This window comes from Desarmillaria tabescens (genome assembly GCF_030435595.1).
Source record: "Desarmillaria tabescens strain CCBAS 213 chromosome Unknown EV420scaffold_1, whole genome shotgun sequence".
Classification (NCBI taxonomy): Eukaryota; Fungi; Basidiomycota; class Agaricomycetes; order Agaricales; family Physalacriaceae; genus Desarmillaria; species Desarmillaria tabescens.
This window is the reverse complement of record NW_026848300.1, coordinates 4,043,184-4,176,894: the sequence shown is the minus strand read 5'-3', so window position 1 is coordinate 4,176,894 and position 133,711 is coordinate 4,043,184. Positions and strand designations below refer to the sequence as shown.

General features: G+C 47.1%; 34 protein-coding genes and 2 non-coding genes across 36 annotated transcripts in view; 16 read left to right on the top strand and 20 right to left on the bottom strand.

Annotated features, from left to right (window-relative positions):
* Positions 1-157, bottom strand: part of EV420DRAFT_1664209 (uncharacterized protein) — a 1,003-nt gene extending 846 nt beyond the window's left edge. The window contains exon 1 of the mRNA XM_060478954.1: positions 1-157. This exon is cut by the window's left edge and continues 485 nt beyond it. Coding sequence (XP_060340225.1) covers positions 1-149 — 149 coding nt within the window. The 5' untranslated portion in view covers positions 150-157.
* Positions 158-329: 172 nt separating this feature from the next.
* Positions 330-1,366, bottom strand: EV420DRAFT_1757948 (uncharacterized protein; the record flags this gene model as incomplete). Its single annotated transcript, XM_060480530.1, has 4 exons — positions 1,353-1,366; positions 1,211-1,301; positions 1,088-1,154; positions 330-1,036 (listed from the first exon to the last, which is right to left on the bottom strand). Coding segments are annotated over exons 3-4 (708 nt in total), but the record flags the coding sequence as incomplete, so codon positions are not given.
* Positions 1,367-2,456: 1,090 nt separating this feature from the next.
* On the bottom strand, positions 2,457-2,864 carry EV420DRAFT_1634851 (uncharacterized protein; the record flags this gene model as incomplete). Its single annotated transcript, XM_060476379.1, has 3 exons — positions 2,457-2,653; positions 2,711-2,758; positions 2,813-2,864. The coding sequence occupies 3 exons, from the start codon at positions 2,862-2,864 to the stop codon at positions 2,457-2,459; spliced, it is 297 nt and encodes a 98-aa protein (XP_060340223.1).
* Positions 2,865-3,438: 574 nt separating this feature from the next.
* Positions 3,439-4,430, bottom strand: EV420DRAFT_1634850 (uncharacterized protein; the record flags this gene model as incomplete). The annotated part of the gene is made up of 4 exons (XM_060476378.1): positions 3,439-3,469; positions 3,520-3,553; positions 3,612-4,133; positions 4,187-4,430. The coding sequence occupies 4 exons, from the start codon at positions 4,428-4,430 to the stop codon at positions 3,439-3,441; spliced, it is 831 nt and encodes a 276-aa protein (XP_060340222.1).
* A 2,144-nt stretch (positions 4,431-6,574) lies between these two features.
* On the bottom strand, positions 6,575-8,514 carry EV420DRAFT_1500642 (uncharacterized protein). The gene is given in 13 exon segments (XM_060471026.1): positions 6,575-6,950; positions 7,005-7,060; positions 7,114-7,167; positions 7,263-7,269; positions 7,285-7,459; positions 7,522-7,601; positions 7,661-7,755; positions 7,806-7,926; positions 7,972-8,034; positions 8,085-8,168; positions 8,226-8,244; positions 8,299-8,351; positions 8,401-8,514. The coding sequence occupies 13 exon segments, from the start codon at positions 8,483-8,485 to the stop codon at positions 6,769-6,771; spliced, it is 1,074 nt and encodes a 357-aa protein (XP_060340221.1). The 5' UTR covers positions 8,486-8,514; the 3' UTR covers positions 6,575-6,768.
* A 1,070-nt stretch (positions 8,515-9,584) lies between these two features.
* EV420DRAFT_1500637 (uncharacterized protein) lies at positions 9,585-10,307 on the top strand. The gene has a single exon (XM_060471025.1). It carries the CDS (start codon positions 9,867-9,869, stop codon positions 10,263-10,265), a length of 399 nt encoding a protein of 132 aa, XP_060340220.1. The 5' UTR covers positions 9,585-9,866; the 3' UTR covers positions 10,266-10,307.
* A 4,838-nt stretch (positions 10,308-15,145) lies between these two features.
* EV420DRAFT_1257236 (uncharacterized protein) lies at positions 15,146-15,663 on the bottom strand (the record flags this gene model as incomplete). The annotated part of the gene is made up of 3 exons (XM_060466818.1): positions 15,146-15,394; positions 15,451-15,549; positions 15,607-15,663. Coding segments are annotated over 3 exons (405 nt in total), but the record flags the coding sequence as incomplete, so codon positions are not given.
* Positions 15,664-16,556: 893 nt separating this feature from the next.
* On the bottom strand, positions 16,557-17,754 carry EV420DRAFT_114382 (uncharacterized protein). The gene is made up of 4 exons (XM_060466045.1): positions 17,492-17,754; positions 17,055-17,445; positions 16,711-17,008; positions 16,557-16,650 (listed from the first exon to the last, which is right to left on the bottom strand). Exons 1-3 carry the CDS (start codon positions 17,519-17,521, stop codon positions 16,737-16,739), a joined length of 693 nt encoding a protein of 230 aa, XP_060340218.1. The 5' UTR covers positions 17,522-17,754; the 3' UTR covers positions 16,557-16,650; positions 16,711-16,736.
* Positions 17,755-19,532: 1,778 nt separating this feature from the next.
* Positions 19,533-20,462, top strand: EV420DRAFT_1616568 (Cupredoxin; the record flags this gene model as incomplete). The annotated part of the gene is made up of 5 exons (XM_060475131.1): positions 19,533-19,642; positions 19,693-19,773; positions 19,824-19,930; positions 19,989-20,322; positions 20,381-20,462. 5 exons carry the CDS (start codon positions 19,533-19,535, stop codon positions 20,460-20,462), a joined length of 714 nt encoding a protein of 237 aa, XP_060340217.1.
* A 1,829-nt stretch (positions 20,463-22,291) lies between these two features.
* On the bottom strand, positions 22,292-26,090 carry EV420DRAFT_1634846 (NRPS-like enzyme; the record flags this gene model as incomplete). The annotated part of the gene is made up of 19 exons (XM_060476377.1): positions 22,292-23,031; positions 23,082-23,398; positions 23,449-23,520; positions 23,568-23,698; positions 23,750-23,807; positions 23,864-24,014; positions 24,065-24,083; positions 24,140-24,145; positions 24,205-24,230; positions 24,279-24,405; positions 24,584-24,618; positions 24,678-24,709; positions 24,760-24,842; positions 24,890-24,943; positions 25,002-25,133; positions 25,187-25,218; positions 25,275-25,334; positions 25,382-25,774; positions 25,823-26,090. 19 exons carry the CDS (start codon positions 26,088-26,090, stop codon positions 22,292-22,294), a joined length of 2,736 nt encoding a protein of 911 aa, XP_060340216.1.
* Positions 26,091-26,824: 734 nt separating this feature from the next.
* On the bottom strand, positions 26,825-29,766 carry EV420DRAFT_1500596 (putative halogenase). The gene is made up of 10 exons (XM_060471024.1): positions 29,299-29,766; positions 29,177-29,249; positions 28,981-29,120; positions 28,888-28,930; positions 28,764-28,810; positions 28,369-28,711; positions 28,021-28,317; positions 27,815-27,968; positions 27,648-27,760; positions 26,825-27,595 (listed from the first exon to the last, which is right to left on the bottom strand). The coding sequence occupies exons 1-10, from the start codon at positions 29,311-29,313 to the stop codon at positions 27,258-27,260; spliced, it is 1,563 nt and encodes a 520-aa protein (XP_060340215.1). The 5' UTR covers positions 29,314-29,766; the 3' UTR covers positions 26,825-27,257.
* A 1,742-nt stretch (positions 29,767-31,508) lies between these two features.
* Positions 31,509-33,345, top strand: EV420DRAFT_1664174 (uncharacterized protein; the record flags this gene model as incomplete). Its single annotated transcript, XM_060478953.1, has 9 exons — positions 31,509-31,706; positions 31,768-31,914; positions 31,970-32,209; positions 32,264-32,479; positions 32,533-32,607; positions 32,670-32,747; positions 32,815-32,938; positions 32,987-33,007; positions 33,077-33,345. The coding sequence occupies 9 exons, from the start codon at positions 31,509-31,511 to the stop codon at positions 33,343-33,345; spliced, it is 1,368 nt and encodes a 455-aa protein (XP_060340214.1).
* Positions 33,346-33,689: 344 nt separating this feature from the next.
* On the bottom strand, positions 33,690-38,830 carry EV420DRAFT_1616565 (uncharacterized protein; the record flags this gene model as incomplete). The annotated part of the gene is made up of 13 exons (XM_060475130.1): positions 33,690-34,096; positions 34,151-34,286; positions 34,338-34,553; positions 34,611-34,904; positions 35,040-35,189; positions 35,243-35,356; positions 35,409-35,503; positions 35,557-35,742; positions 35,797-35,928; positions 36,579-36,583; positions 37,506-37,799; positions 37,857-38,316; positions 38,692-38,830. 13 exons carry the CDS (start codon positions 38,828-38,830, stop codon positions 33,690-33,692), a joined length of 2,628 nt encoding a protein of 875 aa, XP_060340213.1.
* An 806-nt stretch (positions 38,831-39,636) lies between these two features.
* On the bottom strand, positions 39,637-40,280 carry EV420DRAFT_1634841 (uncharacterized protein; the record flags this gene model as incomplete). The annotated part of the gene is made up of 4 exons (XM_060476376.1): positions 39,637-39,795; positions 39,847-39,861; positions 39,922-40,149; positions 40,206-40,280. The coding sequence occupies 4 exons, from the start codon at positions 40,278-40,280 to the stop codon at positions 39,637-39,639; spliced, it is 477 nt and encodes a 158-aa protein (XP_060340212.1).
* Positions 40,281-53,471: 13,191 nt separating this feature from the next.
* Positions 53,472-56,015, bottom strand: EV420DRAFT_1616564 (laccase 1; the record flags this gene model as incomplete). Its single annotated transcript, XM_060475129.1, has 14 exons — positions 53,472-53,547; positions 53,699-53,802; positions 53,837-53,860; positions 53,920-53,940; positions 53,982-54,173; positions 54,221-54,244; positions 54,322-54,342; positions 54,398-54,543; positions 54,754-54,821; positions 54,993-55,049; positions 55,108-55,143; positions 55,192-55,252; positions 55,302-55,361; positions 55,931-56,015. The coding sequence occupies 14 exons, from the start codon at positions 56,013-56,015 to the stop codon at positions 53,472-53,474; spliced, it is 975 nt and encodes a 324-aa protein (XP_060340211.1).
* A 1,354-nt stretch (positions 56,016-57,369) lies between these two features.
* EV420DRAFT_1742768 (uncharacterized protein) lies at positions 57,370-58,968 on the bottom strand (the record flags this gene model as incomplete). Its single annotated transcript, XM_060480058.1, has 2 exons — positions 57,819-58,968; positions 57,370-57,764 (listed from the first exon to the last, which is right to left on the bottom strand). The coding sequence occupies exons 1-2, from the start codon at positions 58,891-58,893 to the stop codon at positions 57,370-57,372; spliced, it is 1,470 nt and encodes a 489-aa protein (XP_060340210.1). The 5' UTR covers positions 58,894-58,968.
* Positions 58,969-63,914: 4,946 nt separating this feature from the next.
* Positions 63,915-64,007, top strand: EV420DRAFT_t22. The gene has a single exon. It is a non-coding gene; the product is annotated as a tRNA-Thr (tRNA).
* Positions 64,008-64,761: 754 nt separating this feature from the next.
* EV420DRAFT_1757938 (uncharacterized protein) lies at positions 64,762-66,609 on the bottom strand. The gene is made up of 7 exons (XM_060480529.1): positions 66,357-66,609; positions 66,208-66,309; positions 66,128-66,145; positions 65,742-66,071; positions 65,413-65,690; positions 65,291-65,357; positions 64,762-65,233 (listed from the first exon to the last, which is right to left on the bottom strand). Exons 1-7 carry the CDS (start codon positions 66,465-66,467, stop codon positions 65,060-65,062), a joined length of 1,080 nt encoding a protein of 359 aa, XP_060340209.1. The 5' UTR covers positions 66,468-66,609; the 3' UTR covers positions 64,762-65,059.
* A 1,358-nt stretch (positions 66,610-67,967) lies between these two features.
* On the bottom strand, positions 67,968-68,439 carry EV420DRAFT_1634836 (uncharacterized protein; the record flags this gene model as incomplete). Its single annotated transcript, XM_060476375.1, has 5 exons — positions 67,968-67,989; positions 68,042-68,135; positions 68,199-68,269; positions 68,323-68,333; positions 68,383-68,439. The coding sequence occupies 5 exons, from the start codon at positions 68,437-68,439 to the stop codon at positions 67,968-67,970; spliced, it is 255 nt and encodes an 84-aa protein (XP_060340208.1).
* Positions 68,440-69,421: 982 nt separating this feature from the next.
* Positions 69,422-71,292, bottom strand: EV420DRAFT_113853 (uncharacterized protein). The gene is made up of 4 exons (XM_060466014.1): positions 71,247-71,292; positions 70,893-71,198; positions 70,515-70,840; positions 69,422-70,462 (listed from the first exon to the last, which is right to left on the bottom strand). The coding sequence occupies exons 2-4, from the start codon at positions 71,034-71,036 to the stop codon at positions 69,550-69,552; spliced, it is 1,383 nt and encodes a 460-aa protein (XP_060340207.1). The 5' UTR covers positions 71,037-71,198; positions 71,247-71,292; the 3' UTR covers positions 69,422-69,549.
* A 1,793-nt stretch (positions 71,293-73,085) lies between these two features.
* Positions 73,086-74,571, top strand: EV420DRAFT_1256763 (uncharacterized protein; the record flags this gene model as incomplete). The annotated part of the gene is made up of 7 exons (XM_060466787.1): positions 73,086-73,237; positions 73,289-73,369; positions 73,421-73,527; positions 73,589-73,807; positions 73,860-74,079; positions 74,131-74,188; positions 74,242-74,571. The coding sequence occupies 7 exons, from the start codon at positions 73,086-73,088 to the stop codon at positions 74,569-74,571; spliced, it is 1,167 nt and encodes a 388-aa protein (XP_060340206.1).
* Positions 74,572-75,716: 1,145 nt separating this feature from the next.
* Positions 75,717-77,544, bottom strand: EV420DRAFT_1664164 (uncharacterized protein; the record flags this gene model as incomplete). The annotated part of the gene is made up of 3 exons (XM_060478952.1): positions 75,717-75,815; positions 75,893-75,967; positions 76,015-77,544. The coding sequence occupies 3 exons, from the start codon at positions 77,542-77,544 to the stop codon at positions 75,717-75,719; spliced, it is 1,704 nt and encodes a 567-aa protein (XP_060340205.1).
* A 1,764-nt stretch (positions 77,545-79,308) lies between these two features.
* EV420DRAFT_113790 (putative efflux transporter) lies at positions 79,309-81,919 on the top strand. The gene is made up of 11 exons (XM_060466011.1): positions 79,309-79,862; positions 79,920-80,027; positions 80,080-80,194; positions 80,248-80,315; positions 80,366-80,496; positions 80,547-80,580; positions 80,631-80,808; positions 80,857-81,077; positions 81,129-81,473; positions 81,525-81,666; positions 81,720-81,919. Exons 1-11 carry the CDS (start codon positions 79,719-79,721, stop codon positions 81,833-81,835), a joined length of 1,602 nt encoding a protein of 533 aa, XP_060340204.1. The 5' UTR covers positions 79,309-79,718; the 3' UTR covers positions 81,836-81,919.
* Positions 81,920-83,705: 1,786 nt separating this feature from the next.
* Positions 83,706-85,434, top strand: EV420DRAFT_113771 (uncharacterized protein). The gene is made up of 6 exons (XM_060466010.1): positions 83,706-84,086; positions 84,140-84,181; positions 84,236-84,462; positions 84,513-84,591; positions 84,641-84,942; positions 84,989-85,434. The coding sequence occupies exons 1-6, from the start codon at positions 84,014-84,016 to the stop codon at positions 85,175-85,177; spliced, it is 912 nt and encodes a 303-aa protein (XP_060340203.1). The 5' UTR covers positions 83,706-84,013; the 3' UTR covers positions 85,178-85,434.
* Positions 85,435-85,900: 466 nt separating this feature from the next.
* EV420DRAFT_1473466 (uncharacterized protein) lies at positions 85,901-86,543 on the top strand (the record flags this gene model as incomplete). Its single annotated transcript, XM_060469140.1, has 3 exons — positions 85,901-86,116; positions 86,167-86,227; positions 86,278-86,543. The coding sequence occupies 3 exons, from the start codon at positions 85,901-85,903 to the stop codon at positions 86,541-86,543; spliced, it is 543 nt and encodes a 180-aa protein (XP_060340202.1).
* An 862-nt stretch (positions 86,544-87,405) lies between these two features.
* On the top strand, positions 87,406-89,288 carry EV420DRAFT_1500511 (uncharacterized protein). The gene is made up of 4 exons (XM_060471023.1): positions 87,406-88,053; positions 88,105-88,165; positions 88,213-88,468; positions 88,522-89,288. Exons 1-4 carry the CDS (start codon positions 87,835-87,837, stop codon positions 89,042-89,044), a joined length of 1,059 nt encoding a protein of 352 aa, XP_060340201.1. The 5' UTR covers positions 87,406-87,834; the 3' UTR covers positions 89,045-89,288.
* A 1,661-nt stretch (positions 89,289-90,949) lies between these two features.
* EV420DRAFT_t23 lies at positions 90,950-91,029 on the top strand. The gene has a single exon. It is a non-coding gene; the product is annotated as a tRNA-Asp (tRNA).
* A 3,882-nt stretch (positions 91,030-94,911) lies between these two features.
* Positions 94,912-95,447, top strand: EV420DRAFT_1473463 (uncharacterized protein; the record flags this gene model as incomplete). Its single annotated transcript, XM_060469139.1, has 3 exons — positions 94,912-95,077; positions 95,129-95,210; positions 95,267-95,447. 3 exons carry the CDS (start codon positions 94,912-94,914, stop codon positions 95,445-95,447), a joined length of 429 nt encoding a protein of 142 aa, XP_060340200.1.
* A 447-nt stretch (positions 95,448-95,894) lies between these two features.
* Positions 95,895-97,836, bottom strand: EV420DRAFT_112852 (inositol oxygenase). Its single transcript, XM_060465968.1, has 9 exons — positions 97,486-97,836; positions 97,295-97,429; positions 97,173-97,241; positions 97,063-97,118; positions 96,875-97,005; positions 96,794-96,815; positions 96,567-96,728; positions 96,429-96,508; positions 95,895-96,374 (listed from the first exon to the last, which is right to left on the bottom strand). Exons 1-9 carry the CDS (start codon positions 97,535-97,537, stop codon positions 96,188-96,190), a joined length of 894 nt encoding a protein of 297 aa, XP_060340199.1. The 5' UTR covers positions 97,538-97,836; the 3' UTR covers positions 95,895-96,187.
* Positions 97,837-103,570: 5,734 nt separating this feature from the next.
* On the top strand, positions 103,571-105,567 carry EV420DRAFT_1634825 (uncharacterized protein; the record flags this gene model as incomplete). Its single annotated transcript, XM_060476374.1, has 15 exons — positions 103,571-103,635; positions 103,700-103,778; positions 103,840-103,853; positions 103,906-104,010; positions 104,069-104,078; positions 104,134-104,151; positions 104,210-104,235; positions 104,294-104,319; positions 104,370-104,407; positions 104,466-104,564; positions 104,622-104,735; positions 105,170-105,227; positions 105,280-105,304; positions 105,353-105,464; positions 105,523-105,567. 15 exons carry the CDS (start codon positions 103,571-103,573, stop codon positions 105,565-105,567), a joined length of 834 nt encoding a protein of 277 aa, XP_060340198.1.
* Positions 105,568-109,233: 3,666 nt separating this feature from the next.
* EV420DRAFT_1742751 (uncharacterized protein) lies at positions 109,234-110,849 on the top strand (the record flags this gene model as incomplete). Its single annotated transcript, XM_060480057.1, has 8 exons — positions 109,234-109,358; positions 109,412-109,694; positions 109,752-109,848; positions 109,907-110,024; positions 110,297-110,447; positions 110,476-110,639; positions 110,687-110,752; positions 110,811-110,849. The coding sequence occupies exons 2-8, from the start codon at positions 109,631-109,633 to the stop codon at positions 110,847-110,849; spliced, it is 699 nt and encodes a 232-aa protein (XP_060340197.1). The 5' UTR covers positions 109,234-109,358; positions 109,412-109,630.
* A 6,863-nt stretch (positions 110,850-117,712) lies between these two features.
* EV420DRAFT_1500420 (uncharacterized protein) lies at positions 117,713-118,406 on the top strand (the record flags this gene model as incomplete). Its single annotated transcript, XM_060471021.1, has 1 exon — positions 117,713-118,406. A coding segment is annotated over exon 1 (314 nt), but the record flags the coding sequence as incomplete, so codon positions are not given.
* Positions 118,407-118,437: 31 nt separating this feature from the next.
* EV420DRAFT_1742750 (uncharacterized protein) lies at positions 118,438-120,514 on the top strand. The gene is made up of 7 exons (XM_060480056.1): positions 118,438-119,156; positions 119,367-119,404; positions 119,439-119,621; positions 119,872-119,880; positions 120,023-120,042; positions 120,099-120,236; positions 120,294-120,514. Exons 1-7 carry the CDS (start codon positions 118,898-118,900, stop codon positions 120,397-120,399), a joined length of 753 nt encoding a protein of 250 aa, XP_060340195.1. The 5' UTR covers positions 118,438-118,897; the 3' UTR covers positions 120,400-120,514.
* Positions 120,515-123,704: 3,190 nt separating this feature from the next.
* Positions 123,705-124,207, bottom strand: EV420DRAFT_1500409 (uncharacterized protein). The gene is made up of 2 exons (XM_060471020.1): positions 123,892-124,207; positions 123,705-123,813 (listed from the first exon to the last, which is right to left on the bottom strand). Exon 1 carries the CDS (start codon positions 124,183-124,185, stop codon positions 123,895-123,897), a length of 291 nt encoding a protein of 96 aa, XP_060340194.1. The 5' UTR covers positions 124,186-124,207; the 3' UTR covers positions 123,705-123,813; positions 123,892-123,894.
* Positions 124,208-125,522: 1,315 nt separating this feature from the next.
* EV420DRAFT_1251765 (peptidase C14, caspase domain-containing protein) lies at positions 125,523-125,957 on the top strand (the record flags this gene model as incomplete). The annotated part of the gene is made up of 1 exon (XM_060466731.1): positions 125,523-125,957. A coding segment is annotated over one exon (435 nt), but the record flags the coding sequence as incomplete, so codon positions are not given.
* Positions 125,958-127,107: 1,150 nt separating this feature from the next.
* Positions 127,108-129,118, bottom strand: EV420DRAFT_1742748 (Fungalysin metallopeptidase-domain-containing protein; the record flags this gene model as incomplete). Its single annotated transcript, XM_060480055.1, has 8 exons — positions 127,108-127,571; positions 127,627-127,765; positions 127,823-127,844; positions 127,898-128,052; positions 128,504-128,543; positions 128,595-128,735; positions 128,884-129,007; positions 129,068-129,118. The coding sequence occupies 8 exons, from the start codon at positions 129,116-129,118 to the stop codon at positions 127,395-127,397; spliced, it is 849 nt and encodes a 282-aa protein (XP_060340192.1). The 3' UTR covers positions 127,108-127,394.
* Positions 129,119-133,711: the final 4,593 nt, after the last annotated feature.

The window sequence follows — 133,711 nt, the reverse complement described above, 5'->3', positions numbered from 1 at the left end:
GTGTCCAGTCGGAACAAGTGTATAGTAGACATGCTGATGGACGTGAGAGTGGTGCGGGAGCGGCCAATTGCTGGGATGATACAAGGCATGCTGAAGGCGATGTGAAAGTCAAATTTAAGTTCCTCGAGATGAGGAAGGTCGGAGGCCATTAGGATGATAGTGTCATCGGTGTCCAAGTGGCGCAGGGTAGTATGCGTGACAACGGGATGAACAAATGTGTCCAGGAAGAGATTCGTACGCGAGAAATGCGTTCCTCCGGATCGTCAGCTTCTCCAGCCACTGGGATGTTGTGAGTACATATTGCAAAAATCCGAATACCTGCAGCCCACATGTGATATCGTATTGTAATGAGTACTCCGTGAGGTGTTCAAATACTGGAAAGAAGACTGGTCCGCCCCACTGAGTGAAATGCTGCAGTCGCAGTGCGCTACAGAGCATAACGGATAGATTCGTGCCGTCGATTTCATAGTACAAGGGGTCGGATTGAATGTCGCGTGCGTAGTTATCGGAAAGGATGATGCGCATCTCCTCAAGGGTATCGAGATGGTATGACAGTGGGATGAAGAAATTCAAAAAGCTGGAATGAAATTCATATGTGACGGAACGCCAACGGGGAGAGGTGTGTAGGAATGTTTGGAACACGGTAAGGAACCGCGAAGAAGGATCGGACACATCTTGGATTTCGCCCTGGGATTTCCAGTATACATTGAGTGGGTGCCCGCTGGTGCGGCTGATCGCCAACTCGAGAAGTCGAGGGTCGAAGGAATTATCGGGGGAAACATCAACGATGAAGTTAGACCAAAGACTAGAGCAGGATTGGGCAACGGCTCTCCATTTCTTGTTCACAAACGTCAAGACCCAGGGTGGCGAGTCAAGTTTGTTAACGACGTATGGGGAGGATGACGCCTCTTTAAAGATATTTAAGAGGAGCTCGGGGGCAAGGGATTCAATTGGAGAGGACGTAGGGGAATGATTACTATCGGTTGCGAGGATGACAGTTTGCGAAGCACCAGCTGGACTTTCTGTTATAGCCGTCCTGGAGAGTACTGAATTATTTGGGTATTTGAATGATACCACAACAACGTACATGATTTTAGCGTAGCACAGCTAGATGCCGGGATACACAAGACAGAAATACACGGGTAACAGTGGGCCTGGGTACAACCATGCAAGTGAGTTTGTGTTATATCCAATCGATATTGACACAAACCTTTTGTGTGAATTTCGTAGTATACAGCACCGACTAGGTGGATTTATACAGTGAAGGAGGGAGGGGAAGAATGAGAGACTCTGCTTGCGAGCTGAGGGTATTTAAGCATTTGAGAAGGATCGCGGATATTACCAAGACTGACCTTTGTTAACGTCGAATCAAGTCAGGTGAGACGGGGATCAAGTAAGCGTAATGAAGAACTTCGATATTGTTTACTCGCCGTCGAATTGCTAGGCGACGAAAAAAGGTTTAAAACTTTTTGAGGGTATAAAATGTGCCAGAAAAACACGCTGACACACTTTTTTTGAGACGCCGATACGGCAAATCTATTGTGAGGTTAGCTCCATGGCCGCATTGATAGACTAAGTAGCAGGCTGTTAGCTTACATATCCGTAAGAATTCTACAAACCCGTTTTCAGCGATTTAAAGACCGCCTGGAGACGCCGCGTTTTCTGTTGTTAGTAACAGATGTTACTAGCTTCTTGAGAGATACAATGGACACTCCCGACAGGACTCACTCGATCCATATGAACGCCCCCCCCTGGTCTTCCAGAACCACAAGAAATTTACCAGGACGCGAGCCCATTGCTAGTATATTATTCCCTGCTAACACACGATGAGAAGAACTATTTAGAAACAAAAATTTGCACAAGCGAATACCATCTCGTAGATACGATATGCCCTCGATGCACAGTTACTCGTAAGTCGTTATGAGACGAGACTTTGGTGGATCAGACCCAAAAAGGATATCTGAAATCATTAAATTGTTTGTAAAAACCAATTAAGGCTCACAGTAATAATATATCGTAGGAGAGATCCAGTAAACGTTCGCCGTCCTAGTCTTTTAGGTTGTTCCTAAATGGCACGGGCAACAGCAGTCGTGCCTGAGTGCCGCGTCCCCTTAACGTGTTCTATGGTGAATGACGGGTCCTTCAAGTGCGAAATAATTGATAAATTTCCCCAAGGGTAATCTGAACAGAAAAAAACGCGTCCAACGCGTCGTTTAAAGCCATAGTAGATGATGGAAAGAAAGAAGCCTTCGGCTATCGGAGTTCGAAACTCCAGTAAATCTGCACTGCCACCAAAAAAACTGGTGCGTATCCAAGCCAGTTGCATCTTCTAGAGTGCTTCGAACAGTCACTATGCATTCAAATATTGTCTTGTCATATGTTATGTATCCGGTAGAATTTGAGATTTACAGTAAATCTTATATTGTGGTTGACTTTCTGCATACTGATCTGAGATCTCAAGTAGACCTGTCCGCCCCTTGTTTCGCATCTCGGATCTGGCCCTTCAGGTTCGAATCATTCATGGACTGGTCGACAAGACCAGTTTTTCTGTCGCTTTTCTTCGCGTCGGTCTTGCCGGTGTCAACGCCGCTTCTTTGGGCTTTATTTCCCCACACGTCTTCCGGAGGACCTCCCCATCCTCCTGAAGATGTCGCTATATGAAGGCTAATGAGAAATGGGCCCATGATAAAATGAGCGGGAACATGCATACTGTCTCCTTCAGGAGGGTAGTTCGTAGTCGCGAAGTCAAAGGTGGCAGCTAGTTGTAGATCTAATCAGCTCCTTCATTCCGAAGACAAGGTAAGTGGCTCACAATCATCAACGAGAGAATCTTTGAAATGTGCTCGTCCGAATTCGTCGCTCATGATCGTCGTAGTTGAAAGTAAAATGAAAGGGGGGGAACTCGAGGAACTAGATGACGTTCAACATGCGAAATGACGTTTCGATGATGTCATTTCCTTAATGCGAGGGCACGAGGGTAAAATACTATCCTAGAAATTATCGAGTGTCCGTACCGGTATATTTCGGCTATCATCGTCGTTGCAAAAGGGCAAGATAATGGAGGTATTCCCTTTGAAAACAAAATGGCATTGAGTGGATAGTTTTAGGCTTACATGTGTAGAAGCTTCCCTACGCGCCCACAGAGTGTCTCGTCTTTGGGAACTTTGAGGGGGAATGGTTTAAGACGTATCATGGACATCGGTACCACTAAGGGCAGTCAAAATGTAGTGAATACCGGATTCATCACGAATGCTGGCAAGGAAACACGAAATTTCGCCGCTCCCAAGTAATCTGTGAACACTGATATTATATAAATTGAGAAATTTCAAGATGCAAGAATAAGTACAAGCCGGTACATTTGAACGCAATGTAACAAAAAAAGCGTCGTTACAAGCTGGTAACAAGGATATTTTCGTATCTGAAAAGACGGGTCCCAGCTTAAGCAGGAACGCAAACCGGTTTATGCTTCCTGGTAGCTGGTCAGAAAGGGTGACGAGACTAGAGAACAACGGAACTCACTTCCAATGGGCCCTCTGGCATTCGGGTCCACAATCTAAAAAAAAAAACAGTGAATATTAGACGAGCGAGAAATATGATGAGATATGCCTTACAAGCCACGTTCTTGCAGCGGCCGCACTTCTGCAGCTTCATATCCCGCTTCTCACACGCTGCACAGGCATCCGACGCGATCACCACGTTCCTCTCAAATGTAACCCTCCCATCCGCCTCATACCGAACGTATCCTATATCCAATACCTCCTTCCTCGTATCCCCGCCCTCGATACCGAACATCTTCAGTAGCTGCGCATTCTCGTGATCGTTCTTAAACAAGATAGCGAGGTTGTCTCGCGCAGCCTCCACATCATTGCAGATGAACCGATCCCAAGGCTCACGTGCATGAGCGATGTTAGAGTACGGTGGATGGGTGGCAGCAAGATCTAGAGCTTCGCGGTAACGTTTCATGGCGGTGGGTCTGTCCTTCGCATCCCAGGCGAGCAGCCCGAGCGTCAGCCCAGCAGTGATCTGCGTGCCCTTCAGGTAGAGCTTGGCTTTATCAGTACGAAAACGGGGGTGCTCGCTATTGGAATTCGGACGGTAGCTATAAAGAAGTTTGTACGCGTCCGGCGAATTTTCTGACCGGCACTATTAACAAAGAACTCGTAGAAAAACATATTCAACGACGTACCTTTGGTCTTTCCAACTGCTGGATCCTTGAAGAATCCAATGAAGTTCCTCCATGCTCCACCTAACGTCTCCGTTGGAAAGGTGTTATCAGGCATCGAGCCGCTAGGTATTGGCATCTGCGCCGTGACGTTTTCATCCTTAACGATCTTTTTGATAGCTTTCTGGTAATATTCAAAAGTCTTATCGACATCGCCTTGGGCGTAAAACCTCTCAGCCTGAACGAAGAAATTCCATCCGCCGGACATAGTGTTATAGGCAACGTCGTGATGGTTGGTTGTTAAGATGTGAAAATAGTAAGGAACTTCGGTCCGTAAATGCCGAGTACTTGGTGGCTGTGCCCTCGCGGCCGTTTTATCCACAGTTGCCTCCAATTCGCCCTCTGTTACCGTGACGTGACCCCCCAAAAAGGTAGTCACCTAATGAACTGGTTCGCGAGTGCTAAGTCGCGTGAAGTCCTGGCAGCGGGGTGGCATCCAAGAGAAGTCTCTTCAGAGCTTACAGTATTTTTTTTTTTCAGTTGGTAACAATAGTTTTATATTTATGCAAAAACCATAGCTAAGAAGATGTTACACTGACACTACAAGCTTACAACTACCAGAACTAAGAATAAAGCAAATAAATATACATACTTATATTCTCTCATGAGCTAAACGTCGGTCCCAGAGCAGCACCACGGTCCGCCAACTATGATATGTCAATCATGACGGTCGGCTCCGTCTAGGCGATAGCTGTGCCCCCGCTGATAGCCCTGATTCTGGGCTTCTTGAGTTGCGATGTGCGAGGGTGATTGACTTGTGGGGCAGAGTGGCGGCGGGAGTGGGAAGTAGCTGATGGGAGATGACGGCGGCGGTGCGCATCGTCATCGTCGTCGTCGGTGATGGCGAAGGGGATCGTGGTGGGAGAGTGGGAGAGAGATGGTGGCAGCAGGTGGCACACTGAGCGAGTTGAGCTGACCCGTGGTTGTGTGCCAGCTCGCCAGACGACTACCTCTTTAGGACTCACGTGGCGGCTGTGCTGGAGGGCGAATTTTCAGAAACTTTTATCCACTCCCACGCTCGTTGTCCACATGGAACTGTAGCATCCATACATCGAAATCAATCATAAAGTGCTCATGAAATCCTTCATTAAGATTAATGAAACGGATGATAAAGATTTTCGGTGATGGGTGAGGTACTGATAATCAAACATCAAGCGAGTTTGATTTCAAATTTAATCCCGATTCCCAGAATCCCCACCAAAGTGACCAAACAACCTTTGTCTGAAGCACGGACCCCGTCAGTACTCAGGGAATCTAGCGTCTAGCGTAGAATACTTCTGTGCATGAACAAAACGTAAGTATAGAGATCCAAAGCCAGACTTGCCATGGAGTAGAATAATGCCGCCACCAAGTCGTCAAGTTTTCGACCTGATCCGCCAGCGTGAGGGACTGACCACTGCAACCTCTGCCAACATGGAAGCGAGTTCAAAGGATAGCCGGTCATTTTCGACTCAGAACTGCGACTGTAATCAGGTTGGACCACTAAAAAGCAGAGAACATCCTCGGAGGTAATGAAATTCACCCGAAGAACGTTAACGTTATCGCCACATTTCGCGCAGAGATATCATACGGTATTTTGGCGCCTGAATTTTTGAAGACGCATGAAGAGGGGCACCTTCAGATGAAAAGAATTCTCGGTGGAGACCCAGTTCGAGAGGCCGAAGGGATTACGCCGTGAATGAAGCGGACAATCATGCGCCAACATCCTCAGCGAAGAGACAACAGGAAGCCGGGGTCGGGTCGGATTCACCAGTGATTATCGATTAGAACTGAGTTTGCTCCGAGTTCAGGTGATAAATGAATAATTAACTCGCCGTAGTGACGGTCCAGAGTTGCACGACATGTTTTAAATGCAAGTGATCGGCGTTTTTAAGCGAGGTCAATGGAAAACGCCACAACATCTAAAGGCTCTCACCAGCGCGTGCTACTGTATGCAGAGACGATAAAACATTCCCATGGCTGCTATTCTGAGAGCTTCCTTGCACAACGAGTTCGCCACGTTTGCGGCGCGTACATTCTCGTCGTATGAACCTAACATATTTAGGATTCGTTGTACACTGCCAGAAGACACCGACGTCCGAGAAAACTGAGTTTCTTTTCCGTAGGAAAGCAAGAATCAGAGACTTCAGTAGCGAAGAGAAGATTTTGAAAGCAACAAAGAAAAACTGATTGGTAGTCATGGAGCAAACGACGACTCGTGGCAGGTCTTTGGAGTCAAGCTTTTTGATAGGAAATCTTCTTCAGTTCATATAGAAGCTACACGTGGCGAGAGGAATCCAAGAGAGTCGAGGAATCACCGCTACAGGACTGGTCCTCGTGGTTCAAAATTAACTCAATGTCGGAGCACCGCCACTCGAACGGGCCGGCCTGCTTATCCGCTTCACTGCATTTGCCGGAATACCACTTTTGATGATAATTGGCTCGTAAGACTCATACAAAGGAAATGTGAGTAATAGAAGCCGAAAACAGAACGTTCATTGAGATATACAGTCACAATATACATAAAGTCGTACATAAAAACAATATCATTAGCTACCACGCCCGCATCAGTATGGGCATTGAGCATCCGAATAGATGGTAGCATCCCCAGGACCTTTCTGGAGTGGGTTGCATCCAGGAAGCTTGGCAAGCGTGCCCTCAGTATCCTCATTGACTACGGCATTGATCTTGCATTGGTTAGCCGTGTCAGCGCTGATGATATTGAACACCGAGCAAGCATTGAAGACGCCTAATAGAGCGAGTGAGTATGGATCGCATAGGAGGGTAGTCCTAAATCTCTTACCGTTAATAGTATCGTTATCAGGGTCGTTACACTGGTCGATCGCACGTTGGAGAGCGCTTAATGAGGTGTGATGAGATATGGAAAGGAAAGAAGGGAAAGAAGACCATACTCGACATCCCATCCGTTCTGGAAATCACCGTGCCATCCGTATCCTGTCGGGTCACTATTGGATTACAGTAAGTAAGCGGAGCGTTAACTGGGTGCCGGGGCTGAACATACCCATGAGCCTAGGGAAGAAAGCGTCAGGAAAAGGAAAACGTGAGAGTAGTAGAAAAGCCTACATAAACAAATGGCCATCCATCACTCTCGCTCCACCTTCCAGCGAAGTCATGAATATCCCAGGTGATCTCGTAGAAGAGCTTCATGAGACCAACGGGGTGCGTGGAGGGACAGTCGCCATTGTCCAACTGGGATAAGAACGCAACGTGGGATTTATGGTCAGAGCTGTCCACATTCTGTCGTGAGCCGAGTCAGTGCTCGGAAGAGAAAAGAGTAACAGCGAGGTAGGTATACTGACAACGCCATCCCAGCATGCAGGGAAATGCAACCTAGATTGGAATCCGGCCTCGCAATCGGTGTAGGGGAATCCGCCGGTTCCTGTCAATCACGGCATCAGGAACAACGTCACCCAGGAAAGGATGAATAGGGAAACAGACCTCCATAGTCGGGGTTACTCGTCGTGTAGCGCAAGCAGACCCAAGCGATAGCACGTTCGGCGAGTTCGGCTTGAGTGCCCAAGCCAGTGGGGTATCTAAAGGAAATGATAAGCTGAGACACTATGGAAGCGAAAGTTGAACTTACTGGAAACTACGCTTCCTCGGGTCTCCGGTGATCATCCTAAATCCTTCCGGGAAGGCTTTGAGCCCAGGACCGCCGTTAGCAACGTCCATGCTACCACGGTTCTGGTAGTAGATTAAAAGGCCTATATTCTTGTAAGCGCGATTCCGAAATTGAGTTTAAAACATACCGCCGTTAGGAACAGATTCAAACAGTCCCGTTTGAGGGTCCCTGAAATAGAGCTTGGGGAACCCTAGGTAATGGAGTCAGTATTAATTGGTAATCGCTCATTATATACCGTACAGTAATTGGAGAGATCCTGTCCCACTTGACATGAAGTGCATTGAGACTGGCGCATAGTTTGGTAGGTACTGGCAGGCCCGAAGTCTAGACGGGAGGGCGTAAGTAAGCCATTTCAACACCGAGGACAGGTTCAGGACTCACTAGATCCTCCGTGTACAGTCTGAAACGCGTCGGTGTGAGGCACAAACAGGCGAGGACATCAGAAAGTACGTACATGGACATGTTGGGAGGGGTTCGAACCGGGTTGGAGGATAGGGTCCAGACGTTCTGCTAGTCGTTGAGTAAACGCGACAGAAAGCACCGGAGCGAAAAGAACCTTGAACGAGCGGCAGCGTGCATGGGAGCCTAAACCATGCATTGACGCTGACGGCGACCAAGAGAAGAGAGAGAAGAGAGCGCATCGTTAGACTGAAGTAACAGTAGCTTGAGGTGCTGAGGATGAGTTGTATCCGCGAGCCTTTTTAAAGCAGACTGTCTACCAGAAGGGGGAAGCAAAACAGGCCTTGCTATGAGCACCTGGGATTGCAGCCATATGCGCAGACAGTAGAAGATCCGGGACTAGAGGCGATTGTGGAAATATTTTCGGTAAATGGATTAACATGGAAGCCAGGAATTGGCAGCAAACGGAATCAGAGAGTGCGGATGGACTGGCGCCGAATTCGACGGGTGCCACGCTATTAACGAGCGCGACAGCGCCAGTATTAGTGAAGCCTTCTTCAAGCATCCCACCAAGAGGCGCAATATTGTTCGGTTTGCAACGTCAGAGATCAGAATGACGTCGACCCGTTTAGTGCTCGCACAGTTCCAAACTGGGAAGAAATGAAGAAATTGAATGCGAACGATCCGAGCTTGCCAGAGTTCTATCTAGAGATTCATGTGTATACGCTCCCATGGATAGCTAGAATCATATGTTCGTAGCACTAGCCGTGACGGTGTGGCAGAGATGGTCGAGCCTGGTGACAGCGCTTGAATACTACTAACCGTTAAACGAACAGGTGCCAATAAGCTACTTCAGCAGCATGATATGTTTCCAGTCAGTCAGGTGTGTGAATACTACGAAGGCGAGGAGTCGTAAAATCACCACAGATCTTCCTAGCGCCGTGTCATAGTGGTGGTGAAAAAGGAAAGTTTAAGGTTTATGTCAGCAGGATGATGAGATACAAATCAGTTCCCACGCCTAGTTAAGGCTTATCTGGCCGTATCACCTCCACCTGACGCTTAAAATCTTTGAATACCGACGAAATCACAGGGTCATAAAGGGAACTCTAGCAATTTAGTACCGTCAAACCGGAGCTTTGTTGCAATTTTTGCGTACATTTGGATCCTCGGGGAACAGGAATCTGAACAAAGCTAAACTTAAACGCTCAGAACCAATGCCTGGTAGGCCCGGACCCCTCGACGCGTTCTTGGCGACTCCATCATCTCCTATGTCTATTGACCATGTGCATCTCTTAAAGGATTAAAATTCATAGAATACACCCAAGCTCGCCACCGGAGCTACAAGCGGTCAACGTGCACCATCAGAGCCTTCCAGAGTGTCATAACTTGCCAGCGACGTATAGGCTTGCTACTTCGCAACTCTGTTTGTATGGGAATTTTACCTTCAACGACCGGAAATTAACATCGGCGGAGTTTCTGACGCTGAAGCTGTTTATGACAGGTCGACGACCGCTGCCGACTAAGTCCTTCTTCCTCGTTTAAATTACAGAGAGACGCGCTTGCTCCAAAATACGCTTACTTCCGATAAGCCGGAGGAACAATATACGAGTATGTCCCCTTGTTATGTCAATTCGCGTCTTTTTCTCGCTGTTCTTCTTTCGCATTTTTGTGGCAGAACATGATAACTCGCCTCGTGCAGCTATATCCGGCACTTGCATTCCAAGCTCTCGCAAGAACGAGTATATCGGGGTAGGATCACACCCGCGTGCTTTTAGGGTGCATGTGAGGTTTCGGTATAGACGAAAACGCCGTGCTGAAATGGCAATACTGTCGCGTCGACGATCAGTTATCCGATATTGCAAGGAATGTTACGAACAGGAGCCCCATAGGAAGAGACACGTTTTTTCTTGTCAAAAAACTGACGGAAGTGGAAAAATCAGGTGCTATGGGGAGTACATCCTTTCGGATAGGTCTTTCGCGCTAATTTCGCACTACGGTCTCCAGCAAGTAACTGCCCCGTGAAGACGTGTCATACGCGTTTTGTCTCTGTAAAATATTTGTTAGATCTTATAAATATCATTTCGCGTGTATCCGACGCGTCATTTGACAGAGTCTGGGAAGGGAAACTACTGCCACCTCCTTGGAACGGCTCCTCGGTTAACAAATGAACGCCTCGTGCTGCTACATTTCAATTCTATATTTTATTTGTGTTCTTTCCATGCTATACCATATTCGCCGTGATCATCTCTTCAGTTGGGAAATTCATGCAGGGAACTAACATTTCTATTAGCAGGCCAGGCAGCTGGGTGGTCACTGATCAGCATTTGATCAGCTCTAATAGCTACTCAGGCGAATGAAGGTGCGAATCCTTGAAGACCTATAGATAAAAGAATAAGATTCTTTTTTTTCTTCCCAGAGGACGTCCTAGGTGATAATCTACTTAAGTATTTGAGTTGACCCTGATGTGAAGCATCGGGACGGAAGGACCGGATGTTTCACACGCTCTTCCTCTTTCGTACCATCATCGTCCGCGTGTGCGGGGATTGATGCGACTGCTCCACGTACTGAATTGTACAATGAAATCCAGGGTCAGATATGCTTTCTTGGATAACGACTGCCAGCTCTCATCAAGCTCACTTTTCATATAGCAACAAGAATCCTCTAGCACGAGTATAGTCACCTCCCCTGTTACCCTCTGATCATGGACCCATGTGCTGGAGACCGCTTTCGCTCGGGAAAACTGCGTCTTCCATCTCTTTCTCACCGATTTTCCGTACTCCTTCATGACATATCTGATCATCTGAGACTCTCATCGAGTCACCGGATTCCGTCGGAACTCTCCAGAAAATTAAACGTCTTGGAAGTGATATGAATGAGGAGTATGTGCATGTTGTCTCCGCTTTTCATGTGGAAAGCTGATCTTAAAGCATTTGCTACAGGAGTCTGATTCTCAGCTGTACCGTTCCTATCCGGGAACACCAGTGCCGCGTGAAATTTGGATCACGGAATGCAGATGCGAGATCTGTATATCTCAGGAACGCTGGCTTGGCGGTTCCTTTCGTTTTTAGCTTGATGGTTCACGTATTTTCAATTACGGATTTTACCTGTCGCCTTGATCTTCCTTTATTAGCGTCAGGACGAGGCAAATAAGCACAACGACTCAGAAAAGGCAGCCGTCCTTTTGTTTATTATCAGGTTAATGCCTCCTTCCTGCTTTGTTTTTACAACGTATATGACCACATCTAACTTACTGTGCAGAGTGTGTTGAATCACAGTTAGCGTTCGCTGTTAATGCCGGCATTCGCTTCATCTGCCACAGTTGTTAATAAGGTAGGGCTAAAAAAATCAGTATTAATTAACCTCGGTTTATTAACATTGTTATTAACACGTTAATAACATGTTAATAACAAGGGACCTTAATACATCTTGTGAATAAAGGTGAATAAATCAGGCTCCTATGGCCGCTGTGCTGACTCATTCCCTCTCATTCCGCCGCCAGATGCTTAATACTTTGTCAGGCACGAAAAGTGTAAGGGATGTGAATTTCTATAGGCTCATGATTGCGTCATTCCTTTAGCTTTATTTACCTATTCCTTCGGACGACTACGTATGCGCCGTTTTTTGGCCCTTTTCATAACTTTATCTAGGATTTCTACCACCATGTCGTGTCTTTGACTCTATCTACCTTGGAAATATACACCTGAATCGTACTCAGTCTTGGGTTGAAGACCCGTCCCGTGGCAGATCCTTTACAAAAAGCCATACCTTTCTTGCTGTCGCCGCTACAAGATCGGACCAGAAACATGAATCTTGACCCTTCTTCCTGCACCAGCCTCAGAAGCAGGTGCTGCATCAATGTTTTCGCAATTGCCGGAGTTACCAATGTCATGGAGTCTTGTCAACACCATCTGGAAACACGTTAAGAGGGACAAGACAAGGCCAATTGAGTTAATCTACAAGCGGTTCTGGATTTGTTAACCAATTTTTTGCTGTTCCCTTGTTAGAAATCGCTTTTTTCACATGTTATTCGCATTATTTCACAAGAAAATTATTAACTGTTAATAGCCTGGTGAATAAATACCCTCTCGCGACCTGATGTTAAATAACATATTATTAACAGGACCGGGAATTATTAGCCCTACCTTAGAACTTGTTAACGTAGTGGCAGAATGAGCAAGCACGAGGCCTCTTCAATCATAAAAGCAGATAATTGCGCGGACGGCGATATCAACGCTTCTTCAGTGGGGTTTACTCATGATGCTGCTGATGGCTGATTTAGAACCTCCGGTCCATTCAGCCTATACTCACGGTACCAATCAAAGGTCTCAGGTGGGGCTGATATTTCGGGGGTCCCACCCCACAAAAATGACATGCTTTTACAAGTCTAGTAGCAGTACAGCGTAGCCCTAGGAGCTCTCCATGGTTTTCTGAATGTACGATATTATTGGGATGACCGATACACGCACTTTTCATAGGAGCCCTTGTGGCACAAATTGTGTGTTCATTCATATTATCTGTTTAGACTCAGGAAGCACAAGAAAAATTGTTGATTGTCGGAAGCACCCAACTTTCGAAATTGGCAGCATGTATTAAATTTTCACAGACACGGTGGATCTTTGGTAATGTACCGGTTTATACATGACGAGGTTGGGCTGTGACAAGTATTGTGCGCGAAAACTGGGTTCGACTCCCAGCCAAAATGATTATGTTGCGAAATCAAGGATTCTCTCTCTCTCTCTCTCTATCGGAGACGTTAGATGGGGCGTCCCCGACTGTCCGTCTGTCCCATTCCTTGGACGGTCGGCGTTATGAGATTATTGTATATATTACGAGGGAGGAGGACTTCACTATAGAACCGGGGGGTATATCGACCCGCAAGGAAGCACCGACCATGCCCCGATTACCAGGACAATTTCGAGTACGCTGAATAACGTATAGCAACGTTGGCTGGGGTTAATCAGGCCAATGTGTATATGCGCTCAAATTCCGGAAAGTCAGCTGCTCATTCACTTTTCGTTACGCTAAGGCTCTCCTATTTCTTCGCTTCAGCTGGTATTCAATCTATTCTAAAAGGTGTCTTGCGTATGAAACTGATTTCTTTCCGCAAGTCACTAATGAGGTTCCACCTCCACCATTGATACAAATCTCGCATCTAAACTTTGCTGTTAACATAAGTCGTGGCAAAATGGACGCGCACTGTACCGCTTGGAACGGTACTTGGTCAGATTACTAATTCCAGTGCTGGTATCAACGTTTCTTCAATGTGGTTCACTCTAGCTACTGCTAACGCATTATCGTACTGAATGGGGTCGCATGTGTGAAATAGGCACGGTCTGGTTCATTGAATCCATGCTCACGACGGTAAGCCCATTCAGTAACAGACCACGAATGAGTTAACTTGTGCTTGTGCTTGACATTTTGGGCGACTCGCCTCACCGAAGAGCTATAACTCCACAAATCTGGCAGACATTTGGAGTGGTTCTGGAAATACCTCATTGATACCCGGATGGCAGATGGTAATGATAGTGTGCTGGGTACATCGTGAGTATCAATTATTGCGGAAAGACATGATCTTATGCTGTGGTCCGGTCCGGGATGTTAACAATACTGTTAGTGGATCTCCAAACCCAAGGTCCAAAGTGATACGTACGGTGGGCACGGATACGCTTGAAAGGAATCGTGTGTAGACACATTAATGGTCCGGGCTTATAGAATCTATCATTCGTGTTCGATAAAGAGTACTATTTCTTTGGTAGCTGACTGGTTCACAGACCGGAGCAAAGGTACGAATCCTTCGAGGTGCATAAGTATATGTTTCAATCAAAAGCAATTGATTTTTTTTTTCAAGTGCAGGACAGCCGAAATAATGGGGGGGACACCATGCCAGGGGGGTTAAGCAGTGAAAAGTTCAGGAGTAAACGAAGTGACAACAGAGTCGGCGTTTGCCGAGACTAGCTTTCTTTTCACCCATGTCGTTCGGACTAGTGTTTCGATGACTCAGCTTGGCCCGGCCCGACGCGGCTTTGTTCGGCTTCAGCTTCAATGACTTGGCCAAGTCATTAATTTATTGCGGCTTGACTTAAAGCCGAGCTGTAGTCACGCGAGTCGGCAAGTCGGCGACTTGAATCCAAATATAGATATTGATTTAAGGATTAACTACAACAGCCTCCACCGCTGTCAGACTCTGCTTGAATGCAGTTAAATCAGTGGGAACGACTACGCTATCATGGGTTAAAGCTTCAAGGTTCCTAAACTCAGCTTCCCTGCTCAGATTTTGTGTGAAATTAAGACCACCATGGGATCGAATCACGAATTTGAGAATTTGGAGCGCTTCCATCATTTCTGGTGTAAGACGGTTTCGACGTGCTGTATCCGTCTCCTTGCTGGAAGAGAAGACACGTTCACAAGGAACAGATGTGCCCTGTATAGGCAAAATGTCCATTGCGAGCTTGTAGATGGTCGGATATTGAGTGCGGTGCTCCTATGATCAGTAAGCAAGATATAAAAGTAGAAGGACAGCCTCGAAACCATACCTGCCAGTAAATAAGGCTTGTTGATGCAGCAGACATATCCATAAGATACATATCAACCTCGTGTTCAACGGATTGTAGCTGGGACCGATGCGCCGTACTCTGAGGATTCAACCTAAGGGCATTAAAAACCCATTGAGCGGGATCTGCATCATTCACTCCGCTGTCGTTACCACCAGATACATCATCAGAGCTACGATAAGTGCGGACCTAGTAATTACAATGAGAGTCAATGAAACGGATATCAGTGAGCTGGATTTACCGCATCGACAAATGATTGCTTCACTGAAACATATTCTTCTGGCCGAAATTGGCTATACCAGTTCAGTTTGATGTACGGATTGACAGCTACACGGAGTCAGCTAGTCAAATTCATTCAGTAATAAAAGCCAGAAGGGACATACCCATTGCAAGCATATAAGCTGGAACATCACGAGCAAGTTCCATGTATTCTGAGAGCTTCTCAAGACCCACATTAATAGCACGCGAAAGTGAAGGAAATTCTTCCTTCTGAGCTTGCCACAGGGCTGAAACAGCTTCGAATGCTGGAAGCATGTCACAAAGTGTCGGAGTCTTCTCGGCAGATAACTGCTCCTGGAACTGGTGCGGTACCTGTGGAAACTTTAGCTAACAAGCAATTATGATCCTGGAGAAAGGCTAGCACATACATTTAAAACTGTACTCATGTCATCAAGAAGATCCCAGTCATGCGTATTGATGTTGTTGTTTCTTGCGAGGTCTTGGAAATCATCAGATGAGAGGAAAGCATTTATAGCCTTATAGGAAAGTCAATTATGACTACGCTTTTTCATGAAATGCTAAGACAGACATACCAGGCGAAGGAACAATGCTCGTTCAATCATTAAATGAGTTGATGACCAGCGAGTATCAGCATCGAGGATTATTTGAAGTTCCTTATTAATCAAAGTCTTGACGGCATTTGCAAAATGTTCACGGCGGAGCGATGATGAACGGATCTGCAGTATATCAGCCTGATCAGATTTAGGCCATGATGCAAATAGATGGAATATGTACCGCACGGATCAGGCGTCGTAAACGAGAGACCAAACCGTCAGCCATTTTCTCCAATTCAGCAATAGTAGCCTTGCAGGCCAGATTGATAACATGTGCAAAGCATCTAAATGATGTGATTTACGAGGGTTTTGTGTTATATTAAGACATCTCTCATACCTGATTCTCATGTTGATGCCATTGATCGCTAGCTCGGGATATTGGCGTTTGAGTTCTCGGACTAACGCGGCAACCAGGGTGTCATTGTTGGATGCATTATCTGTTGTCAGCCAACCTGTCTGGAATTGGTGAGTCGAAGCAGTCATTGGAGAAAAGAAGCGGTTTACCTTGCTAGCAATACCGAGTCTATCTAAAGCATAGAGGAAAGCTTGAGCAAGATGTTCACCAGTGTGTCGTCCAGGCAACCGGTGAAATCCAATGAGATCAGCGCGATAGACAAGATGCTTCTGCAGGCCATGCGGTGTATTGACCAGCTGAGGTTGTATCCAGTGTGCCGTTATAGCCATGAATGACCGCTGGTTTTGGTCAGTCCATAGATCTGTCGTAAATGAGATTCTTCCTTCAGAAGACTGAAATTTAAAGTGTATAAAAACCATATGCACGTTATACAGGACAGTCTACATACCTTCATTTCTTCACTAAGTGTTTCCAGATGCTTGTCCAACGACTCAAGAATATGAGCACGGAGGTGGTCAATGTGAGGGATGTCTTCATCTGAGAAATCGCGCCTTAACAACAAACAAGTAACAAGTATTCATACCAAAAAAACATCAGATTGAATTATTAGGATACCTTAAGAGCAAAATAAGATCACGAAAATGACGATTCTCTATAACGTTCAGTGACTAATAGAAATATATTGTTAGCAGAACAACTCGGAGACATACAAACGACGAGAATCTCACCTGGTCGTCTCCAACTACGAAAGTCATTATTGCATCAATGAATGACTCCCGAGAAAACTCTCGATTACGACTAGGATCTGTCGTTGACGTATCCTCTGGGACGCCTGTGCCAGGATTCTTCTCGCGATACGCCCACACTGCTTCTCTGGCATTCTTCGCTGAAATCTTGATTTTGAGTTCATCACACGCCGCGATCCATGCATCACGGTGATGACTGATGAGATGGCTGCGAAGAGAATCTGTACCTTTTCCAGCATACTCGTGGAATGGGACAGACTTCCCTGCTTCCTTCTGACGTCTAATAGAGAGTTAGATATTGAATAACTTGCAAGAAGAATACTTACAAGCAAAACCGACAACAATGATGATCATCCTTAGTTTCAAAGAATGTCCAAATATCCTCTGCTCGACGCCCCCCTTTTGAACCCGTTCGCCTGCTAGGACGTCGCCCAAAAAATGTTTGGCGGGGTGTTGATGCTGGGCACTCAATACCTGACCGTCGGCGAGGTGTGGCGGATCTTGGTGTACCAGGAGTAGCGCGTGGTGCAGTGTTCCTTGAATGAGAGCGAGGTGCCGGTGTTGGTGTCGAGGGGGGTGTCGAGGGGGGACTTTCAGGTGGTATCCCAGAGACGTCGAAATATTCACCTTCATCATCAGAATTATCTTCGAAGTGTACACGGACACGCACTGCCTGAATGGGATTATTCGGGGATGCTCGACGCAAGACAGGTGCTGCTAATATATAGTCAGCAATTTGAGTATCAAATACTAATGTATGTACCATTGTTATTTCCCGTAGGCGGAGCACCATGATTGTCTGTACGGGGAGTCGACCCTGGTGGTAGCGGTGGATGGTGCACTGGTAAAGGCTGTTCTGGTCCTGGTGCGGCTGTAGGAGAAAATCGAAGCGTAAGAAGAGCAATGCTTAAGAATACATACGTGTCGTCGGAGCCTGCTCTAAAGATGGCAGTGGTTGTGGAGGTGGTTGCCTGCGGCTGCGTCCTCTGCGTGGGGCTGGCGGCTCTGGGTTCGAAGGGGCATCGTGTTCATAATTCGGAACACCTTTACTCTAGATTAGCATAGAACGCTAGCACAAATGACAAGGCGCACGAAATGTGACGTTAAGACTTCCGCTAGGCTGCTGATTTGCTGTATAGGCAGCTGTGGTACGTCGGGGGGCCATGAAATAAGAGAAGACAGCTATGAAGAGTAGATGTGATGGTCAATAAGCTGACAATGTCCCAGTATTTAAATCGTCGCACCATTTGCTTGTGTTCTTCCAACAAACCAAATTAGGCCAAAGATTTGGGGCCATGACGGACACATGTCGACAACGCAGTGCTTGATGTGCTTGAATCGGTCCACAGGTGTTGTAAAAAGGTGTTCTTCAAGGCCAGCAGGCAACTTTGAATCGAGTTTGAGGGTGTAGCAACAGCTTTGCATCACAATAAAGCACTCAAGGCCGAGTAAAAAGAAGGGCAGTACCCCAAATATTGCATTAGAAGAGGTAGTAGAACAGCCGTTATGTACGAGAACTGAGAGCAAGACGAGCGAACATGTAGAGTGGCGACGAAACACGATGGGAAGAGGGACGAGTCTAATTCCCCAAAAAGTTGATCGAAGTTGTGACTTGGGTGACTCGAAGTCACGTCAAGTCACGCTGAGCGGATAGTCCCGGGTGACTTGGTTCAAGTCGGATGCCATCCGCGGCTTGACTTAAAATGGCGTGGCTCGCGTGGCGCGCGGCTTAAAGCCGAGTCATCGAAACACTAGTTCGGACGTCTTGGTCAGACCCGAGCGCGTTACGCGCAGCTGCCTGAAAAGCATTGATACACTTATGATTCTGTAGTTTGGTCAAGTTTTTCTACTGCCGCTTTCCGTGTTTGTGAACTGACTCTCCGGTCGGCGGCGCTGTAGCTCGTAGGAACTGATTGATTACCAGTGGTTCTCGTCCCTATTTCAGCTATTAAAAAGCGCATACGCAGCGACCTAATACGCAAGAAGCCAAGGCAATCCACCCATATGTGTTGCTTGTCGAGGTATGCTGACAGGTACGTATGCTTGGTCACTCTTTTCGTGTTTTATGGCTCAGAAGAGCGGTCACATCTTTTAAGCTGTGATTACGATACTTCGTCTTAGGAAATGAATCTATTAGCACTAGTAATAAACCATTCCTTGGATGGCTAGCTTCAATGCTTCCGTTTCCGCATCCTGTGGCGAACGCCGATTTACAACATGAAACGACTACGGTCGCATATTTGCCTCGTTTCATCATGGGATTACGGCTTTCAAATGGTCTGAGCTAATCCAATTTTCATGACCGCCCATAACTTCTTGGAGTGCTCGGTCCCGTGCCCACCGCATAAATGGCGCGTCAGACACAGCATCGGCACCGGCTCAGCTGCCGGCCTCCCCGAGCGTATACGATTTTCAAACACTGGCGTCAGAATCTTTCTTGGCTATTTGTAAAGGGCGCCTCCATACTGTTTGAGAGATGCATTTGGGTAGAAGCCGAAGCACCGCTGCGCCCCGAGTGCAAGTTCTTCCTATTGGCTTAGTCGTATTTCCACCACTCAATTGAAATATACCAATACGATTCGCTATATGGTCTGCTGAGCACTGCACCACCTCAGCCTCCGTGTAATTTGACTCTCTTCGTCTGGTCATTTCGGGAATGCTCATGGTATAAAACATCAGTGTTCAAGGTAATTGCTGGGTATCCCTCTTCGTTTCTTCTTTGCCTTCTCGTCAGGGCATTTCTTTATCTTTCTTCGTTCATCATGATATCTTCTTGGTTTGCTTTAGCTCTTCTACCCGCCGTTATGGCGTCGTACAGCTCGACGTACAATGTGACCGTAGGCGCCAATGGCAAGCTCGCCTATGATCCTGAATACGTCTACGCCGAGCCAGGCGATGTTATTACTTTCATCTTGTACGCCTCCTTTTTTCAGGCTCCATTCCATTACGCTAACTATCGCGCAGTAATCCTAAGAATCACACAGTCACCCAATCGTCCTTTGAGGCTCCCTGTGTTCCGCTCTATGGAGGTCTCGACTCTGGATTGTTAGTTTCATAAATGCCTCCACCTTATTCTATTTAATGGCATTTCGTAGTGTTCCAGTTTCTCCAGACGAGAAATACCTACCGACATTCAACGTCAAAGTTGTCGACAAGGACCCTGTTTGGTTCCATTGCGAACAAACCGGGCACTGTGGGTCTGGTATGCACATGAACTTCATTGTATAAGTCCGTATATTTCTGACATTCAATTCCAATAGGTATGGTGTTCGCCATCAATCCTCCTCCCGGTACATTCGACAAGTTCAAGGCACTAGCTAAGGCTACGGGCGTTCCCCTCCCCTCTACCCCTCCAACTATGAGTAAGACTACGGATTATGCTAAGCCGACCTATAGCGCACCTGTTGACCACAAGATCATCGTCGGAGTGGACGGAAAGCTCGCCTATGGACCTCCGAACATCACTGCCGCTATTGGCGATACAGTTACGTTTGAGTTCCACCCCAAGAACCATACAGTCACCCAGAGCAACTTTGCGAACCCATGTGTGCCCTTGAAGACTTCAACTGGGAAGGTCGGGTTCTTCTCTGGATTGTAAGATCCTTTCCTCCTTCCCAGTATAATGGCGTAGTTCCTCACATCGCTGCTACAGTATGCCTGTTGCTGCCAATGAGACGTACTTCCCGACGTTCAAGATTACCGTCAATGACGTAAGTGCGCTGTCTGTCTCGTAACATGCCGTGTTGATGTTCTGCTAGACCAACCCAATCTGGGGCTATTGCAGCCAGACTGTGCCTGTTAGTCACTGCGGATCAGGCATGGTGTTCGCTATTAATGCTGACGAGAATGGACCAAACACCTTCGAGGCGTTCCAGGCACTTGCGATTGCAACGAACAAGACATCCTATTGAAGGGGTTGAGCCTGTTGTGAAATTTTAAACAGACTTATTTTTGCTTTCATATCATTCTTTGGACCTTAAATTATAGATTGTAGCTAGTGTACCTCCTGGAGTAGTCAGATGCTCTGTTCGTATCTCTTTTAGTATCTTGACTGCGGACAAAGTGGAGTCCTACAGCTATGAAATGACCTATATATCTTCTTCGTGCCTCTTTCGATCCGCATAAATAAGCAGCTAAGCGAAACAATTCCCGTTTGCGTCTGAAATACTACAAGGCCCACCCGTTCCCATCCTCAATTGAGGTCAATTGCACATTGTTTATGTACTATCTCAAGGTTCAGTCGAATCATATTCAGATGTATATCATTCACAATTGCCCACGCATGCCTCAAATTTAAACGCGGCGTTCTATGACTCGAAGCCGTTACCTGAGATGGCTTCAAGCCTCAAATATACACCGCAGCAATGATGCTAGCATCCTCTTCTTTCGATCACTACCATAATCAAAGGGGACCGGTCAAACCACACCCCTGAGAATCCCATAAGCGCGGGTAACCGATGCGATTGAATTGAGTCCAGCTAGTGTAGCTGTGCATAAAGGAATTCAGCAAGGGGTTGATGTAAAGAATCAGCCTTACCTGTAAAACAGTTCATGAATCCTCGTTCTCAAGGGCGGTATGTATGTGAGAGACGATCCGAAAAGTGCAGTGTGTTGGCTACTGGTTTGAGGTGAAGTCCGAATTAAGTCGTTCTATTTGAGGATGATGTAGCACGAATGCACCAATCGCAGTCTGTCAACCGGATCCTGATATATCCCTTGAGAATGCAATGTAGCTGCGGGATTATATTTGACGATCATATACGGCATCTTAGGGAGAGTGGTAGGAGATCAAGGCGTATTTTCGTCATAAGAGGATATATCTCACCTATCGATGTCGTATTGGCTTTCCTTTGGCCACAGGTTCTTGCGAAAGTAATGGGTATCGGAAGCCATTTTATATTCTCCTTGTCCTTGCAAGCCTGACTGGGAAAACCCACCACATCGACGGACGCAAAAATGGCGCTCAGATCACCGTGCGGGATCCACACTGCCTCGAAGACGTCATAGCCTGTGCGCCAGATGCTATTGCCGTTTCTTCGCCAGTAGACATCCATTTAGGAAATTTCTCGTCCTACAGTCGTGCCATTTGGTTTCACTTTTTGGAACCACGTCAAGGCAGTCCACACCCTTGATCTGCCTACAGTAACGGATGATGCATAACGGACCCTTAAACCTTTCCGGATCGATTTCGACAACTCAACTAGGAATGCTCGTCACTTGGGCAATGCCTGAGTCTTGAGAACGTTTCGTATCGTAAGGAAGCACATCATGCCGAAAACCGTCCTATTACCGCACACCAAATTCAATAATTTAGCTTCATCATCTCTCTCGAGCGATATCGAGATACATGAGACAATTGCTTAGTTGAGAGATTTCATTTCTAGGGATGGCCAGGCGTAGCTTGGGGATTAATCGATGGACAGGAAAGAAGGATATAGATTAATACGCAGAATTGAAAGCCCGGAATGACAGTAGCAATGTGATCTGGTAGGACGGCGAGAGGTGGTAACCAAACCAGACCAGAGCCCACGACCAACATTGATAGTAACGGCCCTTACTATGCTCAATAACCCTCTTGTAGCAGCTCTATGACCACTTTGTCACTCAGAAACTCGTAGTGGCCTCCCTCGGCGAAAACAACTCGGGCATCCGGGAGACATCGCCTCGTGCCCATATCCGTCCACTCCATTCCGTAAGCAGCACCCTGAGCCGCTACGACCACCGTCACAGGCGCTTTCACCGTCCTCAGCCACTTCACCATCAACTCCATAGACGACGCCCCTTCCTCGTCTGTCGCCAGATCATACACAAACTCGGCAGCCGCAGTGAGATAGGCCCGGATGTTACGGACCGAGCGCCGGACCATATCCAGGTCATTTGCACCGACAGTATCCCACATCCGCTCTTTGCGGTGAGCGTCCCGATCCATCATGGACCTAATGGCAATCATGTTTGCTTCAAGCATTGTTTCGATACTCTCTGGCAGTCTGGGATTAGGGTTCCCGTGCTTGTTGGCTGTGTATACAAACATGGCTGGGAAGTGGTCAAGCATGACAGCCTGAACAATCTCGTCACCGTTGTCTTCGAAAAGCTTCAGAAGAAGGACGAGGAGGACGCTGGTTGACGAGTACGACGCTAAACGATAGGGACCGGTAGGTCTCTCGTCTTTGATCCTGAAGAAATAGAAGGTCGCCATGTCGCGGAGAGAGGTTAAGGGTGTATCCGGTGTGATAGCGAGAGTCCAAACTGCTGTCCGGAACGTGTCTACGTAGGTCGCGTATTCGAAGAAAGATACGTCAGCACCTAGGAAGGGGTCAACTAACGTACAGTGTGTACGATAAGCTTGTGCTTACCAGGGATGATGATCAAAGGCGGTTCGCCGTTCCCGTCTCGTAGCCTCACCACACTCTGACTTTGATCGGAAAATGACTGTTCATGCCGGAGCTCGATGCTTGAGGAAACACTTTGCCGTTCAATGCTCGCATCTTGAGTAGCCGCCGACGTAGCTTGAGCACCCAGCACGAAACCGTAGATGAATGTGCTCAGCGTGGCAACGGAGGGTGAATCGAACACAAAACTGTATGGGAGAGCCCTGATGGCTGTCACAGGGACTGCACCGGACTCGCGAAGTGCACGAAGGATAGAGTTTCGAATGGCCATTGCTGTTAAACTACGTGACAATCTCAGGTACGATGCTAAACAAATGCTGAAAGGGCATACCTGTCGCCTCCTGCTACGAAGATATTATCGGAGTCGCCGATGTCTCGTTCGAAAATGACCCGCACGATATCTCTAATCAAGGCCGTGATGTTTTTCAATGACCACTCTTGAGGAATCACAACGTCGGTGGGGAGCATCTGATCAACAAAATTTCGATCTGTTCCTCATAAGCTTCCAGTATGGCAGTACGCCGCGGGGTTCCCTTCGCCGTGAATTCGAAGGGCTTTGTCGGTTTCGCCACAAGGATCATCTTACATATGATTGATCAAATAGATCTCTGCAACGAATGTGACATACACACCTCCTTGTGTATCCGGGAATGTTGGGGTGCTTGCTCGTTTGCTCTGCTAATGGAGCCCCTGTCAATAAATTGGTTAACAACATCACGAGAGAGAGAGAGCGCACAAAGCCGTACCATATACTTGACCGATATTCCGCCAAACGGATGACATCATCCGGGTCAAAGGCTTCGTCTGGCGTAGGCTGAATGAGGACGCCTGGTTGGAACTTCGAACGGCCGAACATGACGGCTGCGGCAATGCGCTTGTCAGTAATCAGGACTGCTTCTACATTGCATATCGTCAGAAATACTCCATGGGTCTGTCACTTTGCTCACCAATTGGTACAGGATTCGTCTGCAAAATGATTGTAAGTATGACGGAATGAAGATGATGCACATAGGTAAGTATACCTTTTCCTAAAGTGTAGATATCAGGGTTAGTCTCAGACTACGGCGACTAAGAGATAAGAGCATACCCCTGTGCTATGCATTATCTGGTCATCTGGAAGCTAATTGAGATGAGGTCAAACATGCAAAACTGTCGCCTCACCAGCTCGTCCATAGACCTTGAAAAGCGTTCGATTCAAAGGATGTAGCTGCACTAGATCTTTCGTGTCGAAGGCTTTGACTCCATCAATTTCGGTGTCAAGAACCGAAGGGCAATTTAGTTCATTTTCCTAGAAAAAGGCTTGCGCTATTAGTGGAGGAACAATAGATAATACGACTTCAGAGACTCGCCTTGACGTACAAACGATAGATGTCCTCTTCACCTGTCGGGACAAAGCCGACGTCGATATTACTCGGCACCTGCCAGATGGTCCACAACAGCTACGGAGCACTTTGCAGGGTACTCACTCTCATCCACTCCCATCCTTCAGCGGGGATACTCTCTGTTTGACAATCAGGTCAATACCTTATAGGTAACACAGAAGAGCAAACGGCGCCGTACTGGGCAATACCATGGATACTGCAGATTCGGTTCTTTCAGGAATATAAGAGACACGAGTCATCGACAGAGCGCCAACACTCACAGACCAAAGACGGATACTATGAAAATGCCATTCGCGACAAGAGTATCGCCGGCAGTCTTCTCTAGAGGACCCCCGGCGAAGGTCTGCAGCCAATTCAGCATCCATTATCCGGCTACAAGGGAAAACTTACAATCGCAGTTGTCGATTTAAGAGCTTCGATAGTTCGAGAATCTCGAGCCCAGTTCTACACAACTGATTTATCAGTGTGAAGTCGTTCGGTTTTGAAGATAGGTTTTTCGCACTTCCAGAAAAGCAGGAACACTAAAAAGTATGGTGCTTCGGGTATTTATCACGCTTGAAAGAAGCCGTTCGGGTGTCGGTATTATGGGCGGCTCTACGGGCGGGAAGCAAGCAATGATGGCGCCAGTTCCGACCTACGAACGAGCTGTCAGTGCTACCGAATAAAAATTGAAAGAGATGAGCTCACAGAAAGCAAGATAGATGTGAACCCCATTGTGTCTATGGCTAAATTTAGAACCTGTCTCGTCAAGGGTGCCGATGGAAGAGATACTTACGATACATTGGAACCGCCTGGGCTCCTACCACTTCTCCGCATAGATCGACTTCCCCGTAATCTGAATATCACTTAGTTGGAGCTGAGACGGCGATGAGAAACGCGTACGTGGTCGGGTGACATTTTGCAGGAGAATTTTGTGAGTGGTGCAAATAGGACTAGGAAACCGTGTCGTACCCGACGAATGAAGGATGACGGCTGTCTGTGACCATTCAGGACGGATCGGTGCAAGAGGTTGGTATGAGGGCAGCTCGGATGGAAATAAATCGGCGAAGCGTGGCATCGATATCGTGATAATCTTTTCGTCACTTTCCGTGAAATGACAACAGACAATATCGGCAAGCGTCTGCAGGGTAGCATCTCCGCTAACGACGAGATACCTGGAGTTTGTTGACTTCATCAGATGAATGATGGCGGCAACAGAATTACGGGAGGAAATGGGAAAGGGGATTTTGCCGAGGCGCATTAGGGCGACAAGCACCGTAAAGTACGTCATCAAATCTGCTAGACGCTGAGAACTTTAACACCAAAGGGAATACGCAAGCGTACCAGTATTAGCTAGGATACCGACGACAACTGGAAATTCATTGTTAATATGCTCCTTGAAATAATGCCCGGCTACATGAAACGCTGCAACACCCTCCTCCCAGGTAATACCGCGAGATCCGTCATTGTCCAGGCTGTCGTATCGAAATAAGGTGTGCTTAGGACTGTGGAAACCGTTGTAGTCGAATAATTCGGGGACCGTAAGCGATCCATCAAGTGGAGGGGGTTTGAAAGTCGAGGAGGAAACACCTTGGGGAGCTGGCAGCGACATCGTATCCAGACCTTACTGATGGTCGCTCGCTTTTGGTCGAGATCGGAGTTAGAAAAATATTCCCGTGCCATCGCGTTAGCCGACATGATTTCTTACTATCATGCGTCAGTAAAAAGGAAACGGGCAATAAGGATCAGAAGATTCTTACAGATGGGCTTCTAAATCAGAAACACACAGAACTCAGGATATTGGCTGGAAGGAAATTTCCGCATGACTGTATGCGGGTGGTAGAGTGCCAGTCTACGGCGAAGATAAACGGCCATGTGAATTGAACACTGAACGTTAACGTTCGACCAGGTTAAAAATTATCTTTCTGCATGATTATTGATTGTTGGTCCCGTTTATATATAAATATAGCTACGAAATATACCGAAAGTAAGGGTGAGAACGACACGAATACAAGTGGGGCACTCACCTAGGCTCCGTGAAAAGTATACTCCTTCATTGCCCATCGTTCCCGCGCCCACCTTCTACCATAACAGTCCCACATACACAGAAAATCGCTCCCTTATGCCATTTGCGAGGATATTCGAAGGATTGCTGGAAGGGAAGTCGCCCATCGGTGTCGTCGAACATGGTGGTGGTGGTGGTGGTACGCACAAATGGTGGTCGGTAATAAGAGGGAATGCTTATGTAAGGAGCGCGCCTCCCAAAAAGCACTGAGCCCCTAAGTAATGACGCGTCTGCCGGGAAGAAACGGGAGTTCACTTCCCTTCCTTCCATGTGCTCGGTGCTAGCTCTTTCCGTCTTCCCTCGTAAACTGATTGGCTCACCCGGCGCAGGAGACTATTCATTAATATTCATCTCATTTGACAGGGAACTCATCAGTTGCAATACCCGCTCATCTCAGTCATTCCTTCTTATCGCCTACGCTCATTTAAAACCTTTATCCATGTCCTTCATGAAAAGATCTCATCATCGGTAAGTATAGTGTGAGATCCCGAAATGTGTTTGCATCGCTACCGTATACATGGATGCAGTCTAGTGCTTGCAAAGTTGCGGTATCCCGGCTAGATACCTCAAGTGACAAGATGGTGTTGTTAACTTGTTCCATGTAGACGATCAATCGACGATAAAGCGAACTTATAAATATATAATACAGGTACCTTGATTTACCTAACTCTTCATTTACAGGCTAAACTTTGTATAGAAAAAATTGGATGGATGCTATGCACGCACGAGACCCAGCATCCCTTGTTCCATCTTAACATAGAACCCGTTGATGATCTCCGTTCCGAAATTTCTCTTACAGTCGTCCATCAGTTCTAGTGGATTCTTCCCATCGACTTCAGGCTCTGTGCCCTTTGCTCCCATGTTTGCTCCGGCGAGCTTGTCGACAGCACCTGTGTCCGTCCCTTCTGGATCTGCCAGATTACCCTGTCGTTGAGCACCACCTTCTTTTTCCTTCTGTTGGTTAGGCGCAAGGACGCTTTTACAGAAATCCAGCGTGTTCTGAAGCTCCGCTTCCGTGAGATTTTCATCGGCATCCGCGCAACCCTGAATGACTATCAAAAAAAAATAAGCCTCAAAATGCAGGTGATAAAGATGTAAGATTACCAGGTCTAAGAGAATCGATTGCCCTGTCAAAATTGTCTTCTTCGTCCTCGTACAGAACAGCCGTTTGCTGGGCCCGTATCTGCTTATAGATGCCGAGCACAACAAAGAGGAACCTAAAGCCGTTTGAAATGAACAGGTGAACAGACGCGACTTCGTAGAATTCTTACCGTGTATAAGCGGTTTCTACTTTCGAGCTGTGGAACCCGTAGGCCTCAGCTTCTGTACAATTCCCTCTGATGGATGCGGCAATGGTACTCGCTGCAGACAATCCGCCGGTAAGTGCCAGGTGGATACCAGATGAGAAGAATGGGTCAATAAAAGCTAAAGAGTCACGCGTCAGCTTGAAGCGCTTATGTTTGGGAAATTAGATTACCTCCCGCATCCCCAGCGATACGAAAGTGAGAACCAGCATATTCCGACGCATGATAGCTATAGTCACCCGCAGACATAAGCTTCCCTTCAAATTCCGCGTCTCCCAGTAGCTGAATCAGTCCTGGAGCTCGTTGGAGATCTGCCATGTAGCAATCATGCTGTACTTCCGAAAGCGATTTCCCATTCGATTCTGAACGGTACTGGGCTTTCTTGCGCTTGCTCTCGTCTTCCGCCAGAACAACACCAACGCTGGTAGCTCCGTTGTGAAGAGGAATAAACCAAGCCCAACCCGTTTCATCTAGAATGGAAAATAAAAATCACAATTGAGCCGAGCAGATCTTCTACTCGCCAGTCAAAGCCTCAAACCACGGTGCGTTCTCCCTTTTTGTCCCAGGCGCGTAACGTCCAGCACCGGTCCAATATCCCCACACAGCAACGTTCTTAAGAGACTTGTTGAACGACCTATTCTTCAGGTATCTCGTGGACATCAATCCGTTCCTCCCAGAAGCGTCAACAAGCCAATTAAAGGACACATCTCCCTGCGTCCCATCGACTTTGCTCCAAGCCAATGAAACGGGACGAGCAGGCTCGTCAGGAGAAAAATGGATTTTCTCAACTCGGACACCCTCATGCACATGGACGCCCAATTCCGCTGCATGGCGAAGAAGGAGATCGTCAAATTCCGATCGCACCTGTATTTAAACTATTAGGTTGTTTGTTGTTGAGAAAGAAAATAAAGCTTACCACGTTCCAAGCCGCGTTATCTGGGCCGTTAGCGGTGAAATCGGTATCTAGACAGTAAGAAGTCAGCGATTCTGCATATCTTCACTCCATGAGCTAATGTGACTCGCTGATAGTAAATACGCACATCCTTCGCGTTTATCCTGATTGAGTTTGAGCGCAGCACCGGGCTTATCGATATTTAGATAGCGATAACTTAGAAGAGAAGGGAGAAACGCACCTTTGGAAAGAAACCGTAGTTTTTCATCTTCTCCTCAAAGTCGATAAATCTGAGGAACGGACGGCAGGATGGGAGCATGCTCTCTCCTATGTGATAGCGAGGGAAGACATCTTTCTCGAGGAGCGTGACTTCGAAGCCCTCTGGAGGGTTTCTATGAATCTCATAACACGCTGCAAGGGACGGAAAAACAGCTCACCTCTTGCGAGAACGGCGGCAGCATAAGACCCCGCAGGTCCTCCCCCGATCACAGTAATGTTCGTTGACAAAGGCTATAAGCAATATACAACTGCACGAGAGGAATGTAGCGAACTGACTCACCACTTGCGCTTCCATGATGAAATGCAATGATACCACCTGTTGTTCTTCGACGCTTTTTAAGTGAAAGCATACTTCCCAAACGGCTTTGTTTCTTTTTTTGCGTACAAGGTAGTTCCTCACCAGTCTCAGGCAGTAGGGCCTGCATGAGCTCTATCGACTAGTTAGGCTAGGGACTGATACCTCGGTTTCACAAACGGTGTTATTTTATGATTTTGTGGCGTGATCCGTCAATGCGATTGTTTCGAAAAAAAAAGTCATGAGAGCAGGTCCAACGACGTGGGATGATTGAAAACGGAGTTTTTTGGTCGCAACAAGACCATATTAAAGGCGTATAGGGGTGGCTGAGCTTCAACTCTTCCGACAGCGGCTGTGTACTAACGGCTATCGCGGTTATACCGAGCAGATATCAGTACCTGCAATCATAGAAATAGACGCGCAAACGAACATGTATGTGTTGGAGCCCGCAATCACCAAGAAGCCCTGGAAGCAGAGTCAGGTATCGCAAACAGTACGGGAACCTTGTAGTAGCAGGCTTTTGGGAATAGAAAGTGCTTTGGGAGTCGAGCTGGTGGCATGTCTTACACTCTCTGTGCTGAACTGCATTACTTCAACTCCGCGAAAGACAGTCAAACTCCGCCAGCAATGCATCAGATCACCTGTACAGGACTCACGGAAATAAGGAGTACATACACGACGTCTTGAACGTAAGTAACATGATATTTGGCGTTATTAAGTTCATACCCCAGATGAACATATGCGGGCTGTACCAGTGATCATGCCCTGACTGCCTGACTTCTTTTGGCTCCTTCAAAATCTCGATGAAGTCGCCATTGAAGACAACTAAACCAAGCATGAGTCTTTGGAGTAGTGATGTCCGGGCCGGGTCGGGCTGGGCTTTTCGGGCTTGGGCTGGGCTTTTGAGGGTCAGGCAATGGGAATGTGAGCCCGAGCCCTGAGCCCGCCAAAGCCCGCCTCAGGGTCAGGCAAGGGTCGGGCTGGGCTCGGGTATTTTGCTAGGCTTTTGGCATCCACAGGCATGAAATGAGGTGTAGATGTCACCCTCATGGTAAGTTTTGCTGTAAACTGTCATATTGATGCTTGAATCTCACAGATAAACCATACTCACCTTGTACAAAACCAATATCAGGATGCCACAGTCACTCACCAGCCTGACACCAGGGCTTGGGATTTCCATATCTTGAGCCCGAGCCTTGAGCCCGCCAAAGCCCTCCATCAGGGCCAGGCTTTTCAGGGCTGGGCTGGGCTGGGTCAGGTTGGGTCATGGGCTTTAAGCCTGACCCGGACATCACTACTTTGGAGGGAATGGCATGAATGCAGTACTGACAGTATCAACGATCTGGGCAAGCCCGCTTTGGTATTTTTGCCAATGTTATATGAAGTTTGTGATGAACAGTTAATCTAAGAACTCGAGTGCTTGAATGGATAAGATGGAGGAAGACAAGTCCGGTGCATGCACTGCATTTTCTATGAGATGTTTAAGCCCCTGACATGCATCTAACATGTCAGGTATAATGTGGTTTGTTACACATAGCTTGTACCCCCTCATGCAACCTCAAATAGGTGATGTATCCAGGAATATATTGTACAGTGACACATCGCCTGTCAGATGATAGACTCCACACCTTCCCATGGATTAGGGGCCTGACATCAAATGTATTTCTCTCAGAATATATCATTTCCAATGAGATAAATTGATTTTTATACTCGTAATACATGACAGATCCGCACATGAACAGATGTCCCAGATAGTGGTCCCTGTGCTGCTGTCAGAACTCCCACCTCCTGCCTTATCCTGTTTGGGCCATTCCTCCCACCATGCAATCCAATATGATGATCCTCACATACAACATGCCAATAGCTTGCAATGATGAGACGTTCTTTCGACCTTTGGTGGGTCTAGTCGCCCCAAATGACTGGACAAGATACTGCTGTTATAACCCAGCAACCATGGATAGACAGTGGCTATACTGAAACATCAATATAATGATGTCAGCTAAAATTTGGAACTTGAAAGACTCGCCTTTAGTATTCCCTGAAATTTTCATTACATCGAGGAACATGGATATTAATGCTAAACGTCGCCTAAATGTTCAGGACAATCAATATTGCACTTAGACGTTTAAAATGAAGCACGTACCCACCATGAGAAATTAACATCCCACGAAACACTGCAACCTTATCATTATCTCATGGATTCTAACACTGCGGGCTTTCTGGATATCAGCAGAACCTCAGGGGACCAGTCATCTCAGAATGCACAAACCGCAAATGGGACCTTGATGCAGGAGTTACTTGGTGGCATTAATGGCTCTCCTGCAGCTGGAGTCGGAGATGGTATCCATGGCTTTCCTGTCAATACAAACAATGTTAATACCGGAGCATATCAGGTTATGTTATGTCTTACCTGAGAAATGTCCAAGTTTGCTGACAGTCTTGTTTCGATCTTAGCCGTTCATGTCAAGTCTCAATCATGGCAATGCGACTGCCCAGATGCCGTTTTCACCTAGCACCTACTATTCTGTATATGGTATGGGAAATGCCATGCCTAGCGTCATGTTGCCACATGCATCACCTAATACGATGGGAATTCCAACGGTCAGTCCAACTTCGCCAGATAATTGTAGAAAACCACATACTCAACATGTAATAGGTCAATCCCATGGTCGCAACAAGTTTCCCACCCAACATGCCAACATCCATCAAACCAACCAGCCCAGCTACTACATCTGCAACTGATTCGCATGACTGGGCACTTATCTTTAAGGATCCAGCTGTCTCCACTTTGCTTTGGGAAATGATTAAAGAGGGCATCCAGGATGAGCTGGGAAAGATCAAAACCAGTGGTGGAATGGCAACATCCGCACGGAAGCAGCGAGACAGGGACATGGAGGTACACCTGACTATAAAATCTGCAAGGCCTACTGAGCTTATATATATGTGACAGGAGGAGGTACAGACCACTATGCTTGGCCTTCTGGGAATTACGAAAAATGGCCGACAGGCATTTACACTTCCGGATCCTCTTCCCATGGATGCACCATGCCAAGTTGACAAGCATGGCAAGGTATCACACAATCCAGACTGGACAGCGAAGGTCCAGGCACCTGTTAACATTGAGTTTCGGGCCATCGCCACACAACTGATCATGCAAAACAAGAAAGTAAGTCGCAATATTATTATTACGTGGATGTATTAATATGAATGCCTCACCAGTTACCTGACGAGGCCAAGCCGGATATTGAAAACCATATGTGTGGCTATTTTGAACGTCTTAAGGAAGTGTATGCAGTCAGTACCCTTGCATTTATCGTACTGAAGCAGGAATGGCACTGACATCGATCCCATGGTAGCAACAAACCAATGATGATGCACGAAGCAAGGGAAGCAATAGAACAACCAACACCAGGTGCTGCAAGTGGAAGAAAGGAGTGAGTTCTGACAAGTCATAGTCGTTGATATTGTAAATGGAGACTTACAAGATTGATTTTTCTTTAGAAGGCAACCACACTGCGAGAGGCCATACCAAAGCTGAAGGAGAAGTACGGTTCAGCAGTGGATGGAATTGAGCATGCTGTTCTCACAGACTATTTGTCTGAGGAATTGACTGACACGGAAAGCTGTCAGTCTGGATGATCCCAGCATAAGCAGTTAAAAGTCAAAAGACCAGCTTGGTGGAATAAGCATATGAGTAAGAAGCCAATAAGCATGTGAAAAGGAGCATACTGATAATTCCTGTAGCTGGAACGTCTCTACTCAGCATTGCGAAGACTCTCCACTGAAGATGGAGGTTCGCACGTGCATACACGTATTTTCAATGATCAGGATGAGGACATTGATATCCAGCCACCAAACTTCACATATAAGGCATGGGTTAGTAAGTCGTGGTTTCAGTGTGATAGACGTGAGATCATCCTCAAGGACAACACTGAGGATATGCCAATCCTGTCCTTCCATGTTCCCGATGATGATTTAGATGGGGAAGACATTGAATGTTTCGCAGATGATGAAGCAGATGATATAGATTAGATAGACTGTAAAAAAGTGATTCAGCATACAACGACAGTTCAAAGGCAATGATATGCACTTCATGTGCACCTCTAGAAGATTATTAGTAACAGAGATTACATATTAAGAGCAAACACATACTAAAGTCACTGATGTTGCAAGGGTTACCCAATACCTTTGCCCATGAACCACCACGGAAGAACGTACTACATGACATAAGATATCCACTAGACAGATGTATTCCCCAGGATGTTCATTGTCATCTCCAAGATAAACATCTTCTTCCCAGAACTGTATTCTGAGAGAGTCACTGGACAAAGACATTGGCTTAGTGAAAGATGTCAATCACACAGATAAAAGCAGTATTACCTTGTTGACCAGAAAGTATGATCAAGAGAAATGTTGGCTGGCTTGAGCCATCGGACATGGCCTAATGACTGAACCCCAAGCTCCTTCTGCTGCAGCGTTATAATATCAAGAAGTTCTCCAATCCTGATGTCATTATGTTGGGATCCCGTGCAGATAGCCACAAGAGAATTGGCATTGCTGTTAGCATGGGAAAGACTCCAGTAATGCCGCTGTGCTACAATAGCGTAGTCAAAGATAATAGCACGAGGGTCCAAAGGCAAGGACGTAGCATCTCCGAGAGCAAAATAGGATCGCAAATGCAAAGCTGGAAAGCGAGCTTGAAGATGACGCAGTAGACTGTCATAGACATCAATTGGAAGCTTGATTGACCTGGAGTGAGGACTCATCTGTAGAGCGATGTCACCTAGTTCAATCTCAAATCAACAGAAGAAAGATCATCGCAGTCAATAAAGCTGACCATCTTTATAAACCTCATCTGACTCTTGCACCAAGGCTTGCACAGTACCACAGTTGTCAGCAGTTGCTTTGTACATGGATGCAATGCTCTCATGAATGGGCATCTTGACCCCAGCATTGTAACTGTCTTGCATCATCTATGAAGTAATGTCAGGCCTGTTTCACATAGCAAGGAATAACTGACTCACTACACATGACTGCTGTACAGTGCGATGAAACTCCTGGAAGAATGACACCTCCAGCTCACCACCAGAATGATTGCCAGAGTTATATGATTTTGGGACTTTGTTAATCCGCTCAAAGAGAAACGTCCAAAAGCAGTGAAGCGGCCCATAGTCACACATACAAGATGCAGTGTGAGTGGCATAGTGATGGTTTGGCTTGATTACACTGGTGCTGTATAGCTGTTAAAGACATGTTCAGATCAGTGACATTATCCCATCACAACCACGACCACTTACTTGTATCAACTCTAGACCATAATCTCGTAGGAGCCTGTCTGCTTCCTCAATGTCTTTGTCTCGCGTTTTCTGGACTAGAATGAGCCGTAATGCAGTAGAAAGCTTGAAGAAGTTAGCGGGATCTCGAGGGTGAATGTTTGGTAAAATTGAATCCGAGAGGAGATCTTGGCCTTTCTCTCCCAGTCGTATGCACTTCTGTGCCTGGTCACCCTCATATTCATCATCTGATGCATCTTCTATCGCACCAGCATCAGGAATGTCATCAGCATCCTCGGGTTCAGGTGCTGAAATATACTAGAGAGGATGGGATGTAGCAGTCTAAGAAGCGGTAGCAGTGTGGCAACATACCTTCGCCTTTTCTGTTCTTTGGCATTTTCAGGTGGAGGGAGGTCATGTTGCAGCTTGGATGAGTGTAGCCTGCTTTGCCACAAGATCTTTTGCTTTCCGAGCCTCAGCAGCAGCTTTGCGAGCAGCAGCCTTTTGGTCCTCAATTTCCTGAGCCAGATTGTCAATCTGACATGCAAGAACAATATCTGCCTCCACTGGATCTGGACAATACTTGCTCCATATCTGTGGAATCTGGCGACGAGGCAATCACAATGGCTGTATCACAGAGGAGAAGAAGACCATACAATGATGGGACACACTATTGTTGCCGCAATCAGCCATTGATCAGCAGTCAGAGAACCCCCAGCAGGTTCACCCATCATAGCAGGTAGGCGTCCCAGGTAGGCTGGAATGTTGAGCTACATTTCCAACCAGATTAGAGCCAGGAACTTGATAGCGGTTCTCCCTAACCTGGACTAAAATATCATGAAAGTGTCGTAACTCCTTATTCTTGTGAAGAACATTGAGCTGGATCCATATGTTGTAAAAATGTGTCTTAACAAGTCCTGAGGCAATTGACCATCAATGAGCACCTCAGTCAGATGAACCAATGACGTACCAAGTAGCAGATTATGCATTGGGTCAATGACAATCATGCGGCAAACATCAAAGTAAGGCAGCCGTGCGAGCTCACACCACCGTGTTGCGTATGTACTAACAAAAGTCTTCCACTGAGTCTCATTCAGAAGTGCTAGATACTCTTTCATTAGGGTGAACTGCTCTTCATGTGAGCGTGGTTTACAGGCTACAAAAAAGCAATTAAATCCTCAGTCAAAATCTCAATTATCGCAAAGCTTACCATCACTCTGAAATGCAGCTGCAGTTTGCTTCTCAGATAAGGATATCCAGCAATGGTGACAAAAATTGGTATGACTATGCGATCCAAAGCCACCGAGCTTATGTGCTGCTGGTTTGTCACAGATGACACCAACTAGAACAACCCGAACACGCCGTTGACACACGTGCAACGCGTTCACACATGTAATTTTGCGAATTCTAGGAATGCAAACATGTGTGTGCCCTGTGAATAATATTAGAGTGTATGTAAGGCATAGAGCGCTACACACTGAGGCAGAAAGCACTATAATAAAAATAATATGAGTAGAGCGCATGGCTTAGACTTAGAACGGCACACTTGTGTCATTTAAGTGTGCAGTCTCAGTGCTTATACACACACACTGTGCCCTCCTCTGCAGTGTATCACTCAATTAAATTCACTGAAGATAATATATTGAAGGTGCTTCATGCTACATTGATCTATGATGCGCAAACCCTGCCGATCCAGCAATCACCGAGAAACATCATCCTGAATGAAGAATCAACAAGTCTGGATACTCTAAGGAGTTCTCAGCTGGAGAGAAATAAAACCCGCTGCCCATATGAAATATTAAACTAGAAATGGTTGTGTGGCAACCAATAAAATAAAACTCGCTCACTAGATAAGTTGCGTGGCACTGTAATTAAATCCGCAGAGCCAATAAGACACATGCCACATGGCATGATGAGGCTAGGCCTTGCCAAGTGGAGAAAACAGCGGTAGCACGCATGCCAACACGGAGTGCTGAGTAAAATAATGATTACTATCACTATGGCTGATGCGGCATGCAAGAGAAGGGAGTCCGAGGTGGAGCGTTGTCTATTTTCAGTATTTACAGGTAGTTAGCAAGTTTTCAGACCCCCGCAGTTGTACTATGAAGCAGCACACTTAGTGTATGATGAAAGGATTTTATTTGAAGCATTGAGCGAGAGAGTATTATTGAACTTAGAATTATTTTGAACACTTTGAGAGCTCGTGAGGCATGCCTTGCTCAAGTGCGCTTGATTTGTTCAAGTAAAGTACAGTAATTGATTGCGCTCTACTTAGAGAATATTGTATTGTGATAACTTGAATGTGCATTTGTGTTTTTTCTGGAACTTGTTTGTGAATTCTGAGTTATTGCAAGTGGCAGAGGTTCGAACCCTTTGGATTGTCAGTAATCTCTGAGGTTTTTTTGGTTTATTCCCAAGTGGCATAGGTTCAAACCCTGTGGCTTGTGGACATGTTTTCTGTGTTTGTGTATCTCTGGATCGCATAGGTTAGAACCCTGTGGATCTATGAATGGGTTTTGAAGTGTTTTCTGCTTGGAGTGCAAGGCTTTAAGTTGTGTTAAGTGTATTGTGAAATGTTGTGGACACTTGTGTGTTGTGCGTGACGTATTTTGAGGGTTATATGTTCTTGTAGAACATTTGGGGGCTTGCGAAATAATACTTTTGCCTTGAGGCCAAGCGATTCTGTCGCTCACCTCCTGTTCCAAAAGCATTTGGACTTAGAAGATTATTATATTGCTAAGCGTGCTATATTATATTGTAATGTGCGAGGATTCTTTCAATACTACTGCTATTGTGTGCTTGTATTGCACATCACCCCCGAACTACTGAGGGTTTGTGTGTGTGTGAGTGTGAGTGTGGGTGTGTTAGTGTTATATATGCTAGTGCATTTCTAGCTTGGTGCGCACAGAGCCTCTTCACCGTCCTTCAGGATATTTCTCGGTTGGAACCACAAAACCATCCTCGTACAGATGAATGAGCTCATTCACGAAGACCCACATGAAACATTGGATTTGGTCACTGGTCTGCTCCTTGGGACCTGGGGTAATGCCGGAGAGCAGAAGATTTGAAGTGCGATATCTATACCATGGCATGAGAAGAATAACAATGTGAGCAACTGGTACATACCATAACCAATCTGGCAGGTTGATGATGTTAAATGACATAGGCCCTGAGGAGTGGGAGGGCACAATCAAACTCCGAAGATATGAAAACCTGTGAGCACATAAATGCTCAGTATGCTTCTCAAAGGACCACAGAACGTAATATTACCAATCCATGCTGAGAGTGAGACCAATCTGCAATTCTGTATCATCTGTGAGTCGAGGATTCTCAAAGAAAAGCCATCCATCTTGACCCTTCAGCTCCTGGCAAATAGCCCCATCAAAATTATCAATATATTCACCAGGCTGTCGTGGTTTGCCCCTCCATGCCTCAAGAATGTCCTCCATTCCCTGCACTGCAATTATGTCATGTAGCTGTGCCTCGATTGATTTCATAGGGAACTGAAGCCATGCTCTGCTCTTCTCGCTGCCAGCCGCAGCTGAGCAGGAATCACGACTCTGGGTGAACTTGAAGATGGATGAGTGACAACGTATGCAAGCTTGATCGTGTGTCGTCGATGCCAGGTAGACCTCCATGCATTCAGGGCAGACGGGAAGCACTTGAAACACAGGTTCAATGCCAAGATGGTTCGTGATTGAAGGTAATGTATGGTAGGCTTCTGAGGTATCTATTGTAGAGGATGCCAGCGTGATAATGTGAAAGCAGGTTACCAATGCAGCAGTGCATGCCAGAAACGGCAGGTGAAAATGAGTGTGTAGCCAAGAAATCAGAATGTAAAGAAGTCATATGGCTGGATGTTGGTGAATAGGATTGGATGAATGCGAGCGAACATCCCATGCTAAATCTGCTGGTGATTGATAGAAGGGATCTGGGGTGTTTTCGATGTGCAGAGGGTCGGTATGAAAGGGTTCAGCATCATGGTGTTCAATAGCTGTGGCAACCGTAGGGATTTCAGGAACCGATGCAGTGGCAGGCAGCTCAAGTGGCACCAACTCTTCAATATCATCATCCAATTCAGGCTCCGGGTCATCCCAATCATCACTGGTGATAGGATCATCGAGATTTAGCCTTGTCATGGCCTTCTCCATGATAACTCGTCCTCGTTCTTCAGCCTCAAGCTGTGTCTCTGAGGGACGATGAAACTCTGAGGAAGTTGAAGCGGGGGTGCACAGATCGTTCATGGCAGCAGCTGTACCCTCGGGACTAGAGGTAGGTATGCTGGCCAGGGTACCCGCTCCAGGCCCAGTAGCAGGAGGAGCTGGAAGATGCGGAAGAAATTCAAAGGTGAAATCAAAATCTGGGGCTGAGCACCGCCAAATCAGTAACACAATCACAAAGGTGCATAGTACCCACCTCTATGAGAGTCTGCCATCATTGAAGTCTCCATCCCTGCTCTGTCTAGACCATGGGGTTCAGCTGGATCAGGAGTGTCTCACAGATGGTTTGCTGTATATATGCGAAATCCCACACTGCCAGTCCTTGGGTCTTGAACCGGAATGTTGGAGATGGGAAAAAGAGGTAACCGTGATGGGGCATTGGGCATAGAATGCTGCTTAGTGGGCGCTGGTAATGGCAAACGAGGAGTGGTTGGTCTCCGAGACGCTGCATGAAGGATGGTGGCAGCATGGTTCTTCTTCATCTGGGGTGGTACTCCCTTTCCTTTGCAAGCAGAGCAAGGGCATGACACAAGCTTTGGTGGCATCGTAGAAGTAAAGAAAGGAGGTTAGTTGAATAAATTCCATGGTCAAATCAGGCAAATGAGCTCAAGGAGCAATGAATAAATATGTGACATGTCAGAGGCAGGACATACCTGAATCACACTCCTGTCCAAAAAATGGATTACAGTTCGTTCACAACTCTCCCACCCTCCAAGAAATGATAAGAGTACTGAATATTGTCATCCAAACTAGCACTGGTAGCTACTATTGTCCTTAATAATGATGTCAAAAGGCCACCTATATCAACATCTGCCCATAGAGCTCAACTTCTAATTGCCTCGAATGGGCAAACTATTTTCTACAGCACCATGCGAATGTAAAAAATGTCCAGCATGCATAATTTGATGAGCATGACTACGAGAATTGGTTGGAACGGTATGTTGATGAGAAGAAGTCCCGAATGCAATGGTCTGTGCATAAGAGACACGCTAATAGTAGATTAGTATATGTCACAGAAGAATATGAGGTAGGCAACATACCAATAGTGCCATGCACTATTGCATCAGGTGATGAGCAATACGAGCATTATCAGTGGTAAGCGAGAGACTGGCAACCACTTCCACAATGTGTGCATGTGGCTGCCAGAAGTGGTGTGCACTGGAACCAAGCTGCAAAACCCATTTGGGGGCTTCTATCTCGGAGTCTTCGCCAGTGTAGGTATCCAAGATGACGGCCGGGCTGGTGACGTATGGGAGAAGCCTCATGCTAGTTGGCGTCAGCAGATGGACAGTAAGAATGAGGGAATAGACAGATGGATCTTGAAAAGGACCGTGAATGGCACCCTGTGGTATAGGGGATTAGTACAGCAAGGTCGTGTAGCATTGGAAGCAGTACTCACCGGCTGCAGAATTGAACGAATACAGCACTCAACATAATCGATGTTCAACACATCCCCAAAGACAGATGCATCCATAGTCAATACTGGAGGGGCAATGGCATTGCCTCCCAGTTGTGCAAAAACCCACAGATCAATGGCACTGGGCAAACCCAGGACATCCCGTCAAAAAGCTTCTCGACGCCAAGCCTCATCCTGTCCACGACGCCTAGGGGCTCCTCATGGGAACCGGTGGGAGCATGTTGGTGTGAATCTCAGTCGTAGATGCCAGGGAGCTGGTGATGAAGAATCATCAGAATCTGAGCAAGATATTAGATGGTTCAACAGATACTGGTTGAAAAAGCGCACCTTAGGACCAAGCTATGCCCAAGCCCTGTGCTCCATAAGCCACAGACATGTTCACCAGGAGAACACTTGAGGTAAAGAAGTATGCAAGGTGTTCAGGAGAAAAAGCAATGATGTGTTCAATGGGAAAGAAGCAGAGAGCTGTTTCGGTTCAGAACACGTAATGATTTCATTGCCTGATCGGTCATCTCTCAAGGGACTCTGACATGTGTGTAATACCTCGGTGTCCAGCCGAGTACATCTCTTACACATAGGTATTTTGACATGTCATGTAGCCATAGAAGTGGCAGAAAACGCAGTGATGGCGGTAAAGCAAGGGAGAAGTCCAATTATCCCACATCAATGTGTGCACTGGGATACATGTATGTGACAAGGGCACTAGCTTGGTGGTCGTACTGGTGAGTCATAGTGAGACATGAAGAATGCACCTAGGAAAATTGTGCGATGCAGTATACTCTACAGGTCATCCCCAAGGAGATTCGAAAAGCATCAAATTTCGGCCATACGTAGATGGGGTGCCACTTCAAATCTTTTGGAAGAAAAAGGAGACAAGGGCTCAACTGCAGCTCATAGTTTCTTTTCCATATGATATTGATGGCCCTCAATGCTATCATCATGGTTTTGGATTCAGGGGAACAACATTGAGTGAGATAGGATTGAATTCATGTCGAATATGATGCTATGCCATTGACAGAGAGAGACGCCAATAAGGACCTTGAACATCAGAAGGCACCGCTTTCGATTGGGATCCCAAATTGTATGCTATTCCGAGTCCTATGAATATAGGTAATCAGTCATTATGCAGTTGGGAAAGGCCCATGGGAAAATCCATTTGTGAAATCAATTGGTCTCGGTGATTGCCGGCTATCTGGCTCAGTGGGTCTGTGTTCCCCATGGGATTTTTCTATTCATGCACGGCATTTGCTGATCATCCATCTCCTGGGTCTGGGTTCATCCTGTAGGATTTTTTCTATTCGTGCACAGTCTTTGCTGGGCTATACCTGTTTTTCTTGACTGCCCCGTCTCCTCCACACTTGCCATCATTGTGTTTCTGTTTTTCTGGCCTCTTTCTATTTTTTCTTTGTTATTACTTTTCCTGCTTTTTTCAATTATTGCTCTTGCTTCAGTTCGTGGTTGGGTGATCATGGCATAGGGTGCTCCATCGATCTCGGTGCGCACATTTGATTTGTTAGCTCGATGAGAGGACTAATGAAAGACCACTAGCCAAAGGGTGAGTTCCTTCCAAGTCCCTGGTTCAATGCCATTGAATAGTATGTGCACAGTGGGTTGGAAATGGTTGTGTTGAGAAACAAACTGGGATGCAGACATACCTGGGTCAGTATGCTTCATCTCTGGGGAGGGCTCTTTCGATGACATGAACATGTGTAAGGATCTAACTGGGAAGTTGGCTAATGCCTTCATGTACCGATGTTTTCCAGAATCAGTGTGATAAAAATAGGACTCGGTTTTGCCACCGGATGAGCTGGCCCTCACCCAACTAGTATGAAGGAGATGTCAAAAAGATGGACACCTGATTAATGAAGCATCAGGTCAAGAATCTGATGGTCTCCCACCAAGAGGCTTTCAGAACACTGGTGTGAAATGAAGACTAAAGAAGGGTCATTGTTGGAATTATTGCAGTGGGAGGCTTGCAGTAGGAATAATACCTAATTGTTAGCTACTAGAGCTCCTAATGAGCTCCTTATATACTATAAAAAGTATCTAGAATATTCTACCAAAAGTACTAAATATATCTAAGTATCGTGACAAATGAGTAAGCCGAAGCTTCAGGAATCTTCTAGTACAAGCTTGAAGTTGCAAATCCCAACAGTCATTTTCATAGAGACAGCACTGTGACAACAGTACTAGCATACATAATAGAAAATATGGTGATTAATTCATGTGGAAGTTTCCGGTTAGTGATGGCAGTGTTCTGTCCTTGGCAAAGATCAAGCTCATTGGGAGCTTCGCTGAAAAGGGTTGACTGCACGCTTGAGAGCTTTGTGAAGTTCTAAAGCATGCCAGCTAATCACCACAGTGAGAAAAACAAGAGAAAACAATGGCAAACCCACGCATATAGTGATGGGTCTGGAACAATTTCTTCCAATTGGCTTTCATCTTGAATGCTTCAACACTGGAATAAGGGAGCTGGGCCAGCGAAAAACTATTATTATCAGGAAAGCTCTAAACGGTAGTCGCACGCACCACGTGATTTGGCATAACACTGATGCGTCATCAGTTTTCCCATCTTCCTCTCACCATTGTGCATCATGCTTCAAGGCCATCTTCATCTGTGATCTCAAAAATCCCTTGTCGAACAAAGATGCCACGACAGCACTCATAAATACAATCAAAATGAAAAATCCCGCATCCATTGCATTTCTGATCGGGTCTCGAACCCACTTGAACCCAGATCTTATGGTCAGGTTGATACCATGAGACTACCAGAAGGCACAACAGTTGACACCACGAATATACTAATACTAATAGTAAGGTGACTCATCAGCCGAAAAGGATTGCAGACCATGATGGATTCTCAGACCTGGGATTGATCTCTCTGTGTCACCCACCAGGACCAATCTAAGGACAGTGTGACATGGCTGGACTCTGAACACAGTCAGTAAGGAAGAAATACACATTTATACGACACCTGACCGGGAGGATTCATCCATGGGCAATGCTCCAGTTGCATACAAGGGTTGGATATGAGGATTCTGCAAACAAACTTTAGGTCCGGATGCATCACTGTCACCTGGATGGATGGCGTACTTGCACTTGAAGAAGTTGTCTGGCTGGTGACATCTCATGCTCATGCTCTGACTGAGACTAAGAGTGCGTTATACACTACGAGAGAGCATCATATGCATTAATCACGGTACACAGGTCATTTCGTCACATACAGCAATATATCGTTAATGTCCAAATTGTCGTCACAGCGTTTTTGCCTGATATATCCCTGAATAGGGGCTTCTGGAGAGCAGGCATCATTTGGTAGGAAAGGTTGGAATGTGGGTTCTTCGCCTTTCAGGGTGACGAGCACCCACGATGATGTATAGGCATCCAAGGATTCGCTAGGGAAGGGATAGGGTGCAGCAGAGTTGCATACATCAAGTTCTCCAAATATCTGTTCTTCTTTCTCCCTGCTCTTCCACTTCCTCCCCCCTAGCCATCAGGCGGTTTCAAAATTGGAGGGGCTGATCAAAGCCGATTTTATAGGGAAATGCAACAAGAGCAGGCCAAAGAGAACACAGCAAGCTCCCATCCACTCCACATGCCATTGATGTAAAACGACGTCACACCTTCTGGTCTAGTGAGAAAAGTGGCTTAAAATCAATGCTCCGTATGCGGGAGTCCACTGGTACCATGGTATACACAGGAAGGAAGGAAGTTGGTCCTCGCATAGTTCTGCATTCTTCAATGGCTCAGTAAGGAGCTCGCTGGTCGTGAGCAGAGGGGAAGAGCGAGCTGAAAAGAGTGCACTGTGCTACATAGCTTTGTGGGGATCTGAGGCAACGCCAGTGAGAAAAAAGGTGAGAAAGCAATGGCAAAGCCATGCACCACAAAGCTCAGAGGGTAACGATGATGCCGAGCTTGTGTAGGTGTCCGAATACTGTTCCTTGCTTCCTGCTCCTTTCAGCAGAAAAAGTTGTAGAGTCTGGAGGGCCAAACAAAGATGACTTTATGAGGAGGGGCAAAACTTACGAGCAGGATAAAAAACACATACAGTACACAGAGAGACTCTCTTCCAGTCCGTGGGATGGAACGTCTCTCCCCCACACATGTAGAGTTTTGCGCCGTCAACATTAAATGGTGTGATCGCGACTTTCATTTTGTCCGATCTCCAGAAAGGAATACTGTTGTGGTAAAAACGAGAAGGAAGTTGATACATCGATAGTCCTTCCAGTTAATTTCATCTGGTCAGGAAGGTACCCACTTGTCCGTCTAGGTGTATTGGTCATGATGCATAAACCAAAAACCAAAGCACCCGAAAAAGGATGTTGAACAGAAAGGCTGAACTGTTGTCTAGATGATGAAGTCACGTTCATGGCGTCATTGAGAGCCTCGAGGAACAATGCGCCTGAAGATCATGTGTCGTCATGACGTCCTGGGTGAGTGGGAAATGTTGATGTTCGAAAAGTCAAGCTCTCCTGACCTGCGCGCCTCCCAGAAACCTTTTCACCCAAGCGGATGATTTGAGGTGAGAGAGGTCAAGTCATTCGTTCTTCACCTTCAGTCTTCGTCTTGCAGAGAGCTGGACACACAATGACCATCATCGAGAGGACGGGTGTGGTACTTGTATTTGAGGCCTTCATCCAGCAAAGCACCTGGTGTTATTTCATGCCTCGACTGCCTGTACTACGGGATATGAGCATGAATCGAGGTACCTAGGTCATTCGCCACATACCATAGTGTATCATCCATGCCATCCAAACCGTCTTCACCTGGATGTCAACTCGCCATCTTTCTCCCTGCCCTTCCGGTCTCTCCCTCCCCTCTATCCTAAGCGTAAGCCAGCCGTCAGGCTGTTTTAAAGTTGGAGGGACTGATCAAAGGTGTTTTCATGAGGAAGGACAATAAGACTGGACTGAAGAAAACACACATGAAGCTCTCATCCAGTCCACAGGCAGAAACGTGTGCTGCCAAAGAAAATGGTGTCATGCCATGGTGGTAGAGACAGGAAGGAAGGAAGTTGGGCCTCACATACTTCAATGATTCAGTAAGGTGCTCACTGGTTGTGAAGAAAAACCTGAATAGATACCGAACAGGGAAGGATGAGCTGAAATGGGCATGCCACGTTGCTAGGAACTTTGTGAGACTCTGAGGGAAAGCATGCCGACTAATCGCTATAGTGAGGGGAGAGAGAAAGCTGACACCGAGCTTGTAAACCATAAAGTTGGAAAAGCTGGACAGAGATGATTTCATGAGCACAAAGAGCAGGCTGAAAAAACATGCACACCAAGCCCAGGCCTCAGGTTGAAACGTTTCCTTCATCGCATACCGAAATTTATCTTCATCCTGCCCAATCTTCACGATGTGGGGATGAAAACGAAAAGTCTGTCTGTACAGCAGTCTATGGTCCTCCTGATTGGCAGACGTCAAATTCATCTGGTCAGGAGGGTGTTCGTGACGCTCGTCCATCTAGCTGATATGTTCAGTGCACACATGTCAGTGTTAGCCTGGTCGGGAACGAATGCCCGAAAGACTGGTTTCCCCTAGGGCCCGATCCTTTCTTACTGTGACCGTCAGCACCCGTTCAAAATTCACATCATGTCGCAATTTGACTCCATCTAGTAGCAATAAAGCAGGCATGTTGGATAACATGCGCACCATGTGCTCAGGCATGTTTGCCTAGCGAGTAGATAATGTTTGCTTAGAAGGCAAATGAGTACAGAATACTATGAAATCTAGCTACTTAAATACCATTTTGTATCTTCTAGTACTTTCTTTCTCTTAGTAAACCTTTACTCAGCAAGACTCGGGCTAACTGGACATCGTGCCAGCTTGCACAGCCACAGGGTCATCAATATTCCACAAGGCACCCATTGGCGACTCTGTGTTTTCCCGAAGCCTCCACTACTACCAGCCCGTGTTCGGTGTCAGTTCGGTGTCACCGGTGCACGTGAATTGTATGCAAGATGTACATTACTAATGGTTAGAGTTGACGTACATTGATGTTTCCTGAAGTATCCGTGAAATCGTTTATAAAATTACCCTATAGTATACTGTCCTCATGCTCAATGCTTAATGAACCATCCTTGAGACCTTATCGATATCAACGAAACTTTCCTTCACCGATAGCCCTGAATCTTATGGTTTGTAAGCTGCAATGCGAAATGAGATGCAGCGATTGCAGTATTTTGTACCTGCCTACTAGATAACCTCTGATGAAGCCAAGACATCTGAAGGTACACTTTTCCTTAAGTACGTTGTTTAGTGTCACGATTCATCAAGTTCTTCACAGACACATATCATTGGGATAGCAGAGTAACGAAATCGATGGTATGGATCGTGTGCCTTTGACTTTGACTTTTTCCACATATGTTTTGACTTCCAAATGTCCAGGCGAGTCCTTCATGCCAGCGAAACCCGCAGCGGTCCTTTCCACTATCCTTTCCACTATTTCATCTCGGACGGTGACCGGTGACTGTCCAAGCTGATCAATCCCTTGTTATGATGCTCAAAGCAAGCCAGCATGAAATAAATCCGCATTCATCATGGACGGGCCCTTCAGATAACTACTGATGCTGTCACCAAGGTAAACACCACAAAAAGTGAGAAAAGTTTACCAAGGATTATAACCAAATTGTATGGTATATAAACCAATATAAACCAATATTATCTTATATAACTGGTTTATATACCATACAATTTGGTTATAATCCTTGGTAAACTTTTCTCACTTTTTGTGGTGAAGTTAGTGTAATCTCAAGCTCAGACCGTTCCCCTCCGAACGTCTTGAGCTTGGTCATACGAAGCCCCTGCCCTATCTGTATTTCAGAGCTTGCGCGTTAATGCTGTCTGCGACATGTGATGGCCTTTCAATCAGAGCGCGAAGGGAGTGCCAATCATTTTTCTCTACCATCTTTATGATCTGTTCAAAGTCATTAAACGAAAATTTATAGGATGTTGATCATCTCGACCCAATATACTGATCGAGCGAAGACAGAGACAGGTGAAATGATGACGTCCGGAAAGGAGGACGCCCACAGATGCCAACCGGAATCATCAGGGATGATGCATATGCTGAACACAAATGCAGATACTACAAGGCTTGCGGTGACCGCTGATACGGGTGCTAGTAATGCTGTTCGACGAATAATGGCTGTTCTCGGACGATAAAGAAGCGTTACAAATGTTGTATTCCCTCTCATGCCGATGAAGCAACAATTTAGCTCGTAGTTAGCCGTCTAAGGTTTCAATCCCAAAATGTCGATCGAGCTGAGATACAGGGTAGCCGATGGGTGCCGATGGGAGCTACAGCACCTCGCTTTGGCCAGTGGAAACCCGTTGTTGTGATGCCCGTTTCAATGTCACCGTCCATATCTAACTCTATCGTATGGAAGGATCATCTCTTTTGATAATATTGGGTGTCTCATCTTATTCAGAAATAACCTCGAAGCGCCGCTGTCGTCTGCTCTGGAACGCCGGGATCATAGTAAGTGGCCTTGGCTACACTGGGTTAAGTAATGAACGTATCAAGTATCTACCGTCGAGGCTCGCCCCATGCGTTACGCGAGCAACACTGATTGTTTATGTTCCAGACCTGGCATGGAACCGTATATGCAATGGGAGTTTCCATGTGGGGACCGCGGTCTCATATGCCGAGAGTAGTACCTTCTTTTTATCGCCACTTTCCTCGCCTACACAAGTCCTTATGACTCTCCAATGTGTCAAGGAAAGAATCATCTGCACACATGTCATTCTCTGCACCAGACACAATCCCACGTTTGGACGCATTATCCGTCTAGGGCTGACTGCTAAGACCAGCATAGGATGACGATTCGGTGCATGTGCCTCCCACTGTCTTCTTAATCCCTTGTGAGACCGACATAAACCGTATGTACATCTGACTTCTGTATCACGAGTGTCTAGTCCGTAACTTGGGCTCCGTGGGTCCCGCTTCCCATAAATCAATAGCTTTAACTTAGTCTTTGGGGATATTCAAGACTGTTTGTTACCTGCTCGTTCTGGGTCATGTAATATTTGGGAGACACACTTATCACCATAAACGTCGATTACCTGTCTGCCTGTCTGGATGTCGAACTAGAATAAGGCTTTTTTGTCGGCGAACTCCAGGTGTTCCAAGGATGACGAAATTCCGGTACAGGGATATCTCTATAGCTGCAATCGCATCATAGAAACTGCGAGTCTCCGAGAAACCCTTTTAACTTTCTATTGCTTTCCCCAGAGTTCACCGGTGTTGCTAGAAACACTATTGGCTTTTTATTGATGTCTGACTGCTTTATAGTATTGTTTGAAGTCCAAAGCTCCGCGGAGAAGTAAACCTCATGTCTGCAACTCACTCTCCTTGCGTCTTCCAGCTCAATTGATGATATAGGCCTGTCTCGACTCATGACACTCTATGACCTGTCCGCATTGCTTCAATGGCCGGCTCATCAAGTTTGGGTATCCGAGCAGGGTAGCTGTGAACGGCGGAAATAGGCTCTTCTATCATTGAAAAGATTAATTAAAATATAGAGTGGGTGGCAGTTCTCAGGATTTGAGGGGTGCAGACCCTGGAATGACTCCAGGTCTCAGTGCTTTGGTCCCCTTCGACCCATGTCCCGCAGAGTGAGAGCTTTCTGCCCCTGGTGAATTGGAGCAGCTAACGAAGTCAAATTTAACGTTGATACACGCGAAAAAGTATGATGTGTTCACCTGCTAGAACTCTTCCGACTTCGAAAAATCGTCAGCGGGGGGACATGGACGAGCAATACAGCGTACCCACCTTCCATTATGGGACTCATCTTGAGAACCGGAGTCGGAGTCAGGCTTGACAAAATCACTGCAGGCTCAAGTGTAAGAAAGATATATTGGGAAGAACCATGAAAGCACGTACGAAAACTCTTTGAAGGAATGCACAACGACTTGCTTGAAGAGCGTGAGAGACGACATAATGCCTAGAAAATGGAAAAGGACTGAAGCGATGGTTGGGGTTCTATACCGAGCTTATATAGTTGCGTCTCACGGAACTAGGGTCGGAGTTCCCGGCATGGTAAGAAGAACTTGAAACCAAATTAGACCCATTCCAGCTGTACCGGGTGCGGATCCATATGGACCGCATGATGTACAGGCACGGTGTGCATCTCTAATTAGGACCGAGTCTCTGAACGCTCTTCCAGCTTGCATGAGCCACTGTCTCATCTTGGCAATAGCCTCCTCGATACTGAGGTGAGTTCATGATACAGTTGTGGCTCAGCATCTTCATTTTGACACCCGTACCGTGGGCAGTTTGGAATTTGATTCGTACGGGTGGGCCAATTTTCCCGGATAACTAGGTCTACCTCCTCTCATGAGTGTACAGGATACAAGACCCGTACTGTACCGTCAATGCCCTTCTCTCATACAGTATACAGTCGTAACTTATACGATCGTAACCGTATACGGCATTGGACGTCCCTAGTTCCGATCGCCAGGACGATGAGCCGCTATACAGTATCCACCGAGTTATCATAAAAGCAGAGAATGGTTAGAAATAAATTAAGTAGACAATATTGATTGTTGCTTACGACTTGAACTTTTGTTGTTAGTAACCGTAGAAACTGAATTTTTCATCGTGTAGAATTCCACCCCAGGTAAAAGAAGATATCCACATTTCACAATGAATGGCCAATAAAGCAAGCCCTTAGTCGACAGAAATCAAAGCAGAGGGAAGGTCGTGACGCAGAGCAACAAAGATCCGCTTTCGGACTGCCAGCCGTGCGGACTAATAGCCGGGCCGTCACGCGTCACTTCTCACGTTACTCTACCTTAAACCATTTCTTGATTGACGTCTGGCAAATTGCTTGTAAACGTCCAGATTCGTATTGTTTCCAATGGGACTTCACCGGGAAAAGCTCATATAACTTAGCGTGCCTCGATTTGCCGTTCAAGAGTATGCTCAATGATTGTCCTTATACTCAGGTGACGCGTCATGCTCCTCTGCCTGATCTTGAACGGGCGCTCTGGTAAGTGGGCTACTCCGATTTAGTAGCGCAATCTCGTTTCCTGGGTGAAACGTACTGTCTAGTAGCACCTACGATCATGATGACCCTTGTACGACGTCTGTTCCAGAGATGCCGGTGTTGTAAGTGCTGTATCTATTCCCTTCTTTTAAATCTGTCGCTGATCAGCAATTGATCGGATCTATGTGCCTACACTCTGCAGGCCCAGCTCATGATTAACTGAAACAGCATTCCTTGTGTCAATATCGTGGTGATGAAAACACTGTTGCGCTCCGGTCAAGACAGAGGCGACTCTGATCATACCTATCAGATAATATGACTTCAAGGTCGGGTGCACTCGGCCCCAGCTTAACCCTGGTGGAGTTATCTAAGCTCACTCCTGCAATGAGGATCCAGGTTGTCAATGCAGCCGCCACAACATTGTAAGTAGCCGCTGTTTGTACGCTATATGTTTTGGCTTCTAGAAAATGAGGGGAGTCCTTGGCAACATTACTTCAATGGTATGGCTTGGCCTTTTCCTCGATGTATGGCCTCAAATAAACGAGAGTCACGAGACCACCGCAACCAACGAATACGGCTACAGGGTACCCTAGTGAGCTGCTTTAAGTGCCCAGAATCGGTCACGAAACTCATGATAGGTGCCTGTTCCGTTTATTCAGACTATATCACTATCTGAATGCACTGCATAAATTCATACTCCGGGACAGAGCACATGCCCACTGGAACGAGTACAAATCCAAGGGTACTTAAATCCCACATTCGGTGCGTAGAACGAGGATTAATGCGTGAAATGGAACCCGGATTTAGTTTTGACATTTATGCCTTCATGGGTGCAGATCCAGGGATGACACCAGGCCTCCGGGAATAGCTTCGACTGCCGCGAGGCTTGGAGTTTCCATAGCTCTGGCTATCGTGTCCCCGAGACACGAAGCTGACAAAAAAGTTAGTATCAATATCAAGACGAGATAAGTTGAATGTTTCAATCACCCAGTGTTCGTCCTGGTGCTGGAACTTCTGCTCAGATGAGTATTGAATGCACGCGAAGGAAGGTTCGAAACTTACTGCTGAGTGCCGGTATCTTCACAGGTAGAACCCGTGACAAAGTCCCTACCAACTCGGCCTTAGATATCTTGGACTCAAAGATAGGAGATCGAGAAAAGAACACACCTAAATTCCTTGAAGGAGTGGACAACGACTTCCTTGAACAGAGCGAGGAACCTCATTGCGAGAGCACCACGTCCAAAACCAGTGGCACGTTCTGAGTGTACCTGGGATAAAATGAAGAAGATTCGCGGTTTGCTTTTCCTTGATTTATATTTTGAAGATGCGATGCATACAAGGCGACTGGATAGTCATATTGGGCAAATATTCAGGGTGACACACATCATCCAGAATGCATCACGGCCGTAGCGCGCGCCTCCGAATCGCGGTACGAAATTGCATGCCCCAAACCCTACAAGACGACGGGGCGCTGAATATGGCCTAGGGGAGTCACAATGTTTATGCCCTAGAGTTGTCCCCTTTCAAGACTCCTTTGAATATGTCGAAGCCAAATAAAGCCCGGGAGAAATTTTTAAAAAATTCCGGAGTTGGGCGATTCATTCATTACCGAATCGACTGAGGCAAGGTGGCAACAGTTTGAACTCAGCTACGTCATTAATTGAAAATATCACGGCGCTAGTCGTACTATAGAAACCTGAAACGATGAGAAGAAAGCGGGAGAAAAAAGGGCACGAGACGGTGAAATTTAGTTGACCGTTGAACTACGGAAGGTCAGTGACGCATCCTTCTTTCGTTCTTTCGAAAATTGTGGATACAACGAAACCAGATTCATGTACGTCATGATTCTCTCTTGTGGAATGGCTCTTGAATGCTCCAGTCTTGACATGCCATGCACTGCCAGACTCTCGGGCATTGCCTTGAAAATTGCAGTCAAGTCATTTCAACTCGGTAAGCGCGCAATGATATTTTTTACGATATGCATTGAAATATACAGCGTTCAAGCTCATATTCAACTCCTATAAAATACTGGGACAGCGCTGTTGGCTCAAGTTACAGCATGTTGCACAGCAATTAGGTCCTGATCGCCGTGTCGCCTTTGGCTACTGAGGGGATACCTATGATCTATGAGCTCGCATCTATAATGATTTCGGACAGATCACTTGTAGATGAATCGCGTTTCTGGCGGGTCTCAACTTTCAAGTTGTCAATTGCCGGTCAAGACTCGGTCAAGTTTGATCAAGCTAAGCATAAAGGGAACATTGTGATCGGCTGTGCACTCGCCAACTACCCGCTGCCTACTTATGTACTAAGATTGCTGCCGGCGTACTACTCAGATTTGATTTTGCTAGGCTTGTTGACTATAACAGCTGCTTCAGCCTCGAGATATCATCCCTGTGTCTCCATCCTGCCCGACGGAACATCTTCTCGTGCCAAGACAGCACGACTGTCACCGTAGCGCGGAATGATTGTCTCAGTAGCGCAATTCTAGGCCCATATATAAATTATGTACCTTGCTGTACCATGCGAAGCATGCAAAAGGAGATTACCCGATGACAGGAATTTTCAGGGCTGAGGGACATACGAAATCATAAGTCTTCTGGTGCCAAACTGGTATATGTAGGACGGAGTTCGTCCATTGGTCTGTGAGATATAATTAGCACAGTTACGAGGCAAGGCAACATCCGTACCGGTGGGATCGATAACACTGGCCCAATTTCCCGTGTCTTCGGCAAAAATCACAGCAAAGCCACTGGAACGCAAATTACTTGACACAAGAACCTTAATTAAAATTAAATGACTCACGCTTCTAGATGCCAATCTATATTACTGCGAGAAAGATGTCAGTCTTCGCAGAGTTAATGAAATGACTTGAACGATACCAGTATACACTGCTGGGGTGTGCCGGTCTTTTGACCCGAAAACCAGCATGCAAAAACCGGTACTGTTTTGGACATGTCTTTGGCCCAGAAGATTTGGTGCGAAAAGACCATGACAAATATAGCGCACTTTGTACTTAATTTTTTGTATCTGTATTTCAACCGAAAAAGAGCAAATGGAAAACATGCGGTCTTTGGACAGATCTTCGATCCAGTGGTCTTTGGAAACCAAAAACCTCCGATCTGATTACTGGTTTTTGGTTCGGTCTTTTGATCGGTTTTTGTATTGGTCTTTGGATCACTTCCTTTGTTCTTTCCTTTGTTCCTCTGGTCTTTTTGCCCAAAAGACCGGTTCCAAAGACCAAACCAAAGACCAGTAATCAGATCGGAGGTTTTTGGTTTCCAAAGACCACTGGATCGAAGATCTGTCCAAAGACCGCATGTTTTCCATTTGCTCTTTTTCGGTTGAAATACAGATACAAAAAATTAAGTACAAAGTGCGCTATATTTGTCATGGTCTTTTCACACCAAATCTTCTGGGCCAAAGACACGTCCAAAATAGTACCGGTTTTTGCATGCTGGTTTTCGGGTCAAAAGACCGGCACACCCCAGCAGTGATAGGAACCGTGGTCCTGGGTTATCTGTGGTGAACCTGGTGGTTACATTATCGCCTTTGTTCTCGGTGTTAACGATATCATGCCGAACGGGCTTCTCATAGCTCATATTTGTACGTTGAACTACCAACAGTCCGGTCCACATCAAATACGTACTAGTAATAAGTCAGAAGCGACCTCATAATGTGCACAGTGCAGCTTATGAGGGGCTCACTCTGTACAGATGGAAAGGATCCTGGAATAGATGAGCACGGGAGCATAACATTCAAGAACGACAGTACTCGCCCTTCCACCGGCGAAACCTCCAGACATCGAAATCTCGATCGTCGCATTGGATGGAAGAGAGGACATGGCACCAGCAGGTAGAAGATCGTTCGCATTCTGAACCCCACTTAAGATCTGGAGAAGCACCGACATAGTCGGCGGAGTAAAATTGGCGCCATTGACGTTGAACCTTCCACCTGACGTCTATAAATAATGTTAAGTTAAGAAGCGAGCGACGTAGCACAACATACAAATGAGAAAGCTAAGTTCAAAGCCTAGTCTATGCCTCCTAGTTCCGCCCGTCCAGGCTATCGAAAGGCTGATACCCCTTCTCCACGCAAGGAGGACCTACGGCTCCAGGATTCTCGAGTGGCTGTGTAGCGAACGCGTGGACATGTCGGATGGAATTAGAACCGGAACACACATACCACGAGGTCTGTCTCGTTCATCGGCAAAACGTTCACTGTCATTTCTGTTTCATGCTCCGTCTCGCTAGCGCCGGAATATCGAAAGATAGCAGAATTGATGCCACCGGTAAAGCCTGTTGAACCCGCGCTGGGTGACGTTCCGATCCCTAAGAGACAAGAAATGAGTGTGTTAAGGCGCGGGAAACAAATTAGGCTCACAATAGTGGTTGACCGGTTAGTCTGCTGTGAGCTGGCTGGAAGTGAGACCACGGTATCTGACGTCAGGCAAAAACTCTTACGACGAATGAATAATGCTGTCCTAGGGAGGAATATTGACTTAGAGAATTTTCGAAAAGAACCCGGGAACTAGGATTTACCTGCAAATACCTCAATTTGATGGACCGTATTGGGTACATGGTTCACACCATCTACTTCGATGATTGTCCTACAAGACTTGTTAAGAAGTTCTCGTAGACGCTATAAATGTATACATGCATGTTACGTCCTTGTATTGATACCTTGAAGGAGACGTCACAGGCCATACGGACCATGCGAAAATTGTATCTATTTCTTCTCGGTCAGCATGGTATGGCGATGAGAAAGAGAGATAACAGACCAAGTTCCCGCAACAACAGAAATGACGGACAGATCGGACGAAGGGGTGGAATTACATCTATCCCTTTCGGTAGTAAACGGAACAGGAAGGAAAGTGAATTGGAGGGTAGATTAACCTTCCTAGTCCATTGATTAACGTTGCAGATGGCGTACTAAATATTGAATGAGATATGATGAGAATAGTAACACATGTGACGAACGGGAATTTCGATTGCTTGGCGGGAGAATGATACCAGTAGGAGAGAAAAAGAACTGTTGACTCTAACGACGATGGTTAGCATTGCTGTACAATACGAAAAGAGTATCTTACCGTCGTCAACATCGTGAAGATCGGCGTGAGGGTCATTAGGGTCATATATGATGAAGGGCCCTCATAGGTCGTCGCAGTACTGGGTAGCTAGGTAAATCATGATCAACATTCGTCAATTGATTTCGTTTTCAGAAGAGGGCTTACACAAGTGGGAGCGATACCAAAACGTTCCCGCTTGTCCAGCGGAGTCGAACACACAAGAAAGAATCCCCTTTAGCGACAAGACATTCCGGAAGTGCAATAGAACGTCGCCACATGCCAGAGTGTGTTGACGTCTTCCTTGTTTCAGAGTTATGGTTTCAGAAAAGATCTAGAATTAGGCATTAAGCACTTCTTTTACTTGGAAAAGGGAGCATAATCAGACCAGGTCGCCTGTGATACCGTGTTTAAGATCTCGTTATCTGCCGTCCAATGACTCCATCTTGAGATTTTGTAAGCGGAGGGCCGTGACCACTGGCTCAGGATCCTCTTCGCTCGAAGATAATCCAGCGGCATCTTCAAACGGAGAACAACAAAGCGCATTGCTGCCTATTTTTTAGAATGCTTCATACATAAGATAAGTTCGAAACCAACATTAATATTATACAAAACCGATTGCCACAGCGTCCTTGGACCTTGACACGTCGTACCTTTTTCTGCACGCGAGTTGGAGATGCTCAGATGCGATGTTTTCGCCACATCATGGCGGGGGTCGGGGTCTGTAATATGTCGCATATGGGAAATTATACAAGGATCAGAGAAAAGAGGTACGCGTAGCCAAACGTTCAGTGCAGCGATTCGCTGATTTATTGCTGGAGGAAGTTAACAACATTGCTCTTCGGCCCGATGAGCCGGCGCGCAAACATTGTTTATGATTGTTGATCTCCTACCTTTTCTCCACTGTCACTACGCTGCCATTCAGCTTAACTTGGAGTCTACGTAATTCTAGGACGCAGCTTGTCGTCGTTTTGTTTTGTTTTACAAGAATGGACCCTTGATGACAGGGCAAGTTATGACTTACAAATTGCTGCTTATTTTCTTGGCCTGGTTTGGGTCTGGTTCAAGCCGATGGCTTGACTACCTAATTTCTTTACATTCTTCCTGAGGTTACTATCGAGACTAGGATTTGCGGACCTACTGGCCCCGGGACGGAGCGGCATCACTTACGCTATGTTAACCTTCACCCAACTTGAGCGTTGTCGAGACCTGCTGGCAAAAGACGTGCCCACAGCTCCTTTCTTGCCAACTTCGGAGAAGCGCTGGCGTTTTGATGATCTGGGTAGATGAAACGGTAGATGCATTATTTCTCATGCAGATAATCGTGTTCCGCATCGCTTGACTGCCCTTGGAGCTGTTCGATTTCTCCGATCTTAGGCGCTAGACTAGGTACCATCGATGAGCTATGTCCAACAACTCAAATTATGGACTCGACGGTCTTCGTTTTACTTCTGATGGTAGGGAAGTCAATGGTGAAGATGCGCCATGCGCTGGGGAATTGACGTGAAGTGCATCCATGGTCCCAAGCTTACTTCTTGAGTCCCGAGGGAAACACACATGATCTCGCCCGTCTTCAGGCTGGACAACTCCCAAGACGTTCAATATGACGACGTAAATCAATCTGTTCGTAGGTATAATTCTCCCACTAGTCGCCGTTTCTCCGACTGCTAACGGATGATATCAGTAGGACAATACTTGTAACACCAGTTTGAGTGAGCGGTTACACGGAAGGTATCGCCCCACTTGCCGACATTATGGTTCCATCAGGAAGTATGTGTATGAGATGTGACTGGGATTGGCGCGCGCCACGAGGTTAGGCTGTTCTCGTGAAGATGCTATCTGAGATTTCATCTATCAATCCGCCTCGTGTTGGCATCTAAATCCTGCTGTATTTTGGCTGTATAATATCGGCTTTTGATCATCGGAACACGATGCCTACTTCTACTTTCGTTCATAAAAAAGATGTACTGTGGCGGCTAGTCCTTTCAACAGCAGCATGGCGCCTATCCCGGTAATTCAAGTACAGTGGGACAAGATTTTCCGTTCTGATCGTTGAGACTACGGGAGTGTTTGAACATTATTTATATATTATTTAGGCTTCGATGAAACTCCCGTTGAAAAACACACGAACATGAGCTCGCTCCCCCGTCCAGCGTCTAATTTCCTCGGCCACGGTTTCACATGCAGCGTCCGTGCAAAGATCAACACCCATCCAGATTGGGTTCACCCTCATTGACAGAATCTGGTCAAGAGATTCCCATAAGGATTGCGACGTGCCTTTCATGCTATCAAAGTCGTCGCCTCGAATCATGATTTTCACGGCTTTTAGATAAGGCAAGAAAGGCATCCATCCATCAAGGAATTCGACCACATATTTCAACTGTTCACAGACAGGAATTTCGCCTCTGGAGGTCCACACGTCGACAATAAGATTCATTAGGCACACGCCGTCAACGCCGGTCTTGTCTGCACCAAGCAGTATTTTCACTACATAGATTGTTTCGTCAACGGTAGGATGACGTTGTTGCAAATGGTACTCACGTTCTTTGGTACCCGCTGTGAAAGTTCTCATACGATTACTATTGACGAAGTATTCGCATACCACATCCTGGAAGTTAACTTGTAGGTCGTCTCCAAGGGACTCAAGATGCAGGCTGTCAACTCCAAATGGTGCGACATTCGACAGGTTCGTATCAGCGAGGGTTTCCAGTATCATCCGCATATCGTTTTCCTCCAGGCAAATTGCATCGAGAACGCGGAGCTTGGATTTGTTAGGATATATCTCCATGGTGGGTGCGTCCTGTTCCCGATCTTGACTGACTGTGACCATTTGTAATTTAAGTTCCTCCAGATTCACGCAGCGGTTGAACAGAGCCTGGAACACTTCTTGTCCGACGACGCAATCCTCAAGGCTGAGGTTGCAAATGTTCTCGATCCAGATAAAATGGTCGTCGAGGACTCTAGAATGGAAGATGACGCTATCGTGAATCGCGGTGTCAGAGAATCGTCCAAGGATGTGCCTCCATTGGTACAGGTTTAAACAACTAATGTCGCTTATCTGAAGTGATCGAGATTCGCAAGGATAGCCGCCGTAAAGTTTGAAATCCTTAGCAGTCAGAGTAGAAGGGTAGTCACTGCCGGGTCCGGTAATAGAATCAGAGAGAGATATGTCGATGATCTGGACCTCTGAGCAAGGAACGGGTTCGGGGGGGAAAACCATATGCTCCAGATCCGACGATTCTATGTGCTCCAAATTCGATAATATCAACACATGATGCGTTCTTTGGATGTAATCCGACGTTGGATTGAGTGAAGGATGGCATTTTTTTGAAAAGAGGAAGTAGACAGCGGCAGCATCAGCCGTCGATTCAATAGCGATGTTTGGACGGGTGGAAAAAATTCGTTCCAGGTCCTTGAAGAGCCAGCGTACTTGGCCTCCGTCAACTTCCGTTGGTGCCTGCCACTCACATCGTGAAACGAGCAACTGGTACGCAAAATCCCGAGGGTCTTGTTGATGTAACACATCATCGTGAGAGACGAATGGAGCCCAAGTCGCAGGTATATGGTTCGCAAGGTAACGGTCGACAAGTCGCAGTGGTAAGTAGCGTTGGTCCATGAGTGTACGAAGTTGATAGAGCCTGAGAGGAGGAATGGAACGGGGTTGGCCGTTGGTCTTTAATAGTGTTTGCAGCTTGGAATTTGGAACAATAAAGGCTGCGATTACTATGCGTACGAAAACAAAGATTGTTAGTGATCTCATAAAATCTACCAATACACGAACAAAGTACCTACCCATATTCGGTACAAAACAAGACAAACGGTCGCATGGAAACAATTGTTGATTGCCACTCGACTTCGGCCCACGAGGCGGAAATTTGGAATAGGACAAAGTCCCGTATTCGGCTTGTAAAAGGTTCCCGTTGTTTGATGGGAGCTTTCAAAGCTCTTTGCTGTACCTTGCAGCTCAGACAGTCGACGTCGTGATTGCAGCTCAAAGGGGATCAGCCATTCTCGGCATTTTCCGCAAATCCAAAAAGTTCTTGACTACAAAATTCTTTGCGGAAGTAATGCAATATAAGACTTGTACTTAATACTTATTACCAGAAATTTTACCATTAAATTTTGTCATTGGCATAAGCTTCCAGGAATTCAGGGAAAATTAAAATGACGGCTCCTGGCTATCATTATGAACAAGGCTGAATTGAGGTCAAATGTCTTCAGTCGATCGCCTTCCTATCTTTGTCGGAGTCAAGTGTGTTGCCGATAAGAATGCATGATTTCTCATGGTGATGAAACATATATTTTAGCGCAGATATATAAAAGAATACGGTGGAATGGTGCTATTGTCAGATCTAGTAGCGCGGAACGAGGGACCAGCACGCAGCTTGTGCTCGTCGTGAAGAAAATAAAAGACAAAATTAGATGATTATAAAGTAACAAGTATTGAATGTTAAAAGAATGCGCATTATCCCCGGAGAAAGGCTGTAAGATAGAAATGTGGACCACATCCTCGCCATACTCGGGCCTTCAAGCTTCCATTATCTGGTTCCGGGTTTCTGCGAGCCTCCAGGCTTGCTAGAACCTTGACTGTTGGTGTTTTGGCTTCCACGGGGAATATATCTGTAATGCAGTTACTTAGTGAGATATTCCAACCATTCAATAGCTCGCACACCCTAAGGAGCCTTGGCACGGCTTCGAATTGCTACTAAGAATATTCAATTAGACGGTCAATAATCGAAGTGAGATGCCTGAAAGTGCGAACCTCGATACATGCCCCTTGTGAAGGTTCCTGTAAAAGAAGTGAGAATTGGTTCGCATTGAGGATCCAAGGCATTGAAGAACGTACCGAACACCTTGGATGGAGGCAGAAACAAGTTGTTTGAAGGCGCTGAATTGCATGCTGTAGGTGGAGTTATGACAAGTTTTGTAGACTCAGAACGGATGAGCAGTGGGTAAGTAGTGAAGAGCTACTCATCTACTTTGCCATCTTTTATACGGTGTACTGTGCTTGATGTACAGTCCATTTATGGCATCCAATTAAAAGACGTGATGAAAGTCGTCGGCCACCCGACACTGATGGTTTCATCGTCGGAGTTGGACGCGTCAGGATTACGATTATCATAGAAATCACGCACTAGAAACACATTCGGATTGGTAACACGTGGTGCGCATCGCCCCTTGGACCTGACGGTATCACTAGCCGCAATGATAGCGCGTACCACGCGAACATACGGCTGGCGATCATTGGATGATGCCGATCTTTCATTTGATCTATCAATAGAGACGCTCAGTAGCGAATACCAATGGCTATACGATAGAAAATGTAAGCTGCGTCCGGAAATTTTTGCTTTTGTTTTTCATACATTGTTTGATGGACAGGGACGGGTTTCGAAGCATAAAAACGACATTCGACCATTACTCTGGGAATGGAGATCGCTGCTTCAACTACACGAGATGAATGGAGACGGCTGGACCGTTAAAATCAAGTACCTAGCCAAAATCAAATCAGTTGCGCTTTGGGTTAGCTTTCAGTAAAACAATGCTTGAATATCGATAATTAGCTCCCGCGTTCCATAATAAAAAAAATTACTCACAATATCAAGCAGTATTGGCATGAAACTTCGAGGTACTTCAAAAGATCAAGGCATCAAGTGTAAGTCGAAGGTCAAAACGCGTGAATCGATCGCTGCCGCTGCCCACGGATTTCCCCGAAACGGCCTAACTTGCTACCGCCATCAGTTTCGCAGGCAAGAGACGCATTTGTCGGTCAGTGGATTTATTCTTGAACTTGGGATGGAAGCTATGATTGTTAGGCTAAACATGGTGGCTCGCTGCTAAATCTTCTTTCCCCTTGAATCAAAATTTATAAAATTTATGGGTAGATGCCAAATTTTTGGCTTTCCTTTCCATTGCAGCATAGTTAAGACCCATCGATATCAATTAATATTGTCGGTATTCAAAGAGAACTGTGCAATACATACTCGTTTCAGCTCATTCAGGACTAAATATTTTTGTATTCTAGATGGCATTCTCCTCCGTGCTATGGCAGATTTTTTTGATCAACCTCGAGAGGTCTGCTTTAAAACACATGGTTCGATTGATGCTCTGTACACTCAGGGATCTTACTATCATGACGGCGGCTCGATGATAAATGGCATTACAAGGACACTATCCATTCCTCGGTTACAATCAAGCGGTACAGAGATGCGAACTCGTTTAAATGTGTTCATATTATTGTATGGTGTTCACGAGTAAATTGATATGTAGTCATGCTACCGTAATTTATGGCTATCGATTCCCTCTTGCACAGATTTACAGAAATCATATCTGTAACTGATAATATCCTGATCTTTTGCCGTGACCTTGTTTCTCCTGAGACTAATCATTGTTCCCAGGGTCATCGGGTCAGAGCCTTCTCGACTTTTCACGCCATTAAATTGATCGTCGCATAAGATAAAGGTTGAATAATCTGTATTTATATGATTATATAGTAAGGGAATCTATTAATGAATACCAGATTGTAATAGAACGTGTAATTAGCTCCCGCGGGCGACTATAATATAGATGAATCGCTTGTATGGACAGACTCTTACTTTCCGGAGCCATTTCCTTGGCTTCCAGAATTTCCGCTGGAACCCTGGCTTTGTTGGGTTTGTTTTCCGCGGGGAAGATACCTGTGAAGTCCTAAGTAAGACGATGCATGGCATATTAGACACTGTAAGGTTCGCATACTCCAGATCATTCTGGTTTGAATTCGGCAGACTAATATTCAACCGATGAGGAAGAGGATAAACGGCAGAGCTTCGAGGTGCGAACCTAGTTGACCATCCTTTAAGGGTGCTATTAGAAAAGTCATGAACATCGCTACGTGGATGATGTTTCAAGAGACAACATACCGAATGGTGTGGTAGGATGCAGAGATTACGTGCTTGGCAGATTTGAAAGGCATTGTGGGGGAGGCTGAGACTTAGACTAGTTTGGGTTTGAAGGGTGTTTCTGTAGAAATAATGAACCCACGAGTCGTCTTATATACCATAGCGCATAGTGACCTGATGACCCTGTCAGGGAATTTATTCCAAGAGCAATGCGATACATTATCGAACTTCGAGTCGTGAGTAGAAACGTTGAAAATCACAATCAGTGACACTGAAACGTTCGATTTGATGGGAATGAGGCAAAGATCTGCGATACCAATCGTTCACTCTATCCATCAACGGGAAAATCTTTTGTAGCAGGTATAGAGCTGTGAACGAATCAGATAGATCACCTGCGAGAGAATCGAACAAGTTCCTGACAAATAAAATGAGTCTCTAGGAAGCAGACGGACATCGCAATACTATAATATTAAGGAACAGCACGCGATTTGATCTCGACTCTTTACAGGTCCCTTTGAAGGCGGGTCAGCGCTTCCGCAATCAAAGTGAACTCGGGAGAATGATTAATCTTGAAGGCCAGTAGAGAATTAGAAGGTAGGGCGCTGTAGAGAGATAACACCACAGAAGTAAGATGCTCAAACGACAGCAGCAGAAATTTCAAAAAAAAAAAAAAATCTAGAGGCAGAGCTGCAGTTCGTCCTAAGATTCAAGTTGACGGTAGTGGAAGAAACCACGGACCGAACACTGACAGTAAGTGCCGTCATGCCGCTGTTCGGCAAAAGCCGAACCAGAAGTCACTCTCAACCATGATTGCCGCAGGACGAAAGGCACTGTCAGTTCGATTTCTTCCGTGCTCTCCAACCTTACTCTTACCTGTAGGGATTACTTGAAACCTATTGATCATTGTGATCTCGGGTTTTCCTAGGCGCATCAAGGACTGGAACCGCTCCATTGTTAATAATCATCTCAAGGATAAACGCCGGGCCACTTACATGCTCAGACCGGTACTAAAAGATATATACCTTCGACGCTAGTTCTTATCCATAATCCAATACTATTTTCCAAATCGTCTGGCCATCTCCCATACCGATCCTGACGCGAGTGGAAAACATGACGAGCATCTTCCGGCAAGGAGAGACGACACGTGATCGCATTTTTTTGGTATCTCACTCATCATTACACGGTATCGCCGTCAACCTCAAGTTTCAACAAGTTGCCGCCGCCCCTTCAGACCATCATTATCATTGGCCGTGTTTCTCTAGCGCCCAATAGTCACTAATTCATATCGTCCATCCAAGTTGCCTGGAGACTCGTCACTGACAAATTTACTCGAAACGTATGGATAACCTCTGCTGGCGTTGCCTTGTTATTAACTGCACTTTCAACTCTACTTGACAGTACCTGTCTCTAAAAGTTTAAATCATTCCCTCAACCACAGTTGCCAGGCCCACGGTCTTGATATACTTTCTGAAATCAGGTAGCACCTTTTTTTCGCGTACACACCCTACTAGTTTAGCCCAACGACATCAGCCTCAACCGTTGACTTGTCGGATTCCACCACATCAGCGACCGATTGGAAATATTTTGGGGAATTTATCTGCAGACCAGATCTACCAACTCGACGCGACCCGAGGGAGAATGCTGTCGATATCAACACTCTAACGTACTTTTCAAGAGAAAAAGGCTCATGCAGGTCATCAACGCTTTTCTTATCTCTAGATAAAAATTAGGAGTCTATGACGATCTTGTGTACAATGTTAAGTCCCTCTTAGCTCAGTTGGTAGAGCGCGTCACTAGTATACTCCTCTGCAATCATATAATGACGAGGTCAGTCGTTCAAGTCGGCTAGAGGGAATTTTGGGAGGGGATTATAACAACATTGTTTTTGCACGTTTGTGAAATGATTTATAAATTATAAGTAGGGCTACGCACGAAACCTCCAAGGGGGTAAAGTACGGTTTTTGTCTCGACCCCTCCCCAGGCCCCAGGGGGTGTTTTGATATGGTATTTTACCGTTACTTACCTATCACGTGCCAATATCACATGAGTGACGCGTCGCAATTGCAGATTTTTTCCAAATCTCCCGTCTTCGCATTTTTATACATTTTTTTGACATAATGAAATGTAATTCATTCATAAAGATAACTCATCTGTGAATTTACCTCAGAACTCGAAATATACATCTAGTAGTATGGAATTATGGTGCTCAAACACCTGTCACATGAAAGACACGAGAAATCTATACCATTAAAGGTCTGAAAATCCCCTTGTGTACCTACAGTAGCTACTGGGGCTGGCTATGAGCAAGCGCCGCCGCGTCTCTGTACATAGATTACGGGTTGCGGTTTCGAAATATAGATTTAAAAAAAAAAAAAAACACCTGTCACATGACAGGAAGTTACCTCGACGAAAAACCCTCCAGGGAGGGGAGGTAAAATACCAGTAATTAACCGATAACTTACCGGTCCGAAACCCCGGTGTATCAAAACATGGGGTTTCGTGCGCAACCCTAATTATAAGTCATAAGACTCATAGCTCGACCGTCGACCGTCGTCCGTTGTGTTGTAGTATCGGGAAACGGCTTTTCAATCTTTATGGACTCCTCGCAACCAGTCATTCAGCACTGAAACCTGCTAGTATCCTGGAACGCCCTACAGACCAGAGCTTCAAGCTTCACAGGCCTCAGGAGCCTGACTTCAACAAATGCGTTGTCTTGGAAACACGCCTCCCTGCGACTGCCTGTTGCAAGTTTAGATTGCGAAGAAGTAAAAGTACATGTTCAAACAAGATTATACAGATACATGACATGAGTAGTTACAGGCTATAAGTACATATGGACGATCAGAGCAGTGAATATATGTGCACGCGCGTGCTCCAAGAAAGAAAGAAAAAACGAATCAAAGAACTTCACCACTTGCCCTTCTTGCCCTTCTTCTTCCTGTCCCTCTTCTTCTGCTTCTGGCGCTGTCTCTCTTCGTCCAATTTCTGAACGCTCGACGAAGAATAATACAGTCCGCTACTCTTGCGATAGAGATGGGCTTTGTATCGAGGGTCGCTATCGCGCAGAGCCATAACAGCCACCTACAATCGGCGTCAGCCCCGCTTCGAATTGCTTTTCAAGCCAATGCTAAAACATACCTTGACGATTTCATTGTACTTTATTCGCATCATATCTTGACATTTCTTATTCATCTTTCGGCAGAACCTTATCATGGGCATCAGTCAGAATGCGTTAGATAGGACAACAGGAGACAGCTGACCTCTGGCATCTTGGATCATCCATGCAATACGGGTTAGGGCAATGAACAGGTTGGAACCACTCGAACCGCTTAGCAGTTTGGAACTTGGACCAGAAGGTGTAGAACCGACGGACTTCGGGTCCGGAAATGTTCGCGCGCTCCTCGTTGGCGTATGTAGACAGATCAAAGACAGAATGTGCGTCTCCGAATGAGGGGTACGACGAAGCCTGCTTCCCGCTCCATTGTAGTTCATCTTCAACAAGTTTGGCGAAGAATTTGGGTACGATGTTGAACACGCTCTAGTGTGACTGTGAGTATGTGTACCGAGTACGGAGGGTGGGTTTTCGAACCTTGGGATGATCCTCATCTGCAGTCCAGGACATACCATCGAGGAGATATAAGAATATGATGAGGTCCTCGAAGGAAACCTTGTCGTCGTCTTCGGCGAACGAGCTTTCGGGACTAAACCTGGGCTCTGCACCAGGGAAGAAATGGTACTGTTGACCATCACCCTCGTCGTCATCGTCTTCGTCTTCATCAATGTTGTCCCTCCACCCGCCAGGAGCGGCAGGGTATTCAGACGCGTCGGCTCGATTCTCGGCTGCCGTCCTGGCATTGTCATCGCAATCGGATACTTCGCGATGAAATGCCTCAGGATACAGGTTGTACCGCCTTCTGTCCTATATAGTAACAGTGCCTCAGCGAATGAAGATTGAAAAGATAAAATCGAGCTCACGTCGTCGTCCATCAGGACCTGCCACCGCCAGAAAGTGAGTCACAAAAAGAAACATCAACGAAAAAGGCTGCTTTACGCACATCGTACGCCCTCTTTACCAACCGGAATCGTCTATTCGCACCCTCAGCATCCTCGAGGTTCTTATCCGGGTGCGTCTCGACGACTTTTTTCAGATATGCTTTCTGCGTATGATAAGGACCACAGTCAAAGAAAAACAGAGCCAACTCACCCTGATCTGGTCACTTGTCGCGTCTTTTTCGACAGACAAGACAGTGTAAAAGTCACCGAAACTGCTGGGTCCACCGCTACCCTCCTGTACCACCGAAGGTCCGTTGCCCATTCTCGCGTTCCGTTGCTAAGGACTCTCCTAATAGTGGTGGAAGTGTCGCCTATCCAAGGGTAAAGTAGCGTGTCTTTGTTAGAGGAGCTGTAGGGGACGATAAGCTGCAGAGAAGTATCGCGATGGACGTTCTCCTCGAGGCTGGGCGCCAAACGCAGAGGCGTCAAAGTTTTAATTATCTACATCACGTGTCCAATGTGGCGTCGCGCCCAATAAGGAAGGAGTAATTCGCGTTTGTTTTCTTTCCCCTATGTCTTATATACGTGCTCGTCATCTCTAGTCATTTTGAAATGACTCGTTTGCTCCTATATCCGACACTGTGATGAATGTCTTCCCATTTGGCCAATCCTTCAACTTCTTCGTCTTATATGACCAGTCACAGGGCTTTTTTTTTTTCTGAAATGTCTAATCCGTGAGACATTTTCGGCTGGCAACCAGCGATATTACAGCGGAACGGGTGATTGGTAGACCTGTAACCAACGGCGATCGGTTACAGGTCTAGGTGATTGGGGTCGGTGTTCTTTTTTGGTTTATGTCTTGCTCTCATAACATCCTTACTGTCGAAGCCATGGTTTGGGTTACCATATCGCCCCCATATTCCGCGCGAGTGGCGCTTCTAGGTTGAAGTACATGCCCTTCGTTACAGTACCATTGCTCCACGCATTTGGAGACTGCTTTTGCGGAGATGCTTGCACCTCTTCCTTTTTCGTCGTTTCCGGCTACGGATACAATATCTCCTCTACCTTGGATTGTGCCTCCATTTGGCATCTCTTTAATTTAATTAGCCCCCCCCCCCTCTCTGGTATCTGGAACGCGTTCCTCTTTATGGCCAGTGCCAGTGGCCGTTTACGTTGTCGGTAGACATGAAAACTCAGCTGTATATCGATACCGAAGCCAGGACTTTCTGACTATCTGATTGTCGGACAAGGTTACGTTTGGAAAAAGTAGTTGACTCTTTACTATGCCCTTCATTCATGCCTTGGGTGACTAGTTATTGGGCAGGCGACCCCTCATTTTTATCACCTGGACAATTTATCGACAAAGGGTCTGTTCTCGCACCATACCAATGTCGGTCTTTTGACGTGCATGGTCTTAATCAAGTATCCTCTATTCTGTCCCCCAACCCACGGTATTCTAATCCCTTATTCTGCAGAGTTCGATGCTTTCTTTTCGATTTCTGCGAACCACGCTGTGACTCCACCATCTCCACCTCAGAGTTTCCCGCATACTTGTTGCATTCCCAGATCTCGGTCCTGATTTTTATCCTATAAAGTTATCGGCATCACCTGGAACGTCTTTCGTGCGCGTGTATTGAACTGTTAATATACGCGCACGAACTTCAAAACTTCAAGATTGAACTTTGAAGCACCGTCGAAAATCAACGTAGTGAGCCGAGCCATTCTTATCAATGTCGATTCACCGGGTTCATAGTATCAGACGGTGTAATTATCAGTTCAAAATCCGGTGTTCTTATTATCACGACACTCCGAGGACAGAAATCTACAATTTATCCCGCGACCACCTAAAAACAGCTTAAAGTTAGCTATCAGAAAGCCCAAGCCGACAGGACGCACTTCTTCTCAAACTTCTGGTTCACCTCCATGAGCTTCGTGCCTTGGTTAGGCTCGATAGTATTCCATGGCGTGGGGTTGGACTTGGTCCATTGAACTCGATGGAGCGTAAAGAAGGACTGTCAACACCAGTTCCGGGAAGTGTGCAGCTAGTACGCACTTGTTGGGCCCATGGCTGAACGGGAGAGGTACCAGGCTCCGCCACAGACGATGCCTCCCACGAGAATGATACTAGAAACCATAAATTCAGAGGGGAGGACAGTGAGAGACGAGACGACACTTACAGAGGAGCTACCTAGTATCTAAGGATCAGCTCAGTCCCTCGTAGGATCCACGCACCGCACCTCTACAGGAAGCCAGTGCTTTACAAAGTTCTTGCGAAACGAGTTGGACTTGGGCATGATGGGAGGGAGGAGCGATGTATCGGACACAAAGGTGGTCTGCCTTTTTCGAATTTATAGAAGATGGAGTCTGAGTAAGCCTGCCGTGGCGGATTCCTTATTCGATATGGATGAGTGAAGACTCTTTAGTAACGACCTGCATCACTGTTGAAGCACCCCCACTTATTCTTTAGGGTATTCATCGTCAGAGGGACACCTGATTCGCTATTCCTACGTTGGAATGGAGGCCATCCAGAGAACGCACAATTATCATTGATGAAGCTACCAGAACCGAGGAAGACTTCGAGGGCCAGGAACAGCGCCCGACGTATGTATGGAGTTGTATGGATAATAGCTCTCCACACTTAATTGGTGATCTCAGAGAGCCTAAAGTTGGAACTGGAGGATATCATAAGATCAAAGAGTAATTTGACGAAGCGCAGTAGCTTGGCGTATCATTCCGAGTTAGCGAAGCCAAGATGCGTACAAGGGACAGATCTCAGGGCGGTTTAAGCGATTATCCATTCATGTGGTTACTGTGAGATCCACTATTTTTGCTTGATGGCGCGTAACCGAACCTGAAAAAGCAAGACGCCCTGAGGTACGCAGATTCAAGATGCTAACTCGTCCGCGTGTTAGCATGAGAAAGGCGCGTATACTTCATTCCGTTACTCAGAGAGTAAGTCATTTATGACACGATAGGACCTCCAATTGACGTACCCACCGCTCCATACTAAGAATACACGACAAGAATAAAAATAAACCAAGCAAAAAAAGTTTGAGTAAAAGTCCCTGTCAACGCTAATCACTGAAAAAGGGATGATAGGTACAAAAAATGTTGGTACATTAAAATTTTCATAGTAGTAGTACAACATCAATAGGGAAAATCGTAATACGAACCGTCCCCTGCCATAAGTTTAAATGTCCAAAAGTCGCCCTCAGACTTGACCAGCCTGCTATTATGCATGTGGCCAGTGGACAGCTCCAATGCCAACATGCAAGGATTCGGTTTCTCGCATTGGAACTCGCTGACGATATCGTTGATGCGTCTATGACCGTGAACGCCGTGAGCGGCGTACATCAGGATGATTGGATCATCGATGGAGCGAACACTCCTCGGGTTGGCGAAGGCTATACCAATATAGCGGAGGAAGGGGAAGACACCACTGGCGGCACCATCCAAAAGCCGGGTCTAAAAGATATTCTCTCGTCAACACCATAATTTTCCACCATCAACACCACACTCACAATGACGTTCTCATCATACGAAGCATCAACCTGGCCCAACCCAACAGAAAAGTCAATAGATCTTAAATCGGTACACCTCATGATTTCATCCAATTGTGTGTCGCCGAGGCACCACTTCCCCTCAAAGTCCGTGTTAACGCGTACGTTCCTCAAGGTACCCGAATGTTTGGGTACCACGCAATGATAGAACCGGTCTGCAGCCAGATCCGATTTAGCGGCATCATCTGCTGATAAGTCCCTCAGACCGGCGTAGGACTCGAGATAGCTCAGGAGCGACTCGTCCAACTCTCGCACCGAGAGCTTCTGCAAGTGGATACGGGCGGTCTCGAGTGCTCGCCAGAAATCGGCCGGAACGGAGATGATATCGGAAGTTATGACCAGGGACGTAAGGGATTTGAAATGGGGAGGGATCTGTGGGGCTGGGTCAAGGAGATAGCGCATCGTGCCGCCTATGGTGAGGCTCTGCAACGGGAGGGCCGTTCCTGAAGGAAGCTTGGAGAAGAGGTTGTCCATCGTCGCGCTCTTGTCAGAGTTAAGTTCAGAGGTTCCGTCAAGAGTCAGTTCCGTGAGGGCCGGGCTGTTCGCGATGATGGTGGAGGGCGCGTCGTTATAGCAGAGCCGGAGACCACACAAATGGATAGAGTTAAGGTTCTTGAAATGTCGTGACAAGGAAAGAGAGATGCTGGGGTCGACGTCATGGTACATGTGAACGGATAGTTGCGACAAGCGAGGAAGGGCTCCCAGTGAGCGCATGATCTTGTCGGCAGACGAAGGTTGGATGGTGTGCATATCAAAGCTGTAGGGACGGGGTCAGTATGTCCATCGAATACAGAAGTTCGAGAACGCACTAGAGCGATGTCACCGCTGTAAACTTTGTTACTGCACGAAGAAAGTTGCTTTCAAACGCCTTATACACGCGCTGCTTGCGCTTCATGATTCGTTGCCACAGCCTGAGACGCTTGTACCGCGGTGGCGTCAGGGATAGTATAGTGAGAGTCTGGACGTGTCTCGCGACATCGCTTCGACCAGAGGCGATAGCTTTGAGGATCGACGAATACTTGCGAAACTGATAGCTGTCGGTGTCGATTTTCAGACTGGAGAAAACAAATGGCGTAGCGACTGCGCTGAAACGCTTGCATGTAGACCGTAGGCGTTTCAGGTCAGAGATTTGGAGCTGGTAGCCAAGCGTGAGAACGAGTATCGCAGAGAGGAGAGGAGGTACTCGCCTTTTGGAATATCTGGTGCAGCAGCTCGGGGGGAAGTGATAGGATCATAGCATGCATTGGCAAAAAGGTCGACAGGTCGCTGTAATATATGTAACTGCCAATCCGCAGCCAGTCCCCTGATATATAGGAATCCCTTGATGGCATTGGCACATGTTTCGGTTCAGGCGGCCGAGATTTGGCCAATGATTGACATCATTACGAAACCGCTTTTAGAAGTGATGAAAGGCGCGTGCTGTTGAGATTTACGGTTATCGACAACGCGTCTCGAGGGTTATCCATGTGTGGCTTGATGTATATATCATTGCACTAGCGAACATGGTCAGCTAAAATGTGGCAATTCAAGCACATACTTACCAAGTCTAAGTTAGCGGCAGCTGCCAAAATCAATGTCATCGGCCATGTCAATCTTAAGAGGGAGAGCGAAAGCCGCAGATGTCATCATTACCAGGAGGACGAATTCGCAGTGTCATGATGGGGTGGAGATCTGGATCCTACAAACCCCGCTTTATTAGCAGACCTGCAAAATGGAAAAACGATGAGAATTAATTAATGATGTCTCTAGCGACTGTAGCCGACCTGTTGAGATCCATTCACAACAATTCAGATGGCAGCAACCGTTAGCGGGTAACTAACTATTGAGGGCCCGACAAGGCCAAAGAATCCCGGAATGTTTTGTGTCGTGTTTCCAGAACCGTATATTCCTCATAACCAAGAATATGACTGTTCCAAGAGCAGAGGTCTAGCTTGGTCCGACCACCACGTATCGCATGCGAGGGGGGGTGCGGTCATTACAAGCTTCTACAAGGCCGTCACCGAAGAAATGTATGCAAACTTGAACTAATCAGAAATTCGAAGTATAGTAACCGTAGAAGCGAGCTTCGATTGTTGAGATGTGAGGTGGTCGTTTGACCGTAAGATGCATGTTCAAGTTCAAATTCTGAATCTGATTTCCCACCGCCACCACGTGATCGTCGTTCGCATTTGGAAGGCACCTTTTTTCCCTTCCATCAGATGCTTCCACTGACTCAACCAGGAGTATCAGGTATCTCATATTCCTGCTGAGATGACAGGTGAAACCCTTATCTCCGTATTTTCATTGCATACGTCTCCACCAATGGGACCCTTCTACGGCGACAACAGACCGCAAGCAAGCGCTGCGGAAACCGTGTTGTTCGCTTTTGGATCAGAGCGCACAAGCAGCCGTCATAGGAACTATTTTTAGCATCCTTATCTCATGTCAGTGAGCATTGGTATACGGAATCTTTGCCAATTGTCGTTCATCAATTTCAAAGCACTCTGAACGATGATCAGCATTGATGTAATGGTTGCGCAGCAGTGTACTGCGCATAGTTTCACGTCCAATACGCTTGAGTTGATATGTCATCTTCAAGTCGGAGAGAGGTAAAGCTTTATCATCATTTTCATATAGCAGACTGATAACAGCAAGCCCTGTAGAATCTCAATACTGAAAACGTTGGTTTAGGTGGCGGTGCAGCAGGCTATGGCAGTTCTGGTAAGCCTGTGCAGGCGGCCCTGGGAGGCCCTGTCCCATCAGCGAATCATTCAAGAGCATCTTTCGCTACAATTGAACGCGTCCCCGCCTTCTATGCATCTAATTGATTGTCCACTAGACTCAGACTCGGAAGGGAGGAGATATTTCGGCTCGTAGACGGCACGGCCAACCACTATTGATGCGAACACTTTTCAGTCCTTCCTTGCTTTCTCGTACCATCTTACCTGGTTCTCGCTAGCGTCTTGAGTCTTGACGCCTTTCGCAGAGACCAGCAGTGCCCTTTCATAACCGTAATAATGAATTCACTCTATCACTATCCCACAGAACACCAACACATCCTCTTCTTCCAGTTCGATTGATCCTCGATCAATGGCACAGCATCTACACCAACAAACTTCTGGTATCTTCCGAAGTTACCGATGAAACAGCATCCAAGATGCTCCTAGACGTCAACCGCGCTGTTTTTGCCTTGTTGAAAATGTAAGCGACACTCTCCTTGATGATCCCTACTACGCCGACACCGCAACATGAAATCCATCATGATCACCGAGGAAATAATACAGTACTATACACCCCGAGTTCCCCGTGTTGGACTTCATTGATTGTAGCGCTATAAAATGCCTCATCGAAGTCAGTATCAGTACTCACTCCCCTTCTACCTCTTCTCACTCTTTCCTGCGATGAAGCTTGCTTCGTTTTCCTTGATAACTGCCATCCTCCCTGTGACGGTATACGCAGCGACGTATAATGTAGCCGCCGGAGTCAACGGAACACTCGCTTATGACCCAGAATATGTCATTGCATCTGCCGGTGATACAATCAACTTCAGTTTGTAAGCATTCTATCGACGTGTCCCGATGTAATGTCTTATACTTAGTTTCAGCAACCCTAAGAATCATACCGTTACACAGTCCTCCTTCAATGCACCGTGTGCTCACCTCGCTGGCGGTGTCGATTCGGGCTTGTGAGTTTACGTCTACTTTGCTTACCCTTCTGAGTCTAACCAGGGTCTTAGTATGCCGGTAACCGCCGATCAAGTTGACTTACCTGCGTTCCAACTCAAGGTGAACGATAGCAACCCTATATGGGTTTATTGTCGCCAGACTGGCCATTGCGGCAAGGGTACGCATGAGCCCACTCTATCTTAACTTCCCTAGTATACTCATAGTACCACGACGTCCAGGGATGGTGTTCGCCGTCAACCCAGGCGCAGAAGGCTCCTCTAACTCCTTCTCCGCATTCAAAGCTCTCGCGATATCCTCCAATGGTACTGCTTCGTCGTCGTCTGCAACATCTACATACACCCCTCCCCCTGCACAATCCTGGACGACGGTCACCGCGACGGTCACCAGCCAAACTTCAGTCTGGCTGACGACGTACACCAGTTATGACGGTACACCAGGTATGTCTTTTTTCTCCTACACCTAGACTTGCCTCTCATCTGCTTCGTCTAGCTCCAACATACGCACCCCAGCCTGTAGACCACAAGATCGTTGTTGGTATCGACGGAAAGCTTGAGTACGGTCCCGCCAATGTCAGCGCCTCCATCGGGGATACCGTCACATTCGAGTTTCACCCGAAGAACCATACCGTGACTCAAAGTAGTTTCCAACACCCATGCCAGCCCCTCGCGGAGACGTCCACCTCCGGCCAGATAGGATTCTCGTCTGGATTGTGAGCCTCCTCCCCTCCCTCGTCTCTCTGTCTGACATTTTTTATGCGCAGCCGACCGGTGGCTGCTAATGCTACTGATTTTCCGACGTTCCAGATTAGGATCAACGATGTGCGTTTCATGTATCACTTTCGTTTCAACACTCAACTGATATCATACCATAGACTGCACCGATTTGGGGCTACTGTGGCCAGACGAACCATTGTGGTTCTGGAATGGTGTTCTCAATAAATGCTGTTGAGACGGGACCTAATAACTTTGCGGCTTTCAAGGAGCTGGCGATTCGGACGAATGGTACAAGAGCTGGAAACAGTAGCGGGAGCGCAACCAGTGGAAGTGGAAGCGCTTCTAGCACTGGAAGTAGTTCTGCTCCTAGCACGTCGGCATCTAGTTCTGATTCGGGATCAGGATCCAATGGCGCCTTGTCAATTAGCGTAGATGCTGGATTGGGTGCCATGTTTAGTGCGCTTGTATACCTCGCATTCCTGATATGACCTTATGTTAGTGACGCGATTCGGACTCTGTATTTAATAACTTTATGTTGATCATACTGTATCTAGATGAGATATACATTAGCGCAAACTCTTTTCTTAAACATGTCCGGGATTGTCTGCTCAATGGACATCGCCTTTTGATGATTCTTCGTCTCTGTTTTTCACACAAAATGTGCCGGAACTTTGGGCATAGAATTATGCGTATTTTAGAGTATGACATTAACAACAAAGTGCATGGCTACGTCGATCGGTGAGATGGCCCAGAAGTCGAGTATTCTATGCCTGGATCCAGCCGGACAATCATAGTCAGGGCTCAAAGGCTTCAGGCAAACGTGAGTAGGAGATGTTTTAAGCGAGGGTCAAAGTGGACGTACCCTGTTGTATGGTCCTGATGATTTGGTTGGCAGAGGAATTGAATGAGTGCTGCAACCTCTGTAGCCGAAGTTCCTGCCGCGACAGGCAAAAGGGAACTTAATAGAGCCGGAGCGACGGGAAGTACTAAGGCTGAGTAGAACGTCTGGCACTCTGCATTCAGAACAATATAATCTGACTTGCTGATTAGATGAGCGCCTACCGAAATGTGATACGGTATCGACTGCTGGGGGAAGAGAAACTGGTCATCGTCGAAAGTCAAAGATATCGGTTTCTGGGTCTTTATTCAGAAAGGGGAAATGTCTAGGAAGAAACCGTTTACCTCTTCGGAAGGAAAGGGGAATGGGACGCAGTAGCTGATCATGTTTCCCCAAAATAATTGAAGGACGATTAAGAGATACGATGTCGCTTTGCTGATGCTATGAGATGGAGGTCTGTACAGTCTCCCCGCAAGGCTTTATAAGGTGCCGTCGAAACAACTGTCAAAATGATATAATAGCGGTAGCCAGTATCACGATATAATTTCATCGATCCCTTCCATTGTTCGCCCGATTAAACTTGAACAAGAGGGCGCTCTTTGTCTCGGGTACATAAGAGCTCCCGGCGGCCACTGGGTAGAATATTCGAGTCTTCTTAATTGCGCGTGGATAACGGCCGGGACAACTGGTGGCGTGGACTAAGACTCTGCTTCGCCTTCGAGCACAATAGCTCGTGGCAATTTTTGACAATAGGTAATGGATTTGATAGTAAATGAAAAGTCAGGGGTATGAGTCTCAGAAGAACAGCAAGTATCGGAGCCTAGCGAGGGCGGTCATCTTCGGGGTCCTCCTATTCTCATTCTCCCTACCAAAATCACCCAATGACGCGTATACCTTCAGAATGAAATTCATGAACAGACTGTTCGCCAACACTCCCATCATGCCTAAGTTTCCGCACAAAGGAAACATACAACGGCACTGAAAAAGTTTCCATATACAGTTTCCGTCAAGTCAGAAACTGGATTCTCCCTGCTAAAAACTGATTTCTGGCAGACGGAAATCTATCTGAGGAAATCTTTTCAGTTCGGCAGACCATTTCTGTCTGATTTCCTCCACGTGGAAACAATTGGAGGACAGTAGTGCAATGTTCCTCCGCCTGTTCATAACAATCTGGACACCATGCCTGGTATCCTATCTTCGCATTTAACTCCAGCCCATCATATTTCTCTGCAAATGACTTGAACCTGGTTTCCAAGTCCCAAGTCGAATCGATGGTCCATTTTGCAATGAAATCTAAGCGACGGAGAGGATGTGGGCTACGCATCCGCGACTCGACCATTTCTAAAAGCGCTTGGGGAGCGAACCTGTTCAGCCCATTTTCGCTGTATATGATGATATGCTGAAGTCGGCTCTTTGTAAGTGTGCGAATGAGAGGGTAGGAAGTATCCATGAGTTCCCAGATCCCGCCCCATGACTCTCGGGCGTAGACATTGAGTTGGACTTGTAGGAACGTGAGGGTTGTAAAGAATCGCTTCAGAATTCCGGCCATGAAGGTGTATTTCCCAATGAGCTCAAGGTCCATGAGGGTCAGGCTCTTCAGTTTCCATCTGGAACGAGTGAAGAAATCGGTGATTATTCGAACCCGTTCTTCAGGTGGCGGACGAGGTTTTTGGAGTGAAGCCAAGAGAAGGCAGCGATCTCCAATGTAGAGAACTTCTAGACCGGGGAGAGTGAGATGCGCGAGCATGTCGACGGCGTCAACAGAGAGAAATCGAATAGATGAGTGATAAACAGGCGTGTTAGGAAATTTGAAGATTGCTGAATGTATCATCCATTCCCAGTAGATCTCTGCGAAGTTCAACGTGCAGTCAACAAGTGACGGATAGTCAGCCAGTTGATTGAGGTCATCCTCGACGTTGTAATTTCCTTTATATCTAGTTATACGCGGGTCAAAGCGAGATGAGTGCAGCCCAATCGAAGCGGTAACACTCTTCAGTCTTGGCGCATCAGAAAAGGCCGCCACATATCGGTCTATAAGGCAAAAATAAAAATCGATATCAACTTCTTCAAGGATCGGTATCCGCACGATAGTCAGATCAAGCCGGTCCATGAAATGATGGGGAGCTTTTATCCATACTCTCCGCCATCGGGGCGAATGATCTATGAGCATCTCTAGGACCTGTTCCGATATTGACAACGAATCATTACACTCGAATAAAATGTCCAAGGGACAATTTCGCGAACGATCCAAGTACACATCTAGCATCTCCAAGGAGTGTTTGGGTAACGATGCGTTGGATATGACACGTGGCCAGAGCCAGGCGGAGGACAATATGACATCTCTCCAGGAACCGCAGACATAGGAGAGGACCCAGGGAGGCTCACGGATGTTGAAGAAATTAGACGAGGTGCCGATTGTGTGATAGAATATTTCGTGTAGAATGTCGCGAGGAATACGTCGAATAGGGGCAAGGACGGAACTGTATCTTTCAAGAGCAGCAGTAGTCTCTCCACTCCATAATGTAAGAGTGACCCGCGCATTTTCGTGTCGAAGGATGTGGCAATCCATCGAACGGACCTGCTGGTCGTAATCAAAGATTTCTTGACTGTACCGGCTAACCATGAAGGGATATGCGTTCGGGTCACGATAGACCTGGCTTTCAAGATGCTGCTGTGCTTTCACTCTGCACCTCCATATAATTTCTCTGACAGACCTGTAACAATCCAGCTGCTCGATTGTAAGCTGTAACTGGTCTGCAAGAAGGAGTATCTGCCGCTGGAATGCCTGGATGCAGGATTGAATGTATGGAATATCTGCATCAAGAAGTGGCCTTTTGGAGGGCAAGATGTCGGTTATCTTCTCGTCGTGAAGCCGGGGATCTAGGGGAGGGACGTAGAACAATAAAGGAGGGGTGGGCACTACTAGATCGGTCTGGGCAACGACTGGTTCTTGTGCATTCGCTCGAAAAAGCTGTGGATGTAGCGTAAGAACAGTTAGGTTGAAATATATTGCATTTGGACGGGAATCTTTTTAACGAAGGAAAATATTTTTTTCCATCAAGAGAGGAGTCGACAGATTGTGACCTTGAGTTCAAACGATCTTTTCTAAGTCCAATTTCTGACGGGTGCGCCACTCACTTTTGAAAAGAACACTGGTTAATCAAGTGCCACTTCGACTAAATGGTGGTTCGGGTTGAAGGTAGGCGGATCACTTGCCGGGCCGCCACCGATTCATCTCCTGTCGGCCGACTGTTGAAATTTCAAAGTGAAAAAAGCGTCCCAATGCCAACAACGATCAATATAGATTTGCTTCTCGAATGGTGGGCGGCCACTATCCAATTTCCTCGCACGTTGTACTCCTGGTGCAGGACGATATGGTTAGTTGGGGCTGGCCCGACGTTTTTCGTCTGCTTGGTTGAGAAGAAAGGGCGTGGATATACGAAGGCACGCATGCTCTATTCCAGTAGAATTGTCAGGGATGCAAAGCCTTGGCGCGATGGCGCAGTAGTACAGGTACCTACAGGTATTGGCGGTTTGGCAGTGGTAAGGCCGGGCCGGGACATGGAAAACCTCCGACCCACGTTCGTGGACATAAGAGGTCCGGTTGAACCCGGGACCGGCCGATCGTTCCGTAGGACCGCGTCTTGTTAGCTTCCTGACAGTGTACTCCATGTAATTACTCCGTGTATTTCATTTCCTAGGCTACAAACTCGGAACTTTGAAGCTGAAGAGGGCAGCTCCTGCTACGCCGAGGGATGAACTGTATCCTGTCTTCTCTGTCTTTTCTCCTGGTTGGTGTGGCCGCAGTGACACAGGAAATGGGCACTCATGCCGTCCTTACCATCTAGGCTTCCCACTGCCCAACGGCGTGCAAATTCATTGAGGTTGTCGTTCCTCTCCTTGACCGAGTCCTCGTGCAGAGACATAAAACCGTAAACTGTCGTCTCTTCTTCAAGATCGACCGTTCATTACTTTCATGCTGAGATTTTGGCTGCAGAAAACAGTGTCTGGGTTCCCTCTATCCATGTCCCTCAACGCCAACTCCGCTAACCGAGGCGACGATTGATGCCGCTGACCCTGGAGCGCAGAAACACAGTGAAAATGTGCTCGGAGGAAAAGCTGTCGTAGGGTACTACTACCTTGGTGCGGAGAAGGTGGCGGTCCGCAATGTTGGCAGCGAGGTGAGCCTTTTTTGCCTTGGCTTGTTGGACAAATAATGATATATTCTGAAGGAATACTCAGTCAAAATTCCGAATATTCTTGCCAAAATCTACGATTGGACATACGTGCCTCGTGAAAGTTCACGGCTTGGAAAATTTTTCTCATCACTCTCCATTAAGTTGATGGTATGGCAATGTTTGCATGGGGCAATATAATGAACCTTCTCTGTTCCACGATTTTTTTCTTTGGTTACGCTAAACCTGCACCAATGTGACAAATATCAGGTTCTCGGACGATCATGCCATGTTAGCAAGGTCACCGTCAACAGCTTCTTTCGCTGCGATCATGCTATTCGCGGAATTTTTTTGATTCTGGCGTTTAGCTATGCTCCTTCTCTAGAGTTTCTGTCCCAAGGCGCCTTGGATGAATGCGACGGCTCCATGTTTTTCATGTCTCTCCATTCTGGCAGAACTTCTCGAGGTGCGGAGTGCTTCTAGGGTAGGGTGTCACTTGTACAATGTGATACCACATTCAAGGTCGTTCGTGCTTTCTGCGCACAAGACCTAGCTCATGTTGTCTGACGGTTCAGTCCAAGGCTTATAAAGCTGCTGCAGACACTCCACTCCTTTCTCAAGCATGTCTACAACACCACAGAACCAGAACAGCACCGTCGACCTCAACGCCTCGGAGGAGTCAAGTGTTGAAACCTTGGCTGCTCAACGAAGCGTTGTCAAGTCGACGTTAGTCGGACTAGCGTGTGCAATGGCGCAAATCGTTAACGTGCGTATACATTGCCTCCCTTGTCCATGTGTCGTAACATTAAGGTCCGCTTTACAGAGCACCAATACTAGCGCTGTATCTGTCGTGCTACCAACTCTGGCAAAAGACCTGAACATTCCAGAAGCAAGATTGAACTGGGTTGCGTCTGCAGGGCCATTAGTCACAGTAGTCCTCTTTCGCGTCGCCTCTGTTATTGCTTCACTTATAAATCATGCAGGGATGTTTCTTGATAATGTTTGGTCGAATTTGCGACCTTTATGGTCGCAAGAAGCCATTCGTATTTGGTTCTTTATGGATGGCATTTTTTACGTTAGCGCTCACCTTTGCTACTAGTAAGCTCCTTATTCTTTTCGCTTTCGTTATCATCAACTAATACGCATTGTAGACGATATCAGTATGGACATACTAAGAGGTTTACAAGGTTTAGGACGTGCCGCCATGATGCCTGCTGCAGTGAGGTCCATGAGTATCGTCATGGTCCATTCCACTGACAGGTCCTTCAGGTGGGAATTCTCTCGGATACATTTAAATCTCCCGAGGCCCGACGGAAAGCGTTCACTGCTTTCAGCGCAGGCCAGCCCATCGGTACTGCTCTTGGCACAGTCGTCGGTGGTGCCTTAACCCAACTAACCAAGTACATGCTTATCTTCTCCTCGATCTACTAAAATCTCACGTGTATGGCAGACAAACCTGGAAATCTCCGTTTTATCTCATTACGGCAAGCTCTGTCCTTTTACATAGATGATGATCTTATAACTCTACATCTAGGGCCTCTCTGTAGCAACCTTGGCCCTTGGTGTATACGCCATTGAGGAAGACCCCCCTTCCATCGAAATGGATCGCCGAATTGACTGGATTGGCCTGGTTCTCATCAGCACTGGTCTCTTGCTTGTTGTATTCGTCTTATCTCAGGGTGAAACAGCACCGGAGGAATGGAAAACTCCTTGTACAGCGTTTCTCATCTACATGAACTCAAGGCTAAGCTTGCGAACAGATATTATTGCCCTCCTCGTCGTCGGCATAGCGCTTGTGGTAGCATTCTTTTTCTGGCAGCGCTACCTCGAAGGCAAGTATAATACGAAAACAGCGCCATGGTGCTCACCACCATTGATGCGGGTGTCGTTATGGATGCGAGCAGGCGGCAGAGCCGCGGCTACATTCTTCATCACGCTCTTGACATGGTGTGCTCTATATTCATGGTTGTATTGGGCTCAGGTACGTCTTTTATATATGGCTTCTATACCCTGTCTCTAACGTTCGCAAAAGTTGTATTACCAGACCTTTATTGGACTCCCGCCTCTCGTGACAGTCGTTCGCCTCCTACCCGCGTACATCACTGGTGTGCTATACAATGTCATTCTTACGATGCTCATAAGCCGGGTTCCCTTTGTACTTCTCATGGTTTCCGGGAACGCTTTAACCGCCGTCGCGAGTCTGCTCTTCGCAGTGATCGATCCCAAGGCTGTTTATTGGGCCTTCGGATTCCCAGCCGCTGTTCTGGCGCCTGCAGGAGGGGGGTTTGCGTATGCCTGTTCGATGATCTACCTTACGAAGGTAGCGAGGCCGCACGAGCAGAGCATGGTTGGGGCTGTAGTTCAAACCATGACACAGGTTAGCAGGCGCAGTCATGACTATATATCTTATCTGATGCGAGAATATTAGCTGGGCACATCCCTGGGCGTTACAGTATCCACTGTAATTTTCGATCAAGTATCTCCAGATTCAACAGACTCGCAAGAAAATTCACCGGGTTTAGACAGTTACAAAGCAGCGCAATGGACGACTCTCGCATTTGCAGCCTTAGGTATGAGTTTTCGTCTTCCGTGAATCCAGACAGGTGATCTGATTCTTTGCAAGCCGCCTTGCTGGCCCTCATCGCGTTTCAAGGTGTCGAAGTAGTGGAGCGCAAACGCGAGGTCTGCGACAGGGAGAGTGGCGAATCCGTAAGCAGTGGCACGGTGACCGGAAAATAATAACACAACGCTCCCCTTTTTCCTTCTGTATTTTTTGAGAGCGTATAATATATTTTGAACACTATTGGCGTATCGTCTAAGATTCGACATGGAATTCTCCCAAGGCGTCTTTGGGTGTCATCCCCCTTCCTTATAACTTCGTCCTCAATTTCACATCTCGTATTCGTGAGAAGGAAGGCATCGCCAGATCTATTGCACGTTCCAATGAGATACCAGTTCCTCGATACATCGGATACGGTAGGCCATGTGGTGGAGTCCCTGCGTTCCACTTTTATAGTTCGTGTACCGGGAAAACCTCTCACGGGGCGGCCCGGGATTATCGTCACGTGCTGATAAGTCGCGTGGAGCTGTTTGAATTTCAATCGCACTTTTTGTTTACAATGATGTTTGATTTCGAGTTCTCTGCGCGGCAAACTGCAGGCTCTCTGACATACGTATGGTGGATAAGGTAAGTTGTATCTCTTGTTTATAAGGACTTACTGACATCATCTAGAAACTGCATTTTCCTCGATTACCATCCAAAAGATACTCGTGGCTGAACAGTCTTCGCGGCTACATACATGCCTTCATACTATTTCCGGTTAATTTCCGGTATCAAATTACTACTGTCGTCTTCGACCCGATGTCTGTGGTCAAGAGTCTCATGCCGGAAATTTTCCTCTTCCATTCAACCTCATGCTTGAATTCACGTCGGGCACCCGCGAGGAGGGTCTTACCATGTCCCTCGCCGTTCCATCGGAATCCCTGTACCCCGGTTCATCGAGTACGGTGATCACTGCGGCATAGTGTCTTGGGGGTCCATTCTTAGGACTCGCATAACAGGCATGCCTCTGAGTGAGGTAATGGACAACCTATCGCTGGAGGAATTGGAGACTATCAAATCCGAGATCGCCCTTATCCTGAAACGCATATGTTCTTATACAAGTCCACGGGGCAGCCGCGTTTGTGGCGTTGACGGAAATGATGTCTATGGGTGATGCATGTACTGGGAAATTTACATCCTTTCTCTTCCAGCACCATCGTTGAAATCGCTAGCGCATACATCGTTCATACTCAGCTTAACATTCCTCATGCGTAAATTATTCAGAAATGCCTCTCGAGGTTGATGCCATTTAAATTGTCTGTTCGCTCTCCCAACGCCACCGAGAACCTACCACTGGGGATCATACCATCATTGCAGCCCCACGGGTGAAAGACCGAGGGAAGGTTTTGGTTACAAGTTTCACATGAAGAATGCGGGCTGTCTCCCAGAACGATTTGTACACGATTTTCCTCGACCTCGTGCGCGTTGATCTCGTTCCCTTTGGTGGGACTTATCAAGATCGGCCACCTTCAACGGACCTACTTGGGCACCGCGAGGCTCTATTGCAACCAGGCATGGCCCTCCATTATCTCCTCTTCTCTTCTATGGATCTGGTCATGCGTCATCTATTTCCATGTTGACTAAGATAATTCTTCAGATGATTCTCTTTGCTTGAAGTCCCGACGAAGCCCTACCAACGAATTTACAACTTATGCCGCATATGAGACATCCTTCTGTCAAATTTTCCCTACATCTGACATCCGAAGCTCATCCGAAGCTTTTGGCATGCTCTGCAAAATCTTGATTACAACCGTGGGCCTCGAATAGGTGCAAATCTATACTTGCATCGAACAGACGTACTTCAGCCGTTCGGTACCTTTCACTACTGATACATATCGTATCCTGCTGACATTCCCCACTTCTAATCAGGCTTATAATTTCTTGGCATGTATCTCCGCTGGTATTTGCTTGCGAAGTTGAAGTTTGGCAGTTAGTCCCGATGTAAGGCCTCAGACTCTCTATCTCTTCACCCTCCTTCTCGATAATGAAGCGCATTAGGATCTTACTTGGCTGGAAAATACACTGTAGACCTTATCCCACATCCTGTCCTGTTCCTTTTCGACGCCGCATATTCTTAAAAGTAGCTGTGGCGTTAATCATAAGAAGAACGGCACTTCTGCGATGACTTTCTTTGACTGTGACAACCACGCTGATCAAAGAGAACCTCCCACAAGATGGGATCTTAATACCCATGTGGCTAGAATTATTCGCTCACTATCGTGCCGCGTTTCGGTGTCGTCTGTTGATGATATCATGTCTTCTCAAAGCTGAAATTTTTTCTTTATATAACGACCTTCCGAGGTTCCACGAAAATAATGTCTGGCACCTTCGTAAACCGTGCTCTCGATGGCTACCTCAACGCTCTGGCCCTCGAGTCGCTTATGCATGGTAAGCCCTGCCTCTGCCAGCCGTACCCACCCATTAACCAAATGTTTCCCCAGGCTTATTCACTGCCATTACGCTATCCGCACTTGTTAACATCCGCACGTATCGTCCCCTCTTAGTATACATTTGACTTTAATTTCGAAACTTGACAGTAAAACACAAACACCTCCGAGTAATGATCCCTCTTGTCCTCATCCTCTATATCCTCGAAACCATCCACCTCGGCGCACGGTGGTATTGGGTCCGGCAAGCCTTCATTGTTCATGGGGCTACACGAGAGACTATATTCTCCTCTTTCCTCGACGAGAGATACCGCCATATATGGATCGTCAGTGGCTTATCAGCAAGTATTAACATCGTCATTGCTGATTGCACTCGCGTAAGACCTACCCCATACCATTCCATTTCCCGCCACTCACTTATTTTAAGGCTTGGCGTGCGTGGGTCATATGGGATCGAAACTGGAAGATCGCCACTGTCCCTATAGTCGGAATAGTGCTAGAAATCAGTTAGTTCTACCGCGCCTTCCTTGTTGCGTAGCTAATGACGCCGTATAGTCTTTGACGGTTTATTTCTCTCCCAAGACCTCTCTCACACCTCCAACGTGCAATACACCAATTGGGGGTTCTCAGCGATTAGATGGGGGCTCGGTTACTTCATCCTATCGCTCCTCACGACTTTCCTCTGCACCTTCCTCATAATATACCGTATCGGCTGCAATGACAAGTACCTCAACATCATCGAGATGCTGGTAGAATCTGCTGCACTCTATTCGGTGTCGATGATCGTGTTCATCGTGTTCTTCGCGAGGGATGATCCGAGGAACGTTTACGCTCAGGCGGTTATGAACTCTATCACGGTAAGTAGGGATTGAATGCACTCAGAATCACGTTGATGGTACATAGGGCATTGCGCCTACCTTGATTGCGGAAAGGGTAGCGGCGAAGAGGAACTATCTCGACGAGAATACTATAACGATGCGAGCTTCGGAGAAGAGGCTCTCCAACGCTTCCACCACGAGGGCGAGTTCTCTAGAGTTTGATTCTGCTAGAAGTGGAGCGCCTAGTCGAATGAGCGGTGCCACGATTATATAATGGAGCCATTAAATGGACGTCAATGACCCAAGGTTACAATCTATAGCTAACTCCCCGCGACCAACTTCAACACCCGTACGAGTACCGAGCCGGAAGCTATTATCTACGGGTGATTGATATTTTCATTCCACTCATTATTGGCGGTATCTGTGTCATTCACTTCTCATGGCTCGCCATGGCAGTAAATTGTACCGGATCGTTATCCGCTGATCTCCATCATCGTCAGTTGACCGACTTTCTTAGGTATGAACCATTCTGAAAATATTCTTTTGATCCCCTCCCGTCTTCGGCTGTTGCATTGATCTCATGAGACCGACAACGAGAAATTCCCGTCGCATGATGCCCAGATTCAACTTGAGCTTTGTGAGCCAATGTTCGTTGTAGCAGTGCTCATTGAGTCATGATTACAAACGTTACTCGTACTCGTCTTCCTTTCTTGTTGCTTTCCACGTCCTGGCATTGAAAAGGTTCATCTTTTCTTATTTTTCCTATCATTACCTTATGCTCACGTAGCGTAGTTTTCGTTGCTCATGTTGGTCTCTAGGTAAACGATATAGGTTGTTATCATCGACGCAGCGTTAATCTGTCAGATGAAATTTTTTGTATTGTTTTGGTTGACCCTGTCGTCGTCCAGTAAATTTTCCTTTCCTGATCGTAACTTAAAATAGGAAGTCTTGCAGGTTTATAGTCAAATATCCATGCTTTTCTCCCCTCCATTCCACAATGCGACCCCATCTTTGGCAATATAGTCTCTTCTGTTGTCTTCCACTCAAGTTTTCTGTCCAAGGGAAAGTTGTCAATGTAACCATTAACGATCAAAGCCCTTCGTTGTTTTACTCTCCTGAGGATGGATGGAACGACAGCCTAAAACCATGCCCAGGTTGCACTGCGCACCCTAACGCCTCGAAAGCAATATACGGGACATGGCACGATTCTACAGTGGGTTCTATATGTTGACCTGGATATTTTTCATTATTTTCTGTGAGTAGCACTATCCGGATGTTGGGAGCGAGCTTAGTCCAATGCCTAATGTATCTGCCTTGTTTAACGGTAAGTGTCAGATTCTCTTAGATAAAGGCGTATCCGAATAATTGTGCCAGGCACTGCCATCTACGTGATATGTATACTCGCCAAAACCACCACCTCACCCACCGGGAACTCAGACATGAGTTTTTACATTGATGATGACCTTGTTGGCCAGTTCATACAAGCCACTCCCGGAGAGCCGGGCTTCGAGTACAATGTTACCGTCTATTCCAACTCTTCAATTCCTGTTGGCCAGCACAGATTTACACTTCAGAACGGACACATCGGTGGAAACAAATCATTGGCCCTTTTTGATGCCTTGGTGTATTCGTATGTCTAGTACTACCTGCACTATTTATCAATTCATGCGTTTCTACAGCTACGATGATGGTCAATCTGATAATGACCGGTCCGGGTCCGATACGGACGCAGTTACCACTAGTTCGAACGTCAGGACCATAGTCGGATCCTCTGTTGGAGGGTCTCTGGCCCTAATGTTAGGTATCCTTACCTTTATTCTCCTCCGGCAGCGAAGAAGACGCCGTCATTCCGCCTTCAGCGGAGACATGGCGGGAGTTGCTAGTAACAGCCATTGTGATCAACATATTTTGCGCAGCGGCTCTGTGATAATTCCATTCCTCTTGGGTAGCCACCATAACCAACCACCAACCACTGCTGTCTCCTCCGCCAATAATTCCAGATCCCAACGCACGAAGATCGCACAGAGTCCGGACCAAGGTGTCACTCCCGTACCCCATCCACTTGCTAGACCTTCACCTGGGGATGCACCGCCGCCATATTACTCCTAGATCGTCGAGCGGAGAGAGGAAGTCAAATATGAATGTACTTACTTGGCTTCTGATGTACTGCACATACACAGGGTCCGAGTAGTACAGGCACGGCGTCGAGAGGGCAATGGGACACTGGAGGTTTACCAAGTGGCAAGGAATCAAGGATCCGAGGAGTAAAGTGGTTTTGTACTGTCAGTACTTATTTGAGAAGTGGATGTTTCTTTTGATGAACAAAACTCAGACATAGATGAATGGCATGGTAACCCATACGTGAAGCCGTAGATGAACAAAGCACAGATTGAGCACAGATCATTAAGACGAAGTTGTCGGCGTGATCCGGGCAAGAAGACTCGGGCCGCCTTGGGCCGCCTCGCCGTTGGCAACCAATCAGGTGAAACTCAAGACATTTCTTGAACTTCACCACCACCACCACCACAAAACGATCATCATACTGATCCTCAGCGTGCAACTCTCACTTAGGCGGTGCCTAAGTATGAAGTCACTGTATGGTGCTCGCGCTCACTTCACAATCACGTCTTCTGCGACCATAAATTTTGTCGGACAGTCACGACGCTACAGACACCTATCTCATCCTTACTACGCCTAATATCTTTTGCCAATTCTTTCTCTCTGGATAGTCTCTTAGGCTTCTCTTCATAACACCAAGTTATCAAGATCATCTAGTAACGACGGGAACCTTAGTTGTTGATCCACGCCGTGATCATCCATTCAGACGAGCGATCCGTACACTGCTTTGATCGTTACAGAATATGTTATAATATTGAAATATCCGCAGATAGAGCTGCACAATCTTCCCGTTTCCAGCACTTCATCCAAGTAATGCACCTTTTTTGTTTCTGCTCTTCTCTCGCGTGTATACTTCTTCTGCTCGAGCGTACTGTCCAAGGTCGTCTTGTGAACGCTACAATCGACGACCAAAATCCCATGCTGCTTTACTCTCCTGAAGATGGCTGGCGTAATAGCAATGTCCCGTGCCCAAGCTGTACCGCACGCCCCGATCCTTCGATGGCAATAAACGGGTCATGGCATGATTCTACGGTAATTCTTCTCTATTCGCGTAAATCGTACTCGCTGAAATGCGGAATAAAGTTCGACCAAAATGCAAAGAACAGCCCTAATAAAGTGCGCAACGTATCCACAATATTTAACGGTAGGTGCCGGCTTCTCTGGACGAATTCTTTGCTGAAGAAGTAAAAGGTACGGCCATCCATGTAACATGCATACTCGCCAAAACCACCACTTCACCCTTCGGGAACTCAGACATGAGTTTCTATATCGATGACATCCTCGTTGGGCAGTTCAAAAAGACCGCCCCTGGGGAGTCAGGTTTTGAGTACAATGTTACCGTCTATTCCAACTCTTCCATACCATCTGGTCAGCATAAATTCACAATTCAGAATGGCCATGTCGGCGGGATAAAATCACTACTTCTGCTCGATGCCCTCGTCTATTCGTATGTCCACCTATTACTCTCTGTTGAAACAATCCGCTTACCAAGTTTCAAAGCTATGACGACGGTCAATCTGATTCCGACGACGTGGTTGCGACAAAAGATATGACCACTACATACATAGGCACCACTATTGGATGTGCTATTGCAGGAGTCATCACTGGGATTCTAGGAACAATAGCTTTTCTGCTCTATCGACGTAGAAGACGCAGTCGCCAGCTGAATGAACACATCAACATTGAAGGTCGTATTAATCGAGGACTGAGGACACCGATATCAACGATAAGCCCATTTAGGACGACGCAATCCTTTTCTGATTATCACCACCCACCGCCGACCACTGCTTCCGTATCTTCTTTCACGGCAGCTAGCAATCCCAGCTTGCGAAACGCTGATAAACGAGCAATCCCTGACACACATAGGCGAGTTAGGTGTGAGAATACAACTCCTCGTGATTACCGCAACGCCGAAGAAGGCTTGCCCTCCGTTGATGAAGAAGCTTCAGATATCTGGTCCTGTCGTGGGACTCGAGCAGAGGACCCGGAGGAAACCATTCATCACGAGCGGATCAAGAGATGACCTTGAGATCCTTCAGTTTCAATGCCTTCAAGGCGCATTCGTCGGGGGCTTCTGTCGTATGATTGAGAAGCATCGATTTCGTTACCATCTGCATAGCCTATTTCTGTTAGTTCTGCTTGTACATATGTTACATTTAATTATATCCACATCTGTCTGCATCCACGGAATCATTCTGGAGTGTGTATGTTACAGCGTAATTTGAGCGTGGTCATGCATCCAAAGTTCAAATCGTCTTGGCACTTCCAGCCCCAAGTTCAGCTACTATAGGATTCCGCGTTGGCATGCGCATCGCGTCGGCGAGTCCGATTCTTCGATACTTATTTGATTATCAGATGGCTTACATGCCAGAGCTCGTAGTAAGCTTTCCTATAGGATGATGCGACGAGTAATTAATCGAAAGGAATTGATCACTCCGGCAATTCCCATTATATGATGGAACTCGGACCGTTGTTCCGTTCTCTTCTTGCCCTACAACCACCATCACCGAAGACTTGACTTAGCTTCAGATGCTGTGCCCTTTCAATGGGGTGAGAATATTCTTTGCGCTAGTATCAAAAAAGCCAACTTCTTGCGATACCTAGTGACGAGCGAAGCTTCTGGCTTCTCTCTTCTCTTTTATTCTACCCTCATGGAGGAATTGAAGTTCTCTATTTCGACTCATGGAATCTCTGGATCTTTCGCCCTTCGGACTGTATCATTCATGAAGGTCCACGATGACGCCTTTATCTTGACCTTGTCGCTCCTGGCACTCTATTCACTTGCCACATGGTACCATTGGCTTTTCTCTGCCAAAGACAAGCTGAATTGCCACCTTTGAGGGTCGTAAAACCATTCAAAAGTCAGATTATGGTCAGTGTTACACCCATCGATATTCGAGTCCAGAGCTCATGCTTCCTTCAGCTCTTCGGTTTGCGATCCCTAAACCCAATCTCGCACCAGCCCTTTTGACGAGCTGCAAATCGTACCCGACATCCCTAACGTCGAGAGGATCAGTCTTCCTTAGTCCACGACCCACTGTTTTCGTCGACGCGTCAAGTAAATGGGGCATCGGCATCTATGTCGACGGGCTTTGGGACGCGTGGCGTTACCACTCAGACCACTCGTTCACGTCAGGGGACATTAACTGGCTGGAAGCCCTCGCAGTGGAAATCGGAGTGCACACTATCCAGGCGCCAGGTGTGGAGGCGACGATTTTCAGTGATAATGCCGAGGTCATTCGTGCGTTTAATCAGAAGAAGAGTCGAAACCCCTTGATCAACTCATCAGTCAAACGGACGTATTCGTTGCTTAAGGCGAAGACGATGACGGTGGAATTGTCTTATGTGCCAACAAAAGATAATCCAGCGGATGTTTACTCGAGAGGAAAATTTGGTCTTCCGGAGGAGATGATCGTACGGCCGTTGAGTCTTCCGGGAGAGCTGCGTTCCATTGTATCGAAGGTCACGTTTTGGTAAGTTTCTCAAATATTCTGGTCAATCATTTTCGAGCCCGACGCACTTAGCCGTCCCCCAGATGTCGAGGTTCGCCGTGCAATGGAAGTTCCCTACGGCTGTATGATATTGGATGCTCAATTCTGCGGGAGTACTTCACGGCGCCTTCTTCGTTGATATTCTGTAGAGTCGTGGATACCAAGGGTCATGATGATTCTCCATCTTAATATTAGTCTCAATCTATATCCGCCTAACATGTCAGTGATGGAAAAGCAAGGCACAATCTATTATGCTAGCAGCAGTGGGCTATCGCACTGGTATCACACTGTCTACCTCTTCCAAAATCATTGTCATCCTCAAACGGGAAGTGAAGGAATTGTGACATATAAAGTAAAGTGAAGCATATGTGGATATCAAATTCTTCTCGAGAAGAAAAGACACTGATCACATTAATAATTACCAGACCTCTACGAACTCTCTGGTAGTATATCGGTTAGTACACGCGCCTGTCACCTGTGTTCGCGCGAAAGCTGGGTTCGACTCCCAGCCAGAGAGTTGATATTATTTCCCTCTATGTTATTTTTTTTCTGTGGAATGGTGACTGGTGAATCTTGAATCTTGAACCTTCGTTCAATTGCACATCGTTACTCAAGATTCAATAGCTAATATTCATGAAAGGTCAGTAAAATTGCTACGTGCTATGAAACTGACGTCCCAGGTGTGATGCAGTGGTTTACAAGTGCAGCGCCCCGGATGTTCCGGGGGGAGACATTTCAAATGACTCTGTAGAGTGATTAATGTACTAACTGGCATAGAGAAGGGACCTTTCCAGAAGGCGAGTAACAATATCATGCGTATAAAGATTAATCCGTCAAACACTCAGTTCTGAGTCAGACGACGTGTCAGACTCGGAAACACTCCGTGAATCTATCTGCCGCTCCAAATGATATGCAAATCCACCTGCCGAAGGGCCATCCTTGAACTTATGGGTGGGCATAAGGAAGCACGGGGTGTTGGGGGATTGCTCTGTGGGAAATACACCGTGCCCCTGTATGTGAGCGCGCCAGGAACTCCAGCGTAGTGGAGATTTTCGATGAAGTAGGTGGTGCCCCGGATTGTTACATGCTGATGCGCAGCGTAAACCTTGCCATAGGGGAGTTGGTAAAAGGCACTGGGAGTATGAGAGAAGGCGGAATGAGGGATAGAATAGTCTATACCACGCCGTTAGAATATGAGCGTTATGGTTAAATGGAAGAGGGCTCGTACTGGTGGACGACATATCAAATGGCCAATAGAATTGATTAGAAAGAACGACGTCTCGGTGAAGGCAAGCTTCAGAGAAGGAGATGAAGTGAGCAATAAAGACTGTAATGCGCCTTTCAAAGGGGATAGCATATTATATATTCGCAAAGAATAAAGGGACAAAGGAAGCCGGCCGTTAGTAGCCACTCGCGGGATAGGCCGAGAGATAGAGTCGGATTACACAAAGAATATCCTTTATGTGTTAAGTACGGGTGCTATCTCCCGACGAGTTAAGATTGTCCTTTGTGCAGGCTGCCGACGAATCGACTGCCCCTGATACTCGCGTGACGCGCAAGCGACGCCAGCCGATCTAGGACCCAGGTTATAAACCCAGTATGGTGATGACTAGAGCCAGAGGTACAATGTCGAGATACAAAAAAATACGAGCATACATATCCAGGATCCTCAAAGGATCCTGGGTTTGAATTCTACTGGTGAGTGTCAAATGGAAGGATTCAATCATCAGGTTGTCGCGGACCCGAGACCGACATGAGCACTATGCTCTACATAGATACGGTTAGACTAAGTACAGGACCAAAAGATGAGAGTTGACGTACAATTTCTTGAAGCTACCGCAGACCGACTGTCGATTTTGACGATGATTTGAACATGGAGGCAGGAGACGCGTCTGTGGCGTGGGAATCGGATAGCCGTTTCCCATTCAGGGCTCTGGCTCCGGCGAACGTTGGACACAACGACCACCACGAGCTTGACTAACAATCCTTCGGCCACCATACTCAATGCTCAGAATTCTCAGTCCTTTCTCTGCTTCGATTTTTATTCGTCGGGCTCGTCTTAATACCTGTTGAGAGGATGTCGCAAAACGGTGCTGCATGTACGGTTTTTTGTTACCTTTTTCTTCGTCTACTTAACCGTATTTATCTCAGCTTGGCCGTAGAAAAGAGTCGCCATGAAACAGCTGCGGAAAGCAGTACTGAACGAGGATTGTGGTAGCAGTGCAGGCGTGTTTCTTTCTCGTCGCCGTATGTATCGCACTCACAGAGACCCCCGCCAGTCCTTTATCTGACCCACAGTCAGTTCGACAACGATGACAACGATGTGCGAGCTACAATGTCTATGCTGGGCTAGTACAAATTGGCCTTCTGCGAGGGTCTGGATAACACAAGATCTTGTCTATCATACGACAGACTGTCGTGCTGCTAGTCGATAATGGGCGGGCTTCGTTCAACGAAAGTTGTCGGGAACTGTAGGGGTATCATCCATGGCTCCGTGTTGTGAGTTCCAACCCTACTTATTTCGCCACCTCGCCCATCATCAATTAGGTGGACATGTTCGACGGCATCGACACCTCCAACGAAAGGCTTTACGTCATCTAATGCCATAATTGCCGGATGACATTGGCGTAACGAACTGGGACTTTCAGGTGCGACCTGTGATCCCTTTCATCCTTTACACTCATCACCATCGAACATTTTAGGCGCTTGAACTAACGGAGGATATGTCGGCGTTTAACTACCACCAGCGATTTGCCGTTGGGACCATGACCGAACCTAAATTCGACGAGATAAACATCAGATTCGACTCGTCTATATCCCAGGACGACAACCTGTCTTCAAGCCCGCTTACAACCACATTGCCCCCGCTATGTTTCCTGGGACCCTGAGAAATTGCTGAGTGATACAGATCACACTTTCCCTGGACCCCCGGGCCGTTACTGACCATCTCCAGGAACTGTGCGTGTGTGCGTTCCTGGACTGTACAAATCTGCTGACGTCGACAGTATTTTTAGGACGCAGAACTGACGGGGAGGCATAGGAGGTGCACGAGGTGGATGTAAGTTCTGGCAGTGGATCTGCTGTACGTACTGCCCCTTATTGTGTGATGGACCATTAGATTGACGTTACCTCAGAGTTATTTGGCAATGCAAAACCGCGCACTTCTGACGTTCTGGTTCTAGTCAGCATCGGTCGATATAATATCGGTCGCTATGCAGATGAAGCTTAAGGAGAGATGGGCGAAGAATTCATCACGGTGCGCAACGGTTCACTCGCATTTCTCGATTGTAGGAGCCTAATTCCCGGGTTAGATGACTCGATCCCAACGCGTCTTCTTCCCTTACAAACCTCTCTTTTATTACATCCACCACTCAGACTGCAATAATATAAATGGGGAGAACACGTCCTGTGTACTGCGTTCTCAAATTCGGTAAAGGACTAGAGTCTTCGGTCACAAGTGACTTCGGTTCGAGCTCGGTTAGCTATTCTCTATATGCCGTTCTTCTGCTTTCTTACAAATTCTACATAGTCCTCCTAATCAAGTTCGACGACACGGTTGCGTGGTGGGAGCGATTTATTCTTGGTGTTCTTGCGAACAGGCAGGATCCTTCGCCTAGTGCACACCACATGTCCTCAGGTGTCTGCTACAGAATCATATCGGTTTCTTGCATCCCGAGGTGCTTCACATGTTGTCTAGCTCAAGTATGTGAGTTTCTCACTAGCCTGTGGAAACCCTCCCGAAAGATCCGTAGCTCAGGATCTTAATATTCATTCAAATATTAGCTTCAAATATTTTCATCAAAAGAGAAGGCCGCTGGGCTCCTCGCAAGATTTTGGCAAAGTTATGGCGGATACCTAGTCCTTGATTCCTGTCCTTCTCCATTCGCAATGTTAAGTCCGTTCTCGTCAAGACATCGGCAGTCCTTCGTTATTATCCGGTCATACAAGTCAGAGATCCTATTATTAAGACTCGGGACCGGCATTTGACGTCTACGTTTCACACCTCAGGATTAGGGTCGGATCAGCGCACAATACGCGCATTTTTCTGATGCATAGAATCCAAACCACACACGTGAACTTCGGGTATATGAGGCATTTTCCAAGTTCACTCTCACCACCTGATACCGGGGATCTGAGGTCAGGAACCCTTGAAGATGTGAGAGCCCTCTTCCCTTTCGGATGCACTGACTTTGTTAACGGCGAATGGTTCCATCCCGCCTGTCGGTTCGCTACTCACGAAGGCCAACGAATTGTGCTCACTGAGAATCCGTCTGGTGACAACGAGCGCATGCCTAATTTCCAGGCTCGAAAACCATCGCATTGGTACAATGTGAATCTTCAGAGTATTAAAGCGGCGGCGTGAAGGTCCAACAACACCCAGACTCAAATCTTCACAACAATGCAACTTCTCTCAATCCTCTCTGCTGCTCTCGTCTTTGCGCCCGTCGTCATGGGCGTGGACTTCGCCATCCAAGTCGGTCCCGACAATGCATTCACGTTCAGCCCCACTGAGATCTTCCCCGCCATCGGGGACACTGTTACCTTCACATTCCTCACCAGGAACCGTACGTGTCCATCCGTCCATCTCTCCAACTGTTACTTATGCTTCTCACCAGATTCGGCGACGACGACCACGTTCGAGAATCCCTGCCCTCCTCCTGCAGGAGGAGTAGGACCGGGCGCATTCGACAGCGGATTGTGTGTCGCATTTGATTCGCGTGTCATTTTTCGATTACTAATACGTTTCCGCCTAGCATTGACGCTGTCAGTATGCCCGGTAGCACGTTCACCACCACGATTCTCGACACCGAGCCTCACTTTGTCTCCTGCAGCCAAGCTGCTGGGGCTCACTGCCGCTTGGGCATGACGATGTCCATCAATCCGACTGCTGAGCAGACTCAGGAGCAGTTCCTGGCTAACGCCATCGGTTCTTGAAGAGGTGGTATCTGCCGAAAGAAATATGTGTTGTGTACGAATTGCGCCCCTGTAGTCGACTGTCGTTTTTGTACCGAGGTTCACGATGGGATATAACTATGTTTCCTAAGCCGGCTGAGGATGCTCGAGTAAGAGATAAAATCATAAGTATTCTGCTTCAGCACCTTCCTATGGTCTTCCGGAGGAGACCCGGGAGATGATTGTGCCTATTGAGTCTGTCTGGATAGTTCATTTTTGCTGTATCAGATGCCGTGTATTGGTTTTGTCCCGATCTTGCCCAGACATCAAGAAAATTTTTACTTCGCACTAAAGAGTAGATAGCTTTTCTATGGTATGGCATGCTAGGTGGCCTTTACTTCGCCTATGTAGTATTTGATCGATGGAATCATCGGCAGTTATTCGGCATCCTTTTGTAGCAGTGAGTAGATCTATATCCGTGTAATAGATTAGTGAGATCTCCCGGGTAAAACTAGGGAATCACCCTGGCTCGTTCGTTATCAAGGCCGGAGAAATGAAACTGATAGGGTCGATTGTTACATTCATTCCTTCGGGAATACATGTCGTAAAATCAAATCATGTATGAACATCGTGTATGGGTATGTGCCTAAGCGCGTAGAATTGTCATTAAAACATTAGGCTAGACTATTTAAGGAGAGCGAAGCAGTATCCATAACAAGACAGTACAATAGCATATATCGAAAGCATTAGAACGCAGGAGGGATATAATTTTGGCGACATGTTCACCAGTCCAGAACCGGCGGGAAGAATTTTTCAATTAAGCCTTTGTAGTACGGCTTGAGCTTCTCGATGTCAATGGATTCGTTGCTTTTGCTATACAGATCGTACGGGTTGAAGGCTTGGACAGCTACGAGCAATTTTTGGTCTTCTTCATTGGTAAGGTGTGCGTATGCGCCTTCGCGGTGCCATCTGCGTGTGCAAGATTAGATTGATTGCCAACGTTAAGAAGGATGACCGACTCACGGGTAGAAGCTGTGGAAGCGGATCATGGCAAGACCTTCCTTGGGTAGGGACGATTGATCTTTAAGAACGTTATAGAGATACTAAACAAGCAGCCAATCAGCTATTCAATTCTTAACTAACCAAGAGGAGAAAGCAAACCTCATCGTGTCCCCATGATAGCATGACATTTTCCAATCCACAGTGAGGCTTGTATACGCCGTACTCCGATGAATAAACAGGGTCCGCCGAGTCCGGGTTGTTTGCAAAAGTATCCGGATAAATGATCTTATCTGAGAACCGGCACCCTACAACAAACGTGTCCTATGAACGAAGAGATGATGTCAGTCCCTTCAAGGTACCACTAGTACAAATTAAATGTTACGTACCCCGACGACATCCCATTGTCCCCTAAAAAGAGCAATCCGGAGAGTTAATTAACACGGATCATGACAAAAGACGACACTCACTCGGAACCAAAGAGAAAGAGCAGCTTTCCGAGATCATGCACTAGTCCGGTCACTTGCATCCATTCGGGCTTTCCATCCCGCCGGATGGACTCAGCGGTCTGAAGGAGGTGAGTTATTTGCGAAAGTTCGGTCTAGTGAGCCGTCAGCTGTGAGAAGATTGATTGAATGGAATCTGGGAAATAGCTTACATCAGGGTCCGACTCGTCGATGAGTGTATCAAGCATCTCGATTGCTTCCCAGACGCCTGCATGGGCGCATATCAGCATCATGAATGGAAAAGGGACTCCACCGAGCTTACCCATTCTCGCCCGAACGTTTTTGCGGAAGTTGGCGCGCGCCTGGATGTTAAACTCCATAGTCTGTTTTTCTACAAGGTTGCGTGAGATTTGAGCAGAGACGAGAAGGAGGGGGAGAACGAACCGTGCTGTTCTTTGTAGAAGGTCTTAACTCGATCACACGCGTCCTCGTACTGGCGGAATCGCGTCTTGTCCATGGTTTCGTCAAACTCGGACTTGCTGTCCCAGAAAGCGGGTGCCTTGCCTTTGAGGACGTTAACTACAAGGGGCAATGGTCGTCAGCGCGTCTCCTCTAGACGATGAGTTTCACGCTACCTGCATCGACAGCATCGGAGAGCTCTTCGAATTCACTGGAGATGGTACGCATGGTTGTGTAGGTGAGAGCGAGGGTGAGGGTGAGGGTGAGGAAGAAAAGGACTCGAGGGGATGGTGTTTAGGGTATAGCATTGGAACTGCTTAAATACCGATGTCTTCAGGCTGAGTCAAGGTCCGTATTCGAGCACAGATCGGAATCAAACACACGTGGAGAGATGTGTGGTCCGGACGTGCCCGCAGTCAATCTTTTCATGGCTCGAAAAGTATACAGTCCATGCCTCCCCTGCTTCTTGAAGTCGACCCTAATCCACACTTCGGAAGAACTTCTGCCAATGTGAGAACCTTTCTTTCCAATCAATCATTAACCATCGCGTGCCTTCTATGTCATATGGGGGACAACTTCTTTTCGGTGTCCACGATGTGATAGACTCATCACTGGGGACCTAATTCGGATATTTGTAGGGAAGGAAACTCTGTATTCAGGAACTTGTGCGTGAAGCTGGAGCCCCAGTGGCGTCGCCAGCGAGACATTTGCTGATAGGTCGAAATTCTTTCGATCTAGACTTGACTTCTATGTCTTAGGAAGTCGGTTTAAGCCGTACAGATTCTTCAGGCTTGTTTCTTAGGAGGGGGCTGGATGTTTGAGCGGCGATGTGTGGCGTCACCGATTCGCCGCAACAAACTTTCGACGTGGCGTCCTTGGGAAGTTCATGGATATTGTTAACGTTTTCTGAGAGGAAAAAGATGATCTCAGTGTGGGTACGTTTAGTGGCGTGCACTGCAAACGAGTGGGTCTGCATCCCAAAAGCGGTCCTGTTAATTGCAATAAAGAAAATGATAAGTCTTGAGGCGTAAATATGTGTAAAACGTTGGCGATAAGGACCTTCGCGACCATTATAAGTCGAGTGGGGATTGCACGGCGGTTTCATCTCAGCCTATAATGACAATCAATTAGCAACACATGCAGAAGGAGTTCCGAGTGTCATACATACATGACCCCGCAATTTTTAGGCGCTTCATTTATCATTGATGCCGAGGCTAGTGACTTGCGGAAGATCAAAACATACATCTTTTCGATGAGTTGTTGTGATGGAAATGTCTAAAGTCTGACTGGACAGATTCACAGTGCCATGACGATTAGTATTCCCTGTCTACGTAGTTTGTGCGTTGTGCCGCAGAAGGACCTTGGCGAGAGGTTATCGATGGACTTTCGAAGCATATGTTGCAAAGGTGAAGTTCTTACGTCGGACAAAAGCAAGGATTCATGTTAGTGAGCTAATAGCACGGCGGTCGACGACACGACATCCCACACTAGCAGATATAGAATCAGATTCTTTCCTTAGTTCAAATGGAGAATGAAAGGCTGCACTTTTTCGATGTCTGAATTGACAATTCGCCATTGTACGGCCTGGTTGGGTAAATTTGCAAAGGGTATCGGAGATTGTATGCGATAGGACTCAGTGTAACCTTTGTGATCCTGGACAGGGTTGGTCGTTGCCGCGAACTGCGACCAATGATGGTCCCATGTCAACTTCAGTGGCTGACATGTCCCACAGGCACCATTGAGTCGTCAAGTCAGGCGGGTACCTAAAAGCATATCTGAAGGATAGATAATAATTACACAAAAAGAGAGCTGGTGGTACCTACAATCCTGACGCAGCCAGAGCAGAATTTCGCGAACTTCCCTGGAGGTAAGACAAAGAGACGTGGAACCGAACTTAGGCCGAGCCAATAGGAGTGCCTAAGTGGCGTTGATTGCCGGTTATTTCCGGCCCGAGTGCTTGAACTCGAACCACCATCATCATATAAAGTTTCTCAACCGCTATCCAAGATATCACTCTGTTTACGCCATTCGCGACCAAGAAAAGGCGATGAATTGAAAATTTGTATGTATAGATATGCCTATGGTATCTGATTTTCTTGTCTGGGCCTTCTTTCCCTGACGTGCTTTCCTTTCTCATTCTAGCCGATCCCTAACTTTTCTCACTCTAAGGAAACTCAAAGTTCAATAACGTCTTGCGTAAATAATACAATGTCCACTTTCGCAGGATTGTCCAAAGGTTTGTACGTACTATCAGCTGTTTGATTCTATTATTGATATCCGCGAAGGAACGTTCCCCGCTCTTCGTGCTCAACTCACCCAAGACGGACACGAGACCACCGATTGACCCACTTTTAATGAACCTTTGCAAACTTATACTCAGTGCAACCGGAGTCATGAATTATGCGTTGACAGAGAATTTGGCCAGCAGTGGGATTAGCCGTCTTGAGGTTCTGGCCCGCTGGTAGCAAGGGCCACGAGGGCCTAGTATCTCGATATAATGGTGGTGCACCGGAAACTTTCTTTGTAGGAAATTGACCAGGCGACGGAAGGTTTGTCGCTTGTAGTTCCGCAGCCCAGGATTTGGCTCTCAATTCACTGTTCCTGCCATATTTTTAGATGCTTTGGCTCAAGAGTGGCCATGTACGACTGCGGTCTACTACAAGGAGGGCGATCGCCGCCTCATATTGTACGTGTAGTCCTGTCTTTCTGTTACGTGCCGTCTGATATCTTCTTGGACCAGGACCTCTGCACGCAGCACTAATGTCAGTGGGCTGGATTTTCTTCTAGGCGAAGTGGTGATTGAAGTAAGAATTGACAAGGAGGCTTCTGAAGGCGTGACGACAGTGTTTCTTGCCAGCGGCGCTTTCATCACGAAGGTTGGGATGCACAGCGGAAGCAGCAGAGCAGAGGCACTAGACCAAAGTGCCATTCAGGACAAGGGGCTTGGTAGGCGCTGAATGAAATTGACCTATGCTTGAGCGTCTTGTCCTCCTTCCGAAGCTCCGCCATTACAGCCCACAAAGAACTCCGAAATGAGCGGTATCTACACATCCGGCAAGGTCGAGGTTTGTATTCGGCGCAACCGGGTGGCTTTGGGAATGTTTCCTGAAGCAGAGGGGTGCGGCCTTTGACTTTCGAGACGGCGTGGCAGTCGATAGTCAATCGGCGGCCGGCTCCGCAAAGATTTATCACTGCCATCGGCTTTCATTCTATCGATCTCTACGGCTCAGCATAATGGGAGGTGCCACCGCTCATTTTCGTCGTGCAACATATCAGAGGACAACAGGGCCTCACAATACCGGTTGGTTCCCATCGAATTACCCATGATCCCCTTCCTGACCTTATTTGTAGCAGGATTGAAAGCTATATAACTTTGATTCCGAGTTCCAACGCATTTTTCTAACCCGAAGCGGCAACACCTCGTCAACAGGCAGGTGAACCGCAAGTGCGGTTTGACCGTCGAGAGACGCGGCTGCAATGTCTATCAATTGCTCAATGACGTAGTCTTCCTGATCGTCTTCCGGGAAATGGAACGGAGCTTATGAGGCTGCCTGCAATGACGGTCTTTCATATCTTGTCTTATCGCTATTGCGCTCGGAGTGGAATGCGTGGGTGCTAGTAATGGGTGCAGATAACGTCATTGCGAAGACTATTGGAGACTTCTACAGCTTCGCGACAGAAGGAAGGAAGCAGGCTTTATTCGTCGGAGAGTTGTCGCTCGACGGAAGGAATAGTCGGATATTGACTTTGGTGCTATCTTTAGCCAATGATAAGGATGGGGTGATACGACGATACACGTTCGCTCTCTTGTGTCAAAAGAGGACCGGTGTCGTCAATGGCAGACCAGTACGTAGCCACGTTGCTATGTTTTCCTGTCTTTCTCATCCTTAATGACAGCCGCATCTTCAAGTGTCATGTCCATCACAAATCAAGGACCGATTTCAAAAGATGATTAAACCGCGATATCAGAGTAATTCCACATTTTAGCTACAGTGGACTGGCGAGTTCTTACGTCAAGGTGCATACTATTGATCTTTCTCATAGCATCTTATGCACTATAGTTCGAGCGAAGCAAGGGCACTTTCGTACGACAGCACATCAACGCTGCTCAAGTTTGTCCACTGTGAGCGACACTGCTGTGCTTTGTTACCTTATATTGATACTGGTTGTAAGTCAAACGGGACTCGAGAACGGCTTGCGTATGCTCTTCTGACTTATCTTGACGATGGTTGTCATGCCTGGTGTCTATCCAGTCACCAAGTCTTTGTTTCATAACTCAGACCTCGCCATAACGACGAGATGACGAGCAGCGCAAATTGAGCTTTTTACGTGCATGGATCTCTCTTTTAGATGGAGACTGAACACCCAAATTCAAATTGTGCCGATGTTCGGGCTATGGTGTCGCTTTCTGCATCATGGGCGCCAGTTCTCACTTGACTCGTGTTTGATTGGTACTCTGTGAAGTCCAACACGTTCTGTGCATGCTTCGTCAGGATAAGACGATCTTTGAGCAACCCAGAGTTACCAGATGATGTCTCTCACCTAATTGCCTCAGGATCAATTATCATTCCAGCAGCAGTGGCACTGTTGTCCATCCCCACGCTGGTAGCAATGTCACCCAAGGCGAATGAGACTTAGGCTCGTCTAAGGAGAATTGTGACGCAACTAGTTATGTGGCTGGATGACAACGAGGCGTGCTGCGAGAGGTTGCGAGAGGAGTTGGGGACATCACCGCACATTTATCATAATCTTTCGGTGGATGAGCTCTAATCTTCTTGTTAGTCGTCTGTGGCTTTGACATTCGACATACCTATCGCATTGGTCAAAGCCCGATGTCCATACTGAATGTCAGTCGTTCGTGATTCGACCGGAATCGTTATCAGGAATCGGAAGCGAGGATTACAAATCCCTTGTGAATGGATCAATCAATCGGGCGAATGTCCGTAAACGAGCATTCTAATATTCCAATTACAAGGTCGCTTATCGGTGATCAGAGTAGATGACGGCTGTCGTCATTAATAACCTGCGTCTGCATGCGTTCAGCTTGATTGTGTTTGGTTCATATGCAGGCTTTGCCCCAGTCTCACGTCCCTTATATTTGAACACCCACCCCGTTCAAAACAAAGCAGAGCCCATCATTACGTTCCCGCTGTTGCTGTTCGTCAACCGTTTTTGACGCATCTCCCGCTTTCACACTATCCAAAATGATAGTCAACATGCGCTTCGTGCGACTCGGAAAACCCCGAAAAAAACTTCAACTCGTACGATGAGATCCACAAAAGGGCCCGTCTTTTAACTAGGGACGTTCATGCTATCAAGATTTCGTAGTATGGCCTCTCTATAGTGATCCCTATGGCCCAGACGCTCTCATGTGACAACACTTTTCTGATATATCTTCGCGAGCTCTACGGTGCTACCCATACCAACGAATCAATGTCTTTCCCAAGTTGTATTTGTTACTGTCATAGTGAAAGCGTTTATTTGTTGAATGTAAATATCCGTCCAATCGCTGATCACATTTCGGCATTTTTTTTACAAGTAAGATATCTGTTCGGATACAGAAGTAGGCTAACTAATTGTATTCAGGATTTAGGTGTTTTACCCGCCTTTTGGTTCTCGCCAGGCGCATGATATGTTTCAGATGCTGAACCACCAGTCAGAGAGGTGATGTGCGGGAGGGTTTTTCAGTACCGGAAGGAAGGACAGCCGATCTTGCCGTCGAGCAGAAACACGGCTCATGCTTTTCTGATGTTGGAATCACGACGCTAACCTTGCAATCGATTGCAATGTACTTCATATCTAAGGACCGTAACGAACTAAACTGCGGAAGTTACTTGGCTACTCCCTAACACAGGAAGAGCGTTGTATTCGGACCACTTGAGCCACCATCTCACAAAGCAGGCTGCGCTCTATGATTTCCTTGTTCCCGTCACTGTTGACGCATCTTCTGTGTCCCCTTAAAGCTCACGGACCGCGACTAGACCTTTAAGTCCCTTGGCGATGTCTTGATTATCTTGCCGCTTCATCAAATTCATGATGGTTGACTCCAGCCTCCTCCACATGCGACTGCCGAAGGTTCCCGTCTTTCGAGTAGGTTCATAGCCACCTGCATTTTTTAGGTTTTTCCATCCATGATGTTCGAACTGAATTCAATATCTACACAGGTGCCCTTTGTTGCTTAAATACCGGAATACACACGCAAAGTTCGTGTTTTCCATAACCCCGGCGGTGCTGCGGTTCTTCTTCTTGTCGTCGACATTTATGGCAAACCTTTCGCTCGACAATACGCTCGGTGCATTCTCTATTGGTGCTACGTTAGCTAACATGTAAGTAAGCTTCGGTTCTGCGCCTCACGCTTAAATTAATGGGCTATGTATCGGTTCCGGACAGTCTGTTTGGTATAACCACCCTGCAATCTGCATTGTATTACAAAAACTACCCGAACGACGGACGGTTCTATAAAGCCTCGGTGCATGCGCTCAGCATTTAGCTCAAAAGACGTGATACTGATGCTAGATGACTGCGAGCAGGTGGGGATTATCTGGTAGGTTTTCTTGAGTCGAGAGTTTTATTAAAATAATTGAAAACCTACATAGGATCCTTGATACATTAGACGTCGCGGTTACTGCTCATGCTTCATATTTCTATGCTATCAAGAACTTCGGAAATATTAAAGCTCTTACTGAACACGACATTGTTTGGTACGTTCCGTTTGATCGGATAGTTTCCATTCGGCACTAAATTTTCTATTTCGCGCAGGAGCTTTAAGGTTTGCGTCGAATATGCTCAAAGCGAACATGATATCTAATTCCCACATCTAATAGCTGCATATATTGATTTGTGTATGTACTTCATCATTCGCATGCATTCACCTCGAGCGTCACCTTGAATCTTCATCAGGTCGTCGTCCGAGTCTTTGTTCAAACGTGAGCATTTCACACTTTCCCCATTTCGCAGCCGACTTTGAACATGGGTTCTATGCAGGGTATATGCTCTACGCTTATGGAAACGTGAGTTTTCGTTTATTTATGCGTAGTCCTTCTCATACCCGTATGATTAGTCGGACAATACATTCATCAATCCATACTATGGTCAATTGTACGTGGAATATGTGCTACTGTGTCTCTTTCAATAACCACTTTCCTTGCTTACTCAGATCCTCGTCACTACTAGCAATGCCGGTGCGAGAAGTCTGCTTGCTCCAAGTCTAAACCGTGTACTAATAAACACAACCCCGGGCCAGCTTGCGGTATATGTAAGTCTCCACTACCCTCCGCCGCTCGTAACATATCATTGATAATTCATTTATTAGATCTTATCAAATCTGTGCAGGAACTCGGGCCTATCACGCTACTCAATTATCATTGACAGTGATACTCTTAACAGCTATTCGGTCTCCAACTTCTCCGAAACACCGACCATCAAGGTACATGTGCATGCGAATATCATTTCGAATCCACTGTTTTATTCCAACGTAGAGCGCTCTCATCTCTCTGTTCTCAACCAGCATAGCGGCCGAATTTATATTATCTATTGCCATGTGCTACTGTCTGAATAAAGGCAGAACCACTTCGGCTTTTCCCAAGTCAGTTTATCTGTTCTGTTGTTTTCTGCTCATTAAAGCGTTGTTCAATACCCACACAGCACCATCACGACACTTATCATGTTGATGCGGATGATTCTGATATCAGGGCTCGCTACAAGGTTGGTGAAATTACCTTCTGGTTTCTTTTGCACGGCCTCACGCAAGCATACTTAGCGTCTACTCGATAGTCATTCTGATTACGGTATGCAGAATCGTTACTGAGCTATCTCACGGCTCGGTCAGAGCGAACGTAACGCTAATAACTCACGCCATAGTTTCTCCTCTGGCCAGACACTCTCATATTCCTCGGTGTTGATTGTTTACAGCCCAAACGTCAGTCATTTTAACTCAGACTCTTCGTGTTGACCCTAATCTTCATTGACAGTGTTCATCAATTCCTTGTTAGCTATGTATGCACCGCGCTCACAACACTTATGGACACTCACTCAGGATAATAGGCTCAATGCATGGAAAGCGTTTCGAAATATCGAGAATTCTTTCCGACTACGAACGATTAACTCTACTGGATTGACGTCTGAGGGTGTGCGTGACCACCGCGGGAAGGATAAGGTATGTTTCTAGATTCCAAATATGTGTTCCGTACAAGTGATATCAACAACCTCCTTAGCAGGCTATTATTGTATCGATGGAGATTGAGTCGGAAACTGTTTGATTTCCACTTATTTATCTCAGTGTATTTATGCCAGTTATCTTCCTATCCCGAGCACTAGAGAGACTAACGTAAGCCCACGATTAGACCATGGTATCGTTCGGTGTTTGCTATTATCATATGCTATCTTTATGACAAACACGCTGCGAGAAGGGTAGAATACCCCATTCTAGAAAAGGTAACAGGGCGCTTACTCCTAGATATTGCACTGGTAGGGGTTAGGACGGGCATATGGGCACTTCTCGACTATTTCGCAGCGTCTCTTCTCCGGGTCAAAGGTCTGTCTAGTCGACGAAAGCTCTCGGTAGTCGCAGACACCGCAAACGAAGATAGCCTTGATAGCGAAAGGAGATGAATAATCGACGCAAAGGATGTCTGTCATAACACTGAATCCCGCGGTACGCGTGACTGCCGTTTAAATCTCCAGGTCTTTCGGAAGCAAGCTCCTCGTCATTGGTACAAATTTTTCGCGAGTCCAAAGCCCGCCGGAAGTGATTGTCCTTTATCTGAATTTATACTCAGCCTAGCAAACCCATGCACTCGAAACCCATTCATCTGGGAACAGAGCTGGTAGCAGCCAGAACAAGGCACTAGAAACGAGACTTGTAGATCTGGTGCGTGATTTATCTGTCGCCTGGGTTATGTCTGGCCGAGCGTGAAGAAATGGTTCGCAACCTAACGGTGGGGAGAGGAAGGCGGGCTCTTCAGACCTCATCTATTGGCTAACGAGTTTGTCTATTCATGATAGCCTGATGGCATTAACCGTGGCCGCAGGCGGCAAGATTCGGGTTCGAATCCCGATCAGAAAATATCCGTCGCGGAATCAGATTTTTTGGTTATGATCATTTCTCTTCTTTTCGATATCAAGCAGTTCATCAGGAAGTTTTAATATTGTTCTTCGAAGGCTGCCGTCAGTCGAGGGCGGTAGGATGTAGCCTTTGGAAATAGGATTATGTGCAAATGTGTCATTGAAGCTGGGCCGGAAACCCTATCAGGCTCATGGTACGCAATCGGTGTATTCCTCAATTAATCATCCTGATTCTCGCAATCACCCGACTGATACCTCGTACCTGTTGTTGTTGTTGTTGCTCATCCCAGAGGCGAGCGAACTGAGAGAATTGCGACCCATTGTCCTCAACGTGGTAAGCCGCTCTGGTTGGGATCTGAGCGATGACGGGAGATCACTGTTTGGTGTTCATTTGTTGTGGTCTGGCGGTACGGGTGGGTTCTGGTCTTGTCCAGGTTCAGTGGGTTTGCCATTCAAAATTGGGTTAACGCGAAATCCAATAACCTTCCTCCTATTTTGGATCTCATATTCGGTAATGAAGTCGGTTATCCTACGGAAAACCAGCGGCTCTAACACCGTCTGTGGTAGCTCATGGGCTATTTGCATTGCCAGGTTCGATTCCCGGCCAGATGAATAATTAGTGTAGTTCGGGGACGCTCGTTGTTTTGTTTTAATATTTCTCGTTGACCCAGGTGCTGTTTGATATTGGGAAGTGGTCGCCGGGCTAGGTTGCTTATTGGAGAGAAGTATAGTGTGTAGTAAGCACTTATCTGGGTTTGCCATTCAAATCGCGTTAACGCAAAGTCTAATAAAATTCTTTGTATTATCACCATGGGGTCCTATTGATTGTGGCGACCTATATAAGGGGTGCCGGTGATAACCAGAATGTTCAAGGTGGTACAGTAGAAGACCTTAAATTACAGATACGTCAGTGTCTGGAAAACTGGTGGTTCTACCATCGTCTCTGGTAGTACAGGGGCTAATACACGCCCCGGAAATGGACTTTGTTGGGTTCGACTGCTAGCCAGAGGATAAATAATGATTCGTTGGTTTTTGTCTTATCGATGTTCAATATTTAACGTTGATCCTGGTCTCTGGGCGGTGCCATTTGATTTTGAGAAATCTGCCGGCAGCCTTGGGAGTGGGCACTGTACGATGTTCCTTGATAGCCTAGCAGTTATCCCACTGTCGTCTCTTTTTGTTAAATTCTGTTAGCGTAACGAAAAGGATCAACCTAGATGTTGGGAGAAGTGCGGCGGGGCTCGTTTTATTCGTGATACCAACTGATGTGACGCCTGGTAGTCTCATGGCCTGGCTGCAGGATTTGGGTTCGAACCCCGATCGGAATTGGATGAGATCCTGATGGGTAACACATTTTTTGATTGCCGTACACGTGGGAATTAGTAGTGTCTTTGCTGCGAGTTTACTCGTTGGAATAACCCGCATTCTCCGCTAGGTTATTCGGCGAGCGCTGGGGTGTCGTCTTTTTCTGTCCGAGTCTGGGTTCAGCTTTTTTTCTCTCGAAAGAGGTTTGGGGAGGGGGGGGGGGGGACAAACTTGGCATGTGCTCCCTGTAGCTTCTTTTTGTTGTGGCTTTGCTAGGGAAATCATCGTTCGTTTGTGAAAGGAATCCGAGTCTACGGTGGGAACGAGGCAACCAACATGAGTTGTATGATTATAACGAGGATCCGTAATATTCCGGATGTTGGTTATGACAATTTTCGAAGAGAGTATTCCATCTACTGATCTCTGATGGCCCAGTGGAGTCAGCGCGTAGCGATACATAATGGGTCCGATCCCCAATCAGAGGTTGTACTCTGAGCAATAGCGATCTTTTTGGAGAGATATTTTTGTCATTTTCCTCTTGAGCCGCAAGTCACTGTCAAGAATGAGAACGGTACGCCTGTATTGACACTCCGGAAGTAGCCCACCCTCCGGGCTTGATCAGGATCGAGTCCTGATTCAGAGATCAACTTGAAGTTTATGAAGTTTATAATAATTTGGCTTTTGTATGAGCTGGGACGCGTGTTTGTGATATGGTTTTGGAGGGAAATTTGTTTGCTACGTGTTTACGCGTACGATTTAAAGGCCTAAGCCTAAGATTGAGGCAACTCATATGTGATGGAAACTGCTTCGGTATCCACAATGTCTCAGTAAGTGTAAGAGCGGCACAAGTGCAAGGTCGTCCAGAACGGGAGCATTACAGAATCATAATGCGGCAACTAACGCATTTACACGAGGCGTTTCCTGGATCAGCGGGAGTGTAAGGGATGCAGGTGGCTCTAATTAGAACAGAGGGCATCAGTCTTAGTAGAGGCAGAAGATACGTGGCTCACGGTCACCCGCACCCGCAGAGAGCCTGGAAGCCTTCTTAACCGGGCGGAAACCTTCCGCTACCAATGAGAGAGTCCGCATCCGCCAAGAAGTGAACACGCGCTTCCATTACTGGCGCGTGTGCATTCCCCTACGAGTTCATTGGACTCGGAGATGGCCACCTTGGCAAGTACAATGTCATATGTAAGGCCGTTCGCGCCGTTGGGGCTCGAAGCAGAGAATATGCTGAGGATTGGCTCACAACAGAGAAAGGATGACGGTCCTAGGATATCGCACTGGTAGGGCACATGGGCAGTTCTCATCTGTCCTGCCTTCACGTCAAATGTCCGCAGACCTTCTTTGATGGTGCACCAGAGAAGATCCGTCCGTAAGGGTATCAACGCGTGACGAAGAATCGTAGACGTTGCAGAAGACTGAGTACTGGCGCTGAAGCTGGAGATGATGGACTTGAACCGGATGACTAACGCGCCGGCAACCACTCCGGATCACATGGTACGTGTAACTGCCTCTTTCGGCCGCTTCTCGTGGGGTCCTCATCACTCGCTTTTGCACATCCGGTGCTCAGTAGAAGTGAAGGGTTCTACCTCACTCTCTGTCCCACCCACTCGAATTACAGTTATCTGTTACCGGACAAAACAAGGCTTTGAAGAGGAGACCGTCACCTAGGGATCTGGTGTGTGACTTTGCTGTTGCTTTCTCTCCGGCTTTTCTCACTATAGCGATTAGCCAACGTACATTTCCGGCACTGCCTCACGTCCCGCGCACGCTTTACATATATGCGACTAAGCCGTCTACATTCGAGCCTCGATATCAATGATCTGTTGAAAACGCAGAGATTCAGCTATGTGATTTCGTGAATGCCCAACAGGACCCCGAGGACTGACTTCCTTCCCGTTTCTACCGCCGTGTATCTCGCCATCACGTGAAGCGTGAAGACCGAGAGGAATGAAGTCGCTATCCCATCGTTTTGCATCTATGCATTTCAGCACGTGGGCTGGACGAGACCCCGGTATGATTTTCTTCGGCTTGCTCTTATCGCATTTCCTTCTGAAATTTGCCCTTCCAGCGCCTGGAAGCCACGAGCAGAAGGGAGCAGGAGAGGATCCAACTCGACGTTCAAGCGAAGATGACCAGATGGAGTGGATGACACACTACACACTACGGTATGCAACGAATGACCTAAGTACCGTATTTCACGCACATGGTGCTATTCTCTCTTAGCATGCGTAATCGAGGCATGGATTCATACCAGATATTCCGCTGGCCATATAAACGCGAATTCCTTCCTTTCCGGCTGTATTCGAAATCTACTACTGAGAGCTCAGCCTTCTGTCCCGGCGTAAGTACTGTCTCCGGTAGATGAAGCTGATGGTACGCAATCGGCGTATTCCTCAATTGTCGTCCTGATCCTGTGACTGCTCTCGGCCGCTTCTTGTGGGGTCCTTCTCGTCACTGCTTTCGCGGGTCCGACGCTCAGCAGAAGGTAGCGGACAGAACCGGGCTTTGAAAAGGATACCGTCATCTACAGGCCATGAGCGATATGGCGCGTGCCTTTGCTTTCTCTCCGGTTTTTCTCACTTGAGCTATTAGCCTATCTGCATTCCCTCAGAGTCTCGTAAACCGAAATGCAGTGCACGCAATGAACTATTTTCAGATCACTCGTCCCAGTTCGACATCCCTTTTTCGGCGCACGGGTTTTTACTTCACGACCAGTGGACGCCTTGGACATATGCGACCAGGCGATCTACATACGAGCGTCAATGTCAATGAGTGCTTGAGCTGTTGAAAAGCGCAGAGCTACGTGATCCGGCGAACGCCCACCAGGACTCTGAGGGCTATAGGCTGCACGAGGGTTGATTCACAGCATGTATCTCGCCAGCGATATGCGCCCGTGGAGAAACGTCGTTTCACTTCGACGGCACACATTTCAGTTCGAGACCTGGATGAGAGCTTGGTATATGTCTGCTCTTATTGCGTGTCCTTTTGAAATCTGCCTGGTAGTCACAAGCAGGAGGGAGCGGACGAACACATTCGAGCGAAGATGATCGTCTGGCATGGATGACACTGGTACGTGACCGACGACCTAGGTACCGCGATTCATGCTCATGGTGCTGTTCTCTCGCAGAGGCTTGGATTCATGCCAGAGTGCCCGTTCGCGTCATAGGACTGTGATTGTGTAAGACCAAATGGGCTTCATATTCCTGGTGTTTTCTGACAATTCCTGACACATACGACCATAAAAGCAGCAAAATACGCATATGTTGATTTTTGTCCAATAAACGTCACCGTACCTTTGCCTTTTCCTTTGCCTTCTTTCACATTTCTAACTATATTCAACGATGACTACATCTCACTATAAATTTGCAATGAGCACTGTTTCCCGCTCGCTTAGGCCATCACAAAGATCTCAACGGCGTTATGAACCTCTTCATCTAGCCGGCAGCATGCTGTACCTATTTAACTTGCCCTTCCCGCTCAGCATCTCGTTAAAGGAACTCGGGGTTTTACTTCACCACCAGCGGACGCCTTACCGAGCCATTCAAGAATGCGAAGACCAACTTCCTCCTTCCCGTTCCTACCACAGCACCGCAAAGGAAAGAATGACTCGATGGCATGCGTTTCAGCCCATGGACCGAACGAGACCTTGGTGCGTTTTCTTTGGTCTGCTCTTATCGCATTTCCTTACGAAAATCACTTTTGGACAGCCAGCTTATGGAGGAAGGAGGGACCGGAAGAGTGGGTTGGCATGGATGATGCACTACGGTATGTGACAAACAACCCGGATACCGTAATACGTGTTCATATCCTGTAGCACACACAGAGATGCATTCAGATTTGTTCCTGCAGTGCGGGGCCGTTGGAAAAGCCCTGCTCGCAGGATTGCATCTTCTCGCATATAAATGCATACGTTTTCCTTTCTGACTGTATTCAAAGTCTACCCATGGCTTCGATCTCGGTACAAGGATCGCCGAACACTTGTCACAGGAAGATGAAGAGATTATTACCAGTTTGAAGAATCCATCAGTCTCCAATCTTTGGCGTCATCGCCCCCTCAAGTTCATGTCACAACTCAGGGTTTATCCCGTTTTCACGCAGATCATTTCAGGGCCAGTTCAACATCCCTTTGCCTTTGTCGGCACTCGTGTTTTTTTGCCTCACTTGGACATATGCGACCAGACACGCCGGGCGTCAATGACCGTCAATCTTTTTACATCGAACTGCGGCGTGAGGCGTCATGAAGATCGACTTCCTTCCTTCATCTTTCTACCGTCGCGAATACAGAAAGTTGATTGTCAACCGGGTATCTCGCCAGTGATATGCGCTCATAAAGACTGGGAAGAACGAAGTCGCTATCACGTCGTTTCGCTTACAGCACACGTTAGGAGTCCGTGGGATGGATGAAGGATCGGTCTATGTTTTCTTCGGTTTGCACTTGTTGCTTCTCCTTCTAAAATCTTCCCTTCCGTCGCCTGGCAGTCGGGAGCAGTCGGGAGCGGAGGGGCTGTTTAAGCGAAGATGGTCGGGCTGCACGGACAACATGTGGCGAACGAGTTAGATGCCGCAAGGCATGCTTATGGTTGCTGTTTTCTCACAGCACGCATAGTCGAGGCGTGGGTTCATACCGGGCGCTCCGCTTGCCGTATAAACACGTACTTCTTCCTTTCCGAGTGTATTCAAAGTCTATCGCTGTCCTTTGAGCTCGGCGTTCTGTCTCGGTGCGAGTATCGTCCCGGGCGGATGAAGCTGAGAGCCTGGAGGCCACCATGGTACGCCATCGGTGTAATCCTCAATTGTGTTCCTGATTCTCGGGCTACTTAGACGCCTACTCTAAAAATGGAACGGAATTTGTGGTGCTGCCATCATTCAGTTACGTTCTCATGTTATTGCCAGTGCGTTCAGAGTGGGTGAATGTAATGGGTGCAGGACCAGGTGACGTCATTGCTGCGAAGACCATCAACTTTCCACCTTCCGCTTGTCGCTCTACGGAAGGGAACAGACGGATATTGACGTTCTTGCTAAAAGATAAACATGGGCTGATACAGCATTTGTGTCCGCCCTCACATCGAAGGAAGATCAGTACGTACTGCACTTGCTAGTTTTCTCATCCTTGATGGCAGAAGTCCATTAGATGTAAGGGGTCCGTTTTAAGAAGATATTCATTCAAACGGCGGTATTCACACGTCGGGGATAGTGGGCTGGTACCTGCGAGTTCTTATGACAAGGTGCATGACATTGCTCTTTTTCATCCATGTGCTACAGTTCGAGTGCTCGATGTCGTCACTACTTGATTGCGATGTCTACTTGATGCCTACTTGATTGTGCTGTACTTCTTTCCCTTATACTGATATTTGTTGTAGATCGAAAAGCTCGGAAGCAGGGTCCTTAGCCTTGTGTTGGTTAGACGCCGCCCTTGCACACCCAGCTTGGAAGGTGAGTAAATTTCAAATACAAGCGTCAAGGTCAGCTTCCTCGCGAGGCTTTGGACTTCAAACAATGCCATGGAGCAATCAATGAATATCATCCGTGGTATATAAAGGTATCACACTATACTACTCCCTTTTCTTAACAAACCCACTCGCAACATGCCATTCAGCACTTTCGAACGCCCCCAGGTCCTTTATGCATGCTTCCAAGGCGATGGGTATGTATTCTTTCTGATATATTATCTACGCACCAGTCCTTACAACGGAATTTACAGGGAACCATCTGGGTTTGCATTTTATTCGTCTATGCTCTCAACTTCGACTAAATTTCTCAATAGTGGTGTCTCAGGCTCCGGCCCAGAGTACGTGGGCTCTACAACTGACCTAACAGCAAGATGACATGCAGCACATTACAGATGCACGTCTCATGCAAAACAAACCGTAACAAGCGGAGGTTCTGCGACAAATGGAGGGAGCCAAACACAGACGCCTCTGATCAAGAGTGAGGGACAGTCTCAAGGCTCTGAGGGAAACGGAGGAAGCGGAAGCAAGTAATGTTCAGTGGTAGGATTGAGCAGCATAATCAGAAACATAGCAGATTCAGCTTTTGTTCCTTCGGTCTGTATCATTGGCATTTTGATCTCAATAAGTATGTGACGACAGAGAGAGATGGCCAGAATAATCTCAGAACAGTCTGAGTCTGTTGCTTCGGGGAGGTCGATCACGACATCCAGGAACCCAACGGCGGATGGGAGAAGTATGATGTATGATAGGCCTTTCCGACCTCATTTATTGGCTAACGAGAAGTTATCTGCTCATGATAGTCTGATGGCATGAAGCAACGACGTTCGCCGTGAGGGATCATATGCGTGACTGATACTTTGCAAACAAACTTCTCGTAACTGCTCTAAATTTTCGTGAGCCTAGTGCTCGTCGGAGGCGATTGGGCTTTATCTGAATTTATACTCAGCCTAGCCAACCCATTGACTCAAATCCCATTTATATATCCTGGAGCAGAACAAGGCGCTGAAAACGAGAGCTGTAGATCTGGTGCGTGATTTTTCTATCGCTCGAGTTCTGTCGAGCCTCGGCGTGAAGAAATGGATTGTAACCTGCCCTTCAGACCTCATTCATTTACTAAAGAGTTGTCTATTCATGATAGTCTGATGGTATTAACCGCGACCGCAGGATTCGGGTTCGAGTCCTGATCAGAAAATAGCCGTCACGGCATCAAATTTTTGATTGTGATTATTTCTCTTCTTTTCGATATCAAGCAATTCGGTGGGAAATTTTGATATTGTGCTTCGAAAGCTGCCGTCAACTGAGCGTGGTAGGATGTAGCTTTTGGAAGTAGGATTAGGTGCATGTCCCGTGGTTGAAGCTGGGTGGGAAACCATCCCCAGGCCATCAGGCTCATGGTATGCAATCGGTGTATTCCTCAGTCCTCGTACCGATACCTCGTACCAGTGTTGTTGTTATTCATCCCAAAGGCGAGTGAGGCTTTGGGAGAGGCCTAGGGAGAATTGCGACCCACTGTCTTCAACATGGCAAGACACGCTGCGAAAACTTGGAATCTGACTGTTTGGTGCAAATTCGCTATGCTCTAATGGTACCAAGATGGGTTTTGGTCTTGTCTATCTGTCGGTTTGCCATTCAAATTCCGTTAACGCGAAGTCCGATAACCTTCCTGGTATTATCACGACGGGTCCTATTGTGGATCTCATACTCGGTTATCCGTTGTTCGAATAGTACAGAAAAATCAGCGGTTCCAACATCGTCTGTGGTAGCTCATAGGCTATTTGCGTTGCGCCACAGCTAGGTTCGATTCCTGGCCAGATAACTAAATAGTTCAGAGATAGACGTCGTTTTGTTTTAATATTTCTCGTTGACCCAGGTGCTGTTTGATATTGGGAAGTGGTCCCCGGGCTAGGTTGCTCACTAGAGAGAAGTATGGCATGCAGTAAGTATCTGGTTTGTCATTCAGATCGTGTTAACCCAAAGTCCAAATAATTCCGTCTGGATCATTAAGATGGGTCCTAAGCACCGTGAAGCCCCATGTTCGAACTTTGGGGTGCCGGCAATGATGAGGTCATTAGTGAAGTAGTAGAAGTAGATCGCAGACACGTCAGCATCGGGAAACTGGTGGTTCTACTATCGTCTCTGGTAGTATACGGGCTAATACATGCACCGAAAATGGACTTTGCTGGGTTAGACTCCTAGCCAGAGAAGGGATAGTGAACTTGTTTGTTTTTGTCTTATCGAAGTTTAATATTTAGCGTTGACCCTACCACCCGGCCGTAAAGATTGTTAGTTACTGGGAAGTCTTGGAGGGGAAGTTACTTACCGGAGAGAGGACAGGATCCTTCTAGATGGACTGTGATACATAGGATAAGCGAAATTAGGGCACTCTACCATGTTCCTGGATAGCCTAGTGGTTATCTCATGAGCTTCTGTCGGAACATCGGACCCTTTTTATTAGGCTCTTTTAGCGTCTAACGAAAAAGGATCAACTTCGATGAACCTAGCTATTGGGACTCGGGAGAGGAAATGCACGGGGCTCATTTTTTGGACGACGAGTGGTATTTTATTCGCGGTACTAACTGATGCGCCGCCTGGTGGTCTTATGGCCTGGCTGAAGGATTTGGGTTGGAGTCCCGATCAGAATTAAATGAATTCGTGAAGAGTAACTCGTTTTTGATTGTGGCACGTGTCGGGAATTAGTAGTGTGCCTTTTCTGTGAGTTTATCCGTTGGAAATGAACATGTGCTTGCTGTAGCTTCTTTTTGTGGCTTTGCTAGGGAAGTCATCGTTCGGATGTGAAAGAAATCTGAGTCTATATGGTAGGAACAATGCAACGTCAGTTGCACGGCGTTAACGAGGGTCCATTGTATTCCGTCCACTAATCTCTGATAGTCAAGCTGCGTCAGCGGGTATAAGACATGTAGTGGGTTCGAATCCCAATCAGAGATTATGCTTCTTGCAATATGTATCATTTTCGAGATATATTTTTGACATTATCCTCCTGAGCCGCAATTCATTGTCAAGAAAAGAATGGTAAGCCCATACTGACGCACTGGAAGTAGCTTAGTGGTATAAAACTCCTGGGATTGATCGGGTTCGAGTCCTGATTAAATTCAGAGATCAATTTCAAGTTTATAATAACTTAGCTTTTGTATGGGCTGAGACGCGCATGGTTTTGGAGTGAAATTTGTTGGTTCTGTGTGCGCGATTCAAAGGACTAAGATTGGGGTAATTCATATGCAATTATTTCAGTATCTGTACGCCCAATTTCAACAGAGGCGGACGTCCAAGGACGGTACAATACGGAAAGTCGCCACCAGCGCACTTGCGAGAAGCTTTTGCTGGATCACCGTCAGGCGAGGGTATGTATGGGATGCAGATGGCGATAATCAAGACAGAGAGCGTTAGTTTAGCAGGGAAAGAAAAAGATGCGACTCACTGTAACCCGCGCGCGCAGAGAGCCCGAAAGCCTCCTTAACTATGCGCCACCTCTACCACCCCCGCCTCCGGGTTCGGTGGTTGACTGTGAGAGCGTCCGCATCCTGCCTCCCGGTCACCGAGCTTCCATTACTGGCGCGTGCACGTTATATAATGAACACTGCTCCGCGTCCATCGCATCCTTGTTCAACATTCAGATCTCAGAACAGAAAATTCGCTGAGTGAACCACCATGGTGAAGCCGTTGGAACTGATTAAGCATGACGGCCGATAGGTTATCGCACTGGTACGCGTCAGGACGGGCGTCGGGCATATGGACAGTTTTAATCTCAGACCTCACTGTGTCCTGGCTCCACACCAGAAGCCCCGTGGGCCTTCTTTGATGGCGTACCAGAAAATATCTGTCTGTAAAGGTCATAAAGCGTGACGAAGAATCGCAGACTAGACACTGGAAGTCAAGGGGGGGTTGGAAATAAAATCCTGGACAGGGGGTAGGAGGGGAGGGAGGGAGGGGTAGCAATCTTAAACACGAAACCTCACCTATCATATATAGGCATTTTGGGAGGTCTGATGGGTGACATTGGCATGAAATAATAGCATCTACATCTAAAATGAAGATATTTAGCATCATACATACATTTGTAGTCTGTTTTTCACCTTACAAAAGTTACGATGTGTCACCACCCAAGTCCCTGAGAGATTCACGTGGTCGAAATGATTATGAGAGCATTACAAATCATACCTATTATGGATATATTACTACCCTATATGGTAGGAGGGGAGGGAGGGGGGGGTCCCCTCGGCCTTAAACATGAAAATGTAGGTCATGTCGGGGATTTTATTTCCAACCCCCCCTTGCTGGAAGTAACTCGAGGATTGGACATCGGATGTCGGATCATGTCGGCAGTGACGCAGATCACATGGTACGTGCAACTGCTTCTTTCGGCTGCTACCATCGATTCTCGTTGGTGCAGTTTTCTGACCCCTCTCACGCGAATGGCCTCTGAGTATGTCTGGCGATGCCACACATACGTCAAGGAGCCTTATTCTGATAGGCGGTGCGCATATTGTGCGAGCTATGTGGGGGATGTCCTAGTGGAAATAGGGGCTGCGTCGTTTCTCTGTGGCTTTGCTCCAAGCGTCGACACACGCTAGTGCTCCATAGCCTCTGTGAAATGGTGTGTTAAACTTCCTGGCATTACTATGGAGAGCTGTCACGAAGCCTCCATGTCGCAGTATCCCTCCCTGTGATGACGCTGGATTTCGCTGATATCATGGGTGATATCTCGTTTCTTCCCTTGCTACTGATAATACTATACTCCGTACTGTGGAAGGAACCCGTTATGCGGCATTGTTACGCCTGGTGGTCCTTCCCTTGCGTTTTCTATTTTATTTTTTATTTGCTTCATTCTGTGGAAGAACCCGGTTTATGGCATTGTTATGCCTGGTGTTCCTTCCCTGTCTTTTCTCCGCTATGCCTCGCACTGTGGAAGGAACCCGTTATTCTGCGTTGTTACGTCTGGTGGTCCTTCCCTTGCGGTTTTTGCAATATCTTCTCTTCTAAGCTCCGCGCTATGGAAGGAACCCGTTATTCGGCGTTGTTACGTCTGGTGGTCCTTACCTTGCGGCTTTTCTTTGTCACTATGTGGAAGGAACCGTCTCCTATCTTAATGGCACGACGAGATCAACCCTAGGGCTAAAGGTGCCATCATTCGCCTCTCCATGAAATGGAGTTTGTGGATCGCACACCCGTCACAAAAGCATAGCTCGTCGTACTAATCTCACATCGCACGTGTGACACCTGTTTTTATCCTTTCATATCCTTGCTGTCGAGGTCCTGCACTGGGCGGAACGTTATCGGCCCAAGCTCCCTCGAGAGTGGCGTTTATGTCGTGTCTGCAGGGTTGCCGTAGAGGACGAGGTGCATGCCCTCCTGTCTTGTACTATCGCTCCAGGTTTGATAGAGCTTCACCGAACGTTTGTTGCCGACACCCATGCTTTATGTCCCATTTTAAGCAACGCATGGGGATATCTTGCCGTCGATGACTGGTTGGCATGCCTCTTACAATTGCCAGTGTTGGAGGCTTGATTGGCACAATGTGTATCGTGTACTGGAGATATTCAGAACTACACCTGTATATATTCCTCCACAGAAGCTTTGGTCACATAGCTAATCGTAATAGTACATTTCTGCTGGACGTAGAACTCTTGTGAGGCCTGTTGTGAGAACGTTGAACCTTACACTCTTCCCTCGGTCCCTGTGGCAGTATCAAACCCGTGAGACGTTCCCAGCTCGCAACTGGTGAATATCACAGCGGCACGGTGCTGCTATGGTCTGTGACACGTTTCGTGGCGGCACAGAACCCCGGTGTTCCTTATTGGGACCGCATACCGGTTTTCTAAACTCTAAACTCTTTGGTCCTTCTCGCAATCTTCTCGTCGCTACTTCTACGCCTACGCCCGAGTTTATGCTCAGCCTCGCCAAATTATGCACCCGAATCGCAGTTTATCTGGAGAAAAGTTCTGGTAGGAGACACAGAATTCTGAACAAGACGTTGGAAACGAGTTCTACAGGCCATGAGCGATCTGGTGCGTGATTTTGCTACTGCTTTCTTTCGTTTTTCTCACTATAACGATTAGCCAACCTACCTTTCCTCAGAACCTTGTAAATCTCTCAATGTCGACATGCGGCGCTCACGGTGAACCCTTTGCATATTGTCCGTCTTGGTTCGACATCTCTTTTTCGGCGCATGGGTTTTTGCTTCACGACCAGCGGAAGCTGTACGCATAGTTTACTAGACCATCTACGTTCGAAATTCGATATCAAGAGCCGAAAGGTGCAGCACTTTGTGACTCTGAACGCTGCATCAGGACTCTGAGGGCTATGGGCTGCGCCCTGAGGCCCAGTCAAAAGTCCGTCGAGCCGGTTTGAGCCAAATCGAGCTGCAGAAATTACCATATAGCGTGGTCGACCCGGATCAAGCGGCGTCATACAAGAAGGCTTTGAACTCCAAACTTTCGCCTCTTCCATTAGCACATCCAAGGATTACCGGAGTAGAATTTCTCTGAATCCGATGGTTGACTGAAACGCGCCGAATATCGTGAGCCCAAATTGGCAACTTGAACTTAAACTTAAAGTCAACAGTTCCGTCCACGTGCATGTTATCCAGTGACGTGATTAACGCCTCTCTCTTTTCTACCACCACCATACCCGTCGTGTTCAAGCTTCTTCGCCGTCCTCGTTGTCGCTCTACACCCAGTCCCTGTATTATCGCGGGATGTGGCTTCATACTTGCTTTCGTAGCCTCTTACTGTTAGTCTCTCACTGGGCAGCACATGCGAAGACCTGCAGATACGATGCTACAGACTGAAACTGCCGCGCAAGGTGGATATATGCGCCTTGTTTGGACACCCGCATTAGCAATACGTCCTCAGAAGACTGGTTTGAGCTGCAGGATATCTGGATATCTTTGAGGTACGTCTCATTGGGCCCTTGTATGTTTTCTCTTTTCATATTTAGCATGTGTACAGTCGCTCCATAAGCCGTCTAGGCATCGCTATGGGTGTGGCCATGGTATGTTCTATTCCATATATGCGTGTATTTCTGAGCTCGCTAAGCCAAATCTTATACAGGTCTCGCTTGCCATCATTCCAGCTGGCTTCGACTTCGTGAGTAGCCCTTGAATCATCTTTTCCGTCATTGTAGACTGATTTAACATTTTCTAGTGCAGTCTATTTCGATACATTTATCTTCACGTTGCGAAATGCGGTTGGGGTATCCGAGCAGGACAGGGCTAGCCGTGGGCAGAACGGAAAGGGTTATGCTACTTAGCATATGTAGTAGTGATGTGGTTCTATACATATTAATAGCAAAGAAATTGAGCCCTACGAAGCCTAACAGAACCCTATGGTAATGACATACCGAGCTCGAAACAGCTCGATTTGAGCTGGTAAACGGTTCACATTTCGAAGCCACAGCAGGCGGAATAGAGCCCCAGCAATCATTCCCCTGGGCTTGATTTGGCTCAGTGTGGCTCGAACGACTTTTCACTGGGCCTGAGGACCGACTTCCATCCTGTTTCTACCACAGCACTGCTTGCGAATAAACAGAGTTGATCCGCAGCCACGTATCTCGCCAGCGATATGCGCCAGTGCAGACAATGTCGTTTCACTTCGACTGCACACGTTTCAGTTCGAGAGCTGGATGAGAGCTCGGTATGAATTTTCTTCGGCCTGCTCTTGTTGAATTTTCTCATAGAATCTGCTCTTCCAGCGCTGGGTTGTCATGAGCAGGAGGGAGCGGAAGAGTATGAAACCCACGAAGACGATAAGGTGGCATGGATGACGCTGCCTTTGCCGTTGCCTTCTCTCACTTTCTGCTATAACCCATATTTTACTCGAAAGCAGCAACGAGCATCGATCACACCATTTCCCGCTCGCCTAGGCCACCAGTAAGATCTCAACGACGCTATGAACTGCTTCATTGTCATCGTGCTGCACCCATATCACTTGTCCTCGTACCCGGGTATTCGCTTCATGACCTCTGCACGGTCTTGGATATGACTAGACGGACTGACGATTGCCTTCTTGACCAGTTACCAGATGGATCCGGTGACCGCCAACCAGGAGGACCATAGACGGACGGACAGACAGACTTCCAGTTTCTACCCCTAGGCCTGCATCGTGAAGACTGGGCAGAATGAAATTGCTATCAAGTTATTACACACCGTGGACTCTGCAAAATTCGGTATGTGTTTCAGCCCCGTGGCTCGGTACGTGTTTTCTTCATCCCGCTCCTCGCATCTTTTTCTCAAAACCATCCCTTCCAGCTCTACTGCCGAAGGGAGCAGGGAGTAGTATTCGGATGCCTATACAAGCGCTGCTCAAGCTCGGTGTTATGTGCTACTGTCCAATGTGGTGTGTGACTTTGCCATTGCTCTCTCGCTTTTCTCGCTGGCCGACACGTTTCAGAGTTTCACAAATCCCTCAAGCGCGTGGTGAACCCTTTCCAGCCCATCATCTGTCTCGGTTCAAGCATCCATTTTTCGGCACTCGGGTTTTTAGCGAAAGCCTTAGACATATGTGACCAGACCATCTACGTCCGAGCTCAATATCAATGAGCCGTTGAAAAGCGCAGAGCTATGTAATTCCGTGAACGCTCGCCAGGACACCGAGGGTCACGGACTGTCGCACCCTGATGGCTATGTTTTCTACAAAACATCGCACTGGCGAATGCGGAGAAGTCATTTTCTCTTCAATGATATGCGCGCGAACATTGGGCAGAATGAAGTTGCTTCGTTGCGCATGCACATGTTTCAACCCGTATGCTGCTCGGTGTGTGTTTTCTTCTGCCCATTTTTCTTGCCTTCACTTATAAAATCGCCTTCAAGCTTCATCGGCTCTTCCAACTCTGAAGTCGCCTGACCGCTGGATTATGCTCACGAGCGGAAGAGCTGCGGGAGAGACGTCAAGCTGACATCCGAACGAAGATGATTCGAATTCGGGTGGCATGCATGACATACTATGGTATGTGACGAACGAGTTAGATACCGCAATTTATGCTCATTATGCTACTAGTATCTCGCAGCACTCGTAGTCGAGGCATAGATTCATACTAGGTGCTCCGTTGGCGGTGTACACGCGTACATCCTTTTCGGTTGTATTCAAAGTCCGGAGCTCAGCTCTCTGTCCCGGTGCAGGTATCGTTTCGGGCGTCTGAAGCCGAGAGGGAGATCATTCCTAGGTCATCACGGTACGCAATCAGTGTATACTCCGATTTTTGCCCTGATTATTGGACTACTTTAGACGCCTACTCTATAAATGGAACGGAGCTTACGAGGCTGCCTTCGGTGATGTTCTCGTGTTATCGCCAGTGCACTCAGAGTGGATGAACGTAATGGGTGCGGGCGGCGTCATTGCTGCGAAGACTATCAAATTCGCTTCTGGTCGCTTGATGGAAGGGAACAGACGGATATTGAATTTCGTGCTAACTTTCGCCGAGGATGAGACGGGATGATACAGCGTCGTACCTTCGCTCCCGTATGTCGAAGGCGAATCATCATCATCAATAGCAGACCAGTGCGTAGCCACGTTGCTGCGTTTCCAACTTTCCTCATTCTTAATTCAGCGCTCTAGCGATGTGGTTCTTACGACAAGGTGCATGCCATTACAACTTATAAGGTATATCGTACACGTCACGGAGGAAATACCTGGATTCATCCATAACCAAAAGGCACTCGAGAGTGGCTTCATCAGCCCTATGTTAATAATGATCGTTACGCCCAGCATCTATCCAGCTACCAAGTCTTTATTCTGTCACTCAGACTTCCTTCATAACCTCTGGTGCGACAGTCACCTCGGCCCGCATAAGGCGACGAGCTGAGTCTTGGAATTCACGGATGCCAGGGCGACATAAAAATTGAAATGGGCGCGAGGTTTTCCCACTCGAGTCATGTCTTTGGCCAACTCACAGTCAACGCCTCCCCCGGATTGATCATCAACAGCCTCGTTGCTATTCATCCTTTCCTTACGCCGGTGACCAGAGACTCTGGGACAGTCGGGGGATAATTGTGACCCGCGTGGTTGGATGCAAACGAGGAAGGAATCTGGCTAACGAGGGGATATCACTGACACCATCTCGTGTCTTACGGACCGTCTCTAGGGAAAGATGCAGTGATGGTGGGATGCAAAATTGCTGCTACTTCTGAGATTCTAGGACTATGGTAATGTAGCATGATCAGGTAAGCATTGTAGCTTCCTGGAACGTGTGAAATCCCTAACCCTGGATATTGTGAATCCCTCGTATGCAGGCAGTCCTGTTATCTGGTCTTTTTACATCGAATGTACCTCGTAAACCCAGTAGTTTTCGGACCAATACCATCACCCCACATCAATGATGAACCTGCAGCTATCAGAATAGCCAGTGTATCGACCTGCCGCAAAGTCTGCACGAGCCCTTCAACCGTGAACACGAACAATAGCCTTTCATTGTCCATATACTGGGTGCGGGTGATCATTCATTGTAAACTCGATGATCCAGAGGCATTACTGCAACTATTCGATGGTCGGCCGATCAGCGAGCATTTATCCAGAGGAAAGGTGTTCATCATCGTCGCGGATGCCTCAGCATCAGCCAATGGACTGCTCGCCGCCCTACTGACCACCCGCCATATATTATCCCATATCTCTCTGCCAAAGTGCGCCTATGTGTCCACTCCGATATTGTCCTCAGCGTTACTTTCAGACCGTGAGCGCTCCGTTATGTCACCTTCCTCATCTTCTTCGTCTGATACTCCCTCTTTGGTGGCGTCTATCTTGACTGTAGCGCCTATATCTGTGCCCATCCTCGTCTGATTCTGAAGAAGAGGACGAAGGTGAGAGGTAACCGAGTTTCAAGTTGCATACTGAGAGCCCCGGCAATGTGCCGAGAAATTGTACTGATGGCACAGGCTATGAATATCGGCATAGAGAAAACGCTGACCCGGGGGTCGGAGAGAGGGCGCATCGAGTACGATGACAAAGAAAATAGATGGCCTTGCCAGGACCATGTATTGGATATCCACACGAAATAGCCAGCACGGCAAGCACCAGCGACGGGCAGGGTTCGTCGCTGTTTCATTGTACCATGATCTCGTCAGCTAACATCTTACTTTGTATCATATCGTTCGACTTTTTATGAGCTATTTTCGTAGGAGCCAACATGAGCGTGACGGTCCGGATTTTCTTCTGGAATTTTAGGTACTTCGTGTTGAATGCGCCAAAATGAGGTATCAGCGATGTCGTTTGCCTCTCGATAATCCGCGCGTGCTTCGCAGGTATCTGAAAAAGCTCAGTACTGTGCATACTGCTCATCCTGGACCTGAGAAGACCCCTGCATTGAGGAAGGGGGAATTTTTTCATGTTGAGGACATCAAACTTAGAATTTGTTCATTTCCTCAGGAAAATATGTTGATCTCAATCGACTTGAAATCGGAAAATATCATCCTTTTTGAATTGTATCAAATTTAACACTTTCTTCCATGATTATTCGAGTCGACAAAGAAATTTTTGAGTCCGGAATCACCTTTCGCAAATCCTCCCAAATTCATGTTCGTAACCAATGGGACGATGAATAGCTGTAGCAAGTCCATGGCTGGTCGTCAGCCTAAGGTACGGATTGTAGACGAGACCGACTGTATTTTGACTGCATCATTATAATTATTCTTCGCCAGCCCTGATGTTTGGTTGTTTGGTTCAGTGGCTGCACGAGCGGTAACGGATCTAACGGTTATCCGCCCTCTGTTTGTCCTATGATCATGACGTATGCAGGGCAATGATACAGAGAGTACGGCGAAAGTGCATAAAATGCTCTCATCTTGCACTTCTCTCCTCACAACCACGACCACCTGTTCTAGCTTTGACTTTTCTTCTCGTCAATGTTGCCGAATTGTACAACTACACCATTTCTTTTGCAACTGCGGGATTACTACATGACACGTGGCGCCTTCGCGCCGGCCGAAGCCGTAGTACGTCGCGACTGATCGGAGTTTTGACTCCCTTCGCTCCTTCGTCTCTGACTCGTCTTTAAACCTTGGCTAGGCTAATGTTACATTATCGGAACTCATCGAAGAATTGCGACGGGTTGAATTGGAGTTAGCAGAACTGCTGGGGATTCCTGGGGGCGGTGCCCAAGTCGACTCAGTTGCAGTTCGCCTTGCAGTCAAGGAGAAGTTCTCCCATGCTCGAGATGGTTACCTGGACACACTTCAAAAACTCCATATCCTCCGCCTTCAGTATTGGTCTGCTCAGCGGAGGGTTCCAATCAAACTGGGAGCGTGTCACTTCTGTCCAGGTGTACGTCATAGCCTCAGTGATTGTGTTTGATGTTATGTAATTGGTTGCATTTTAGCTCCCATACCGTGTCAACGCTTCTCGATTCCACGCTGTCCTCATCGGTATCGATGCATATCCTTCCTATTGAACGGTTGTATCTCAGATGCACTGTTGATGGAGAAGTACCTGACTAAGGACCTTGGTGTTCCCAAAGAACACATCGAGGTACTGATCGGACCCAAGGAGCATGCATCCACTAGAGATCAGAAGTACCCCACCTACGCTAACATCATCAGCGCCCTTCTTGGCCTCATTAATGACTCCGAGATCGCGTACGGCGACAACATCGTCATTTACTTCGCAGGACATGGCTCATACTATCCACCGGAGGAAGATGGCGACGAATATATAGAAGCACTGTGTCCCATCGATCGCGATATTCTGGATGCCAACGGTGCCAATCCCGTTCCCGACATCAGTGATCGTGAATTCAATACCATCCTACGTCTGATATCTCAGGCAAAGGGACCTCACATCACCGTCATTCTTGATTGTTGTCACTCGGGTGGGGCCAGCAGAGGTATACCAGAGCCGGGAACGCGCACTACTCCCCCAACGAGGCGCGCTACGCGCCAGGAAATGCTCCTCGCTGGCGACAAACAGCTGAGGGGTTATCCTGGCTATCGCTCCATTTTAGTTGATTGGCACCCGGATATGGCCTCTCACGTTCTCTTGGCAGCCTGTATGGACTGTCAGTTTGCAAAGGCGAAGAAGGTCCAAAGGGAAGCCGGTACGACGGGGTACATTGGGATTTTCACGGATTCGCTTGTGCGTGCTCTCCGGTCCGGCTGCTGGAAGAAAGAAACGACATACGTCGATCTCATTCGTTGTTTGGGCCAGGTGTCGTCTCACCAGACGCCAGTCGTTGCTGGAGAAAGCATGTATGAGCGTCTCTTCTATCAGGAATAAAGTATTGTGAGCCATTTGCGTTCGTTCTTGCCTTGGCCCTTCTGAATCGTATATAGATCGACGTGTACAAGATGTATGTTACGAAGAATGTTCCAATTGTATTCATATCGCCTTATTTCAGCTTATTGTCTTTATGAGCGGTGTGAACCTCAACGTGTTTATTCTTCAGAGCTCGGCACTGTTTCAAATAGCTCATGTAACAGGGCACATAGTATTTGCGTGGTAGTATGGATAGAGTTGAGTATTAAGGATAGGTCTAGAGCGACTTGCTTTTATAATAAATCATTATCAGCCTTTTCTTTGGAATGCGTCATGAGAGGAACAGGCGATTGGAAGGTCGGTTGGTTAATTCTGCTACGGCATATAATTACTTCAACTTCGATAGGCTTTCATACTGAGGGCCTGTTCGTACCGTTTAGACTGCCAGATGCTCCTGGTATGGCTAAGAGAATCAATCACAGGCATCACAGGATCGGGATGATTCGTACGGATGAGGATGATGTCCGAATGACGTCTAATGCTGCCACCGACATCACCGAAGGCTGTCCCCCGCCTGTCCCGCTCATTGACCGACACAATGGCGGCAATATTCTTCCAAATTTGTGTTGGTCTGTCTAGGCATTCAATATCATTCACAAGAATGCCTACATTTTCTAGTCTTGCTGTAGTCGTTGCGCATAGTGGGCGGGAGGGCGGGAAGAGCGAGCTCAGCATCGGTGCCAGGATGTAGACGTAATCGGCCAGTTTAATTTTGGTTGTGGAACGGATCTAGCCGGATATCTCGAATCACGCAACCGCTGAGGTACACCGTATGTGGCTTGAAAAAGCGTCTCATTCTGTTTTTAAATAATAGACAGCCATGGTGATCCTACTTAACATCCACTTGGAACGCTCGTATCGTCCACATAATTTGTTGCGTTCGCGTCCAAGCCACGACTGACAAAATGTTCCATAGGATACAATTATCAGCTCCATCGTATTGGTTCTAATCGACTTGTATCCACGTCGTCTCGAGCATTTGGTGCTGTCGGTATACTCATCAGCTAGTTAACATGGGATGGTCACACGTAGGACTACATGCCTGGAGGGAAGCGCATCAATGAAGAGATGGAGTCGAACGATATTGCCTTCCGGGTCTGAAGGATCCTGCACCACTTTTGCAGAGAACCCGCGCGCTTGGACGAGCGCGACGTAGACGTTATGGTGGATATTTGCCCATACTATCTGGACGATGGTCATTGAGCGAAAGATGTCACTGAGAGATAAGCGGGAAGCGTACCGTGGACTTCGTGTGCAAAGTCTGGATAGAAGCGGATGCATCGGTAGAGTACGAGTGTGTTCGGATGCCGGTGGGATTGTTGAATACCCATGTTGCTAGAGCGTAGTCTGGCACGGCAGAGTCTCTGTGTTCGGTCCATCTGGGGTCTGGGGTCTATCAGCCGCTATGGGGATATCGAGAAGAGGAAGACACGTACTCTGCCATAGCATCTGAGCAGACTGTAGAGCATGATTATTTAGACTAGGGTAGTAGAAGGAGAAAGGCTGGCTACTTTCGCCCATTCTGGCGGCTTCGATTGTTTGTAGGCATCGCCCCGTCCCGCCACCGGTGAGGTGGTTAGTGATTCCATGCGTGAATTCGTGTATGACGATAGCGCTTTGGAGCGCTCCATCGCGCCGAGGGGTCGTCACAGTCCATATGTACACCCTACAATCCACGAAAATGGCGTCTGGATCCGACTGGGCTCAATGGGAGAAGATAGGTTCGGCTGCCCGCTTTGTTTGGGCTGGGACTTTGGATTGTGACCTAGTTTCTCGTGATACCCGACTTAGGGAAATTGTCTGTGACCAGGTAGCCAAGTGGTATCGTGTTGGTGCTGGGTTCGAGTCCCGACCAGAGATGCACAGTGATAGAGTTGTTTTGTCGCGCCGCGAATTTTGACTTAATAGCGATGTTATTTTGTTCGTACCCGGATCCTGCTACGAAATCACCGAATTAGCGTAAAGATTAAGTAGCGAGCTGGGAAATCCAGGAAACTGTATCGTTGACTTCAAGTATAGGTTCTTTGAGCTCGACCATATTTTGTTTTCACGATGTCAGAGGGAAATTTCATTAGACGAGTAACTACACGTGTACAATGGTGAAGTCAAAAGCCTACAATTGTATGATGTCCAGTGAGAATCGTGACCGAATCAGTGCTAAACAGATGACATCAGTTTTGGCTGGGTGAGAAGAATGATACGACTCACCGTCTCCCATACCCGCGTAGAACTGAATATGCGCCTCTCTGCGTTGAAGTAGCGGAAGTTCAGAGGAACTCCTGCAGTGTGCGCCATTACCTCCCGCTTGCGAGCCAGCGACAGAGAACGCCATCGTAGCCTGAACATTCGCTGCAACAAGGACATAAGCTGTGGATTTAGAAAAGGGAACATGGCGCTCACCCGCTGATATCACTCTGGCATGAGTCAGGACGCCATACGAACAGTTCTTGTATCACCCAGCGAGCCTGACTTCAAGATTTCATGCCCATGAGATGACCTGGTTTCGACAAAGGTTTCTTGAGGATGGCCGTGATAACGAGCGGAAGATGGGGCATTGGATGAGGGGTCTCTGTTGTGCAATGTTTGCCTTTCGTAGGCGTCCGGCCCTCAGCTCGTCCTTCCTTGTTCGATATCTCGAAGACTCACTTGGGTTATTGCCTCACCACCAACGCACGCCTTACCGACCCATTGAAGAATGCGAGGACCGACTTCCTTCCTTCTCTTTCTACCATGGTACTGTACGGAAAGAAGGACGCGACGGCACGCGTTCTAGCCTGTAGCTGGACGAGAGCTTGGCGCGTGTTTTCTTTAGCACGCTCTTATTACCCTTCCTCATAAATTTATCTTTGATCGGCCCGAACAGCTTTGAAGTTGCCTGACTGCAAGCTTCTGCTCATGGGTAGGAGCGAGCGGAGGAGCGTCAAGAAGGACGGCAGGCTGACATCCAACCGAAAACGATTCAGATTTGAGTTCATACGCAATGGTATGTGGCGTACGACCTAAGTACCAATTCACGCTCATATCCCGTAGTACAGGCAGTCAAGGCGCGAAATAACACCGGATTCATACGGGGTGCTTCGCTGGATGGAGGCTTCAAATACAAGTAGCACGCCCATCCTCGTGTCCAGCGCCCTGCAAGGCGAAGACTGAAGGCGAAGAGCGAATGACTTGACCTCTGTCACCTCGAATCGTATCCTTCCATCCGCTTGGGCAGGAGAGTTTTTTGAGGCGTGCAGGTCAGGAGGGCTTGACTTTCGAACACCGACATTTCTCGCCTGCCTGGGACGACATGATCATCCGGCGTGCTTTCCCCCGAGGCTCTCAATGACACCGTAGATGATAGTTCGGCCTTCAGCGTCCTGTTCGACATCCTTTTTCCGGTACTTCATTTTTGCTTCATGGCCAATACACCTAGACGTACGAGTGGGCACCCTCCGTCCCAGACGAATTTGGTGTTCGTTATCCGGAAGGACTATCGACGGATCGACTTCCTTCTTTTTTTTACCAGGACACCGTTCCTTTTGGAGATCGGGCGAATGAAAGTCGCCATCACGCCGTGTAATGTCGACGGCACAAATCTCAGCATGTGATGGAGGGGGGCACATTTCATCCTACGGTCCGGAAGAGAGCTCGGTATGCCGTATGTCCTTTTTTCATCCCGCTCGTTTTGCCCCTCCTTACAAAGACATCTTTGTTCAGCCCTCCAGACTCTACGACTTTTTCTGCCGACAGGAGCAGGAAGCAAGGAACAGTATTCGGATACCTATACGAGCCCGGCGTCATCGTTACCCTTGTGGTGTGTGACTTTGCTGTTTGCTTTCTCTCCTTTCTCACCAGCTTTCCCTCAGAGCCCTACTATGCAGCACAGTGCACTCTTTTCAGATCGCTCTTCCCCGATGCTCACGATACCGGGCCATTGAAGAATGCAGAACTATGCCAAGACCAACTTTCTTCCTTCCCATTTATACCACGGTGCCGCATAGGCGTATATAGAGAATTCATTCTATTCTACTTTTCTCGCTGGACGACTCGGGCGACGTGAATGGCGGTATGTGTTTTATTGAGCCCCTCATTTTGCCATTCCCCTCAAATCATATTTGTTCAGCCCTTCGAAAGGAGCTGGGGACAGATGTTTTGAGGGGTTGATGTATGCGACTCTACTTTGGCTCGAGTATTCCTCTGGCGGCCTTTGGAACAACTCGGGTGCTGGAGCTGGAGTTTGAAGATGGATGTAATGTACGACGCGCTGAGGGAAGAATTGGGGATATCACTGTTTGGTACGAGCTTACTCTGGTCTGATGGCATGGATGAGGTCTAATCGATAATCTGTCGTCAGTGCATGCAACGTTTCCTCTGGATATGTCTGCTGCGCTTTATTTTGCCGATTATGAAGTCGAGAGTAACCGATTATACATGCATGCGCCTGACGTAGACGGATAAGTACGTCTCTGGTTGTGGGCGAGAACTTGGTTCGACTCCGACGCCGGGATTTAGACACCTGTTTCTCATGTGTTTTGTCGAAGACCCTGGGGCCTGCCATCGGAAAGGCCTTCTCAAAGTCCGTTCACAGCCTGGGGAGAGGCTATAGATACTGGAAGAAAACTCAATTGACTATTTCGATCGGATGCGCTTCCCTTCCCTGTTGTGTTGGTTATACATACATATCAGCTAGGAGAATATGACACTTTATTATGTTCCTTAGTAGCATAGCGGTTATCTCGTGGGCTTATATGCTGTCTATCATCTTTTTGTGCCGCGGTATGCTTCCTGGACTCGAATTTCGCGCGGTGCAGGAAGAAGCGCGGCAGGCCGTGTCATTTTTTAAACTCTTGCTGGGTTCGAGTCCCGATGAGGGAATTGGGAAGAATTGACATGGTTTTATATTGCGATTGTCATTATTACTGGGAGGGTATATATAAGGTGTTCTGGGACTTGGTGTTATTTTGCGTGACACTCGATCGCGAATTCAGTACGTTCGGGTGTAGACTGTGGTTGTCCCCTGGTAGTCTAGTGGTGTCATGTTAATGCTGGGTTCGAGTCCCGACCAGAAATTTCCATCGGTAGCGTAAAATTTTTGACTGGGAATTGTTCCACTGCGCCATGAGTTTTGGACTGAGGTGCATAGATGTGTAGATGTGTAACGTATGCGGGCTTAATGTTGTTAGATTCATTCTACTGCGGAAAACGTCAACATTGAATAAAAAGTCGGGATATTCGTGAAGTTGTATGTGTTAATTTTTAATATCTCCGCACTTGCGGGGAGGAATTGAGTAAAAGATTCCGGTTTCGTTCTGCGATATTCATTATGCTTAAAGCCATAGTTTGACTCACGGCATCACGCGTAAGCTTTGAGGTTCGAGTCCTGGGCCTGATCAGATTTAATGCACTAGGTAGGATTATATATGAGCTCGACCGTGTTTTGTTTACACGACATGGAGAGGCACTTTGTTGAAGTGTAGCTATGCGTATACAAAGGGGAAGTCAAAAGCGTAGGATCGTACGGCGTCCAATAAGATCGCGGCGATGACAGCCACACGTGTTGGTACACCTAAAATGCAGTCGGGAGCGGGTACGATATGAAAGGTATGTGTAGGCTTGTTCAGCTGCTATCATTCGAATCAGCACTAAAATAAACAAGGTCAGTTTTAGCAGGGACAGAAGAACGATGTCACTCACTATGCCCCAGCACTAAATACACGGTCCCTCTATTAGTGCATGCGCACACCCCATTAGAAGGAACACCCGTCTTCAAATTTCAAAGTGGAAGGCTTCCCATGGGGTGCAGTTTCCATAAGTTTCGCTCGCTGTATTGGAAGTTTGGAGATGGTTCTGAGAAGTGGACATCATTGCGACAAGGATATGAGAAGTAGATTTAGAAAAAAGAACATAGCGCTCACCTGCGGATATCACACTGGGTCAGGGCTGCATGTAGTAGGTAGTTCTTGTCTTCCGACGTCAACCCGTCTTAGATGGATGATAGAGCCCGATGAAGGTTTTGGAGAATCGCGGACTTCACAGGCGAGGATGGCCATTGGCATGATGGCGGGAGGAAAATGGAACCGACGACGCGTCAGTCTGCGTCAGTGTTGTGCTGGATCACGTGGTGCGTGCGACTGCCGTTTATAACTTTTCCGATAAGCGCACCACGAGGATTTCAACTGCCATCTCGCTGGCAGCGCACTGCACTTTGAGCTCGTCCCTCCATTTCGACGTCTCATTTCTTGCATTCAATCTTTTTGCTTTACAACCAGAGAACGTCTCACCCAGTTATGAGCTACGCAAGGATCGACTTCTTTCCTCCCGTTTCCACCACGGTACTACGCTTGCGCATATGGAGAATCTATTCCGAGTCACTTTTCTCGCCAGCGATAAGCTCAGACCGGAAAGAACGACGCCATCAATTTGTGGGCTGGATGAGCTCGGCTCGGTGCGTTTTCTTCAACCCGCTCTTATTGCCTTCCTCATGACATCACCCTGGATCAGTCCTTCCAACTCTGAAGCCGGACGGCAGCCAACGACGGAAGAGCACTGAGAGATGACATCCAAGCAAAGATGATTCGTATGGCATGGACGACACGCTACGAATATTCATGCTCAAGCGCTCATGCATCATGCATGACGCTTCATCGACAACCCACGAACTAAAACAGAGCTCGATATACCGTATGTGTTTTTTCATCCCCCTCGTTTTGCACCTCTTTACAAAGACATCTTTGTTCAGCCTTCCAGACTCTACGACTTTTTCTGCCGAAAGGAGCAGGAAGCAAGGAACAGTATTCGGATTCCTATACAAGCCCGGTACCATGATTACCCTCTGAGCTTTGTGGTGCGTGACTTTGCCGTTGCTTTCTCTCCTTTTTTCTCACTAGCTTTCCCTCAGAGCCCCACAAAGCTATGCAGCACAGTGTGCTCTTTCAGCTCGCTCTTCCCCGTTGCTCAGGACCAACGAGTGTCTTATTGGGCCATTGAAGAATGGGGAACGAGGACCGATTTTCTTCTTTCTACGGCACCGCGCTTGCGCATATAGAGAATTAATTTCAAGTCACCTTTCTCGCTAGCGATATGCTCAGACCAGATGTCATTTTCTTCTGCTGGTGCACGTTTCAACCTGTGGGGTAGATAGAGCTTGGTATGTTCTCTTTGGCTTGGTCTTATTGCACTTCCTTATAAAATCACCTTTGATCAGCCACTCCAATTTTGAAACCGCCTGATGGCCAAGAGGGAGGAAGCGGAAGAACGGGGAGAAAGAGGAACGGGTATTTGAAGAAGTCGACTCAGCGGTGGCATTCCAACATTTCCTACCGAATGATGCCTGCTCTCCGGAG

Excerpts from the sequence above, each read along its gene's own strand:
- EV420DRAFT_1500637 (XM_060471025.1), top strand. The coding sequence starts at position 9,867 with ATGTCAATTCGCGTCTTTTTCTCGCTGTTCTTCTTTCGCATTTTTGTG.
- EV420DRAFT_113853 (XM_060466014.1), bottom strand. The coding sequence starts at position 71,036 with ATGCCATCAAGGGATTCCTATATATCAGGGGACTGGCTGCGGATTGGC. Across the intron at positions 70,841-70,892 it reads TGCACCAGATATTCCAAAAG|CTCCAAATCTCTGACCTGAA; the intron begins GCGAGTACCTCC and ends CTTGGCTACCAG. Across the intron at positions 70,463-70,514 it reads ACAGCGGTGACATCGCTCTA|CTTTGATATGCACACCATCC; the intron begins GTGCGTTCTCGA and ends CCGTCCCTACAG.
- EV420DRAFT_113790 (XM_060466011.1), top strand. The coding sequence starts at position 79,719 with ATGTCTACAACACCACAGAACCAGAACAGCACCGTCGACCTCAACGCC. Across the intron at positions 80,581-80,630 it reads CTCCGTTTTATCTCATTACG|GGCCTCTCTGTAGCAACCTT; the intron begins GCAAGCTCTGTC and ends CTCTACATCTAG. Across the intron at positions 81,474-81,524 it reads TAGTTCAAACCATGACACAG|CTGGGCACATCCCTGGGCGT; the intron begins GTTAGCAGGCGC and ends CGAGAATATTAG.
- EV420DRAFT_112852 (XM_060465968.1), bottom strand. The coding sequence starts at position 97,537 with ATGCGTACCATCTCCAGTGAATTCGAAGAGCTCTCCGATGCTGTCGAT. Across the intron at positions 97,430-97,485 it reads CTCCGATGCTGTCGATGCAG|TTAACGTCCTCAAAGGCAAG; the intron begins GTAGCGTGAAAC and ends TGCCCCTTGTAG. Across the intron at positions 97,242-97,294 it reads CTTCTACAAAGAACAGCACG|AAAAACAGACTATGGAGTTT; the intron begins GTTCGTTCTCCC and ends GCAACCTTGTAG.
- EV420DRAFT_114382 (XM_060466045.1), bottom strand. The coding sequence starts at position 17,521 with ATGGTGCTCCGCCTACGGGAAATAACAATG. Across the intron at positions 17,446-17,491 it reads GCCTACGGGAAATAACAATG|CAGCACCTGTCTTGCGTCGA; the intron begins GTACATACATTA and ends ACTATATATTAG. Across the intron at positions 17,009-17,054 it reads CATTGTTGTCGGTTTTGCTT|ACGTCAGAAGGAAGCAGGGA; the intron begins GTAAGTATTCTT and ends ACTCTCTATTAG.
- EV420DRAFT_1500511 (XM_060471023.1), top strand. The coding sequence starts at position 87,835 with ATGCACCTTTTTTGTTTCTGCTCTTCTCTCGCGTGTATACTTCTTCTG. Across the intron at positions 88,054-88,104 it reads GGTCATGGCATGATTCTACG|TTCGACCAAAATGCAAAGAA; the intron begins GTAATTCTTCTC and ends TGCGGAATAAAG. Across the intron at positions 88,166-88,212 it reads CGTATCCACAATATTTAACG|GTACGGCCATCCATGTAACA; the intron begins GTAGGTGCCGGC and ends AAGAAGTAAAAG.
- EV420DRAFT_113771 (XM_060466010.1), top strand. The coding sequence starts at position 84,014 with ATGTCTGGCACCTTCGTAAACCGTGCTCTCGATGGCTACCTCAACGCT. Across the intron at positions 84,592-84,640 it reads CGGAATAGTGCTAGAAATCA|TCTTTGACGGTTTATTTCTC; the intron begins GTTAGTTCTACC and ends GACGCCGTATAG. Across the intron at positions 84,943-84,988 it reads CGGTTATGAACTCTATCACG|GGCATTGCGCCTACCTTGAT; the intron begins GTAAGTAGGGAT and ends GATGGTACATAG.
- EV420DRAFT_1500596 (XM_060471024.1), bottom strand. Across the intron at positions 28,712-28,763 it reads ATAACGCGGCTTGGAACGTG|GTGCGATCGGAATTTGACGA; the intron begins GTAAGCTTTATT and ends GTTTAAATACAG. Across the intron at positions 28,318-28,368 it reads GTGGTTTGAGGCTTTGACTG|ATGAAACGGGTTGGGCTTGG; the intron begins GCGAGTAGAAGA and ends TTTCCATTCTAG.
- EV420DRAFT_1742750 (XM_060480056.1), top strand. The coding sequence starts at position 118,898 with ATGGTCTGTGACACGTTTCGTGGCGGCACAGAACCCCGGTGTTCCTTA. Across the intron at positions 119,405-119,438 it reads TCGATATCAAGAGCCGAAAG|GACTCTGAGGGCTATGGGCT; the intron begins GTGCAGCACTTT and ends ACGCTGCATCAG. Across the intron at positions 120,237-120,293 it reads TTCCAGCTGGCTTCGACTTC|TGCAGTCTATTTCGATACAT; the intron begins GTGAGTAGCCCT and ends AACATTTTCTAG.
- EV420DRAFT_1757938 (XM_060480529.1), bottom strand. The coding sequence starts at position 66,467 with ATGGGCAACGGACCTTCGGTGGTACAGGAGGGTAGCGGTGGACCCAGC. Across the intron at positions 65,358-65,412 it reads GATGATCCAAGATGCCAGAG|GTTCTGCCGAAAGATGAATA; the intron begins GTCAGCTGTCTC and ends GCCCATGATAAG. Across the intron at positions 65,234-65,290 it reads AGTACAATGAAATCGTCAAG|GTGGCTGTTATGGCTCTGCG; the intron begins GTATGTTTTAGC and ends CGCCGATTGTAG.
- EV420DRAFT_1500409 (XM_060471020.1), bottom strand. The coding sequence starts at position 124,185 with ATGAAACAGCGACGAACCCTGCCCGTCGCTGGTGCTTGCCGTGCTGGC.
- EV420DRAFT_1500642 (XM_060471026.1), bottom strand. The coding sequence starts at position 8,485 with ATGCGCTCTCTTCTCTCTCTTCTCTTGGTCGCCGTCAGCGTCAATGCA. Across the intron at positions 7,602-7,660 it reads GAGTAACCCCGACTATGGAG|GAACCGGCGGATTCCCCTAC; the intron begins GTCTGTTTCCCT and ends CGTGATTGACAG. Across the intron at positions 6,951-7,004 it reads TGATAACGATACTATTAACG|GCGTCTTCAATGCTTGCTCG; the intron begins GTAAGAGATTTA and ends TCGCTCTATTAG.